Here is a 144,179-nt window from a genome sequence, read left to right on the forward strand (position 1 = left end):
ATCAGTGTTTATAGCCCTAAAATGAATATCTTGTTGGACAAATGTAACCACTCCACCCCCTTTTACAGGACTTCTATCTTTGCCCACAGCCGTATAGCCAAGAATTATAAAATCAATAGATGGTTTTAACCAAGTTTCCTGAACACAAATTACGTTTGGTTTAACAGATAATTCTTCGATAAAATATTTAAATTCTTGTCCATTAGAAATTAAACTCCTGGCGTTCCATTGCAAAATGGATATACCCATCAGCTTCCACCACCACTTGATGACTGACTTTCAACTACCTCTGTTCTGAGCATTTCATTAATAGAATCAGTTGTTAATCCTTCTTCACCTAGATACTTCTCTGCTGCTTTTAAGATTATCTTAATTCTCGCTGCTCCCCCCACACTTAGCACAACGGGCCTTAGCCCTACATGCTACAGCAATATGACCAAAACATTGGCATTTAAAACACCTTGTTGGTGGGGGAATGTAAGGTCTCACTACATAACTAACATACCCAATTCTTATCCGTTCAGGTAGTTTATCCTCATCTAAGGCCAACATAACAGACATACTTGGTCTTTTAACACCATCTCTAGTGTATTGCAGCCGCTTAACTTTGATTACACGAACTCCTTTTACATTTACTTTAATTTCCTCTTCGGTCACATCAGTCGACACTCCATATATAACTCCCATAACTCTCCCTTTTTCTTACCATATTTGCGGCTTCACAGCCTTCCCCAGCAATATATTACACTTCATTAAACCTTGCTGTTGATCTCTGTCTTTACAAACAATTAACAAATTCCCATCTCTTAGAGTTTTGACTGTATATACCTCTCCTACTATCTTGTATACAGCTTCGCTAATCTTTAAAGGATTCAATACACACGGGGTTTGAAATCGAATGATCACTTTTATGTCATTCTCTTTACTCCCGTCTCCTTTATTTCCAACTGCTTTCCTTTTTTTCCTCCCTTGTCTCACCTCCTGCCAAACTCCATCGTTTGAATTCATTCCATTAGAAATTATTGAAGCTTCATCACCTTCCATCTCCTCTACCTCATTCTCATATTCTCTTCCTGCATTCATCTCACTTCCTATCCATCCCAGATCACTCCTCAGCCCTCCTGGCTCTCGCATCGGATCTGGGGCGTGCCTCTCCATTCGTCCCGCCTTCCCCCCAACCCAAAGAATGAACTAGACACATGCAGGGCTTAAAAACAAAGGCCCTTTATCAGCTTTGCTGCATATATACTGGCACCTTCACTTACCGCTTGCTCCATTTCTGTAAATACGTGTTAACCCCTTAGTCAGCCCCAATTTTGGCAAGTGATGCATACATGACATACCCAAAATAAAAAGGTTGCTGCTCATAAGTCATTCTGAATAGACACATAACCAACATATATTTAGAAACCCAACCCTTGAGAGTTTACATTTCAAGACTCAAAATTAAAAAAATGGACCGAACATTTCCTGTCGAATATAATAGGTTGTATTTTTAAACAGAATAAATATTTTGGAGGTGAAATATGAAAGGTGAATATGGATTAGTTAATTTTTAATAATTAAACTGTGTGTGAAATGTTTTGAATTGACATTTTCACAGCTTATGCGTTTTATATACAGCCATGTTGAATTCAGCCCATAAAAATGCAAAGCCCTTAAAATACAATGCATTAAAATGCAAGACTGGTGCAATGCATATTTTTTTCAATAGTGCAATTTGTTTTGTTTCAAAAACATTTGGCATTCATTTTCTTCCATAGACTGAGTACGATTATAGCCCAAATGTACTTTTCTGTTCATATAAGTCAAGTATACTTAAATGTAATTTTAGTGCAAAACAATAGACTGAAAGTACTTTCTTGTTTTTAGAAGTAAAAAGTATGCTAATAGCACACTTGAATAAAGTTCTTTTTTTGTAATGGTTCTTATTGATTCTGACTAAAATGCACCAGACAGCAGGGTAGTCTGATTAACATGTAAAAAAAGTTTGTTTTTGTTGTTTTTGGTGCAATTTAATAACGTCCTCATATACTTTAAGCACAACTTTATTGAACTCAACTACTGCATTGTCATAAATCAATGTCTTTGCAGCACAGATGATGGTGCACAAAAACCACCTCCATCAGAACGGGAGGTAAGGCCCCTTACTGAACCCCTGTGTCACCGATACTCTCCAGCATAAGCGGCAGACCTCCACACTCCGTTCACTCATTCCGCATCTCCTGAATACCGATCACCTGCTCCTGTCATCATCACCTGCCGGGAAACTTCTCTCACTTCACCCTCATCTTTAAAACAGCACCAGTTCCCTCACTCAGTTGTCTGTCCTCGTCGATACGCCATCGACTTCCTGACTCTCTCATCTGAGACTTTCGCCCAGTGGCGTCATGCCCATTCAAAGTGAGGGAGTTAAACTGTAACTTGACATATAAATTACATGTCGGCGCACTTGCCTAGAGGCTAGTCGACGTCGACCATAAGTGTATACTACAAATTGCACCCTTTGTCTTCAATAACAAATGGACATTAAAGGGTTAGTTCGGCCATTTAAGACATGAAGTTGTATGCAATCCTTACCAGCACTATAGTGCATACACACTGACCCACTCTGTAGTCACCTACCTGGTCAGAGTTCTGGCTGCTGGAAGTTTTTCAATAAAGTACTCCCGGTCATTTTCCGGGTTTTTACGTGAAAAAAATGATTTGCGTTTCAAAGGTTGATTAATTTACCACACAAAAAACACGCCGGTCAAAATTCATACCTCAGTTTTAATCGGCACTATTTTCTATCCATTTCTATCAATCCGTGCTGCTGTCAACGTCAACGTTCGCAAGTGCGCATGTTCCGATCAGCTGTTGATAGCGCGACTCGCTGACAACATGTCTGACTGCGAAACTTCTGATGATGAAACCAATTTTAGCACAATGTCGGACGGATCACATGAAAGTAATTTTAGCACAACGACAAAGGGATACCTTTATGAACCGCAGTATACCGATGCCGAACTTCAGCAGAAGGAGATAGAACGGGAAGAGAGAGATCGAGAGGACAGAGATGAAGTTGTCCAAGTTGATGCTGGGCCCACAGCTGTAGAAAGAGCCAGGATGAACGACAAATGCACTTGTTCAAATTGTCAAGTTATGCCAACAGAGGTTGGAAGCTATTGCTGCCACGAATGGGAACTCATCATGCCACAGATGCAAAACCTATCGATTGACGAGGAGGCCAACTTTGGTCTGTCTGCATTACATCCAATGACGTTTTCCCTGCAATGCTAAATGCAGGTGTCTTGGAGGTATCCCTTTGTCGTTGTGCTAAAATTACTTTCATGTGATCCATCTGACATTGTGCTAAAATTGGTTTCATCATCAGAAGTTTCGCAGTCAGACATGCTGTCAGCGAGTCGCGCTATCAACAGCTGATCGGAACATGTGCACTTGCGAACGTTGATGTTGACAGCAGCGCGGATTGATAGAAATGGATAGAAAATAGTGCCGATTAAAACTGAGGTATGAATTTTGACCGGCGTGTTTTTTGTGTGGTAAATTAATCAAGCTTTGAAACAAAAATCATTTTTTCACGTAAAAACGCACAGTTTTGTGGCCCCGGAAAATAACCGGGAGTACTTTATTGAAAAACTTCCAGCGGCCAGAACTCTGACCAGGTAGGTGACTACAGAGTGGGTCAGTGTTTATGGACTATAGTGCTGGTAAGGATTGCATACAACTTCATGTCTTAAATGGGCGAACTAACCCTTTAATAGACAAATAATATGTAGCTCTACTTTGTACAAAATACTATTAACTCAATGCATTGTCATTTCCAGCAAGTGTGTTAAAATTTGTATTGTGAAAATAATTGAAAAAAAGCGTGATGCTAATATTCTTTTTATAAATTTAAGGATATTACAATGTTAGTATATTTCCAATGTAGTATTGAAAAAGGGAATATATTTCAAATAAAATTCGCTAGGGTATGCCAGTTTATGCAATTGCTTCCTGCAGCGTTAATGAAAGATCATATCAGGTAAAAGGGAAGCAAAAAAAATTCAGATGATATTTAATGTTGTGTCTGCTAGTTTTATTTCTTCGACAGCTTCAAGTTTAACGCACTTTCATGTTCTATACAGGTTTGCGTTTATTTTCACGCACACACCTATATTGAGACTTTTCTCTGCGATTCACAGTCTTTAAATCAATATAATGTGTGCTTATAGTTGTAGTGCCACAGTAGTGTAACAGTATATACAGAACACAATGTGACCCCAGCTTTGCATGATGCATATGTGTGTGGTGAAGCAACTGGTAAAATGAGTGCACTTGTGTGGCAGCGACCCAGGTTGGATTGTAATTTAATTGCAATTGTAATGTCACCACAATATATTTGAAGTTTATATTAATTCTGAATTCTGCATTTCAAAACTTAAATACAAGAGTATATTTAAAGTGTACTTAAGCATACTTGGAATAGTTCCACTTTAGCACAAACAAGTATATTTAATACAACTTTAGTTGAACTTCACCACTGCTTTTGGACAACTAAAATGCATTTAGTACAACATTTAGTGTTCCAATTTAGCAGACTTTAAGCATACCAATTTATAGTGTGCCACAAATACATATTTATATTAAGGTACATATGAATAAATTGTGCTCATGTATACTATTTTTTACTAGGTATGTTTTCTAGTCAAGTTTCATGCTTTGGATTACCTGATGGTTATTGTTTCACATTTTTTTGGATTATAACCATTATAATAAACTGCACTTGGGTCCTCTACATCTGCTTTCATCTGCTTCCATGTCAGCATCATTACAGCCCTCATGTCGTTCCAAACCTGTGGGACTTTTTTTTCCTGCATGTGGAACACCAAAATTATTGACAAATTATTAAAACACTTTTTGTAAGTTGCTTTTGGATAAGAGCATCTGCTAAACAGCATATGTGTATAATGGATATTGTTCTTCATCTTCATAGGACAACACTGATCCCAAACCTGTACAGAGAGATGCAATAATTAACTAAATTTCCAAGGCTGTTTTCCCTTGACACTAATCTTGCAAATGGTCAAGGTTTTTAACACAGTTGTTATGCAACACACCAAACAAACATGTTTTTGTTCCAAGATATAACTAGGTTCGAGCAACAGAGGGGTTGTACTTGCACATGAAATCCTTAGTGTCCAATTAGACTGAATGGAGACGTTTTACTCTGTGTGTGGTATAGGCCTACATCCACATCCAAAAGTGGTCATACATTAAGGTCTGGATGTAAAGTCTTGATGTGAAATATACTCAGTATGGCAAGCCATCGGTGTGCGTGTACTTACTGAGCTTGAACATTTGGGCCTAGTAACTTTGACCAGTAACTATTCATACTTTATTCTGCTAGAAACAAAACATTTTTTGCGAGCTCTTAACGCATTATAGTCCTTCACGTCTACTGCGATCACAAAATTCCGTCCAGTTGATAATACCTAGAATATCAAAATCGACTGCTGGCGGTAGATCCTTTTCCTATTTAGCACCTAAACTTGGGAACAGTCTTCCTAACATTTTCCGGGAAGCAGACACACTCTGTCAGTTTAAATCTAGATTAAAAACACATCTCTTCAACCTGGCATAAACATAGAACACTATACATTCCTATTATTCAAATCAGTTAAATGATTATTAGGCTACATAAATTAGGTCAGCCGGAACCGGGAACACTTCCTATAACACCAGATGTACTCGCTACATCATAAAAAGAATGGCATCTACGCTAATTTTAGTCTTTCTGTTTATTCCGAGGTTAACTGTAATCAGCCGGACCCGAGCCGAATCCAGATCAGATGGTGAACTTGTGCCTAGACACGACCACAACGCATCACTGAAGTGTCAGCAGAGCTTGTGTCAACTAAACTCTACCCTGTGAAGACCTCATCGACACGACAGCCATCGCCACTAATCCTCAACAAACTCGTCTCCATACGAGCATGATAACTCCGATCTTAAACCAGATGAACTGCATAATGTTCCGATCCAATCTGACTTCTGACCTGTAATGCTGCCTGAATCATAATCATACACTGTTCGTTCGTTGGCCAAAGGTTAACTGAAAATGTGCAGTTTCTACAATATGAAACTGTCTCTGACTAGCAATTGAATAAATAGGCTACTAGTATCAAATAAAGTTACTGGTGAACTTAGGGAAAAAAGACTAGTCACTTTTGGAATAGGGTACTTACTATTAGCACAAAGCCTAAGTGGTAACTAACAATATAGCAGCTTGTTTTAAGGTATATGCTAAATGATAAAACGGCTTGCCATATAAAAATCTTGAGTCTCTTGAGTAAATGCAGTATGGTATCAACGGGCTTTAAGATTACAATGTCACTATAGAAACCGCTGGAAAGAACACAAGAGTTACCATGACCATTGCAGACTGGCGTTTACTGCGCGTGATACCTGTGTGTCCGCTTTACGCGCGCTGCGACACCGCTATCTTTCGGTTTAATCTTTATATCATCAGGATATGAACATCCCGCTAGAAAGTTTTATTTGCGAGAATTCCACGAGACCATGAGGATGGTATGCACTGCACTGCAGCAGCAGCACTACACTGGAGATATAACCGAATTGCGCTATAACTGTAACTTTTACCTTTTGTGGCCATGAGTGCGGAGAAGCCAAACTTTCTGTCTCAACCTGAAGTAAAAAATATCTATTTCTTTCGGAATGGGGATCCGTATTACGAGCCTAGGCGTTTGGTGATTAACGCGAAGAGGGTTTCGACCTTCGACACGCTGCTGCGGGAGGTGACTGTTGGCGTCCGGGCTCAGTTTGGAGCTGTGAGAAACATTTATACGCCCAAAGCGGGACACCGGATAGACTCATTGGAGCACATGAGGAGCGGAGAACAGTATGTGGCTGCTGGACGAGAGAAGTTCAAAAAGATAGAGTAAGACACATTTAAAAAAACATCTATCTATCGATCGAACTTTATTAGCTAACGTTCTGGAAAGGTTCTCTCAATGTGATGAAAAAATTCTTCCAGTAACGTTGATATAATGTTCAAATGGCTAGCTGGTATTTAATAATGTTTAATAATGTTATAAATCGTTCATGGATGGTTTTTGTTTTGTTTTTGGTTAAATATTTTTAGCTGGACATTTATCTAACAGTTGTTTCAGAGAACATTAAAAATTAACATAGGCTACCCATAATGTAGGCCTATAGACTATGCTGAATGACAAAATAAAATGTTTCCTTAATGTTCGCGAGAAAACAACTAGCTTATTTAAAATATGTTTAAAAAAAAGAAAAACAATGTTTTGAACGTTCAGAGAACATTCAGAAATAACTTTTTAATAACTTAATATGAGCATTATCAAAACTTACAACATATTTTTGGTTTGGCTGGGGAGGAGGCCATAACCGCAGGGAAAGGTCTCTTGGCAAGCATTCTTAGCAAACATTCTACCAGTCTTAATGTTCTCAAAATGTTAGCAAAAAACAGTTTTATACATGGTTTCATAAAACTTTTCTTTTCTTTCTGTAATGTTTTTAAAATGTTTCAGAATATAAATTAAACAAATGTTTTCAGGTTTCAGAATGTTTCCGATTGAGCCACCCGGATTATGTGGGTGCATGTAAAAGTATCATATCATAACCTTGCCTGTCAAACATTTTCACACATTTAAATTGATTCTCTATTTTCTATATTTTACAATGAAAGTTACGAAAACACAAATGAAAGTCTGCGGATTAGCCTATAGTGATCAAAACAAATAATGGCACAAATAAAATCTCTGCAGAGTTAGCTCTGACATTATCAAACAACTTCATGAGGTGCATAATGGGATGCTTTTTTAAAAAGTTCCCATGTATGGTGGACACATGATTATGCTTTGCCTTCCATTTCTAACCCAACTCATTAATTTCAACTAAGTTAAAATTTTTGTTTCATAAAGTGGTAATACAAATTTAGATAACTAATTTCATATTTAAGCATGAACGTTTAGATCAAACACACATAATTAAACATTTGAGTAGCAGTGCATCTGTTTTATAGCAATGAGGAACACAGTCTGCAAATAATCTTTTACATTGTTAAAGTGGGAAAAGTAATTCAGCTTACTTTCTAGTTATTTACAGATAGGAACCAGGAAGAAAAGAATGCTTCAGCTCAATGTAGGGGTAAGGACAAATAATTACACCTTATTTACAGCTGAAATCTGTGTATGTGTATACAATGAATACAAGCTCAACTCATATAAAACACTGCTGATCCAATTATTTAAGAACACAGCACAAATATTCAACATACACAAACATGCAGTGCAATGCAGTCAGTCGCTACACAGTTTGTCAATGGAGTCAGCGGGGTATATATGTCCATCCATGTGTCCCAGAGGACTATGTGCCAGAACACTGAAGACCCCAGGAGATTTAGACATTGGCAAATAAAGCAATTTATTTAAAAATATGTTTTTCAAAACACAACCTTTTTTTCAAGATATAATTTTAAAGGAAAAGTGTCATGCAGATTCCGTCACAAATATGTCTGGACCATGTGCTGGTTCAGCATATCGCACCTGCTTTAGCATTCAAGAGAAACTACCTAAGCGAGGTGTAATGTTTAGACACACACTGTCTGCGTTGTCGTCTGGGAAGAATCACTTTATTGTCAGCTCATTTGGCAATGAATTATTAACCCGTGAATTATTATCCACCTTCTTGGATGCATATTTAAGTCAATGGCTCTGACCCAGAGCGCATACAAAGCTCTCCGGAGTCAATCTGAATGACACTTCATATACTCCCGCTGTACTCAAGACTAGTTTAAGAAGAGAAGAATGAAAAGAAAGAAAGAAAACGAGCACAGGGACTTTACAACAGTCTTAAAATTTTATGAACTCTCTAAGGCAAAGAGAGTAAGTATCATCACACCTGCTCAGAGACCCCTTATTATTGCGGTGAACTAAATGGCTGTTGCCAGGGTAATTGGTGATACAATGTCCTAATCATCTTTAGGCAAGATTGAACAGGCCAATTTATTTATGATGTGGGCCACACTTTGTTCTATACTAGATTCTGATTGTCTCAATTAGAGCGGCTGCTTTGGCCTGGCAGCTTCCCAAAGACTCACTGTCCCTCTGCTCTTTACACAAGCGCCTGCGGGGTTACCAGGGGATACGGCAGGGGCCTGAGAGACACTGAAACACTAGATGAGAGCAGTTGTCTGTCTGTGTTTGGGTTGAACTGAGCAAGGCCCTCGCTTAAACACACTGGCTAATCGAACTCATGTATGACCCTGATAGCAATTGAGCAGCTCTTACATTTCACATCTTGAGGCAGTGTTTTCTACTGTCTGAATTTCTCTGAAATTCAGTTTCCTATTTATTTCATTGGATTCATTTTTACGTTTAAGTTGATTAAGTGTAAAAAAAAAAAAAAAAAAAAAGATTAAGAAACATTCAACATGAGCTATCAGTTGCAAAAGCTGATGAACTAATAAAGTTGTGTTTTTGCTGTAATTTATTCATTCAGTTTTATTAATGTAACCAGAGATTTGGGTAGTAGAATCAAACCACAATTTGAAACGTGTTAGTAAGTGTGCCTGAAGAAATACAATTTAGCATACTTTTCAAATTATTGTTGCCTGTCTGTCAGTCACTTCAACGCAGATGGCCCCGGAGTCTGTGTAAGTACATTTTTCCCCCAGTGAGCCTCATCGCACAGACACTGTGCAAGATCAGGAAGAAGAACACGTATTAATGGTTGGGCCAGTATAGGCCTTGATTCTCTGAACTCACACTGAAGGCACAAAGGCGATTTTGAAGGCGTTGGCCCCTTCCTGGTGAATCCCCCTGAGGTAGGACCTTTTCAAGGGACTGGGCACAATTTAGCACCTGTGCCCAGACCTATGGCACCTCCATGTCTGGCCCCTGCATGGAGCGTGGAAGACTTCATTGGGCTTTAACCAGTGGCTTTAACCTTTATAACTCAGGCTAGAGCCCCCTCCACGAGGCAGGCCTATGCTTTGAAGGGGAGTCTGTTCGCTAACTGGTGTGCTTCCTGAGGGGAAGACCCACAGAGATTTGAAAACTCCACCTCTGCTGCCAGTTGCTACATTTGTAGTAGTTCCTTCCTTTTCAGATAGGACCTACCACAGGGACTTCTTTCCATGTGTGGTACCTCTCAGATGTTCCCAGAAGTCCATGTGATGTAATCTCCACACACTAACCTCCCATTCGGGTAGGATGTGGTCTCTATAGTGTTTCTTCTCCCATATGGAAAGTAGACCGCTTCCCCAACGCTCTGATCTGCATCAGCTGTAGATTTTTCCTTTAAAAAATAAATAAATAAAAAATAACAGAAAAGATCAAGGAAGTGCACTTGTTACGTCTACATTGCTGAAACTCATTACACAGCGGATTGTGGCATTTAGTATAGGGACCTCTAGTGTCAGTACATCAACACAACGGTGAAGTGACTGACAGATAGGGTAGATAGACCTCTCTGTTACTATTTTAATCTCCAATCTCTGATAGAGGGAATAAGAGGTTGTGTCCTTCCTGCCACAACTCTGAACTGCCTGCTGAAATGGCCAGCATGAGTGGAGCACACCAGCCTCTTTTTATATACCACATGTCGCCAATTCTTATTGGCCTTTTCTGAAGGATCAGAGGTTTGGGGCTCTTAAGTGTGACCCCTAATGTCATTACATTGACACTATGTTTTATGCCCTCCACCAGGGAAACGAGGCTACAATAGTAACCAAGACATTGTTTTTTCTCAAGCTGACCAATCAGAGCAGATTGCGCCGTTCAGAAGCAGGGAACTAAAGAGAGCAACTAAACAGAGCGTTACAGAAAGACTGGGAAGAGAGGTGCTTCAATAATTTCAAATATTTAAAGAATAATGTGTTTGAACATTCAAGCATAAAAACCTATTCTTGCAGACCCCTAAAAAAATCAAGACTTTTAAAAAGGGCATAGTTCCCCTTTAAAAAGAGTACATGGTAAAAAAAAATATAAGTGTGACCAAGGGTTGGGTATTGGTTGGGTTTGATCCGATACCAGTACCTACTCTGTATTTTTTAAATGGTTCCGGTGCTTAAACGGTTCTTGAACCGGTACTTAAGAAAACGAGACGCTGCGTTCACTGCTCAGCTCCTTGTGCTGCCGACAAGCTCCCTTTTTTCGGCAGAGAAATCGGAGGAGCAGATGGCACGCGCCAATATAAAATGATTACGAAAGAGCATCGAGGCGGCCCCCGCGCCATCAGCCAATGAATTGGCGTGATTCTGTATGGGCTTCAGACAATCGACACACCCAGAGGACATTCTGACGTGTAATTTTACACGTGAAATGCAGCCAAACCTTGGAGCATTTTGCCTTCGGCATCTTCATTAATTCCCTCGCTATCTGAACTGATACAAGTGTGCCGAGTAGCGGCACTGACGCCGGAACACCAGGGGGCGGTAAAAAAAAGTTAGGCACCGACATCTTCGTTCTTATTCGGTCTCCTTACTACCATTTACGTCGGAACCGGTTCCCTATTGGCCCCGGTTTCGGTACCCAACCCTTGTGTGACCCGAATGTAAGGATTTCAGAAGGCCCCGGTTTCGGTACCCAACCCTTGTGTGACCCGAATGTAAGGATTTCAGAAACACTTAAAGGTGCTCTAAGCGATGTCGGGTGACGTCACTTCTTGTTGACGTTTAAAGTATTGTCAAACAAAACGGCTAGCTAGACACTCCCTCGTCCTCATCCACGCACTAACCCCCCAAACCCCACCCTCAAATCCTTCTTGTCGGTTATTGGCTGGAACAGTTTGCTATGTTTCGTGGTGCAGGTTAGCCCAGTTTGTTTTCGTTGCCTTTTGTGGAGCCTGGGGTGTCTGCAGAGACTGCATTTTTTTTTACAGTGTTTTGGGGACAGGCAGCTAGCGGATAGTGAGGATATGTTTGCTGCATGTGACAAAAAATGTGTTTGCCTAAAAAAACATGTGACATCGCTTAGAGCACCTTTAATTGCATGTTATTTACAATTAAATGAAAATGTAGTCTAGTTTAAATTAATATGAAATGCAGTTAGTTGAACTTTAGAGTACTTTTTGACCCACTTATAGGACTTAATTACATCTTTATATATTATTTCATACTTATTCTATTGTCTTTGAAATATGTTTAAAGTGTACTGTATTACTAACAAACATTTATGGTAAACTAAAATATACTTTAAGGTCATTTTTATTGGAACTTGTAAGTCATGTATTTAAATATATTTGTAATTACACATTTGTAATGATGAAGTTGCATCATGATGAATCTTCAAATACAGTTTTTTAAATATACATTTAAGATGTGAAGTACTGTACAATACAATTGAACATTCAATACAATTAGTCACACTTCTTTTTCATAAAGCGTAACCAAAGATGAGATACATGAGCATGAGACGATTAAATCTGTTATTGTGTGTGCCACACCATTTAAGTCTTTTCCTTATGTGTAGATGAAACCCGTTCCTCAGAGTCGTGTGATAGTGTCTGCCAGATTCCTCAAACCCATCAAAGAACCCTGTGCAATATTGTAAGTACAGTTTATTTGTTTATTTCATAGTCCTTAACTTTAGGCACACCTCAATCAATCATTTTTAGTCAGCATCACTGCAAACCTTTGAAACCTAGTGTCTAAAAGCAGCATTTGTGTTGAAGTATTTTTTTCCCCCACATTTAATCAAAATATATTCTTGGGGTACTTAAAAGCCTTACCAGTTCACTCAAAAATGAAAACCCTTTTTTTGCAGTAAATGTTTTAGAGGAATTTTGCAGCTCTTTGCTCACAGTGAAAGCTCGTAGTAAGCACAGCGGTTAAGCTCAGAAAGGGAAAAAACACCAAAAGCATTAGTAGTAAAACTGTAAGGAGGTTGGATGTTTGGGAAGAACTTTAATTTTGATTGATTATTACTTTAAGCAACTAATGAATGAACCAGCATGTATTTATTTATGGATGAACGGATGTACTGAATTCATACATTCTGGTTCTTTGTATACATCTGCAGTATTACAAATATACTTTTGTAATATAAATGCAAATTGTTTCTGTGTCCTCAGTGTTGTGGCAAATGGAGATGTCCAGAATCCAGCAGCGAGGCTTCTGATTCCCAGCCGTGTGATTGGCCAGTTTGATCGTATTCTGGAGATGATCACAGAGAAAATGGGCCTGCGAATTGTGGGTGGTGTGCGGAGGTACTATACAATTGTTTATATTTAGTTTATATTAGTCCGAGGGAATGTTCTCAGAACATTGGCTAATATTCTGGCAAGGGTCTTTCAAAGTTATGAACAAGCGTTCTTCCAGTAACATTAATAGAATGTTCATTCAAAGTTATCTGATCATACAGAATTAACATCATACAATGTTCTCAAAAAGTTAGCACAAAAAACATTATTTATATTATTATTTATATATAATCATTACACATGGACTTAGACTGGACTTTTGTCTGACATTTTTTAAATGTTACTATTAGAGGTGGGAATAGATTAATTTTTTTAATCTAGATTAATCTCACTGTAATCTTGGAATTAATCTAGATTAAAATGGCTCATTTGAATTCTGCCGAAGGCATTCAGAATATGTGTGCTACCCAAATAATGACTAAAAGTAAGTCTTTGAGAATAGTGCGCCTCGCGTAGGGATGTGAATTTCTGCCAAAAATGCCATTCGACAATAGAGGAGCAAAATTTGAATATCGTAAAAAAAAAAAAAAAAAAAAAAACGCACACTCACAATGACAGAAAGGGAGGCCAATTTCATCTTTAGCGATTTGTCATCAAACAAACTGTTTATTAATTGAACAAGTAACATGTTTTCGTGTTTTTTTTTTTATCATAGTAGGCTAATTGGAAGAAGAAAAAAACTTGCAAAGCACGATGTAGCTACAGTCCGTTTTTGCATCGCCAAACCAGCTGCTCGTTAGACCAAAAAATAATGTCATAATGATTTTATGTGAATCTGCCTTTACCGGCAATAGCCTCCTCCTTTTTAAACAAATTAGTTTTCAATCAATGTAAACTATTCGTGTGACTATGCCCCTGCGCAATACATACACATTACCGCGGGATGGTGGGTGTTCATTTCATAAACTGTACACAATGGTTGCTTATTTAACCTGTTAACCTTTGCCAGTGCGCCGACGCTCTGAAGCGTTTTTTTGTAGCTTATAAATTAATGTATATGTCCAAAAAACAGATAATGTCATACTTTATAGTAGTGCTATCGTGGCGTAATAATCTGTTTGGTTGTAAAATGTATTACCTGAATGAAATGAAATCGAATGTATCGTCCTGTGGAATCAGTCATTTATAGACAGCTGACGAAGATGTTCAACTATTAAAGATCTTCATCGCTGGCAAAAATATGATGCATTTTCAGATTTGCTTTCACTAGACTAAACTGTAGATCCACGGCCACTTCATCCAACGCTCTTGATGTTCTTAAATCTTCCTGTTATGAATCCGAGTCGAGTGTGATTGAACGCGCTTCAGACGATTCAGTGCGTGAGGAAACTGAACAGATCATTCAGACTGATTCGCGAACCGATTTAGACAGATCTGCCAACTTGTTTGATGAAGTCTTTGAACAGAATCGACTCAAAAGAGTGATTCATTTGTAAATTGAGCATCGCACATGCCCATAAAAAGATACAGCGCGCTTGGAATAAACTCATTTAACAACATATAATTGCATTAAAATAAAGTAACGAGAGGAACGTCGCCCAACGTAACATGTAAAAGTATACACCTTGTGTCCCTGACAGGAATATACCCTGCTGCACTGTCTGTGACAGTATAGGCGCGGCGTCAATTATGTCAAATATACTAGGCTACACATGGAATTGCGTGAAAATATAACGATATTCGAAAAAGCTATTTTATGATCCCAACCCAACTTTGAGAATAGATTAACGGCGATATTTTTTTTTATCACCCGATAAGAGTCTCACGTTAACGCAGCACGTTAACGCCGATAACGGCCCACCACTAGTTACTATACTTCTGTCAGAATGTTTAGAGAATACTCAAGTGTAATGTTGCAGTAATGTTTACAAAATGCTAAAATGGAATGTGCCCTTTCCTCATTTAAGAAATTAAAGCATTTCTATATCATCTGAGCAATATTTACTTATTTTAGCCTTTAACATCTTCTTTTGTAGCCTGTACACCTTTGAAGGGACTCTCGTTATGGATGGAAAGAAATTAGAAAATGGACAGTTTTATGTTGCTGTTGGCAGAGACAAATTTAAAAAGCTTCCATACAGTGACCTCCTGTTCAATAAACCCATAGGCATAAAGCGAGTGAACAGGTAAGAGAAAGATGGTGCATTTTCCCAGCAGATGAAGTATGTTTTCAGTAACATTTTACAATAAGGTTTCATTTGTTGAAAGTAGTTAATGCATTAACCAACATGAACAATGAGCAATACATTTGTTACAATTTTTGGTCACACTTTATATTAAGTGTCCTTAACTTATGTGTACTTACATCAAAAAATAAGTAAAATGTACTAATTCTGTTCATATTGTATTGCAAAACACTTTTGTTGCTATTTAGGTGAGATATGGGTAAGGTTAGGGACAGGTTTGGTGGCATGGATAGCTTTAAGGGTGGGTTGAGGTGTAAGGGAAGGCTCAACAGTGTAATTATATGTGTAATTAATTAGAAATGAACTACAGCTCTAATTACATGCAGTTATTTAAAAAAATATATAAGTATACAATAAGTGCATTGTATCAAATGATTAAACGTTAGTACATAAAGACACCTAATATAAAGTGGGACCCAATATTTATTAGACTTTGTTAATGTTAGTTAATAAAATGTATACAGTTGTTCATTGTTTGTTCATATTAGTGCAAAGTGCATTAACTTTGATTAATAAATACTGCAGAAGTATTGTTAATTCTTAGTTCATGTTAACTAAAGTAGTTAACCAGTGTTATCTAATTAAACCTTATTGTAAAGTGTTACCATGTTTTCAAACAGAATATAATTGAATGTGATTTTAGGTCAAAAGCAGTGTCATTACCACCTATATACAAATACAGACGACAAAATGGAGATGTGAGTACAAACACTAAAAAATAAAAGATTTTGGGCATTCATTTGTTAAATCGTTGAATATTTCTGTTATCAGGTGGGGAACCATCATATCAGTAAGTCTGAGTGTGGACAAGAGAAGAGCAGTCTTTCAGACCAGACCTCCAAAGAACAGCTGTCATCTATTGTCAGAGAGATCTCTCAGGCCAGACTCATGAGCATACGCAAGAAGAGGAGCAAACTCACAGCATCTTATGAGGCTCAGGACCCTGGTAAGAGACACGTTTGAAACAGACAGTGAATGAGAGATCGACTGAGCGCGTGCGATTACCTGCGTCTTTGAGGTCAAGTCATATATATACTCGTTATATATACTCGGAAAAGGTTCCCGTGTCCAAGGAAAGCAAAATATTTGTCGTATCACCCTTTTAACGTTTAAGGGTATTTACCATATATGGCATTAGCGGCAGCGCTGGTCAGCATCCACAGTAAGAGGAAGCAGCGGGGAAAAAAGTCAGCGAGTCAGGCAATCAATCAAGGCCATTGGCCTTAAGTGAAGCATCAGGTTCATGCTGGTCAGCTGAGCCTTGAAAAGTGGAGCTCAAAGTTAAAAATAATTAAAACCGTGTTTCATTACATCTATGTTTTAATGAATCAGCATTTTTTTACGTGTTCGTTGAATGAACGCTTTAATGACTCTATGGCGGCAAATCAATGTCAATAAGAACCGAGCGCACAACTGATGCTGGCGCGCGCGGTAAATGACTTTCGCGAGAGGATAACAGATCTACACGCGAGGAAAAAGGAACTAGCGAGCTCATTCATACCCTGTGCGCGCTCATGACCTCTCCTCTGCACGCAATACAAGCCCTCGCGCGCGTTCATGATCATTCCACACTATCTCGTGCTTGATCTGCTCTTGCCTGCTGCTTTTGCTCGCTCGAATAATTTTATTTTTGACAGTCGAGGGGCGGGACTTACTGTTTTATTAACCTCAAATGTCATTGGTTACTTTCCCTTTTCCGTAAGTCAGTTGTGATTGGATACCTGTCCAATGACTCGTAATTCACTTGACTTGACGCATCACACAATTTTTGTGCATACAAATAAATCAAATTAAATAAATAAATTGCGATAATACCAGATACTGAGCCACTCAAAATTACTCACTATTGAGCCTCTCAAAATTACCGCAAGGGAAATTCCTTCACCGCGACAGCTATATTTCTCAGCTTCCATTAGTCCAGTCTTCAGTCACATGGTCATTCAGAATTCATTCTAACATGCATATTTTGTGCTTAAGAAACATTAATATTATTATCAATGTTGAAAACAGTTGTTCTGCTTCATATTTTTGTAGAAACTGTGATTTTTTCCCCCAAGATTCTTCGATGACTAGAAAGTTCAAAACAGCATTTATTAGAAACATAAATTTAACTACAATTAATAAATCAATAATTTAAACAAATTTAACTGCTATATGCATAATCTATCACTATCAAGTCAAGTCACCTTTATTTTATAGCGCTTTTTACAATACAGATTGTTTCAAAGCAGCTTTACAGAGATAACAGGAAAATAATGCAACAAAGTTTGTTTCAGCTGTACAGCAGATCTAGAAGAAAACAGCGTCATAGTTCAGCTTAAGTAAGTTCAGTGATGGCTCATTTCGGTTCATTTAATAATTTAGTTCATTTAACTATACAGCTGCTCTGGAGAAAATAGTGATGTCATCGTCTAGCTCAGTTCAGTTTTCATATAATGGTGTCAATGCAGGCAGATCAACAATATTGTTGAATATTAAATGTCCTCAACTAAGCAAACCAAAAGCCAAAGGCAAGAAAGGTGACAGTGGCAAGGACAGAATGGAGAAAAAAAAACATGGGAGAACCCAGGCTCAGTCGGGGGCCAGTTCTCCTCTGGCCAATGAACGAACAGTGTATGATTATGATTTAGGCAGCATTACAGGTCAGGAGTCAGATTGGATCGGAACTATCACTATCTAGTTTTTGTTGTCTATTGTGCACTCACCCAAGTGTCTCTGGAGCCACTATTGTCTGGATAACGATGATGTAATTCAGTGATGCTTATATAATGCGCTTCCCTGTGTGTTCAAGAGATGGCACTGGTGCTCTGTGAGTGTGTTGCTCATGCTCTTGCTGTGGCATGAGAGGGATTACATCATCATCATCATCATCGTGTGTCCTCAGATTGCAGCCAGCGTTTTGCCATCAGCGCCATGCTTGACTGCACGTGTCTCTTTTCAGAACATCTCACCGAATGATGACATTTCAGTGCAAAAAGAGCCCTTGCAGAGATAGCCTGCAAATGCTATTAGTCACGCTCCAGATTATGAACAGAATTGATTCATACTTAAATTGATGTGGTGAAAATAAAGCTCAGGAATAAGAGGTTTGGTAGTGAGGAGGTCGCATATTGAGCAGTGCCTGTAGTTAGTGTAGAAGCGTCTCTCCCTCATTAGCACTCGAGGTCTTGCTGGTACCCAGGTGTCTGAAACAAGCCTATTAAATCTCCATGGCGATGAAATCAACAAAAGCACATCTCTTCTCTTCTTTTCTTGGGCCGAGCAGAATGTATTTCTGTGTGAAAACTGTTCTTTTGTAATCTGTTGTGATTTTAAAAGGACATTTGTTCTGTTTATTTCATGAATGAAGATTTTAGCCACAACTTTAATTATTTCCAGGAACATATTCACCAAGGTAATTTTAGTTGATGATTTGAGTGTGTATGACAGAATCAAGCCATTAAACAAGTGGTAATATTGAGTCAGTTTGACCAAATCAAATTGTAAATTATTGAAGTTTCCATTGTCACAGGATAAATGTCTCCATTTGGTTTCTTCGTTCAGCATATATGATTATAGAACCAGGGAGTTTAGTTGCTTGATGTAATTATCTGCACTGGCTAGTCTCATATTTTAATATAGCTGGTTGTATTCAGTCGTGTAGGTCCGCATTCTGCTCATTTTGGCTGCTAATAATTGAGGTTCAGGAATTAGGATTTATTATAGCCTGTTATTTGTCATCAGGCAGTGAAAATACAGATATGTGCTTAAATGTAATTTTTAATCTACTATTAGGTAAAAGTGTGGTTGAAGTGACCAGCAAAAATCCATTGCTGTAAGAATTGTCTTGACATGGGTTATTTTAGAAAAGCAAAATAAGTTAAACCTAACGTCAGCATTGTTACAAATCTGTATAAGATCATTTGAATTAAAAGGCAAGAGATCAGAAACATCCCATACTGCCTTTGAACATGAAATCAAAATGGACCCTTTTAGTATTTAATTACTTAATACATGTTCCACACAAAATTTAGGTGTACTACTATTTCTCTGTCAATATGGCAGTCTTGTACTTAAACTGTAGCTCAAAAAATAATGGGAATAGCAATGCCAAGGCTTGTATAAACTGAATACTGTACCTTCAGTGCAATGCAAGTTGGTTTGGATAAAAACGTAATTTTTCATTTTGAAACATTAAAAAAATTCAGTTGATACAATGCACTGATTGTGTGCATTCATGTTCTATGTACTTACATTTAAAAAACACATACCAGCATGTAATTATTTTATCTAATTGCATCTACACTGTTGACCCCTCCCTTACCCTTTAACCCACCCTTAAACTCACCCATGCCACCAAACCTGTCCCTAACCTTACCCGTATCCCACCTATAGCAGCAAGTTTTGCAAACAGCATGTACACAATAAGTACATACCAATTTTGTATGTATTTATTCAAGTCCATAATAGTTAAAGACACCTATATAAAGTGAGACTTAAAAAAAACATACTTTAAAAGTACTGTAAATTTCTTTATGAATAAAACTTTTAAATGAGGAACGAATTACAGAGTGCGCCTTAATTAAATGGCAAATCCATTTTAAAATGTCAATGAATCATAAAGACTGTTTTGCTCAGAATAAAGCTTAGTCTTAAAGCACAGCTCTCAACGCAGGCAAAATATTGTATGGCTTGCACTGATTAATATCCCTCTTTGATAAATAAACCGTGCATTAAAAGGCAGGAAACTATATGCTGGAATATAACTCTACGTGCATACATTTGAATATCAATGATTTGTGAGGATCTGACACCAGTAACGAGGGAGTCTAACAGATGGCATAAGTGTTAAGTAAATGTATGGCAAATTCTCCAATCACATGGTGTAATGAAGTCAGAGAGGTTTCTGGAGGAGAGTGAGGATGTGTGGCTGTGTTTGAGAAAGGAAAGGAGGAATCAGGGGGAAATTGCTGCGGCTCCATCCCACTCCAGTAATGACAGGGAGGGATCAGGGGACTGTAGAGACGTACAAGAGCCGCTGATGGCTTTCACAGTTCAGTATCTCAGAGCTCCCGGTGAAAATCCATCCACAATACTGTACTAATGCTGAAATAGGCCATTAAGCTGCCTCTCGGTGCCTCACTTCACTGATCAGAACGTGTGTGTGTGTCTGAGGTCTTTCAGCACCTCCGAACAGACTGAGATGTTACAAGTGCTAAAGTCTTGCTCGCTTCTAATTAGATCATGGTCTGCAGTGATGGCAGTAATGCAATATCTGAACCAGAGGTGAGAGACAAGAGAATAAAAGAGGATTTGGAAGAGAGAGTCAGAAATATATTTTTCTTGTGACATTGTCTTTTCCTCCCTTGTCCTTGCCAGTGTGATCTCATTAGTATTAGATGTACCAGAACGTAAACTGAAGTAGTGCAGTACCTATTTTTTATGCAAATAATATACTATTAATCAATAATAATATCACATCACCTCTTCTAAAACATAACAGTATGAATGTGCAGCTACTGAGATGCACGAATGAGGGTGAAGTCGGTGGTGTTTTTTAATTGTAAAAAACTTGATCCTATCCTACCTTAATATTCAGCGAAGTCTATAAGCAAGAAAATGAAACACTGTTTGATTGAGCATTCCACCCAGCCTGATATGGAAAATTGTTTAACCATGTTGATGACAAGGAAAGTGTTCAGGAAAACCTGTTTTTATAAATTACATACATTACACATTTCAGCTGTAAAAATCTTTTTAATTCTGTCATGGAAATAAGTTAATGTTATTACTTGAAGCAAAAATGTTTAAACAATCAAAGCACGTGTTTCATTCTTGAATGAATCAGAATTTTTGAATGAATCAGTTGAGTGAATCATTCAAAGACCCTCTTATAAAGACAGACACTTGTTTTTATTCCTGAATCAGTGACTGCGTCCATCTCTGAGTAGGTACTTTTGATTAAGTAATTCAGACCATGTTTTACAGTATATGGTATGATTTTTTGTGATATGAATCTAATCCGGATGTACTGCATTCATCATCTTGTAATTGTCATGTGACCTATTGTACCAGGATCAGTTGTGTTGCATCACTGCAATCACAACTCCTCTCCCTAGACTTCATCGGATAATAAAGTGTTCATCGTATGCGCACTTCAGAATCTCTGCAGAAGTAGTAGATCATCATGTCCCCTAAAGGACCGTCGCCCTGCGTTTCACTCGTAGCCGAAATATGCTGTGACTCACTCCATAACCTGTCCATAAACAATAAGTGTACATTTCTTAAATAAAAAAAATGTACACATAAGTGTAAAACATATTTTAACATCCTAACATGTATATTCTGTATATTATAACTCAACCCCTGGGTTGTTACACAAAAACTACCCAAACACTGGAAAAAATAACTTTTGGGTTTTGGGTAGAAAAATTAACCCAAGATTTTTTAGAGTTGAAAATGTCCTTTCTTAGGGGATCCGTACGTTTCACCTATATTCAGGGCCCAAAACTAACTTTTTTATTTCTCAACTGTTTATGGTCACTTAAGACAATTGATTATATTTACTAGGATACTCGCCGAGACGGTAATTTTCCGTAATTTTCAAGAAGACGTGAAAGAGTTCAATTTACTATTCACACCCTTTCTGGGTGTGCACATAGCACAAAAGTCACAAATTGCACTTGAATATTTACATTCGCTTAAACATTGGCCTGTCAACTATCAACGGTCAACTCCAGAGAGTTGCTCATGTTTGCTCACGTTCATGTTCTCACAACATTGCATTGTTAGAATTCATAAAAAACTTTCTGGCCAACTGGAGATTGGCACCGTTTCATATACTCTCGCCAAAGCTCGTTTTTACTTGCATTTGGCGTTTGGTGAGTGTTCATTTTAAGGCCTATCTTTACTGTTTTACACTAACATTTTTTTTGTCAGATTGCCACTCAGAAATTGATAGTAAATTTCCAGAAATGTTTACAACGGACAGGCAAGTGAAACATAACATTTTTTAAGCAGAAAGACTGAAATTGTGTTTTCTTGTAAAACATACTATAATAATCTTTATTTATTCACAACTTGAAAAATATTTTTTAACAGCGTATATGACTACTGTGAATTTGGACATACTACACTTTTCACATACTGTTTTTCACCTACAATATAGTTAAGAATTATGCATATTTTGGATGCTGCTGCAGTCTTGAATGAATTGGTTAAATCAATGATTCAATGACCTGCTCATAAAGTCATTTCTTGCCACCCACTTGTATAACTATGTACCTGCAGAAATGGTTACTATAAACGCTCAATCCTCTCAGTCTGCTGACTAAATCGTAAAATATCTTTCTTTCAATGATGCATGAAATATTCATGTTTACAATTAAGCCAAGGCCGAGTTAGTGTGTGGTTTTGAATCAGGCCCCTGGATGTATGATGTTTTGAAGGAACTTTTCCACAACTGTCTGTTTGAAATTCTTCTGAAAGAGGCTGCTGTACATGATTGGCTGAGATGATGGCCCGTGTAACAGTTGCTGGGCGGAGCTTGGACAGTTGCCTCCATGGGTTTGCTGCTAACTGGTAACAGAACTCTTATAGGATTCTCTTCTCTGCCTCTGACAAATCAACAGGAATGCAAGAACACACGGCAGCGAATGAAAGTCAGCACTGATTATCCTTCCCCCGGTTTTATGCACTTAGACAAGGAGGAGGTGGTAATCAGTGCGATTTTATACAGTCCTCCCGCCAAAAGCATGGTTATTTATATTTGTCAGAAGAGGCACATTGCTTTCCACCAAAACTGTGCCTTAAAATATTCCCAATTAAGCCTCATTGCAGAGTGATTCATACTGATTATGCAGTGTCAAGGCCATTAAAGACTCAAAATCTATTGTGAGTTATATAAGCTTTACGTCACTATTATAGGTGAATAAATTGCTTCTTGAGAGCTCTGCTGTCATCCAGATGTATTTTAAGACTATGACTGTAACGTGCTGATGTATGAGGTTAGGGGTCTGTTCTAAAGATTGTGTATTTGTTCTCTATATATGTGAGACCCCTCTATAATAGAGATATTGGCGCTTTTACTCTGGTACTAAGCAACTATCACTCGCATTTTCTTCCGAACAATGCAATTAATCACAGTATAGTACAAATCTTGAAATGTTTGCACAATTAAGAGCCACAGATCATCAGTGTGTTTCTTTGCCCTTGTGCTTTATAGAGGCATAACAAAACACCTCATGTTGAATAGGTATCTTTCATAGTGCGCATTCCTTCAATAAGTCTGCCAGTAGACTGAAGGTTACACATGTCTTTTTAATTGCACCTTAGCAGCTTTAGTGTTGGTATATCGGTTGGCAGTCAAAATCAAGTATAAATGCATTTTGCCACACTGCCAGGTTTTTGCTTAAAATTCATTTTAAAGATTAGACATGATCAGTTTTTGGGAATGATAAAACTGTCATTTTGGTCATTGTTGCATTTCAAGGCTTCCGCCTACTAAGAAATCATGTCTCTGTTGGTTGAGAGCAATTTGGTGCCATCAACATCATGCAGTGAAATGAAAAGCTCCTTTAGCTGGTAAATTGAATCTACGCAAGGTCAGTCGCAACTGAAGTTGGCCGTTTGGTTGATCTCCCATCTTCATTTGTTATAGAGGACAGTGTTATAGCCATGTATTTATGACGCTGTGGTAGCATGTGATTAAAAGCGCACTCATTAATCTGGCAATCAGCGTGTTAAAAGCTGCAAACAACAAGCAAACAACAAGATTTAATATTTCCCCCCGGCTCTGATGGAAAAAGGTGACGCTGCCAAAGCGAATTAGCCAATCAGTAAGTCTTCTTAATGCTTCACAGCAGTCTTCACTTATGAAAACAAATACTGGAACTGCATGTCTGAGCAGACAGGTCTATCTGTAACCGAGTGTGTCTGAGCCCTGTGCTGTTTTCGTGTCACTTCTTCATGAATTGCCATAAAAAAATTACACCCTTATCCTGCTTGCCAACCATCCTGTTTTATGATCCTTTGAAAGAGGCTTATTGGATTAGGAGTACGAAATAATATTTTGTCGTTTTAGTCGGTAGACTTAATGTGGAGCATGTTGAGAAAAAAAATTCTGCACATTTATAGAGTTGCGCTTGACCGTAGAGATTAACAGCTTTAAGGGGTTGATGTATGCAATATCATTATTATTCTGTTTTTTCTTTCTACCGAATAAAACTAGAACAAACTAGTTCACTGAGAGTCACTGTGATCGTTTTGTTTTTAGATATGGCTTAGATCTCTTCTTGAATTAAGGAACACACACTTCACATTATCTGCAGTAGAATGAAACGACTATTAAAATCAATATCACAGAAAAGCATAATGTTACCAATGCTCTTGATGTTGCTAATAGGCTAATATTTTTGTTCTATAAGCACTATAACTAGCTTAGAAAACCAAAGAATGGAGAACGTCTACGGTTACGTATGTAACCCTCGTTCCCTGAGTAGGGAACGGAGACGTTACGTCGGATGACGACGAATGGGGTTTCGCTTAGAAAGCCTATCAACTTCGAGTATTACAAAACGAGCCAATGGCAAAGAAATGCCATGGGTCTGCGGAATTTGCATGGCGTAACTCCGCCCCACCTCGTGGGTATAAAAGGAGGAAGCCGGCAGCAAGCAGATATGTTTCTTCGCTGAGGAGCCAAGACTGAGCTCAGGCGATCCCCGCGGTACAGCGGAAAGTGGCAGGCAGACGTAACGTCTCCGTTCCCTACTCAGGGAACGAGGGTTACATACGTAACCGTAGACGTTCCCTTTCTTTGTCACTCCGAGTTACGTCGGATGACGACGAATGGGGTTACCAGTCTAATCACGCCACCTTCTCAGCTGTCTTCCAGTGCCCTGCGTAAATCGAGATCCCTGTCAGCCTGGACAAAGGACTCCATTTATCACAGGAATACCAAGGTACACTGGGAAGCATATCCCAAGCTTAGGGGAAGTATGCAATTAATGCCAGCCCGGAGGGGGGGGGACTTAGAGAATACACATATGACCCGAAGGAAGCATATGGAAAACACTGGGGTGTCCAGCCGCAGGTGGAATATTTCAACCCCAGGGGAGGCAAGGTGGCTTGCCAAGGGAAAGACACACGCTCAGAGAGGCTTACAGTGGAAATACACATGTGGGGGTCGCTCAGAGGAGGGACCATGCACACGGGAGGCACCTAGCCGACGCGCAGGCAATAGACACTGGCACCGACGTCAGGAGTGCTGGAGGAGCTCAGGGCTTTCGGAAAAGCTCACCTGAGGAAAATATCGCACGTATCCAGTCCGTGGAGTGGAATGGCGAGCAAGCGAAGACACCTGAGCGGGTCCGGTACTAGACTAGCTGGTTGAAGCGAGTACACGAGAGGACACAGGCTCCACTCGGAGATTATAGAATCTGGCGAATGTGTTAGGTGTCGCCCAGCCTGCAGCTCTGCATATGTCTGTTAGCGAGGCGCCATGCGCTAGAGCCCAAGAGGACGCCACACTCCGGGTGGAGTGGGCAGTCACACCAAGGGGGCACGGTCGACCTTGCTGCTGGTAAGCCAAAGCAATGGTGTCCAATATCCAGTGAGACAACCTTTGCTTGGAGAGAGCCTTTCCCTTCAGCTTCCCACCATAACAGACAAAGAGCTGGTCTGAGGTCCTGAAACACTGTGTTCTGTCTACATAGGCGCGGAGAGCGCGTACTGGACAGAGCAGTGCCAAGGCTGGGTCTGCCTCCTCCGAGGGCAGCGCTTGCAGGTTCACCACCTGGTCCCGAAAGGGAGTGGTAGGAACCTTGGGCACGTATCCAGGCCGGGGTCTCAGGATCACGTGAGAGGAAGGCGGCCCAAATTCCAGGCACGCCTCGTCAACGGAGAATGCGTGCAGGTCCCCAACCCTCTTGATGGAGGCCAGTGCAACCAGGAGCGCTGTCTTCATAGACAGGAACTTAAGCTCGACTGATTGCAGGGGCTCAAAGGGAGCACTCTTCAGGGCAGTTAGAACCACTGAGAGGTCCCAAGAGGGAACGAGAGGAGGACGAGGAGGATTTAGTCTCCTCGCTCCTCTCAGGAACCTGATGACCAGGTCGTGCTTCCCCACCGACTTACCTTCGATGAGGTCATGATGTGCGGCAATGGCGGCAACATAGACCTTCAGGGTGGAGGGAGACAGCCTTCGCTCCAACCCCTGTTGAAGGAAGGAAAGCATAACACTGATCGAGCATCTCCGGGGGTCTTCTCGGTGAGAAGAGCACCAGTTGACGAAGAGGTTCCACTTCAACGCATAGACGTGTCTCGTGGACGACGCTCTAGCGGAAGTGATGGTAGCCACCACCGCTGGTGGTAGGGTACTCAAACCTGCCTCGTCCCATCCAGGAGCCACACGTGGAGGTTCCAAAGATCGGGACGAGGGTGCCATAGGGTGCTCCGTCCCTGAGAAAGAAGGTTCTTCCTCAGAGGGATCGGCGAGGGAGGTGCTGTCGCGAGGAGTACTAGTTCGGGGAACCAGGTCCGGTTGGGCCAGTAAGGGCCAACCAGAATGACCTGCTCCTCGTCCTCCCTGACCTTGCGCAAAGTGTGCGCAAGAAGGCTCACTGGGGGAAACGCATACTTGCGGCCCTGCGGCCAGCTGTGCGCCAGAGCATCCGTGCCGAGCGTGCCCTCGGTCAGGGAATAGAACTGGGCGCAATGGGTCGAGTCGTGAGAGGCAAACAGATCTATCTGCGCGTCCCCGAACTGGTCCCAAATCAGCTGAACCGACTGGGGATGGAGTCGCCATTCTCCAGGGAGCGAGCGAGCGAGTTGTGACATACGGCGGGAGCGTAGACCACCTTGATGGTTGATGTACGCTACAGTGGCGGTATTGTCTGAACGGACTAGTACGTGTTGACCCCTGAGCAACGCCCGGAAGCGGTGCAGGGCAAGGCGTACTGCCAACAACTCGAGGCAATTGACATGCCACAGCCGCTGGGGTCCTGTCCAGGAGCCCGCAGCAGCATGTCCATTGCACATGGCGCCCCAGCCCGTGGTGGAGGCATCTGTTGAGACAACAACATGCCGGGAAGCTCGTGCCAGGGGGACCCCGGCCCTGAGAAAACCGAGGTTCGCCCACAGGGTGAAGAACTGACGGCAGGTCGGAGTAACTGGTACTCGGAACGTGCCGTGTTGCCATGCCCACCTCGGGACTCGGTCGCGAAGCCAAAGCTGAAGCGGTCTCATATCAAGCAATCTGAGCGGCGTGACCGCGGCTGCAGATGCCATATGCCCCAGGAGCCTCTGAAAAAGTTTCAGTGGAACCGCACTCTTGCCCTCGAATTGTCTTAGGCAAGTCAGCAGTGACTGCGCGAGCTCGCTCGTAAGCTGCGCGGACATGGCGACCGAGTCGATGTCCATACCGAGAAAAGAGATCCTCTGCACGGGGCAAAGTTTGCTCTTCTCCCAGTTGACCCGAAGGCCCAGACGGGCTAGGTGCCGAAGCACTAGGTCCCTGTGTTCGCAAACCTGATCTCGAGAGTGAGCTAGGATCAGCCAGTCGTCGATATAACTCAGGATGCGAACCCCTTGTTCTCGAAGGGGAACAAGGGCCGCCTCGACGACCTTCGTGAAGATGCGAGGAGACAGGGCTAGCCCGAAAGGGAGAACCGCGTACTGGTATGCCTGCCCCTCGAAAGCAAACCGGAGGAACGGTCTGTGTCGAGGAAGAATGGAGACATGAAAGTAGGTGTCTTTCAGGTCGATCGCTGCAAACTAATCCTGGGGCCGTATGCATTCGAAAACGCGTTTGGCGGTGAGCATCTTGAACGGCATCCTGTGAAGGGAGCGGTTCAGCACGCGCAAGTCCAGGATTGGCCGTAACCCACCGGTTTTCTTGGGGACAATGAAGTAGGGGCTGTAGAAGCCGGACCTCATCTCGGCTGGAGGGACAGTCTCGATTGCATCCTTCGCCTGTAGGGTGGTAATCTCTGCTCTCATGATAGGGGCATTGCCACCGACCAAAGTGGAGCGGACTCCCCTGAAGCGGGGAGGAGACCGTGCGAACTGAATCGCATAGCCGAGCCTGACGGTACGCGCGATCCAGTGGGACAGACGGGGAAGCTCTAGCCAGGCTCCCAGGAACTGAACCAACGGGATCATGCGAGCCACAGGCGTCCCCCCGGAGGGGCAGCGAAGCGGAGTAACTGGCCCAGATGTGGACGGCATAGCGGCCCGGAGAGGGGGCACAGTTAGCAACCGCGCCCTGGCAGAGGGGGCCAGGGGAGGACCAGGCTGGTCGTCCCGCGGGGGCCTGCTCTGCCAGGGGTCTGGCGACAGAGGGGGACAGGGGCGAAGCGGTCCGTAGACGGCACACCGTGTCAACCGCCTCTGGGACAGAGGGGAGCGAGGAGAGCACGGCTTGTGGGCGGCGCTCTGTGTCGCCCGAGAACTCTGTGAGCTCAGGGATGAGGGGATTGTTTCTGACTTTAACCACATTAGGGTGCTGCCCACCCGTGGGTCAGCAGCGGGGAGTGGAGAACAAAAGATTCTCCCCCGGCCCTCCACCGGGGGAAGGAGTGGTCCTGCTACCACCTCCTGAGAAACAACCATCATCCCTGAGCAGCCCGTCTCAGGAGCGCCGCTTGGCCCGGCGTTTAGCGGGGGGCGGGGCAGGAGAGGGCTGTGATGCCTTCTTACGGCTTCCTCCGCGACCGGCCCTGGGTGGAGGCTGCTGCGTGGTCCGGGCGGGAGGGGCGGGAGCCGCAGGAGGGCGCCCTCGGCGGGAAACAGGTCGAGGCGTCTGCCCGGCCGGCAAGGTGGAGGCAGCAGCGGGTCGGCGGGGCAGAATGTGTCTGATGGCCTCGGTCTGTTTCTGGGCAGTTGAAAACTGTTGGGCAAAGTCTTCAACTGCACCGCCGAAGAGGCCGGCCTGGGACAAGGGGGCGTTAAGCAGACGGGTCTGCTCAGCGTCCCGCATGTCAGCCAGGTTCAGCCACAGATGTCGCTCCTGGACCACAGCTGTGGACATCACCAAACCCAGGGAGCGCGCGGTAACCTTCGTCGCCCGGAGAGCAAGGTCGGTCGCGGCGCGCAGCTCATCAAAGAGCCCTGGGTTTGTCCTACCCTCGTGCATGTCTCTGAGCATCTGGGCCTGGTAGACCTGCAGAGTGGCCATAGCATGCAGTGAAGCAGCCGCCTGTCCCGCCGCTCTGTAAGACTTCGCCACCAGGGTCGACGAAAATCTACAGGCTTTGGATGGGTGCTTAGGCTCGCCCCGAGAAGAAGCACTCTGAGGACATAGTTGCATGGCAACAGAGCGTTCAACCGGGGGAAGCCCAGTGTACCCACGGGCAGCTGCCTCATCGAGGGGAGGAAAGGCGGATGAGACCAGCGAGCGGTCCCGAGAAGACAGGGGGGTCTTCCAGGACTTCGAGATCTCATCATGCACATCCGGGAAGAAATGTATTGGGGTTTGCCGAGGACGAGGGTCGGCGGCCTTACCCAAAAACCAATCGTCCAGCCGCGAGCGCTCAGGACAGGGTGGAGGCCTCCACTCAAGTCCGATGCTCGCGGCTGCCCGGGAAAGCATGGCCGTCATCTCCGGATCAGACTCGAGCACAGCCGTATGCACACCGGAAGGTGGCAGCTGTGACGAGCCCTCACTTCCAGAAGAGTCAAACCCGCCTAGTGATGCTGCAACAGACATGGCATCTTCCTCTGTAGCTTCAACTGAAACACGCGGGCCACCAGAGGGTAGACCCGCGGGAATCAGCAGTTCACTAGCGGGCACCGTCATTGAAGAGGGGGGCTGGGGTCGCGGACACATAGTCGGCGCCTTGTTCCAGACCGTAACCCTCAGGTCACCCTGGCCACCAGCCGCAGGATGGGGGGTGGATGAGGGGACTCTCACTCTAGCGAGTTCACGGAGTCTCGACCGTAATGACACGATGGTTATGTTCCCACAGAGAGAACATGAGTCATCCACGAGCGCTGCTCTAGCATGATCAATGCCCAAACATACTATGCAACGCTCGTGCCCATCAGAGTCCGATACCAATCTGCCGCAACCAGAAGTACACGGGCGAGACATCTTTAGAAAGACGTGCCACGTGTAAGCTCTTTTAGTGAGAGAAAACTCAAGTGTTGAAGCACCCGGGGAGAAACGCACCGACTGGCAGACCACTGCAACAGATCAGCAGGAAGCACGCTCTCGCCGTAGATCGCCGTCACACCAACACTCGAGGTACTCGTTTGTAAAGCTGACAATTCAGAGATGGCTTGTGGAGAGAAGAATACACTTGGCTCCGAAGCGAAAAACATATCTGCTTGCTGCCGGCTTCCTCCTTTTATACCCACGAGGTGGGGCGGAGTTACGCCATGCAAATTCCGCAGACCCATGGCATTTCTTTGCCATTGGCTCGTTTTGTAATACTCGAAGTTGATAGGCTTTCTAAGCCAAACCCCATTCGTCGTCATCCGACGTAACTCGGAGTGACAACGAAAGGGAACAGTCAAGTCACCTTCATTTATATAGCGCTTTTAACCATATAGATTGTTTCAAAGCAGCTTTACAGTGATAATAAGAAATTAAAGTAACAGAGATTGTTTTGGCATTACAGCAGCTCTAGAATAAAGTTATTGTGTAGCTAAAGTTAGTTTTGATTGATTCACTTCCGTCGCAACGATCATTAGTTATTAACTTAGGGGCCGCTAAAACGATACCGTTCTAACAAAAAAACAGTGACAAAACAGTGCCTGGTGGCACTTAGAACGCAACCATGAAACAGGTTCCAAGGTCTGCCTTGAAAAGTGTATAATACAGATTTTTTTAGCGCTGCCGCATAGCCACGTGAACCGGAATTATCCCGACAATGTTTTATCTGTACAGAGGTAAAGGGAAGGGAAGGAGGCCTTCACAGAGGAGAGACTAGTTGACAATTCAGGACTGCGTTGTCGTCGTGTCCAGGCGCATTTCCTTCATCAAATCCAGATACGGCCTGGATACGGCAGACTGCGGTAAACCTCGGGATAAACAGAGAGACTAATATTAGTGTAGACACTGTAAGACTGAAAAAACTGGAAGAACTGGAAGATAGCGCAACTCTCTGAGAGAACAAAGCAAATTAACATTTGAATTTCTCCCTTGTGCACCATTCGAGACGCAAGTCTCACCAAAGCAATCCTAATCTACATCTTTTCCCTTGACCCCCAATTCTGCCCCCACTCTTTCTCCCTGATGCTGAGATCATCTGAAATTCACCCAAGAATAACGGTTTATAGTTTATTGTGAATAATTATCATACAGTAGCACATGTTTGATATCATTTGAAATATCTCAGTGCGACTGGTACAAAGGTCTCATTCTCAAAGAAGTAAACCAGAAGGTAATAAGGTATTTAAGAGTTTAGAAATAATTCTCATACATAGAAGGTGTGTCTTCCAGGCAAATGGTCTATTGCTCTCAGAAGGTGTCAACTCAATGCAATTTCCCACTGTTAGCAAATGGTTCCATGTAAATCAACTTCTGCCCCCAGTAGGTCTGGGACAGTGATTAAGGTGAATTCTCACTGTGAAGTCTTGTTTACATTTGAAATGAGGTCTGTCTATATAAGGAAACACAACTAGAGCGCAGGGCCTTCTGTATCTCAGATCAGCCTGTGAATGTTGAGAGCCGCTGGGATTTGTATTTCCTAATGTCAGGTTTGCATCTTTTCTCTTTATTCCAGAGCATTTGATGTTATTGTATTGATTATATTTGAACTGATTATGAAATTGGCATGATACATTTACCTGACATAATAAATTGTTACATTTGATTATTCAAATAGACTTTGACATTATTTTCATTCAAGAAAATAAAAAGAATAGTCAAACATTCGCTCACACTTAATGATGCACAGATATCATTAAAACCTTTTCATTTATGGAGTCAGATGAAATAACAGGTTAATACATGAGAAAATGTATTTCATTTAATCAAATTACTTTGCCACGCGAAAAGGTGATAACGCTCAGAGACCTTCACCTGCTGATCAGAAAATCTCCATTGGGCCGATCGAGCGTGAGTTTACAACGCCATCCTTCTTATGATGTAACACGTACATCAGGATGTATGTGTTCCGGCTGACCTAATCTATGCAGCCTAACATTGAATTATTGAAGTCTGTAATGTGTTATGTGTATGCTAGGTAGGGTTGGGTATCGGTTGGGTTTTATCCGATACCAGTACCTACTCTGTATTTTTTAGACGGTTCTGGAACCGGTACTTAAAAGAGAACTCCGGGCAATTTTTAAGTTAATCTTGATCGATATATCTTTGTGAGTACTGTCTATAGAAAAAAAAAAAAAACGAACCGGATTGGTGCTTGCAACACGGAGCTATTCCCCCAAATGCCCAGAGCTCCCCCTCAGCTAAATTGGCAGTTATGGGGGCATATACATAAAGAGTGTCTTTGTGACTTTTAACAGACACAAAATGCAATTAAAATGTCTGACCAACATGAACAGGGCCCTTACATGTGAACAAGGTGCGTTTAGCAACTTAGCCATTGTTTAAATTCACCTAAATAGTGTTTTAGACGGCTAGCTGTAGTCTCGCGCTGAAGTCCCGTGGGAACTCAGTTGTAGCCAAAGGTAAATAGCAGTGCGTAGGTGAAGAAGAAATGGTTTGCGTTTGTGCCGTACAAGGATGACTACACAGACACAACACAGCGCCAAATTGAAGGATAAATAAAGTTTACATTACCTGCACAGTAGTTGCACCCGTCTTCGTACACGGAATCGCTTTCATCTTCGACCGGCCTCGCTGTGTTTTGTCTGTGTAGTCATCCTTGTCAAAATGTTCGCTGCAAATTCGGTAATCTTTAGCACGTAGTACTTGTATGGGAGTTTGCGCATCAAGTTGAAGTACAACTAGCCACAAATGCAGAATCTCGAGGTCATGGAAAGGAAGACGATGAAAATGAGTTCTTGTATTTTCGCATTCTGTTGCCATAATTCGGAACGGCACAAACGCGAACCATTTCTTCTTCACTTGTGAGCAACTCTCCGATCATCACTCTTCACACACTAGGCTCCTCCCACCTGCACACTGCTATTTCTTTCTCTCGCGTGCGCGCGATCAGCGCCGTTTTGGTACAGCGATACTCAAGAATTGTTGCAGTTTCGAATCACCAGTACACTGAACCAAAAACTGTTTCTTTCTGACCTGTCATCTGAGAACTGATGATCCCCGCGGGATGAAAGAATTTACGTCATTGCGTCACTCTAAATGATGTCATTGCGTGATGACGTAAAAGAACCGGTGAACGAGTTTTTTGAACCGGTTCATTGAAACAAACTGTCCGAAAGAACCGGACTTCCCATCAAAACTATTTACCTTTGGCTACAACTGAGTTCCCACGGGACTTCAGCGCGAGACTACAGCTAGCCGTCTAAAACACTAAAGGTGAATTTAAACAATGGCTTAGTAGCTAAACGCATCTTGTTCACATGTAAGGGCCCAGTCCATGTTGGACAGACATTTTAATCGCATTTTGTGTCTGTTAAAAGGCACAAAGACACTCAAGACAGTTATGCCCCCATAACTGCCGTTTTAGCTGAGTGGGAGCTCTGGGCATTTGCAGGAACAGCTCCGTGTTGCAAGCAGCAATCCGGTTCGGTTTTTTTTCTATAGACAGTACTCACAAAGATATACGATCAAGATTAACTTAAAAATTGCCCGGAGTTCTCCTTTAAGAAAACAAAACTGCATACACTTTGTCAAAAAATAATACCCAATTTATTTACAGGGCCAAACTGGACACAATATTAACTTAAATCTTTAACCAATATAAATACAAGTAACATATGGTAATAATAAATAAACCAATATAAAATAAAAATTCACATTTACATAATATCAAATAATACAATATTGTATCAAACAATATAATAATACTGGAGATTAATAGAGATTACTACCAGGGTAATCTAATCTCGACATGGCTCCAGGTTCCCATGTTTTGTCTGCTTGAACCAGTCATGCAAGTTATTTGGTCGTTGTACTAGTTACGGCTGCGCTTAGCTTGGTGAGTTTGGTATTTCGTTCCCACTGTATTTTAGCTACGCAGCATTGAGTGAACCTATGAAAGAGAATGTCTCTGGTTACTGGTGTAACCTATGTTCTCTGAAAAGGGAACAAGATGCTGCGTTCGATGCCAAGCTCCTTGCGCTGCCGACAAGCTTTCTTTTTCGGCAGAGAAATCTGAGGAGTGCGTTCCAATATAATATGACGACGTAAGAGCATCGAGGCGGCGCCCGCGCCATCAGCCAATGTATGGGCGTGATTCTATATGGGCTTCAGACAATCGGCACACCCAGAGGGCGTTCTGATGCGTAATTTTACATGTGAAATGAAGCCAAACCTTGGAGCGTTTTGCCTTCAGCATCTTCATTAATCCCCTCACTATCAGTTCAACAAGTAGCGGCACTGTCCGAGTAGCGGCACTGACATCACGCAAGATGACGCCGGACCACCAGGGGGCGGTAAAAAATGTCAGGCACTGAAATCAGGCACCGTAATTTTCGTTCTTATTCGGTCTCGTTACTACCATTTACATCGGAACCGGTTCCCTATTGGCACCGCGATTCGGTATCCAACCCTAATGCTAGGTCAAAGAGATGTGTTTTTAGTCTAGATTTGAACTGACAGAGTGTGTCTGCTTCCCGGACAATGTTAGGAAGACTGTTCCAAAGTTTTGTCGCAAAATTGGAAAAGGATCTACCGCCAGCAGTCGATTTAGATTTTCTAGGTATTATCAACTGGCCGGAATTTTGAGATCGCAATAGATGTGACGGACTATAATGCGTTAAGAGCTCGCTCAAGTACTGGGGAGCTAAACCATTTAGAGCTTTGTAAGTAATCAGCAATATTTTAAAATGTATACAATGTTTAATAGGAAGCCAATGCAGTGTTGACAGAACCAGGCTAATATGGTCATACTTCCTGGTTCTGGTAAGAACTCTAGCTGCTGCGTTTTGGACCAGCTGTAGTTTGTTTATTAATTGTGCAGGGCAACCACCCATAATAGCATTACAATAATCTTTCCTTGATGTCATGAACGCATGAACTAACTGTTCCGCATCAGTCATTGAGAGCATATGATGTAATTTAGACAAATTTTTTTGATGGAAAAATGCGGTTTTACAGATACTAGACACGTGACTTTCAAATGAAAGATTGGTATCAAAGAGCACACCCAGGTTCCTAACTGACGATGGCGACCTGACAGAGCAGCCATCAAGTGTTAGACAGTATTCTAGGTTAGTATGTGAGGACATTTTTTGTCCAATAATTAGAATCTCTATTTTTTCAGATTTAAGTAGTAGGAAGTTACTAGTCATCCAGTTTTGTATGTCAGCTATGCATTCCATTAATTTTGTGAATTGGTAGGTTTCGTCTGGGCGTGAAGAAATATAGAGCTGAGTATCATCAGCATAACAGTGAAAACTAATGCCATGCTTCCTAATGATATCTCCTAAGGGTAGCATGTACAGATTGAACAGCAACGGTTCTAGTATTGAGCCTTGTGGTACACCATACTGAACTTTTGATCGATAAGACATCGCTTCATTGACTGCTACAAACGGATAACGGTCAGATAAGTATGATTTAAACCATGCTAATGCAATTCCACTAATGCCAACATCATTTTCAAGTCTATTTAAAGAATGTTGTGGTCAATGGTATCAAATGCAGCACTGAGATCGAGTAACACTAATAGAGAGATACAACCACGATCGGATGATAAGAGCAAATCATTTGTGATTGATGATAGCTGTCTCAGTACTATGGTACAGTCTAAATCCTGACTGAAAATCCTCGCAGATATCATTTCTTTCTAAAAAGGAACATAGTTGTGAGGATACTGCCTTTTCTAGTATCTTTGACAGAAAAGGTAGATTCGAGATCGGCCTGCAAATGACTAATTCTGTAGGATCAATTTGCGTTTTTTTAACAAGCTGTTTAATCACAGCCAGCTTTAAAGTTTTTGGTATTTATCCTAATGACAAAGATGAATTAATGATATTAAGAAGAGGATCTATGACCTCTGGAAGCATCTTTCATTAGCTTAGTCGGTATAACATGTTGTCGATTTAGATAATAAAAGGTGTCATTACACTCTATTCAGCACAAACAGGGCTACCAATAATATGTGAGCAACATGTATGTACATGTTTGTATTTTTGAGATAATAATGTTTATGCATAGTTATTGAAAAAAACTAAAAATAAGGCAACAAAACACATACTAAATATGTGTAAACAAGACTTTTGACTAATGTATGTTTCGCCTGGAGTTTTTGCTTCAAGATGATGTAAAAATCATCCTGCCTACTCATTCACATAAAACAAAACATTGATTTAAATTTTGTAAGACACTTTTTGTTTAGAAAAGGCCATATGCGTGGGGGCGTGAATGATCATGAATAATAGGGCTGTAATGATACACAATATAAAATCGAAATCACGATACTCAGGTCCATGAAACGGTATCGCGATGTGAGAAGGCAGAATCGTGACACCCCAGCTTCCAACTCCCAGAGTTATCCTTCCCGTCCAGATCCAATGCTGCCACATCTTTAAATTACTATAAGTATTATTTGAGGTTAACATTATAAAATACGTGACCTACACCACAAAACTAGTTGAGGATAAATTATTTAAAATGTGGCAATTTCAGCGTTATGGACGTGAAATTTGCAGCCAAAACTTGAAATATAAATTCTCAGAAAATGCTTTAATACCAATATATTGACACTTCTGTTTATATCCATAGCCTACTCCCTTAATAAAGTCCAGTACATGTCCAGACATTAGAAAAATATAAGTCTAGACATGCATTTTATATTTAATATGAGGGAAATACACACACGTACACGGACGCGACACAAAACATCTTTAATTTTTATGTGGCAAAAAATATATATATTTTCTATAATTCTGCAAATTACACTGTACAAACCAAAAGTAATACTAGGCTACCCACCGGATGAAGAAGGGTTGGCTCTCCCCAGAACATAAAATATTCATTTTGTTTTATTTTTCGTGTTCACATTTAAGAGGAAAGAACAATGTCGTGACAGTTCTCTGGAAGCGGCACTAAAACTTTCAGAGACCTCAAACAGAAAGCACTAAGACCTTCTTTAAATTGAATTTCGTTTTGTATTAATTGCCTCTCAATTTTAATAAATGTTTCATCAACCAATTGAGCCTTCGCAGAGAGCTTGATTGACAGGTGATCTGACCAATCATACTTCGCCATCCGCCATTTTGTCCGACAAAGCAGTCAGGAGAGTTAGTAGATTAACATGGGAGGATTTGAACTTGAAAAACTGAATATACTGACGCCATTCCGCGCAGTACCGCTGCTAGACATTTTGGTGCCCTAAGCATAATTCCTTTATGGTGCCCCCCGCCCCCGGGAAAAAAAAAACGTTTATTTTTGCCGGTTTAACTTTAACTTTTTAACGCGCAATCCAACGGAACACTGAGGCGGCGGCGGCACCATCGTTACTTTCTAGAGCAATTAAATACTCTTGTTACGCCTGTCTTGTTATATACATCCCTAAAAAGTGCCTAATAATATTTCTATAATGAAATAATATCGGCACTATAATTATTATGACTATGATATGATGATTGATTTTTCATTAGGCTATTTTTGGTGCCCCCCTCAGCACTTGGTGCCCTACGCACAGCGCGTGATGCGCGTGGTGGGAGCGGCGGCGCTGATTCCGCGGTTAAAACAACATTCCTTCTTATGTTCATTCATGTTTATTTGATGCTATAAATGAACTAGAAGGAAGAGATGATCGGTTCACAAGCAGCTTTAACTGAGGCTCTACAGCGATCTGTCACGACACATTAAAGAGACACAAAACGGTATTTATTGTTTAAATTTCTTTTTAAAAATGACCAAATTTGAAAGGTGAGACTTTGTTTAATGTTTAATATCAAAAGTAACCGAAAAGTAACCTGGTCTTTCCTGTCTGTCAGCGTATTGTCAGTCTCCTCTCTGATCCGCGATGTATTTTTCACTGCGTGAGAACATGGTGTGTGCGTGAGAGCGGCGTAGCTTGTCGGACATAGCGACTGTAACTAAGGGGGTTGGGTCTTTACGAAGGGCCAATTGCCTGGATTTAATAAATAAGAAGTAAATATAGAAGACAGATAATCACGACATGGAGGTGCTGGCGCATGAACTGGAGCTCGTCTCATATGAATCGAAACCCAGTGTAGCCTATAGACCTGAGAAATATATATATATTGAAATGTCTACTTTTAAACAGAACAATTCAAAACGAAAGAAAACAGACTGCTCTCTGCTTATGTAATCTGTATGAAAAGTGCATTTCTCTCTGGCGCGTTTACTACTGCGAAGATCGCGAGTCAGCATCGCAACTTCATCTTTGCAGCTGACACTGACAGAAAACACTTTATTAATAAACAATTAAAATGTATCCTTGCTATATTTGACATATTCATAGTCATTACTTTTGCCGGTTCTTTGTGTCAGCTTTTAGGTGCTTTATTGGCAGCAGTGCCACCCTTATGTTACATGAATGCGACACCATCACATCAGCACCGAAAACATGGAGATTTTTTTAGTCAATAATTGCACAACCTATTTGATATTCTATAATTAAATACTCAGTGACTCATCCCAACCAACTATTTTAAAAAAAAATTACTTGTAAGCGTCTTTTTACATGTTACATATCATGCGAGTCGTGACTACTTTTCCATGTGACGCGAGCTAGTTGAAGAACGTGAAGAAACATGGAAAACAACCCAGAGATTGCGGACCCAACATATACATTTCAGTCAGCAGTATGTCAACATTTCGGCTACACGGTGGAGAACAAGGATGGCAATCGTGTAGTCTACAAGACGCACACAATTTGCCGTAAGTGTTTTATTAAGCTTCCTCAATTGAACGGCAACACGTCCAACATGCAGATGAATATCCTACGGCACCATCCCGAAATCAATTTAGTTGGAGCACAGAAAACAACACCAAAAGCAGCAGCCTACACTGCCTAGTTTAGTTTAATAATTTGCATAGTTATTATTGTTCTTTGGTGTTCAGATTATACAGGTTTTTCCAAATGTTATTTAATAAAAATACCGATATATTTTTTCTCTCAAAATCTCTTTTTTTCCCCCCAAGCCCCGCCCCCATGATAGAATCGCGATACGAATCGAATCGTGGGTCAAAAATCGTGATACGAACCGAATAGTGGGTTTGGTGTATCGTTACAGCCCTAATGAATAATGCTCTGATTTACACCTGAGAAGATAATGACCTGCATAATGAGCCGCATAATGAGCCTTTCAGTCAGGTATGTGACTGAGAGGAAACTACAAGAATGTGAGGACAAAAGATATATATATATATATATATATATATATATATATATAGTTTTCAAAGTTTTCAAATGTAAATCAACAACAATTACAATTTTAACAATATTTCAAGTGTAATCTTTCTTTGTAAAAAGCATAAAGTTTATCATACGTATTTCAAAGTTAAGGATTCATTAGTTTGAATATACATTGGAACAAACACTATAATGACATATTAGTTGATAATTCAATATACCTACTTTATTTTTGACAAAACATCCCATACTATATATTTAACATATGTGCAGAAATTGGAGAACAAAAGCTTATATGATGGGGCAGCCGTTTACAGTAAAAACTTTATAATCTATCCAAAACGAATCAACAAAATCTTGTCTAAAATTCATATTTCTTCTGTAACATATCGTTTTTATGATATATGAATATAGGGCATATAAATGTTAATTAGCAGTTTAATATGTCGCCCATACGAATACATTTTATTTCAAAAATTTTCAATCTATTTTTATTGATCTCAGTATTTCAACATAGTCTGGGAAAAGCTAAACTAGTATATGTGTTCATGTAAAAAAAAGCATATATCCTAATGTAAGTGCGTGCAACAACACCGCACATCTGTGCCGTTCTGTACCGTGCCGATCTGTACCGTGCAAATCATATTTAAACAGTCTTTTTGTGGTTTACAGACACTATTCCATATCGGGATTAGAAAAAAGCACTTAAGAATAAAGAAATTACTATCCACAATCCACAGCTGGATCCGTTGCTCCTCGAAATGAAACCAAAACTTTTCAGTAACGCTTCCATTTACAGTCCTGTTCCCCATGTACATACTATGTACTTATTATAGTAATTACAATAATTGGGTAAATAGCTAGGTACTAACCCTGAACCTACCGCTAAACCTAACCTTAACCCATGTACTTACCTTATATTAACCAGTACTGTCTTATGTAAGTACACTGTAAGTACACATAAGTTAACGCACTGTAAAATTAAGCATTATTAACCAGTACTTTCTTAGGTAAGAACACTGTAAGTACACGTAAGTTAACATAGGCTACTGTAAAAGGAAGCGTTACCAACTTTTCCAGGATTATTATTACTATAAGGCTATTATTATTCCTCACAGCGTCGCAGGATGGCGTAAAGTACATGAATTTAATAAAACTTGATGAGTTTTATTGAGTTTATGTGGGCATTGACAGGTTTGCATAGATCACCTCAGATCATTTTTGCGTTTGAATAGAGCGCGCTCTCCGTGAGCGTATTCACATTTGCAGATAATGAGCTGACATGAGAACAACAGACATCTCTCTCTTTTCATACAGATTACATTAACAGAGAATATTTCGTTTGAATCATTTTGAATTAGATCATTTAAAAGAAGAAACTTGCATGTTTATAAATATATATTGCTCATGCATGTGTGACGAGTATTCGCTGAGTTTTGTTTAAGTTTAGAGACATGCTCCAGAAAAAAAGTTCACGGAGCCGGAGAGGCTGAAAGCACACCCTGTTTATTTTCTTTATTTTACAAAATCACAATGTATTGTTTTGATTGTAAATAGACACATACAAAAGTAGACATTTTACAGATTCTTTTTCATATTTATTTTTTCTGTATGACCATAAATGATGGAGTAATTTATGTCTATTGTGCTACTATGTGAAGAAAATCCAGCAAAACGCGCCGGTGCGTTTGTCGACCCCTAAGGGTTAAGGCCTCTCTGTACGCAATCGTGCTCTCTTTCGATGAAATGCGAAAAAAACGTAAAGTTTTGTTTTCTTCCAGTTGTGCTCAATTTTTCTGGCTGCTCTCTTAAGGGCCTGAATGTGCTCATTGTACCACGGTATTGGACTATATTCTTTAATCTTCTCTAAGCGCAATGGAGCAACTGTGTCTTAAGTGCTGGAAAAGAGAGAGTCAAAAGTTTCTGTCGCAATATCGAGTTCTTCTAAGCTATCTGGGATGCTGAGGGGATGAAACTGATCAGGAATATTATTAATAAAGTGATCTTTAGTGGCAGAAGTGATAGGTCTAACATATTTGTAACACTGAGTCGACTTTGCAGCCTTGGATAAATGAAGTATACACAAGACTAGATAATGATTTGAGATGTCATCACTCCGCTGTGGAATTTCAACGGCATCAACATTGATTCCATGTGATAATATTAGATCTAGAGTATGATTACGACAATGAGTAGGTCTTGACACGTGTTGTCTAACTCCAATAGAGTTCAGAATGTCTTTAAATGCCAATCCCAATGCATCGTTTTCATTATCTACATGTACATTAAAATCACCAACAATTAGGACTTTATCTGCAGACAGTACTAACGAATTCTTTGATAAAGTCTGTATGGTACCCTGGTGACCTGTATACAGTAGCCGGCACAAATCTCAAACATGATTTATTATTTACACTAGATGTTACATTAAGTACCAACACTTCAAAAGAATTATATTTAAAACTAGACTTCTCAGTAATTCTGAAGATATTACTATAAATTACAGCAACACCTCCCGCTTTTGCCTTTCAGACGAGGCTCATGTTAATGACAGTAATCTTGCGGGGTGGACTCATGTAAAGTAATGAATCGTCTGGTTTTAGCAAGGTTTCTATCAAACACAGCACATCTAAGTTAGAATCTGTAATCATATCATTAACAATAAGTGCTTTTGAAGTAAGGGATCGAATATTCAGCAACCCGAGCTTTATCATTTGTTCATCCGTATTATATCTGCTTTTTATTTGTTGAACATCAATTACATTTTTACCCTTTAATGGGTTTAGGAGTTTTTTGTATGTTCTAGTTTGGGGAAAAGACACAGTCTCTATATGATGATATCTAGATGAAAGAGTCTCTATGTGATGGGATTTATCTGACCTTGGTGACGTGAGACAGCTCAGACGGTCGGTTTAGCCAGTCTGTCTGTTTCCTGACCTGAGCCCCAGATTGTCATGTTTGAACTCTAAGACTATGTGCCATATTACTAGAGAGAAGAGCAGCACCACCTCAGGAGGGATGAATACCATCTCTTTTCAACAAGTCAGGTCTGCCCCAAAAACTTTTCCAATTATCTATGAATTCTATATCTATATTCTATTATCTATGATATCTATGAATTATTTGCGGACACCACTTAGACAGCCAGCCATTGAGTGAGCACAGTCTACTAAGTATCTCATCAGTCCTGCAAACAGGAAGGGGGCCATAGCAAATTACAATGTCTGACAAGGTACTTGTGAGTTCACACACCTCTTTAACGTTAATTTTGGTGATCTCCGACTGGCGAAGTCGAACATCATTAGTGCCGACGTGAATAATAATCTTAGAGAATTTACGATTAGTATTAGCCAGCACTTTTAAATTTGCTTTGATGTCAGGCGCTCTTCTGACTCCCGGCAAACATGTGACTATGGTGGTTGGTGTCTCTATTTTCACAATCCGTGTAATAGAATCACCAATAACTAGGGCACTTTCAACAGGATTCTCAGTGGGTGTTTCACTGAGAGGGGAGACCCTGTTTAACCCTCTGGGGTCGAGAAACGCACCGGCGCGTTTTGCTCGATTTTTTTCACATAGCAGGAAAATAGATTTAAAAAAACTCTGTCATTTTTGGTCATACAGACTTAAGAAATATAAAAAAATAAACTGTTGAATGTGTACTTTTTTATGTGTCCACTAACAATCGAAATAAAACATTGTGCTTTTGTAAAATAAAGAAAATAAACAGGGTGTGCTTTCTGCCTCTCTGTCTCCGTTAACTTTTTTCTGGAGCACGTCTCTAAACTTAAACAAAGCTCGGCGAATACTATTCACCCAGGCATGAGCAATATATCTTTATAATCATTTAAGTTTGTACTTTTAAAATATCTAATTCAAAACTAAAATAAATATTATCTGTTTATGTAATCTATAAAAAAAGAGAGAGGTGTCAGCCGATCTCATTATCGTTCTCTCAGCTCATTATTCTGCTAATGTGACACGCCCACGGAGAGCGCGCGGTATTCAAACGCAAATGATCTGAAGCAACACATGCAAACGTGTCAACGCCCCTTATAAACGCGATAACACAACAAATGTAATCATCAGATCAATGTACTATTTCGTCTTGCGAGGCTGTGTGAGGAATAATCCTGGGACATTTACCTCAGAACATGTGCTGGTTTCTTTTTTCATTTCGAGGAGCGACACATCTAGCCGAGAATTGTGAGTACGTTTTTTATTCTTGTGCTTTGTTCTTATCGCGATATGGAATAGTTTCTGTAAAGGCAAAAAGACTGTTTAAATTTGAATCACGTTTCTGTGTTTGTGAATGAATTAAGGGCACAGATGGGCGCTGTTGTTTATGTTACAGATGAAATATGAAAGACAACATTTCATAGTTTTTGGATAGATTATAACGTTTTAATTCTAAAATAGACATCAAATAAGCTTTTGTTAGCCAGTTTCTGCTCATATGTAAATATATAGTATGTTCGGTCAAAAATTAAACTCATCAACTAAGATGTTATTATAGTATTTGTTCCAATGTAAGGGTACTTTAAAAAAGAATACTTTATAAGAAATTTATGGGAAAAGAAAATGTTCTTTTCAAAATGTTTCCAACTCTAACTTTGAACAAATTCTGTAGAGTGGCCCATATAGCCTATTTTAACAGGATATGTTTCCAGGCATGACTATGTACTAAAAATGTGCCTTTGACTTTCATTTATATTTGGATTATATGTATACACTGCCGTTCAAAAGTTTGGGGTCGGTACGAATTAAAATACAACAAAAAACAGTAATGTAGTGAAATATTATTACAATTTAAAATAACTGTTTTCGATTTTAATATATTTTAAAATATTATTTATTCCTGTGATCAAAGCTGAATTTTCAGCTTCATTACTCCAGTCTTCAGTCACATGATCCTTCAGAAATCATTCTAATATGAGGATTTGATGCTCAAGAAACATTTATGATTATGATCAATGTTGAAAACAGTTTTGTACCATTTTTGTAGGATTCTTTGATGAACAGAAAGGTAAAAACAACAGCATTTATTTGAAATATAATCTTTTGAAACATTATAAATGTTTTTTTTTTTACTGTCACTTTTGATTAATTTAATTCCACGTTGATGAATAAAAGTATTGATTTATTTTATTTATTTCCCCCAAAAAATAAAATAAAAATACTTACTGACCCCAAAGTTTTGAACGGTAGTGTTACAAAAGATTCTATTTCAAATAAATACTGTTCTTTTGAACTCTACCTCAGAAGTGCTGGTATTTCGAGGAGCAACAGATTCAGCTGAGCTGAGGAATACTGTAGTAAGTTTTTTTCATTCTCAAGTGAATCGCATTTCTGTGTGTGAATGAATGAACAGCAGATATGCGCTGTTTACCACAACTCGCAAAAAGACAGTATAAATTTGAATCGCGTTTCTGTGTGTGAATGAATGACCCGCTTTTAGCAAACTATATTGCTATACTGAGATGAGTAAAAATCGACTGAAATATGTTGAAATAAAATGTATTTGTATAAGCAACGTCTTAAACTGCAAATTAACATTATATTTATTTATATAAACGAAAGACCTATGTTACAGACTTATGAAAGACAACATTTCATTGACTAGTTTTGGATAGATTATATATTTTTACAGTAAAATGTTTGCCACCTCAAATAAACTTTTGTTTGCCAATGTTTGCTCATATGTTAAATAGCCTATAGTATGTTTTCTCAAAAATAAAGTAATCAAATAATATGTTATTATGTGTTTGTTCTAATGTAGCCTAGGCTATATCCAAAGTAATGAATTCTTAACTTTGAAATATGTTTGATAAAATGTATACTTTAGTTTTTACAAAGAAAGATTGCACTTGAATTGTTGTTGTAATTGTAACCTTTTTAATAAAAAAAATATATTTACAAGGTAGATGTAAACAAACGTCTCAGGTTACGTATGTAACCCTGGTTCCCTGAGAGGGAACGAGACGCTGCGTTGAGACGGGGTGGGAACGCTCTGCGTGATTGTGTCGTGAAGCACGTGTATAATAAGTCCATTGGAAGAGCGAGACGTCATAGGCGGTGACGTCATAGACCAGGAAGCTATAAAGCACACCAGAAAACAGACCGCGACAGCTTCTGAAAAAGCCTGAAGCAAGTCGATCAGGGCATGCAGGAAGTATGGCAGGAGAACGCAGCGTCTTGTTCCCTCTCAGGGAACCAGGGTTACATACGTAACCTGAGACGTTCCCTTTCAAGGGAACTCGAGCTGCGTTGAGACGCGGTGGGAACCCCATACCCACTACGCCATAAGACAAATGCCCGTTATGTAGTCCTTGCGCACACTAGAAGCAAGCAACCTAGCCCCGGGAGTGGAGAGGTGTAGGTCATAAAATCTGACAAATGTATGAGGTGAGGACCAGCCTGCCGCATTACAAATATCCTGAAGGGAAACACCCGAAATTAAAGTCTAGAGGCAGCCATACTCCTTGTAGAATGGGCCTGAACAGCCAGAGGTGAACGCTGTCCGCTTCATAAGCAAGTGAGATAGCCTCAACTACCCACTTGCTCATTATCTGTTTAGATGCAGGGCAACCTATCTTAGGTTACCCGAAGCAGACAAATAATTGTTCTGATAAACGCCACTGAGCAGCTCTGTGGAACTAAGCATCCAAAGCCCGGACAGGGCATAACAGATTTAAGATTTTCCTGATCTGGGGTATTAAAGGTGGAGGACAGAAGGCCTGGAGCACAAATGACCCGCACATTTAGTAGGGACCTAGAAATACAACCCGATCTGGGGTGAAGAAATACTATCACCAACCAGGTGCAAATCCAAGTACGTGCAGGCCTCAGCCTTATGTACCACGGAGAAGACGAAATTAAGGATCTCTCCTCAGAGATAGCCCAGCAAAGAAACATTCATTACAGAAATCAAGTACTGTACCAACAGGGCAGAAACGAGATTCAGAAGGCGTTTTCTGCACCAGGCAGAGAACAGCATATTAGTCTTCTCGTGGAGGGAGCTCTAGACTGGAGTATGGTCTCCACGACCTCGGTCGAGAAACCTGAATCTATGAGCTGGACCCCCTCAGAGGCCGAGCCCACTGTATCCACAACTCCAGAGCTCCCAGGAGCAAAGATATCGGGAAAAGCGTATAGGTGTAGCAGCAACCACACCTATTACATTACATCCAGTCCAAGCGGAGCTGGATGCGTGAGGGAGAACCACAAGGGCAATGCATTGTACAAGCGATGCGAAAGGTCGACTTGTAGTTTGACCCGAAGTTCTACCTAAGAAGCTCTACCACCTCGGGGTGAAGCCTCCATTCCCCGGGCCACAGCCCCTGCCTCAACAGGATATCTGCTCTGATATACGAGACCATCAGTGTGTTGTCCGGACCCTTCGCCGACCAACCACTCATGATTGCCCCCGACGTGTGAGGGAAACATCCGTCGATAGCATTATGCGTCGACAAGAAGCCCCCAACACTGGGCCTGGGTGAGGAACCAAGGTTCTTCCACATGACCGAGGCACGAAGGCATAACCGCGTGACCTTGATCATGCGAAAACGGATTTCCCCTCGGAGAAAACCCCTTGGTCCCGAGCCACCACTGCAGGGGTCTCATGTACAGAAGGCCAAAAGTAACTACGTTGGACGCAACTGCCATGAGCCCCAGCCAAAGACCTTTCACCGAGCGGCCACTCATGACCGCCCCCCATCCTGTGAAGGAAGCATCCGTCGATAGTGTGACGCGTCGACAAGAAGCACCCAGCACTGGGCCCTGGGCGAGGAACCAAGGTTTCTTCCACATGACCGAGGCACGAAGGCATAGCCGCGTGACCTTGATCATGCGAAAACGGATTTCCCCTCGGAGAAAACCCCTTGGTCCCGAGCCAACACTGCAGGGGTCTCATGTACAGAAGGCCAAAAGTAACTACGTTAGACGCAACTACCATGAGCCCCAACAGTCTCAGAGACTGTTTGCAGTGAGTGACTGACCTAGTTTTACATTCTTTATGGCTGTGAGAATCGCAGAAATACGTGCAGGAGACAGACGTGCTTGCATTGTTGTCGAATCCCATAATACACCTAGAAAGTGGTCTTCTGAGCTGGATGCTGAACACTCTTTTTGGTGTTGAGCCGCAACCCCAACCTCCTTATGTGGGACAGAACGACATCTCGATGTTGAACTGCCAAAAGCTCGGACTGAGCTAAAATCAACCAATCGTCGATATAATTTAATACGCGAATGCCCTGGAATCTCAGAGGAGCCAGAGCTGCATCCACGCATATTGTAAAAGGTGTGGGGTGATAACCTAGGCCGAATTGAAGAACCCAATACTGGTATGCATCGCCCCTGAAAGCAAACCTCAGGAACCTCCTGTGATGATGATGGATAGATAAGTAAGCGTCTTTTAAGTCTATTGTGACAAACCAGTCCTCGGACTGAATCTGTGACACAATCATATTTAGAGTAAGCATACTTTGAACTTAAGATTCTGAAACCTGCTGTTTAATTGACGCAGGTCTAGAGTAGGACGCAACCCCTCATCCTCTTTCGGAACAATGAAGTAATGGCAGTAAAACCCTGACTGTCTGCCGGGAGGAGGAACCCCTTCTACAGCTCCTTTTGCAGAAGTGTCAGTACTTCCTGCTCCATAACCAAAGCCTGCTCGGGGTCCACCACAGTGGGGAGGACCCCTAGAAATCTGGGCGGACAAGAACCGAATTCTGAACCCTTTTCTATAGTGTGCAGGACCCACCGAGAAATATGTGGCAGTAGTTTCCACGCTGCCAGAAATTCTACTAGGGGAACCAGTCTCTCAAGACTGGCCTCTGGATTTGGTTGAACAGTCACTACGGTTCCCTGAAGCGGCGAACCGGCAGGGAACAACCGAACTGACCGTTCTACGACCCTCCTCGGAGGATCGTATGGGGACGCTGACACCTCGGTGCCCTGAACGGCAGACCGGCAGGAAAACCGAACTGGCAGCGCTGCGACCCTCCTCAGAGAGTCGCACCCCAGAGGGCGCCGAGGAGAAACGATTTTCTCAAAACCATCCCTACCCCGGAGGGGACCACCCTTTAGAAGCCTGATAGCCTCGGCGTCAGGGCTTCCTATTGTCCAAGCTTTTTTAGAGATAAAATAGTCCTCAGATCTTGCATATCTCTAACTGGCTAGACTGCTACCGCCACCCAAGTCCCCTTCGATTGTGGAGGAGCCCAAATGGCGATGCTCGTTCTTGCACTCTGTGCTGCGAGGAGCTTAGTAGACTGAGACTGCTCCGCCCAGCAGTCTCAGGAACATTAGATTGGTGAGGAAGAAACCTCTGGAACGCCGCTGAACGGTTTATTCTTAGTTTTTTTTTTTTGAAAGCGGAGCGTCCAGAAGAACAGACATAATTTTATCTTATTTTTCTTTATTTTTAAATCAGAAAAACGTATATATATATATATATATATATATATATATATATATATATAATATATCACTCCGTGGCCACCAGCAGGAAAACAACCGAACTGGCCGTGCTGCGACCCTCCTCAGAGAGTCGCCACCCAGAGGACGCAGAGGAGAAACGATTTCTCGAAACCGTCCCTCCCCAGTATAGTTTATCTGTTTTTGCACGACGCAATTCTCGAATAGCGTCAGTGCTGACAACCTCACATTCATCCATGTCTTTATAATTTACCGTCGGTAAACGTCGGGGTTAAAAATGATGACGCCGACTCGGGAGAGAGAAAGCTAGCAAGCGTCTCTTTAACCCGAGGCACTGTCATACCAAGATACTTAATACCCATAGCATTACTATAGTTAGACGTTGGGCATTAAACACATAAAATAGAAACCGACTTATTCCACGATCTCGACACCTCAGTGTGGTGTGGAGATAGGGAAAAAACGGCAGTCCCCGACGAGGAGGCTGAGATACAGAGTTTTTCTGTTTTTAGATTTATTTCATCTAATAAACTCTTTTTATTTTCACTCTCATAATGTTCAGCGGGCCAGAAAATATTTAACTAGCAACAGCACTAGATAAACCTCCTTTTAAAGCTCCTCTTTATTCAACAGAGTTATGAGCTGACTTATTTATTCATTTATTGAAAACTCAAACATCTGCCTTTTCTTAATATCTTTATTTGTTTTGTTCTCTTTTTCTAAACAAAACACTAACGATACCAATTCCTCGGAACTGGAAATCGCCAGCACTGGATCTGGCAGGTGAAAGCTGAGATAGGGCGGGGCCCGTCCCAACCCCCGCTGTCAGATCCGTTTGCGAACCCCAAAATGCGAGTCGCTGCCGTGCATCGGCAACAGCGGGACCCGCGCGGGGACCACGAACCGAACCGTCCTCCTCGAAGAACGCCCGGCGGGAGCAGTGAGTGTAGTGCAACTTGACAGACAACAATAAATATGACAAGGACAGAATACACAGATCGCTTGCTGAAGGCAACAGAAGCTGTCGCGGTCTGTTTTCTGGTGTGCTTTATAGCTTCCTGGTCTATGACGTCACTGCCTATGACGTCTCGCTCTTCCATTGGACTGATTATACACGTGCTTCACGACGCAATCACGCAGAGCGTTCCCACCGCGTCTCAACGCAGCTCGAGTTCCCTTGAAAGGGAACTATTAAAAGGTAAATATGAGCCTTTTCTTTAAATAATTTTTATTGAGTTTTATTAGTGACAAATTTGGGGAGAGGATACATATTCCAAAACTGAAAATACAGAATGAGAATTAACTGCACAATTACTAGACATGGAAAATATTTAAAAAATGAGATGCTTCCAACTGTGAACCAATTTGGTAGAATATATATATATATATATATATATATATATATATATATATATATATATATATATATATATATATATATATACAGTATATATACACACACATATATATTGCTCTTGCGTTCTTACTTGTGGCTCAGTGGCACACCTGAATGAATGGCTCATTAAGTATGCGGGCCCCATTGTCTCCTCAGGTGTGAATCACTAAATATGCATGATGGTGTTGAAATCGTTGACGCCCCTTGCGCATATTGCCTTTCCAAACAAAAAGTGTCTTACAAAATTTAAATCAATTTATTGTTTTATGTGAATGATTAGACAGGATGATTTTCACATCATTTTGAAGAAAAAACTCTAGGCAACGACATCCATTAGTCAAAAGTCTTATTGACGCATATTTAGTATGTGTTTTGTGGCCTTATTTCAGAAACTTTAGTTATTAGTTTTTTCAATAACCATGCATAAACAATATTCCCTCAAAAATACAAACATGTACATACATGTTGCTCACATATTATGGTTTGTGTTAAATAGAGTGTAATTACACATTTGCCATTGATATGTTTATAAGCAACTGAAAAAAGCACAAATGTCAGGGCATGTCAGAAAATCTCAAGGACCCCAGAAGGTTAATGTTGTTATCAGAACGGAGAGCTGTGTTTTGTCCCGTGACTACAGTGTCTGATGGTCACTCAGTTGCCCTGCTGCACAGGCTGTACAGCTGGAACTAAACAATGTACAGAGTTCACTAAGCTAGTCACAACCAACGCAGTATCTAAAGCCCTTGCACTTTTACTATCCTCGATTAAAGGTGTGATGCGTGTCTCTAGTTTTGAAATCTTCTCTGTCAGCCTGACTGTCTCCCTTCATTTATCACATGTAAATCCTTCAATGCTGACAGAGAATGCTTTACTATACACTCACCTAAAGGATTATTAGGAACACCATACTAATACTGTGTTTGACCCCCTTTCGCCTTCAGAACTGCCTTAATTCTATGTGGCATTGATTCAACAAGGTGCTGAAAGCATTCTTTAGAAATGTTGGCCCATATTGATAGGATAGCATCTTGCAGTTGATGGAGATTTGTGGGATGCACATCCAGGGCTCAAAGCTCCCATTCCACCACATCCCAAAGATGCTCTATTGTGTTGAGATCTGGTGACTGTGGGGGCCATTTTAGTACAGTGAACTCATTGTCATGTTCAAGAACCCAATTTGAAATGATTCGAGCTTTTTGACATGGTGCATTATCCTGCTGGAAGTAGCCATCAGAGGATGGGTACATGGTGGCCATAAAGGGATGGACATGGTCAGAAACAATGCTCAGGTAGGCAGTGGCATTTAAACGATGCCCAATTGGCACTAAGGGGCCTAAAGTGTGCCAAGAAAACATCCCCCACACCATTACACCATCACCACCAGCCTGCACAGTGGTAACAAGGCATGATGGATCTATGTTCTCATTCTGTTTACGCCAAATTCTGACTCTACCATCTGAATGTCTCAACAGAAATCGAGACTCATCAGACCAGGCAACATTTTTCCAGTCTTCAACTGTCCAATTTTGGTGAGCTCTTGCAAATTGTAGCCTCTTTTTCCTATTTGTAATGGAGATGAGTGGCACCCGGTGGAGTCTTCTGCTGTTGTAGCCCATCCACCTCAAGGTTGTGCGTGTTGTGGCTTCACAAATGCTTTGCTGCATACCTCGGTTGTAACGAGTGGTTAGTTCAGTCAAAGTTGCAGACCAGCAGCAAGGCAGACAGGAGCAATCGATCAAACAGGAGCAATCAATCAAGCCAAGCCAGATCAACAGTGGGCAGCTTCATAAAGAGAAACTCTTGAACACTATCACAAAACGTTTCATCGGTATTAAGAATTATGTGTATGAAAACTTTTGAATGGGTTTTCTTTAATAAATTCCGCCCACTGTTTTGTCTGTAAACATTTGCCATGTGAAACAGTCTTTTCAATTCAATTAAATACACATTTATTTGTATAGTGCTATTCACGATACATATCGTTTCAAAGCAGCATTACAGAAAATGCATGCGTCTACAGTACAATTTAGAGTGATCTGTTATCAGAGGTGACTGTGTCTAAGTATTTCAGCAATGTGCATATACAAATCACACAGTTAGCCAACAATGTATTGATTTAAGGCAGAAACAATGAGCTCATTGAAGTAATTATTATGAGTAGTGAACATAATGATTACAATATATGGAAAATTTAGCATTGGAGCATGTTGATTCAGAGTTTGCGTTATCTGTTGTCCTCGCAGGAGTTTTCCAGGGAACCCTGAAAAACTCCTGTGAGGACAACAGATCACATGCAATTTTTACCATCCCATTTATTTTGCTAAAATTATTATAATTTTACAGATACTGCATGGTGGATATACATATATGACCTTTAAATTCTTAATACAATAAATAGTTGAAATCCATGTTCAATCTTTTATACACACCCAAAGAATCTCAAGTGCGTAGCAACCTCAAATTGTAAAAGTGAAATTTTTTAAAAGTGAAACAGAAAAAATCTTTATCAGATGAAATGTTTCTGTCATACATATTTCATACACTATCAGTTTTGATGAGGTTAAGACTGTGATTGGTTGTCTCTGGAGCAGCACATGTTTTTGTCCTCGTTTGGATAAGAGCAAAATCATTCAACGCTTTTGATGCCAGGTGCATGCATACCAATCGCATTTGCACATTTTATTACCATATTCTTATGTTTGGCTCAATTGCTTCTGCTGTAATTGATTTGCATCAGATTCAATATGCATCACGTGGTCTAAGAACGAAAGTAAAGCTTGTCACAAACAGTAATGTAAAGCAGAATTCCTTACAGCGGAGCAGCTCTGATGCTCCGTCTCGTGGGTCGTGTAGTTTGCTTGGTAACATGTATATGAAAGAAAGCTATAGTGAGCTTTAGAAGGTCTTTATTAAAATAATCCATAAATACCTCCTCTATAGCGTGTAAACAGCAGGACTTGTTCTTCTCTGGCCCGCGGGAGTTAAAAAGATTGGCCCAGTGCCTAGCAACCAATGACTGCCTTAACAGCTTCACATGTGTGAGTTCTTCCCATCACCGCTGGAGCAGGTCCTTTGTGTAAAATTGTCCGAGAAGTGTTGAACATCTGACACAGGTCTTTCAAACACACATCTCACTTGTAGTGCTGCTTTGTTTACTTGTCACCGTCTCTTGTGAAAGTCTTCATTTTTAACTATGAATGGAGTAGATGATGTTCTTCAATCATTCCCCCCCCCCCCCCCCCCAGAGTTTGTTCTAAACCTCTAACACTGTGTTAAAATTCTGTGGTTGATTCTGCCTGAACCACTGAGACTTTGTTTTGTTATGGTTGTTTCAGTTATGGTTATGTATGCTTTAGATTGCTGCTTTTTGTAAACCTTATTTCTTTTAGTAAATTTAAGGCAAGACACCTCAGGCAAAAACATGTTTTTTTTTTTTCTTGCACTGGTTAGTTTTGAGATTTTGGCCTATATTTGGCTTTTCATAACGTGTTGTTTCAGACTAGTGGAAAGAAAACATTAAAATACACTTTTAAGTGCATGTTTTATTGCACTTATATATATTTGCATCTGTAGATTTCAATAACAATACATATATTTAAAGTCAGAAATATCCACTTTAGCAGCACTTACATACACCAAATCAATTCATTTGGCATTTGCCTGATTTGCTTTTTTTTTTTTTTTGTCAATGAAAAGACACATATTAAATCCCCTGTGCAAAAACCTTTAACCCTGTCATGTCAACAAAATAAAACAAGACTTTTAAACCTATAGCTTTCTCCAGTGTTGAGATTTCTCTTTTGGGAATTGATTAAATAATGCCTCATTTGCATATTTAAACATAACATTCTAGAAAACTTGTAATACAAAAAATGTTTGCAGTTCTTAAATGGACACAAAAGAAGATATTTTGAATAATGTTGGTAACCAGACAGCTGGCAGTAGTCATTTACTTACATATTATTATTATTTTCTACTATGGAAGTTAATGGCTACCGTCAATTGTTTGATTACCAACATTCTTTAAAATATATTATTTTGTGTTCAGCAGAAGATAACTTGAGAGGGAGTAAGTGATGAAATGCATTTTTAATTTTTGGGTGAACTAACCCTTTAAAGTAACCAATCAACAACGAATGTAAGTTGATACCCTTCTGGAGTATGTTGCCATAATATTTAAGTTTGACTGTATCCTCATGTCAGTGTTATATTTCCATAATTATGATTAGTCTTTGCATTTCTTGGACAGTGTATAGCTGTCTTTACACTTCACGGTGACATACAGTGATTCTCATGCACAGACGGCAGAAAGAAAGACTGAAGACTAATTTAATATGCAGAGAAATAAAACCTACTAACTAACACTAGTTGTGTTGGAAATAAAGGCTTAAAAACAGGCTGCAAAACTTGCATCATTCGAGTCAGGCTTTATACCCCCTCCCCCATCCAACAGCCTTTAATGAAGGCAGGTTTTAAAATGTTATTTAATTTGATTTAGCATTTTTATGAGACGAGCCCTTCTCTCAATCACATTTAACTGTTTATTGTTACATTAGCGGTCCTGCTTACAGTCTGGGTTTTGGACTACAGTTAATAAATGTGAGCGATTTCCATAAAATATTCAAAGAAGCCCATTATTGCTACAGCGGCTCATCTCTGCTGCTAAACTTCAATCAGTTTTGCATTTGAAACGCATTAAATGCCTGGGTGAAATGCTATCATCTGCACAGCAATATTTTTATAGCCGCTATTGGGGAAAGCGTGAACTTATATGAGGTGCATTAATTCTGCTGTTTAATTATTTAGAGTATATTGATTTCACACAATGTTTGGATTTATTGCTCATTAAGTATTTAAAACACTCTTGTAATTTTCTTGTTTACTAGAGAATACAATGGTATGACTGTAAATCTTGCAAATATAATTACACCGAGCCATTGAAAGCTAATGGTCATTTTAAAATCGACTCTATAATTAATTAATGAGATATTTTAATAAGAGTGGGACATAGGCCTATTTCTGTTCATGCTTGTTGGAGTTCTGAGGCTAAATCTACCATATCTGAGTACCATTTTAACCATCTGTAATGTTGATCATATTGGTCACTGTTGATTTCACCAATAAAATATAAAAATAAAATAAAAAAATTTCTTAAATTAATATTGCAGTATTTTATATAACTAGGCCTATATATGAATTTCTTTATTTCATTTGTGGCCATTTGCTAATTGTATTGATACAGTTAAAAATATTAAAACTTTTAAAAAAGATGAAAAATGGCTTTCATGCCTTAAATTTTTCACAGAAGCATCAATTTAGGAGGTAACTTTTAAAATAAGGTGTCATTTGTTAACATTAGTTAATGTGTTAACTAAAATTAACTAACGATGAGCAATACATTTGTTACAGTATTTATTCATCATTGTTAACATTAGTTAATCAAATTATAACTGTTAATTGTTTGTTCATGTTGGTTCACAGTGCATTAACAAATGTTAACAAATACAACTTTTGATTTTATCAGTAAATGTTGATATTTACATTAACTAAGATTAATAAATGCTGTTGAAGAATTGTTCTTTCTTAGTTAGTTCAACTTAACTAATGCAGTTAACTAATGTTAATAAATGAAACCTTATTGTAAAGTGTTACCAGTTAGGATTTAGATACATGATCAGATGTCCAAAGTAGTTGTAACTATTGACCTGCAGCAATTCCTTTGTAGTTTTAATCCTGACCAATGGATGGCGCTGCTGTTTTATCTGTTATGTTTGTGTTTGTGCAGATGATGGAGAGGACAGAAGTGCAGAGAATGACAAGTCTTCACTAGTCAAGCAGGTGAGATGCTCTAACCTCATCATGATCTCTAATACTTACTAGACTGCCATAAACCCAATCTGCACATATATGGTTGATTTCATAACAGAGTTACTCAGAAAGCTTTTCAGCCTTTGCAAGAATATATATATATATATATATATATATATATATATATATATATATATATATATATATATATATATATATATATATATATATATATATATATATATCACATACATACATACATACATACATACATACATACATACACACACGTTGTGTATCCATGTTTTATGGGGGCATTCCATAGACACAATGATTTTTATACTGTACAAAATGTATACTGTATTCTGTACCCTTACACTAACCCAACTCCTAAACCTACTCATCACACAAAACGTTCTGCATTTTACATTTTCAAAAAACATCACTTCATATGATTTATAAGCTGTTTTCCTCATAAGGACCAAAAAATTTCCTCACAAGGAAAAAGATTTTGGATATTGCCATCTTTGTGAGGACATTTTGTCCCCATAATGTAGGGGATTACCAGGCCATACACACTAATGTATAATGTTGTTTAATTAAGGAGGCAGCAGAGGCCAGTCCAGAAATAGACGACTCATCCAAAACAGAGAGTGAACCAGCCCAAAACACAGAAATAGAGGACTCTTACCAAACACAGAGTGAACCAGCCCAAAACACAGAAATAGACGACTCTTACCAAACACAGAGTGAACCAGCCCAAAACACAGAAGAATCACTATGTGACAGAGAAGAAGCGACGAAAGAAGAGGATGAAAAAAAAGAAAAAGAAGAGAAAGAAGAGGATGAAAAAAAAGAAAAAGAAGAGAAAGAAGATGATGAAAAAAAAGACAATGAAAAGAAAGAAGAGGATGAAAATAAAGATAAGGAAGGGGAAGAAGAGAAAGAAGAGGATGAAAAAAAAGAAAATGAAGAGGAAGAAGAGGATGGAGAGATAAAGGATAACGGACTGAAATCAGAACCAGAGGCAAATAAAACCAGTGAAGAGAAGAAGGACGGAGAGGCTGATAGAGAGGATGAAGAAGAGAAACAAGTGAAAGGAGCAGAAGAGGAAAACCAGGAGAAAACAGAGAATCCAGATCCCAGTGAAGAAGGGTTGGCAAACACTGAACGATAGGGCGAGAAAACTTAAAGTAGTAGTTCACAGAGAACTGATCAATCTGTTATCATCTACTCACCCTCATACCGTTCCAAACCTGACTTTTATCCAGAATATAAAAGGAGATTTTTTTGTAAAAAAATAATAATAATACACAAATTATATTTGTATAATATATATATATACATATATACATATATATATATATATATATATATATATATATATATATATATATATATATATATATATGTGTGTGTGTGTGTGTGTGTGTACACAATAAGAGATATAATAAAATAATAATTGCTTAAATATCTCCTCATTCACATTGTTGGAAAAGTGAGATCAGCATATTCTTCAAAATATCTTCATTTTTATGTTCTAAAAAAACAGGAAGTCATACAGGTTTGAATTGGCTGGTGAGTGAGTAAATGATGATAGAATGATAATTGTGAAGTATTCATTTTAGAGTAATGATTAATGCTTTGATTACTACTAATTTATTCATATTATATTATTAATATTGTATTGAGATTACAATAATGTGAATTGATTTAATAACAGCTAACTTAAAAAATATATATTCTCCATATAACATCATTCCTCTGCTAATACAGTATCTGCTATGCTAGGTGTAATGTTTGCTAAATATATTTATTTTAGACATTTGTTTTGTAAAACAAAGCTAAATATATAGATTTATGTTTCATGCCTCATATTTCAGCATCTCCTCCATTGTTTATGACATATGATGTCAAGTTATTTGTCGTCATTATGATTATTATACTATCATTCTAACCGGTTTAACTAAGTTGATTAACATCAGTCCTGAATTATAAGCTATATGCATACTAAAATACATATCTAAATACAGTTGACTACTTTTACAAATCTGTCTGGATATCCCATTCATTAAGTGTGTCTTCTGTCATCAAAGAGTTTGTACTGGTTTGGTGTGTGGGTGTGTTTATGGTCAGTTAATTAAACTGATGGTTAATGGCTGAAACAAGTTACTAGATTTTGTCCATGGGGAATTGATTGGATGGTTGTGGTTTGCTATTGGTCGATCTCATGTGATTGACAGGTTGCCCCGCCCTAACGCCAGTAATCACATCATCAGAGAAGAGAAGAGATGTCACTGCAAGAGGGAGGGAAAGTTTTTGAAGTATTTTCATTTAAAATGAGAAAACTTCCAAACCCACATTATTATTATTATGGGGCTAACATTGGGGCTACATACAAGAACGGAAAGTGAATATCTCGTGTACCATAAAAGTCGTTCATACATCATACACATATTCCAAGTCTTCTGAACTGAAGTCATTTAATGCTTTAAAATGAACTGACTGAAATTTATTTTAATTTGAGTCTGTTCCTCACACAAAGCTCACTCGTATGATTTCAGCAGTCATATCGACTAACAGCAAGAACAATCTCCAAAATTTGTTTCACTATAGAAAAAAAAAAAAAAAAAATTTTAATTAGGTGAACTTTTCCTCTAATTTTACCTAAATAGACCCCTTGTGAATATTCATATTATGTTATATATGCTATATATTTTTTAATTATATTATTATTTTTAACTGGGTTATAAACCAGTGTAATTAGAAAGGTGTCTGCAGTCTAAAAAAGATGAAGGGCACCCTATAATAGACATTTCCATCAGTGTTAAACTAACTGCTTTGGTGGATTATATTGACTTGATTGTTATTATTTAGCCTTGGTCAACAAACATCACAACATGCCATACCTTCCACAAACACACACATACAGCTGACAAGAATTCTTGTAGACGGTGCTGCATTTATGCTGCTTAGGTGAACAGTGTGAGTGAGTCATCTCTTCATCTGAGAGACAGCAGCAGATCTTTAGCATGACTCACAGAAATAAACATCTATTTCTAGCCCACTGACTCACTCACACACCAGAAAACAGCGAGACATCACTCACTATAACATTTTTCATACTATGGAAGCTTGTTTCCACCACGCAATAAAACTAATAATAATAATTGTGACTTTTTATCTCACAATTGCGGGGTATGAACTCAAAATTGCGACTTTATATCTCACAATCCATGACTGTAATGTAAAGAATGTAAAAATACGTTATGTCGCATTTTGTTTAGTTTACTTAAAGGGTTAGTTCACCCAAAAATGAAAATTATGTCATTAATGACTCACCCTCATGTCGTTCCAAGCCCGTAAGACCTCCGTTCATCTTCGGAACACAGTTTAAGATATTTTAGATTCAATCCGAGAGTTTTCTGTCCCAAAAAATTGAAAATCTATGTACGGTATACTGTCCTTGTCCAGAAAGGAAATAAAGACATCATAATCCACGTGACCTCAGGGGGTTAGTTAGAATTTTTTGAAGCATCGAAAATACATTTTGTTCCAAAAATAACAAAAACGACGACTTTATTCAGCATTGTATTCTCTTCCGGTTCTGTTGTCAATCCTTAGACATGTTTGCAAAGATTGTTTTGTTTACAGCGTGCGTCTCCCTCAGACTGTAAACGAAGCTCGGGCGCACCAGATAACACATCAGCTCATTTTACATCAGCGGACTCATGAACGTGGATTGACAACAGAACCGGAAGAGAATACAATGCTGAATAAAGTCGTCGTTTTTGTTATTTTTGGAACAAAATGTATTTTCGATGCTTCAAAAAATTCTAACTAACCCCCTGAGGTCACGTGGACTACTTTGATGATGTCTTTATTGCCTTTCTGGACAAGGACAGTATACCGTACATAGATTTTCAATGGAGGGACAGAAAACTCTCGGACTAAATCTAAAATATCTTAAACTGTGTTCCGAAGATGAACGGAGGTCTTACGGGCTTGGAACAACATGAGGGTGAGTCATTGAACTAACCCTTTAAATCTTTGAAATCTCGAGGGAGTGCTGCTCAAGCCTGCACTTTTGGCCTCTAGAGTCTGACTAGATAAGTGCCCTTTTGCAATATTTTAGTTGTTTAAAATTGGCCCGTGGCATAATTTCTCAATCAATTCTCGGCGTGTGTCCAACAACTTGTTCATAATAATTCTGCAAGACTGCACCTCCAACTCTTCAACTTCCCTTGTCACAGCCACCACAGCGCTCTGAAGAGCAGGCCATCAGCATTCAAGCCTCCCGGAACTGCCTTCACTGACAGCCAGTGATCGTGTTTGCCCTAAACTTCACCACTGTTTCTCACCACTGTGAAATTAAACCACTATACAATATATAAACAATACGTTGATTATATGAATGGACCATTTTTAGCCACAACAATGTCAATTTTTTTCTCTATTTGGCAAACAAAAATAGTTTCAAAGCAAAAAAGTTGCAACTCTCAGCAACACAAAGCGATGTTTCCTTATTCAATGACTCGCCGTTTTTGAACGAATAGGGTGAGTCAAAAAACTTAGGCAGCTGACTTGTTGCCTCGCTGCCCTATGACTTTGCAGGCAGCGTTTTCGCGTGAAGGTACCTCACGAAACTGAAAAACTTTTGAGGCAGTGTAATGGTTTAATGATCTACAGCAAAATAGAGCAAGCTTTGGTGAAAACTAAGTGAATATTTAAGTCTACAATAGTAATTTCTCGCTAGAAATGACATAAGTGGTTTATCAAAAAAGTACATTTACAAACAAACTGACCACCAGCTGCAACTTTCAGATGACATCTTTATTTTTCCAGCTCAACTTCCACAGAAAGCACAGTATTGTGCTTCAGAAGGTATTTCAGAAGGTATTTCAGGAGACAGGAAGTGAAACGTCTCAGGTTACGACTGTAACCTATGTTCCCTGAGAACAGGGAACGAGACAATACGTCAACGACGCTATGGGGAACGCCTCAGGCGTGACAGGTGTCTGAAATCACTATCAAATCACGTCAATCATATTGACCGGCGACAGCCCGTGAATCATTAGCGTGAATGACTAACGTGCGACCTGGAAGTATAAAGGGGCGCCTTGCAAACATGACAAATCACCTTATCGTCTGAAGGGACTGTACGGTAGGCAAGCCCCGCGGCATGGCAGGGAGACGTATTGTCTCGTTCCCTGTTCTCAGGGAACATAGGTTACAGTCGTAACCTGAGACGTTCCCTTTCGAAGGGAACTCAACAATACGTCAACGACGCTATGGGGAACGATATACCAACGCCGCCATGCTAAGGGGAGTGCATGCCAAGTGGCAGTGACAACTGTCAGAACCAGCAACTTCAAATGAAACGCTAGAACCACTCACCCTCAGGTCACACTGGGCTGTCAGTGACAGCATTCCCTACGGTCATAGCCCAAGCTACAGCCTCACAGAAAAACCTTCATAAACATGGTTAAATGAAAGGTCTACCTGGGCCGGCTCCGGGCCTGGAACCTCAGCTTCCAATTAGAAGGGGTCCCTTCTAGGGAATGTGGCTAGGGAACCCAAGGGAACCCCAGCCAGTCACTATTCAGGGGAACGTACTCACCCCGAAATGCCACCAGGACGGCCTGACCTGGCGCCAGTACATAGACACTTAGTCTGGCCAAATCCTGTCTGTCTGAAGACAGAGCCTCTGGACAAATGCCTTAAGTAAGGCATCCAACCCGAGGGACTGCGAAGCTGGCAGTGAACCACTCGGCCCGGATCTCAGAGACGGGATATCCCGGAGAGTATGACTCAGCATAGTGCTTTCCGACCCTTGCTAGCGAGGGGAGTTTCTCTACTCGATCCACGGATCAACCCAGTGTCTGTGTTTCAAAACACTGAGGAGGCCTGTGAAGGCCTAAGGGCTGATCTAACTGGGAGGCCTCACGAGAGGCCTACGACCGTCTGACCAGACTCAGGAAGCCGCATGCTCAAAGAGACCCTCGTGAGGGGAGCACAAGGTCTGCCTGGTAGGCAAACCAGGCTGTAGGCAGAAAAGGTTCCGGGAGGGAACCTTTAGCAGAGAATGAACACTTTAGCGAGCCAGGGCGCAAGCTCGCCTTCAGCAGCTGCCTATTAAGGCTAGCTGAAACTGATAGCAAGAGACCACTAGCTTCATAAACCCAGCACCACTAGGGAGCGTTACAGGGAGGCCCGGAGAGGCCTACTACCTGATCCTTTAGGGAGGCACGTGAGGCCTACTACCTGATAACCACAGTACGTGGGAACTCACCTTCAGGGAGGCCCGGATCCTCCTTCAGGGAGGCCCGGTGAGGCCTGCTACCTTACAACCACAGTATGTGGGGAGCTCACCTTCAGGGAGGCCTGGTGAGGCCTACTACCTGGTCACCACTATCTGTGGGAACTCACCTTCAGGGAGGCCTGGTGAGGCCTACTACCTGACCGTTCTCATTCAAGGAGGTCCGGAGGAGCCTACTACCTGATAATCACAGCATGTGGGAACTCACCTTCAGGGAGGCCTGGTGAGGCCTACTACCTGACAGCCAAAATATTTGGGAGCCCACATCCAGGGAGGCCCAGAGCGGCCTACTACCTGACAGCCACAATATCTGGGAGCTCACGTTCAGGGAGGCCCAGAGAGGCCTACTACCTGATAGCCAACGTAAGTGGGAATTCACCTTCGGGGCGGCCGGGTGAGGCCTACTACCTGATAACCATCTTAAGTGGGAATTCACCTTCAGGGAGGCCTGAGTGGCCTGATAACCACTGGTAGCTTTGAGCCCTGAGTCCGGGTGAAAGTATAAGGTGGCCTGCTAAGGCCAGCCAGCTGGGGACTCGCCTATCAGGGAGGCCTGGTCGGGCCTACTAGCTAATAGCAAGTCATATTCTGCCATAAAGTACACTGTTGGAAACCATACTACACAGCATAATTCACTAATGGGCTTCCAGTAGCGCTATAAGGTATGTCCCACAATGTTGGGACTCACCTCCGAGGAGGCCTGTTTAAGGCCTACTACCCATCAGTGATTTAACTGCCCGAACCACCAAGGCCAACCACGTAAAGTGAGCTGGCCTACAGTGCCCTCTGGGGGGCTGTCCAATCAAGGAGGCCTGCTGAGGCCTACTACCTAATGGCGCAGCCTTCGTTGGCAGAAAAACTGTTTACACAGCGCCTACAGCATCCTGGTGCCTAATCACATTGCCCATGGCAGTGTACTCCGCAAGAAAGCTAGCACCCTTAAAACAAGGGGAGTACAACATACGCCACTCTGCCTCAACGGAGGCCCCAGTTAGTCAGGGGCCTACCATCTATGCATGGGCGTCAGCTCAGGGCAATGCTCTGGCTTCAGGGGAGCGTACTTCGACCAAAGAAGAAGTGAAGCTTACTTCATACTCGACCCGAGCCATAGTGGTGCGAGGTGGGATAAAACAGAACTGGGAGTGAATTGCTCAGACCTACCCTGTATCACAGGGGAATACTCACACCTCACCCTGAGGTTACCAGGGTGCGGGCCTGCCAGCGGCTCTAGGGGTGACAGAAATGTATCTGTGCCCAACCTAGGGGAGTGGGGCTTGAATGAAAGCCAACCACCTACAACCTAGCGCTCGAGCAGTAGCTCAGCGAGGTGAGTGAAGCCTAAACTGGCGGCCTAAATCCGTAGGCCAGTTCTGCATGGCAGAGTCGGGCAGGAAACCCAGTCTTCTTCGTGAAGCGAAAGACGGCCTAACCCTGCTCAATAAAGACATATATACCACGGAGGCCTGTTTGAGGCCTACCATGTCCTTACAAACCATCCTCAGCACCACGCTGCATTACTCTAGGCACCCCAGAATGCAGAGAAGGGGGCGGGCCTTGGCCTAACGACTCCCACGGGAGGAGGCTGTTTATACAGGGATGCTAGAAACCAACATTCACACAGTGAAGGGTCAGAGGAAGAAATGCTAAAATTTTTAGCAGAGCGCCTCTATTATCCCTGGCACAGCCTAGGCCAGCTACAGAGGCGGCCCTGGTGAGGGCCAGCCTGCAAGCATAGATCAATCTGAGGGCTCGGAGGAGCCACAGCCTTACTAAAGAATATAGTCTGTATTATTCCATACAAAGGGCTGCAGAATCGCTCAGCCTAATGAAACCCAAACAGAGCTCAAGGGGCGAAATACTCAGGAAGAAGTCAACGGACCCGTGGGCCGGACATAAGATCTATCTGAAGCTCTAGCGTCAGTCAACACTCTAAGTAAAAAATTCTAAGAGAGAGACCAACTACTCTACCCTGAGGTGGCTAACAGCCCGAAGGCTAACATAGTTATCGTTCTGGCCACCTAACGGGGAACTTCAGGGCCCTAATGATCCAGGAAACTTCTCTTACCTTATTACCTTGACATGACCCCATAGCTCTATACAGGGAACGAGGTCTGTAGAGAGATACATCTCGGAATTTTAATTCACAAAAAATTACTCTTAAAAGACCAGTCAGCTCACCTGCGGCGTGCGGAGTGAAGACTCGCCAGATAGTTCTTTATGACCCTGGGGTCCACCACTTTACATGCCTGAAAGAGGGGTTTCTACTAGCCAAGCCTAGGCGGGCCATTGGAACATCGTTCTTATCATAGGCCCAGCCCCAGGCCTGATGTAATGAACGTCTGGGGAGTCAGAAGAGAGGAGAGGGCTGGATTTCTTTTTAATGAAGCCCTCCGGGGAGATTATCCATCAGCGACACTGTGTGCGCTTGTGCTGGATAACCTCCCTCAGATCCCTCTTCTTGCGGGAGTCACGCCTCTTCTGCGCCCTGTTCCTCCACGGAGGGGGCGCACGAGAGGCGACACTGGCTCTCTGGCCCTGTCTACGGTCCTCGGACCGTGAAGGGCCAGGCCCTCCCGCCTGCCTGGGTGTGGAACCGGATCTCAGCGGTATGCAGGATCCTGCAGCAGGTCGGCCTGATATGCCTGCAGCACCGCCATAGTGTGCAGGGAAGCACCAGCCTGAACCGCTGTCGTGTATGCTCTGCCATTCAAACGTGCTGTTGACTTTAGCGGTTTGGATGGCAGGGTTGGAGCTCTCAGTGTCGACGCCTGCCCAGACACGAGATAGTTCGCAAACGACTCGTCAAATGGGCGGCATCGACACATACCCATGCTCTGCGATCCCCTCAACATCAGCGAAATTAACCCGCTGATGTCGGTGAATACGGGCAGAGTATGGGCTCTTCCATGCCCTCTCGATCTCCGTGTGAAGATCAGGAAGGAATGGAAGGCTCACCTGAGCTGGTGTGTATGGCAGGGGAGAAACCGATCGCCAAGCCTACCGTGAGAGGTCTCTCCTCTAGCGCGTCGCCATGGCAGCTACAGCCTGTTGGCGGCGCGCTCCACAACATCCACCAGGTCTGCACACACGGGGCAGGGTGGCTGAGAGGGTTCAGGATCTACCTGATTATAAACCTCCTCCGCCATCTCCTGCTCGTCCTGAAGAGCAGCAACTGCAGGAAACCATTGGTGCCTGCAGTTCGCCCTCGTCAGCCGTCGAATCATTTGAGAGGTTTACAGGACTCTCAAGATGATCGATGAGCTCTATCTGGAAGCCCATGATGCAAGTCGCCGCTCTGCCTCGGCACGAGCGGGACCACGCGGACCAGACGTTGAACCCCCTTCACTCGAGAAGAGGGCCAGACGAGAGCGGAGCGTTTTAAGAGAAAAACGCTCACAGTTCACACAGAGGATTCCCTCGAGAACCTCTCGTGCGCGCTCTTCTCCCAGGCAGGAAAAAACACACTCTTGTGCTGTACATTTCATTTTCTTACCGTTTCATTGAGTAGCGTTTTCAAACAGACAGTCCCTGAAGACGATGAGATGATTTGTCATGTTTGCAAGGCGCCCCTTTATACTTCCAGGTCGCACGTTAATCATTCACGCTAATGATTCACGGGCTGTCGCCGGTCAATATGATTGACGTGATTTGATAGTGATTTCAGACACCTGTCACCCCTGAGATGTTCCCCATAGCGTCGTTGACGTATTGTTGAGTTCCCTTCGAAAGGGAACTAACATTGCATCCAGACGTTCCTTGATGCATTCCCAGCTTGGAATCCGTCCTCCGAAGGCAGTATTTATCAGTTTTCAGATGCAGCCAGTGAATCATTAGGCTTGTTTGAGATGAGCAAAATCTGCACAGAACCAATCACATGTGATCACCGAAAGACGTATACTGGTTAGAAAAGTGGGCTGTGTTCGAAAACTGAAAATGCCTCCCTCGCAGGCAGGATACGGAGGTAGGAAGGTAACAAGACAAGTCCGAATCCAATGATCGTGCCACATCCTGTCTCCTGAGATACTTTCATCTGATTGATTTTTGAAGGCAGCATAAATGAATCCTTAATGACATTTCTAGTGTGTAGTTAGTATTGTAGTAATTAATTATTTTATTTGTTGTCACCAAAGCTCTCTGCTTTTTGTAATCGATCATTAAATTGTTACGCTGCCTCAGAAGTCTGTCTAAAATCAGTTTTCTGAGGTATCTTCATGCACAAATACTGCCTGCTTAGTCATTGCCTGTCAGGGTAGCAAGAAAACAAGTCAGCTGCTTAGGTTTTCGGATGCAGCCGTGGTCTGACTTGCTCTAAAGTCATGCTGACGTAGGCTATATCAAATAACTTGCGCCGGCGAGGCGGCCGTGCCGGATTGCGCAGTTGCTCTCCCTGACTGAACTGATCAAAAGCACAACAGGAAACAAACTTTCTGAGATCAAAGCTTAAAGGCACAATATGTAATACTTTGTTAAAATATCCAAAAACCACTAGCACAGTGTTATAGTGATATAGTTTTTGACTTGCCTACTTACATTATCCCAAATGTTTCTAACAATGTTTAAATCTAGAAAAATAAGCTATGTTAACCACTGTAACATCCCTCCCCATGTCACCTGTCAGTGACATCATATCCGTGTTTCCCTCGATTTCTGGTTTTACTTTTGTAGAAACCATGAAAAGACCACAGACATTTAATATGTTGTTTTATTAAAAAGGTGAGCAACTGTTTGGATACCTCATCGACAGAAAAATAATCATTGTTATATGTATAGCTCAACACGTTTAGTCTGTTTGAATCTCTCGTTTTCTTGATTTACTGTGAGTAACATTTTTGTACCATGCATCGGAGACATCACTATTCTGTCAAGTGGCTAACATAGCATAACCAAAAAGAGCTTTATAGTTACAGTAATACAACATTTTCTCCATCAAACAATATACTTTTAAAATGAATTGCACCGTTTAGCAACACAATTATTAAAGGGATAGTTCACCCAAAAATTAAAATTCTGTCATAGTTTACTCACCCTTAAGCTGTTCCAAATATGCATGAATTTCTTTATTCTGGTGAACACAAAAGAAGATATTTTGAAGAATGTCGGTAACCAAACAGTTGATGGACCCCACTGACTTCCATTGACTGCTTGGTTACCGGCATTCTTCAAAATATTTTTTGTGCTCAGCAGAAGAAATTCATACAGGTTAGGAACATCTTGAGGGTGAGTAAATTATACAGGTTTTTCTCATAACCAATGAGATTTGTTTTCGTGTTTCAAGCAGGTTTGGTTGAGCTTCTGTTTATGTTCGCTGATCAATGTTTATATGTGGATAAAAGCCTAAATTTAATTTAACTGAATTTAACTGTTCATAAAGCAATCGAGTCTCTTCAGAAAATGTTGACTAAACCGCTCAATTGATATGGATTAGTTTTACGATCTCTTTATGAACTTTTTGAAGCGTCAGGCTGGTAGTTGCGTAGCGAAGAGTACAGAACTGGCTCAGATTTTATTAAAAATATCTTCCTTTGCTTTCCGAAGATGAACAGAAGTCTTACGGGTTTCAAACGACATAAGGGTGAGTAAATGATGACAGAATTTCCATATTTGAGTGAACTAACCCTTTAAGGTGTTCTTAAAAAAGAAAAGGTATGCATTCCAAGGAGGGTAACCTCCCAGATTTTTACAGGATAATAAAAGGAATGGAAAATGTAAATAATGAAAGCAAAGCAGCATAGTAAGGAGAAGATTGAGAGGGAGCTGGTGGAAAGCAATATATCATTTGGAAAGGTTTGGAAACTATTGCTGGCATAAAGAACGATAGGAACACTAAGGTGACACTTGAAGGTTATAGATGTGACAACCAGCTTGCACAGGAGTTTAATAAGTTGTATCTGAGGTTTGAAACCCACAATTTTAAAAATTTAATTTCATACAGAAAAAAATATGTTAAAATCTAGTCATTTTAATAGGAAAACATGGAATCTGGAATTGATGGATCTTTTTGCCCACAGAATTACGTTGAAATTTACCTAACATGAACACATTTTTTATTATGATAATAAGCTATAGTCAGTATTATGCAATTAATGAATGCATTACATGAATAATGGGAACTTTTTATGTAGTTATTAATTGGTATCTATTCAATTATCATTTCAATGTGCAAATTCAGAGTAAACAAGAAAAACAGACATTGACGGTAACAAACAGTTATTTTATTCTGTTTGCTGCAAAATACATGTTCCAAGAGAAAGAACAGCTCCGATACCTTCTCCTTCCAAATAGAAGACGGCACAAACCAAACAAGAAGCTTTGATAGTTTAAGATAATAACCAGAATTGTATTCTACACACCTCTGCAAAGTCACAATTTCACATAGTCATTTTAAACAATTAGTATCAATTCTTGAAGCAGCTTATATTATAAATGTTATATTTCAACTTGATTTAGGCCTGTCAATCTAATTAGAGAGATTAGATTGTTAAATATCCTGTGATTGATGTGTTCATTAGCACGCCTTGTCATTTTCAAATATCTGAATGCATATGCAATATGTTCAACGATAATTCATAATAATCAGTAAATGACAAAAGATTACACTCACAGAAGCGGGTATTGTTTTCCATGCTTATCAACCTTCTTGAAAGTAGTTTACAATGTTTAATCAAAGTGATTAATATGACAACAAAAAAATAAGAAATACCTGCACAAAAAAATCTTGTTTTTAGGAATGAGTGTCACAAACAATGAAATGAAACTTTGCAACAGCATTGACGCTACCATGAATTCAAACAACAACACAAAAGAAAAAGTGGCGTTTTCTCCAGAACATTAGCAGAAGAGCATGGAAAGTCCTAATGGGCTCCGCTCCAATGAGTGTAATTACCAACAGACAGAGACGGCGCTTAATGTCCTCTTGAGAAAACAGAGGCTGAAGCAAGAATGATGTGCTACACAATGAGAGGATATTACATAATCCCACAGGCGTATCTTGACGTAAATCTATTTTCAACCCTTGATATCGCAAGCAATGATGTATTTGAGTAGAACGGATGCGTGGTATTGAGATGCTGCCGCATGTGAAATTGTGGCTTCAGCTGTCTGGAAAGCATTGCGTTCTGTCAACTAACTATTGATTGACTGTAGCAATAGAGCATGAAGCATTCGCTTGGAGATTTAGAGAAAAATTGTACCTTAGGTGTTGGCAATGAACCAACGTGAAGGTTTTTGAATGAGCAATAACAAATCATTGTAGTTTCCGTTGACAGTGTAAGGCAGCGATGATAAATTAGCCAGTAACACACGCAGCCTTCTTTCTGCTTGTTTATGAGGGACTCTGACTAGCTCCATCTCATATATCACAATGGAAATTGTGATTAAAGCGAGAGGCTGTGAAGTAGCGAAGACTGCGAGGATCACTGCAAGATTTGAGTGTAATAGAGAAACCATTCCTACTTATTCGGTATTAATATGCACATGCTTAGACGCCTCTGAAGAATATGTTGCTCTTTGGAACAGCTGCCTAAAGGTGTTCTGATTCCTAGCTGTTGTTATCAGCATAGCACGCAAGTATATTTGTGCTGTTTGTCTATTCAGGAGCACCACGTTTGTGGCATGATGATTTACAGCGGTACACTTACGTTAAACACCAAATACTCTGTACTCTTGGTCGATATAGACGAATGATTTGCGCCGGAGAAAGTGCAGCGTTATCTATCTCTACTGTTCCTGGAACTGTTGTTTTGCACGAAACCATTGGAATCTCGTTTTGCTGACGTTTAACTGTGGTGAGGGCTGAGGTCAGGTTTCTGCCCCGGGTTGGACGCTCTGAACCTTGGAGAGCGTCACAGGCACCTTTCCCTCCCCCGGGGTGGGTGCGCGGGTGATTGGCTGAACGGAGGCCTGGATCTCGGCAAGCCGCTCTTTGAAGCGCTGCTGCAGATGGAGCTCTTCCTTCGAATTGCCCTGAGAGCAGGCAGCCAGAAGGAGCCCCACCGCCATCCCGCTACCACCCACGCAGAACAGCACGGCTCCGGCCAGCTTACAGGCATCCAGTGCCCGGTTAAAGCGCACGGCGCGTCCATCCACGAAGAGCAGCTCATCTTCTCCAAATGCCTCGAGTCGAGGCGGCGTGGCGTAGCCCACCAGCAGCACAGATAACCCTGCTACCAGAATCAGAGCTCCTAGCGCAAGACAGACCTGACAAAGAGTAACAGAACAAACAAATTACTCGATTCAACAGCAGTGGCTTTAGCAGGATGACAGTACTGGCATCTGCTGCATAGGTTCATTTATGATTCAAACTCAAACTGACCATCTGATGACTGCACACATAAAAAGACTAGCAGAAAACTGGGGTCACACTTAGAAGTTTAGCCAATTGCTGATTCAAGATATAAACGTATTCAAGATATGACATAAAATTTAACCAATCAACGTCCTCAAATCTAATCCGACAAGTGCGGTTATTCCATCGCCCATAACTGCTAAAATCAAGACTGATCTGTTGGCGCAATTTTAACTACATGACAAAGGCGGACGTAGTCATCAAACCTAATTTTGTAAAATCTATACTCCAATTTCCGTTTGAGAAGAGAACTTTGGCAGAAAAACGAAAGGTAAAAGAGCTGGGCCCAGACCAACATGCAGGTTTTTTCACCACATTGATTTTTGTGGTAACACTTTACAGAATATGGACTCATTTGTTAACATTTGATAATGTATTAACTAACATGAACTAACGATGAGCAATACATTTGTTACAGTATTTATTGATATTTCTTAATGCTAGTTTAATAGTTTGTTCATGTTACTTCACAGTACATTAATGTTGAAATTAACATTAACTAACATTAATATATGCTGTAGGAGTATTGTTCATTCTTAGTTCATGTTAACCTTGATTATTTATTATGTGTGTATTGGAGATCATAAGTCTGAATGGACACCCATGACATGCGGAGTCCCTCAAGGCTCAATTCTTGCGCCACTCCTATTCAACCTGTACATGCTCCCAATGAGCCAAATAATGAGAGAGAACCAAATCGCTTACCACAACTATGCAGACGACACACAGCTGTACTTATCCCTATCGTCTAACGATTACAGCCCCATTGACTCCCTTTGCCAATGCGTTGATGAAGTAAACAATTGGATGTGCCAAAACTTTCTTCAGTTAAAAAAAGACAAAACTGAAGTCATTGCGTTTGGAAACAAAGATGAAGTTCTCAAGGTGAACGCATACCTTCAGTCTAGGGGTCAAACAACTAAAAATCAAGTCAGGAATCTTGGTGTGACTGTAGAGTCAGACCTTAGTTTCAGTAGTCATGTCAAACCAATAACTAAATCAGCATACTATCACCTGAAAAATATGGCAAGAATTAGATGCTTTGTTTCCAGTCAAGAAAATTATTATTCACCAGCCACCACTGCAATGCACCAACATGTACGTAAAAAGTAATTGCATTAATTAACATTTGTAGTTACACTGTTAACTTTACACCTAACAATGACCCAACCATTACCTCAAAAGCTAACTCTAACCCCATTAATCCTTACTAAAACCCATTTACTGCTAAACTTACCCATAATTAAAATTCATTAGCAATAAATAATGTAATTGTAGTTTCACAGTAAATGCATATTATTGTGGGTATTTAATGTTAGTGCATAGTAGTTAAGGCCACCTAATATAAATTGTGACCAATAAATGCAGTTCTAATCTGATCATGAGGCCGCTTTGGGCCGGCTGAAAAGGTGATGGAGGGGGATTTGTTTTCTAAAAAAAATTCTTTGGTTTTCACTTTATTTTAATGTACCCTTTAACACATTCTGTTGACAAGTAACACAAGTAACTTTGCACTTACATGTCTACTAACTCTCATTAGTGTTAGTAGAGTATTAGTAGACTGGTAGGGTTAGGGTTAGAATAAGTTGACATGTACTTTAAAAGTTACTTATGGTCTGTAGTATAGGGGTGTTGAAATTAATTGTTTCTCTATGTAAGTTTATCTAGGTATCATCTTTTTACTCTTTTAATTAATTTTATAACTGCAACATATATCTCTTTTAATTTATTTCATAACTGTTTTAAAGCTACAAGATGTATTTTTTTTTCGCCGCTAGGGGTCGCTAACCTCTTACAATAACAAAGGCGTAGGTTGTTGACGCATAAGCGGAATTATGGAACTTGTCAAGCTAAATGGATCTAATAATGTTAATGGATTAGTGATTGGATACATTGATGTTTTTATATGCGTATGTTTAATAATAAGAGACAGCGCCACACGCGAGTCCCGCGGATATAAAAGAATAAGGACATTTCATTCTACCGAACTACCCGCAAGTGCTGAATTAATACTCACACAGGTCAGTTTATTAGATGAATGAAACTTGTGAGGTAACGCAGCACTTTGTCTACACTATCATTTGAGTGTGTTGAAAGTTATAATGTTATTCTATATGTTAGTTTGTCTGTATGAGACTAGCAGTAAGCTAGATCAATATTAGAATGACATACTGATCATATTCTAACATTTCATCATGTTGAGCTATATAACATTGATTAGTTGTATGTACATTTGCTCACCTGTCTAATAAAGTACATGCAAGAGCTCTGTCAAGTCGAAGTTTGCCACGGATGTGGAACTCTCGGCATCTCGAAAACGCCACGCTGATATCGATCCTTGTTTTAGTTCTCCTTTTGACCCAAAGTCTACTTGCCATGGTCCATAATGTTTGAACGAAACCACTAGACATAACGCAGTTGTCCATGTGTGTCGCCATGGTTACTATGGCAGTACGAGCGGAAACCAGGATAACGTGGATATTACGTCATTGACAGGCGACAAGTGAACATGGATGAGCCATTATTTAATTTGAACTTCTCTGAAATTAAAAATATTTGCAAACTTTTGGGATATTGTAAGTACACAACTGCAGGAAATATATGACGCTGTGCAAGTGATTTTGGATATTTTGTTACAAAAACCTTACATATTGTAGCTTTAATTTTCCTTGCTTTTATTTTGTGATTATTTTAATTCCTTTCAGTAAAGCACTTTGAATTGCCATAGTGTATGAAATGTGCTATATAAATAAACTTGCCTTGCCTTCTACGATACATCGCGATGTGTACTAGGACGATTCTGCATTGATGCAGTAATAGACCGTAATCGATTATAGCCTACAGACATATTATTCCCTGACGTCATTCGTCACATACGTGCTTCTTGCGTTACTAGAGTAAAATGGCATAGGGAGGCAAAACACAAAAGCAAGTAATAAAAAAATGCACCCACTATTTTAACATTTACAGCATGAGCGTGTGCATTAGTTTTGCCGCGATTAGTCGACGTAATCGACCATGAAAATTAGTCGACGTGCAGTTTTACTATTGACCGCCTATTTATTTTTGGTCTCCTGTCTCAAACGGCTCACTGTAATTCACCTCCACACACCAGTCTGTGCGCACCCTGCTGGTTAATCTGCTATCCTCTTTCTTCCCCCTCTCCCCACCTCCACTGCTTTGTTATGAAAAATGGCGGAGGCTGGTGAGTCCTCCGAATCAAGTCTGAGAATAAGCTCTAGACCAAAAGCTTCCAAAGTATGGGAGTATTTCAGGCCAACTGGTAACAAAAGAGTGGTCTGTACACTCTGTCAAACTTCACTTGCTTATCAGTGGAGCACAACCACGATGCTTAAGCATCGTGAAAAAGGAAACACACAGGAGTTGTTGAAGATGCGCCCACAGAAAAGGAAAAGACAACGTAAGTATGTAATTATTAATGAAACGGTGAGCTAGTCTGTAAGGTTTATTAACTCTTGAGAAGTACAATGACTGTCTTTGGATGTTAAACAGGCTACTTAGACTTTGGCAGTAATGTTTATGTTTTAAACCCCGCCATGCACGCAAGTGTAAACGCGAGCAGCATAGCTGCATGTCAGCCTGCTTTCAGCGGGATTCATTATCAAGCAGAGCTAAGCAGGGGGAGCTAAGCTAAGCGTAGTAGGCTAGTCCAGACTCTTTCGATTCAAATTCAATTCAAATGTATTTGTATAGCGCTTTTCACAATACATATGGAAAACATCCCACTTCATATTTTTTTATTTGGTAACATTTAAGTTATTTATATTGTACATGGCACAGGTGACATTTTATGTTTTGGCCCTTCAAAATAAAATGGACACAACGAAATAAACACTTGATTTTTTTATTTTTTTATTATTCGTTTAGATTAGTCAACTTATTGATAAATTAGTCGAAAGATTAGTCGTTATAAAATGTCGTTAGTGGCAGCACTGTGTGCATGCGGGTGTGTGTGAGCGTAACTAACTTAAGTACACTACAGGACAGTTTTATGCTTTTTTAGTATTTACTAGTGTTTATTAGTTCTAAATTCTCCTGTTGTCTGCTATGTTCAGACTTAAGTTTTGTTTGATGATTGCTACATTCAAGAAGTGTACTTTCTTAGAGCAGATAAAATAAAAAGGGAGTTCATATATCTGACTGCTTGTATTAATTTACGAAAATGTAGCCATGTGCAGTAAAATTGAGGATGCAACTTGTCAACGATTCGATTTGATATCAAGATATGATAATCGTAATAATCTAATTGAATTGTGAGACCAGTGAAGATTCACACCCCTAGTCTGTAGAATGTCTGTTGGAGGAGCATCACAATAAAGAGTTAGCAGATATTAAGCAGACAGTCTACTGTACTAATACTCTAATGTAAGTTAGTTGACATGTAGTTGCAAAGTTACTTATAGTCAACAATGTTCAAAAGGGACCATCAAAATAAAAATGTTACCAAACATGGTAATCAGCAGTTGAAATTGTTTCTGGAAATTCTTATATTAGAATAAACTACATGTACAATAGTTTGTTGTAACATGACATCCTTAACTGCAAAATGACTGTAAGAACTCCAATTTAAACAACTTTACAAGTTTAAATAATACAAGTTCTGAAAAAAATATAATCCTCACATTTTAGCCTAATAAATTAGCATGTCATATATAATTGGTTTGAATAAAAACAGCCACAAAGCAGTGCTGCGCTTATAAGCACTACTTTATTTAGAAATGTTAAGATACCTTTTTCTTTTCTTCTTACCTCCATATAATGACTAATAAAGTCTAAAAACACATTGATATTCCCCCCAAATAAAAGCTCAGATTTGCACAAATAAAGTGAATGGCCCATTTTAATGTCAGAATAGTAAATTTCTCCAAAAGGCAACGAGTTTGCAGGTATGATAATCATGATTATTTTGGTCAATGTTGATATCACAATTATTAAACACAATCAACATCATCATGGATTCATTTAACTTGAATAATTAATTTAAAAATTATAAAAATAAATAAAAGTAAATAATCTTGGTTTGAGCTAAACTGAACATGCCCCAGCTTGGCAGAGAGTGTGTTAAGGCTTTTATTAAGGGGTGAAAGCGCATTGCTGTAAATGAAGTGGGTGTGCTCACTGCTCACTGTGCTGGATTTAGAACACAACACAAAATGAGAGCATCATTGCAAAACTGAATGCGGCACAATAATAGTTTAATCTCAATGATCTTGTTTTCATAAATGTTGAAAGCAAAAACAGTTATTAAAAATAAAATTTGATTTCGCCAAGCCTTATCTGATCGTCTTCCTTCACATGACATTGTCTGTCGGGGGGGACTGGGTTGATACAGCGAGAGCTTTGGAGGAAGAACCAGGTTTGTGATTGGCAACACATTCTGCTAATGTCTTCTGTGTTTTTTTTAACTGACATTTTCTGTCTAAATGTTTGAATGTTTTTTTCGCTACAACAAACTGTTGGGTTGCTTTACATTTCAGTCAGATAGACTCGAAGTGTCAGTTCATGGTCAGAATAAGTTGCAAAGTAAACCATATTTTATACTGACAGTCAGAAGTGTGGCTACATTCATCAAACCAAAAACGGGTAAACAATAGCCAGCCTACACAAAAGCTCACCTTCCAGAGCACAGAGCTCCAGCGATTAGGCGATCTCTGTGTCTGAAAATCTTCATCGCGCTCCCAGATGGAAGCGGTGCACTCCTCGTAAAACTGGTGCAAGTAGGAACGCACCCCGTAACCCTGGTGACCGCTGCTGAGTGCACCGTGGCTCTGCTCAGCGTAATCCGACCCACAGATCTCTGAGCAAGAAGTCATCCTTCACATCTGCACACACACACACAAACGAAACACTGTCATTTAGTTATGCAACATGGACATTTATAAAATGCATGTTGTGCTCAAATTAACAGTCAGGAAATAACCAATCTCAACAAACGGCGTTCAAATTACAAGTAGAGACGCACCAATTGCAATTTTCTTGGCCGATTCAGATTTCAGTTTTTTTTGTTAAATGTGACCTACCAATACCAGTTTTTGCCGATTCCGATTTTCTTTCAAAGAACTATAATTGACAGCATATACAAACAAAAATCTACTTTTCTTCATGCTAAATTTTATTTTCATAAAAAACAAGTAAAAAAAACTAATTAACACATTTTAAATGCAATACAATAAAGAGATATGAAATAAACACGACCTTGAAGTTGTTCATGTGGGTATAGGCCTACAGTACATTTAGGTAAGAAATACTACAGAATTTAAAGTAATCAAATGTAAAATAACACTATTTAATTTTACAATGAAGACTATCCAGAGTAATGCTTACAAATAGTTACAAAAGTTCTTCAGTCAAGAGAAGAGAGTGTTCCCTTTCGTTGTCACTCCGAGTTACGTCGGATGACAACGAATGGGGTTTCGCTTAGAAAGCCTATCAACTTCGAGTATTACAAAACGAGCCAATGGCAAAGAAATGCCATGGGTCTGCAAAATGACCCTCTTTAATGACGGTGCCCGCTAGCGAACTGATGATTCCACGAGTCTACCCTCGGGTGGCCCGTGTGTTTTCATTTGAAGCTACAGAGGATGATGCTGTGTCTGTAGCAGCATCACTAGGTGGGCTTGATTCTTCTGGAAATGACGGCTCGTCACAGCTGTCACCCTCAGGTGTGCATACGGCTGTGCCTGAGGCTGATCCGGAGATGACGGCCATGCTTTCCCGGGATGATTGGTTTTTGGGTGAGGCCGCCGACCCGCGTCCACGGTAAACCCCAATATCTTTCCTCCCGGACGTGCATGATGAGATCACGGGTCCGCTCGTTGGTCTCATCCCCCTTTCCTCCCCTCAGGGGCCGCTGCCCATGGGTACACTGGGGTCCCCCCGGTTGAACGCTCTGACCTCCCTACCTGACCCAGATGCTCACGGACATGCAGGAGGGCGGGACTGACCCGAGGCTCTTCAGTGAGCTGCGCGCCGCCACTGACCTTACTCTCCGAGCGAAGAAAGTGGCCGTACGCTCTCGGAGTCAGGGGATGTTCGCCATTCTGGGGCTGACCGGTCTGATGTGCACGGTGTCGGACGTACCCGTCTGCTCGACAGCCCCATCTCCCAGGTCGGCCTCTTCGGCGGTGCGGTTGAGTGCTTCTGCCCAACAGCTCTCAACCGCCCGTGAGCAGAGTGAGATTATTCTGCCCGACGGCCCCGCCGTCCGCTCAGATCCCTCAGTCTGCCCACCGCCGAAGGCGCCCTCCCACGGTTTCAACCCAGCCCGTTCACCCGGGCCTGGCTCTGGAAGACCGTAGGGGGGATGCCACAGCCCTCTCCAGCCCCGCCCCCCACTAAACGGCGGGTTAAGCGGCACTTTTGAGATGGACTGCTCATAGATGAGACTCAGTTCTTTCCAGGAGTTGGTAGCAGGGCCACTCCTTTCCCCGGGGGAGGGCTGGGGAAGAATCCTTATTCAGAAAAGAGCTGACTCTCTCGTCTCTGAGAATACAGAGTTCTCGGACGACACAGATCACGGCCGCCCACAAGCCGTGCTCTCCTCGTCCCCCTCTGTCCCAGAGGCGGTTGACACGGCGTGCCGTCCACAGACCGCTTTGCCCCTGTCCCCCTCTGTCGCCAGACCCCTGACAGAGCAGGCCCCCGTGGAATGATGGTCCTTCCCTGGCCTCCTCTGTCAGGGTGCGGTTATGACCTTGCCCCCACACCGGGCCGCTATGCCGTCCACGTCTGGGCCGGTCATTCCGCTTCGCTGCACCACCGGGGGGACGTCTGTGGTTCTTGATGCCGCTGGCACAGTTGGGACCCTGCCTAGAGCTTCCCTATCTGTTCCCCTGGGTCGCGCAAACCATCGGCTCAGCTATGCGATTCAGTTCGCACGGTCTCCTCCCCGCTACAGAGGAGTCCGCTCAACTTTGGTCGATGGCTATGCCCCTATCATGAGAGCGGAGGTTGCTACCCTACTGGCGAAGGGTGCGATTGAGGCTGTCCCTCCAGCCGAAATTAGGTCCGGGTTTACAGCCCCTACCTCATTGTCCCGGAGAAGTCTGGTGGGTTACGGCCAATCCTGGACCTACGCATCTGAACCGCTCCCTTCACAGGATGCCGTTCAAGATGCCTGCCAATCCTGGCCAAACACATTTCTGGATGTGTGCGGCCACAGGATTGGTTTGCAGCGATCGACCTGAAGGACGCCTACTTTTATGTCTCCGTTCTCCTTCGACTCAGACCATACCTACGGTTTGCTGTCAGGGTGCGCGCATATCAGCACGCTGTTCTCCCATTCGGGCTAGCCCTGTCTCCTCGCGCCTTCACAAGGTTGTTGAGGCAGCCCTTGTTCCTCCATGGGAACACGGGGTTCGCATCCTGAACTATCTCGGTAACTGGCTGTCTGTAGCTCACTCCTGAGACCAGGTTTGCGAATACAGGGACCCAGTGCTCCAACACCTAGCTCGTCTGGGCCTTCGGGTCAACTGGGAAAGGAGTAAACTTTGCCCCGTGCAGAGGAGCTCTTTTCTCGGTATGGACTTGGTCGCCTTCTCCACTCAGCCATTGCTGACTTGCCTGAGACTATCAAGCGCAAGAGTGCGGTTCCACTTAAGTTTTTCCAGTGGCTCCTGGGGCATATGGTATCTGTAGCCGCGGTACGCCGCTCAGATTGCTTCATATGAGACCGCTTCAGCTTTGGCTTCGCGACCGAGTCCCGAGGTGCAATAGCAAACCACAAACATCCAATCAATTCCTCATGGAAAAAATCAAGTCCTGTCCTTCTTTTTGTTGTTGTTTTTGTCATTGTTCCAGTATCTGTATCACTTGGATATATGTTACAATAGGGAAGAAAAGACTATCACAACTTCTGTGTCATGTCGACAGCCACACTGGTGTGCAAAAAAACATTCTGATCTTCTGTCATATGCTAGATGTGTTCAAACACCATATGGTTTTCAGTGCGAGTTATTTCTGTTGAGTTTCAGATATTAGCATTTTTAAAGGATGGTTTGCGTGATGGGAGCACAAGGGTGAATAAGGCTGTTAGCTTCCAGCAGAGCGCTGTAATTAAATCATGACACAGTGTGTACCTGCTGAAACCCATGAGGAAATGACTCAGCTGCCCTTCAGCATAGCTCTCTTCTGACAATATCAGTTTGTTTCATTTGAATATTTAGGCTAATTTTGTAATTAAAGTCATGTCATGCAGAGATACAGAAAATGAAGCCAAATTTACCCATCGTCAGTAAAATTTCAATACCATCACTTAATAACAACATAAGCTAAAACGTTAGGTTATAAAGAGCATCAGTGCCTGTCCACTTGTTCACTGGTGTTGGTTTTGAATTTTTTTTATATTCATTTTTGTTCCATAGGGATTTAAAAAAAAAATTGGTTTAAGCATTATAAACCATGAACCAAACCAACTAGCTATGAGATAAATCACAACATTACAAACTTTGATTTGTAGCGAAGACAAAAATATTTGAAAATCAGACAAAAAGACAAATACAAGAAAGACCTCACCTACAATACCATGAAGCATTTTGAATGACGATTGAGATTAAACAGATGAAGAATAGAACTATTGATTTAAATATGTTGATTATGTATATAGAAACAATATATTTTAAATTTATTGTAAAAATTAACATACACATATATTTGAGAACTTCGAGAGCGTAGGGAGACTCAATTACGTCATTCGCAGGGCTTCAATTGAAGTGGGTGGAGCTGAAGTGTTATTTTGATTTCCTTGTCCTTATCTGATTGGTGGAGATTGCTTTGCAGAATCATGAGGAAAGTAGTTTCACAAGGAATGCTACTGTTGAGCATGAATATATACATAAAAACATGAAAATAATGTGGGCGGATGCCTTCAACAAAAGCAAATACCACAGAACAACTCTCATCTTCAGTAGGTCTGCCTTTTGTTACTGTTGTTGTAGAAGTTATTGTTTAAAATCTATTCCCCTATGGAGAAAATGAATGGGATATGCATTTCCAGAAACATACATTTGCCATCTATTTGGGCTCCATAAATGTCTCTCCACTTGGAGTAAATTCACATCATCAAGTCTTCTTGATACAACCACAGTCTCTGGATGATATACCTCAAATGAAAACGCATACAATCTGGATTCTTTCTTCTTATCAGACATCTGATTCATTATAAATTATATTATTATCAGTGACAAATTCGGGTCAATTATTATTATTTGTTAATGTCTTTGAATTTGGTTTGAGAGCATCTGTGTCAAGCAAGCTGTTTGATGAAAGAGCAGTAAAGCGTCAAGGATGACGTCATCCCAAGCTCTTCGTGTCATCTGATGTTCCTGAACAACTGAGACACTCTGTACCCGATAGTCCCCTCATTAGAGATCTGAAAATATATTAATACCTGCTGGCATGTCCGATGCACCAACGAATGTTTCAAAAAACGTGTCGTTCTTGTCTAACAATATAGCACAAAACAGCATTTTACACATTTGATAATCACTATATTAGTGGAGATTCATCCAGCAGTCACAGTCTTACCCATCAAATGTGTCTTCGTGACAGACATAACGATGATATCAGCTATAAGAGCTGTATAAGTGACATCGAGAGGCTTTGAAAGATCTGTGTTTTGCGCATAAAATATGAAAGTGAATATACCTGTCATTACCGGGCTGGAGCGCGATCGCTGCTCTTCAGTCTTCACAGCCGACGACTCAGTGATGCACTGCGCATGCGTTATATCCACAGAGTTGGGAGTCTATTCTGATCAAATGCTTCTCTGAGTCACCTGAAAAAGTGTGTGATGCATTTTTAATGAGGTTTAAATCCCTTATCAAATGAAAGAAGCTGCTATATCCTTACTCATGTGTTACTCTTCGGAATACTAAATATAATCATATAATCACTGTTTAATAGGCTACTAAAGGGGAGGTGATTCCCTTCAATCCTAACAATATTCAATCCAATTTGTAATTGCACCATAATTGCATAATAAATATCAGATTTTTTCTTATGTAGGCCTATATCAGAGTGTAGCCTAGGCTAGAAAATGCCACATTTTATTTTACACAATCAAAAAATAAATAGTTTACATTGGCATGTTATGCTTTTTATTTTCCAGAATTATATTTAAAAAGCTCTACCTATTATGAATAATGAGATAATACATTTGCTATATTAGCAAAGTCACAAATCATAAAACTACATAGCTGAAATATTGCAGAAAGTCAAAATTGTTCAAAATGTCTAACCTGCAGTTCCTTCTCTTAATCGGTGAAAGTTTTAGTGTATCATCCAAAAAAACATGTTATAGTACATGCTTGCAATATATCCCACATAACTAATAATATTAATAAATCATAGAACACACCTGTGACACTTTGCCTGAGCATGGTGTAGCCTAGGCAGAACGTGAAGACGAATATAAGTGTAACCCAGTGAGGGTTATTAGTAAGCACATTAAAAGTATATTAAATGCTATTTACTGATTAAATGGGTATCTATAAGGTTGTATGATTCAGTTAGTATCATGACAGTGATATATTCATTTGATATACCGTCCCTTTTAAGAGTTACGCCTATAAAGTTTGTTTGGGATGTACTGGTAAAATTTGTCCGTGAGTTGTGAGAGGTAAAGACTAAAAATATCGAATATAGCCGCTGAATTAGTGTGTTAAACTTACATCTAATGTTTTGAAGACTTGTGTTTGTTTAGCTTGTCTTTCATACTTTGTACAAGAGTTTAAAGTAAGGCTATTTTTCCTCTGAGCCTGCTTCGGCATCTCTGTGATTTGGCCGGATCGTATATCATTTTTTTCAAGGTTTTTGTTTCATGTGCGCCTTTTTAGGCTATCCATCTTTCGCGAAGAATGGAGGCTGCATGGGAGTGTTTTGATAGTATTTTGGGTGCTGGGTGCATATCGCTATATATAACTACACAATTTGCAGAAAGTGAAAGCTGAAAATCATCAGAAGAGCAAAAACAAAAAGAATGATTAGATGGAGATGAATGACATGCATAGCAGAATGCGGTAAGGAACTTTATTCTGTTTATGTCATAATATAGCCTATCATACAGCTAGACCTATAACGAAAAGACATTTGCAAGCAATTGCCTATTGACGTCATATCCGGGAGATAAGTCAGTAAATATCAGTAAAATCGCAGGCTTCAGTTATCCCGTGCGGGATGTGGGGGGGGGGGGTAGTTTCTAAATCACACGGTCCCCAGATAGTACTAATCCCGTGCGAATATGGCTATAGAGTTCATTTCATTTCGAAGACCAGACTGATTTCTGTGACCGAGTTAAAGCTCCGGTGTCTGGACCAGGTCGCACTCTTATCCCCGCTGACATAGTTGGAGAGAACCGCGCTGCCCTTCTGATAACTGTCAGGGAGACTACAGGACGATCAGCCACTTCCAAGGAGGAAAATCGCGGAGTTCATCTGCCTGAAAAACAGGGTTCATTTTGGCTCATTCCAGAGGGCATTTGCTTTTTTCAAGGCCACAACTCTCCCCAGCAACGGTACAGGCCTACAACGGGTTGTTTTGACTGGTGTGTGTGTGTGTACCCATGCTTTTATATTGACGTTTATACTTATTATTTTTCATTCTACTTACAAGAAGTATGTGAAGTGTTGGTATTGTATACTATTGTTTGTGTTATTGAAACAAACTAAGTGTATTATGGGGTACTGATTTCTCCAGTGGGTGCTACATAAGTGAACAGGTTTATTGACAGAAAGAAAACTACACACTGAACTGAAGCATTTAGGAGAACTGACACATACGAACTAAAACACCAGACATACTATATACACACTAAGTGAAAACAAAGATGATTGGATTAACAGGTGATACAAACAAGGGAACTCATGAGTAACCATAGAAAACGAAGAATGCAATGAGTAACCTGGGAAGTGGTGGAGCCAGGCCACCCCTTTGGCCACCCTTCTCTCTCTTTTTTTCTTTTTTTTATTTTCTTTACAAGAATTGCGTTTTTAAAACACAGAAACGTCTCTTTAAGACCACAAAAAAACGTTAGACTTTTCAGACGCGCACTCTAACTTCACCTCAGCACCAGGCGCAAGTCAAACGAGTACAGAAATGTACAGGTGCCGGATGAGCTTCAGCAGTGATCGGAGCATAGTAAATATAGATTTGATGTTCCTCAACTAGTGGGTTGCAAGACCGTTTTGAGGTCGCATATGTCCAGTCAAAGAAACAACAACGTAATTCTCTTTTTTTTCTGATTCTTTTATTTTGAAAAATCTTTATGAAAGCTTGTGACACTTCTGTCAGATGCGGAGAAAAGCGCGTTGTCCTGAATCAGTAGGCTATCTACGTAAGATGAGATGTTGTAAGGTCAACAAATGTCAGTAAAACTAACTTTCCTGTCCTGACAGCAGTTGTACTGTATTGAATATCACGTGCAATGTGGCACGCTGTAGCCGTAGTTCTGTCGTCAGTAACTCATGAAATAATCAAAAAGGCGATAAAATCTGTGTCAAACTGCATGCATGCATGTATTTGTTATATATGCGTCACATATGTCTCGACTAAAATATTCTGCCTTGTGAGATCACAATTTAAGGCATAAACTAATAGACTATGTGATTTTTTTTTAATGTTCAAATAGAGCACTGTGCATTTGTACTAGAAGAGAGGCTGTAATTTTACTCTAATTTGTAAAGGACAAACAAAAATTTATCATTTTTAAATCCATAAAATAACTAATTTTACATTCTGGCATTTATGTGCTGTTGACTTCCGCCTTGTTCACATTCTTGCACATAGGGATTCAAAAGCGATGTTTTCCCCCCTTTTTAATTTAGGTATGATAAAACGGTTTCGATTATTTATTTTGACAACTAATATAGAAAGTTGAAGAGTTAATTGATTATATAAAATTCAATGAAGGTTAAATAATCTTTGAACTACAGCAGTTATCTGCACGTCTCATCTATGAAGGTGCAACAATGTTGGGGGTTTTGAGAACCAGAACCAAGCTAACTGAGCAAGTTGAACTTTAGCTATAGTGTGTGTCCCCTTTATTAATATGCCTGGAGGTGGTAAGTAGCTAATAATAATAAAAAAGATCAAATTCACCCAGTATTCCATGATTCCTAATTCACTAATATCTCAATTACAATTAGGCTAAGTACAAATGAACTGTATTCAGTTGTGTAGGAAGGCACTAAAACAGTCGAATACATTATTTAAACATTACATTAATTTTTATGTTAAAATAATTAATATTTATGTGCCATCCCAGACTGTTTGCTGGCCCTTGCCTGGCCACCCCTATGAATAAATCCGGGCTCCGCCACTGAACCTGGGACACAAACAAGTGGCGGGAAACTGAGAAGAAACTGTGAATGAAGGTAAACAAACTAAGACTCCTTGGGTCCGTTCTTCGTAGGTCGATAACTCAGTTGGCGGGATTTGATTGTTGACGATTTGGCATAATCTTGGATTGTTTGGTTCTTCGACGCTCATCCTGGACTTGCTGTCATAGCAACAGGTCCATAAGCTTAAACCTGCTTAAAGCTTATTTCATGTAAACAAGATTAGATCGCGGCTTTTATAAATAGAGGTGATACGGGAAGTCATTTAGCGCAGCGCGATAGTGTATTTTTTGAGGGATATCGTTTTTTTTGTGAGGGTGTCATTTACATCATTAATTTGTTGGAACCACACATTAAATGTTCGACTCGAGTCGGGCTAACAACAGCACAAACTGTGTGCATTTCCCTGAGATTCTTTGCAAGTCCCTTCCGGAACAAAAATATATGGGAATATACTGCAAAATACGATGCGATATATTAGCTACATATTTCTGTAGATGTGGACTCCTGCAACTCATATTGCAGTCCGAAATAATATTTACACAAGTGTAAATCAAGTTATTATGCACTTACAGATACTTTCTCCAAAGGACAGTCATCTCAGAGGGTTTATTCACTATCCTGTGCATTACATAAAAAGGGAAGAAAGTGCAACACGTTGTAATACCCATTTGTTTCCAAAGTTAGAAAAAGTCCACTTACTACACATGATTCACCCACTATTGCTTAGGGAACAGGTAAAATTGTTGGTGTATTGTATAAAACTGCACAGAGGAGGACAACACAATTGCAACCCAATGGCCAGCTCTTGTGCCGTGGTGTAACGTGGAAGTGTCGGTCCACCAACTGTTTTTTATTTTATTTTTGTAAATAAAATAATTTTTTATCGTTGCTGATCAAGGTTTCTACTTTCCATACAGATCCCCTTTTAAAACAACGCATGAATGCGCAATTATCTCAGATAAATCAATCCAGCGATAATAACTAAACAACAGTTGTGTTCGAAGAACCGTATTAACCAGATCACGATTAGCCCGATGATATCATCTTGGATGTGTCATTTCATCTCGGATGTTTTAAGCAACGTACGAAGAACGGACCCCATGAGGGTGAAACTAAGAATAATAGTGACATACGCCCCCTCGCACCGTAACCGATGAGATGAGTGAGGAAGGGTGGGGGCTTTAGAGGTGGACAAGGAGCAGGCGAAAAGCTTGGAGAAAACAAGAAGATAGAGAAGATAGTCTGGCAGCAGAGACCAGGGAAGAGTAGATTGAGGTAGCAGCCGGTGATTGGAGGAGTGACCCAGAGCGTAGAGCGCATGAAAAGCCACGGCGGATTCAGCGGAGGAAGGATCCATGGAGTTTTGGCTAACGACATCTGAGGGACGACCAACAGAGAAGCCACCTATGGAGGTGGAGCCCAGGGTGCAGACGGAGGGCCGAAGGGACCGAGCGACACTGCTGGCACTGGAGACCCAGGACGAGCATCTGAGATTGAACTAGAGTGACTGAGACTGAGGAATTAGGCGGAGCTGGTGTGACCGGGGTGGAGCCATAGGGAGGGCGGAGCCTGCTGGAGCCGAAGGGGTGTATAAATGGAGTGCAGCGGATGGGTCAGCTCACCGGGGTGGAGCCGAAGAGACGAGAGAACCCTGTGGAGCCGCAAAGCCGAGGGTCCCTGGTGGAGCCGAGAATGGGAGGAGCCAAGGCGAAGCCGACATGAGGTGGAGCAAAGGGATCAGGGGCCAGAGGCGGAGCCACAGGATCCTCTCGCTCAGGTGAGGCTGGTGGATGCATGACCTGAGGCTTCACATTGCAGCAAGGCATCAACAGTGAACAGGTAAAATTGTTGTCAACAGTGAAGCAGAGGCAACCAGCAGAGGCGGGGCTGGGGGACTAGTTGAGCTTTGCGGTGGTGACAGAGATAAGCTCGACGAGTTCAATTCCCAACAGGTTAACAAAACAGTCTCAATGCTATCTTAGAACAGCAATGATGAAGAACAGACAAATGATTCAGAGTGGGATAGGGTGGGAAACAGTAACTTTGTGTCCAGATCAATCAACCATTGATTGTTTCAGGTACCAAATCCACCAAAACTCCCATAATCATGGCTGTTGCCGGCTCACACCCCTGGTCAGACACAGTCAGGGTGTTTATTGGCGCAGTTGTCAAAAGGCTTTTGTCGCAGCGGGCGAAAGCTCTCTGTCCGGGGGCTCCGTGATGTGGTGTGACGGTTTGCTGGACTCTGGGCTTGGCTGCTTGATAGGTGAAGCTCTCTGGGGGTAGACACTCTCCAGACATCTAAGGTCGGCCTCCTTCCATGTGTCCCCTTTGATGTCTGGGAGGTCTACTTGGGGATGGTAATTTGCCCCAATCCATTAGAGAGATTTTAAAGTCTCATCATTAAAAATGGTCCGCTGGGCAAGCTGAAAGAACTGAAACAAGGTAGGTTTTGCTGGGCAAGACGAATAAACGCTGCTGAAATATCCATAATTCTTTCTGGTATGGTCGGTTCTTCTGTCAGATTTTGGCAGAGCGCGAAGACGAAGATAAAAGTGAACGGGTTTATTGACAAAGATAACCACCACACTGAACTGAAGCCTTAATGAGAACCAACAAATGAGAACTAAAACACAGGCATGTACTATAGGGACGTCCCGCGTGACGTCACAGCATTTGGAGCAGCCATCTTGACGGAATAGAAAATGCTATACCGCCGGTGAATACAGCTCGTCGCGAAATATTTCTATCATGCCCGAGCGATGCTGTGCAGTTGGATTCGATCAGATGCGTGGTCATACAAAAGGAATATCTTTATACCGTATTCCAAAAGAAACAAGGACAATGGAGAAACAAGTGGTTGGCAGGAATAAACAGGCAAAACGCTGATGGCGGTGTTTGGCTTCCAACTCAACATACGCGGCTTTGCAGTCTTCATTTTGGATCAGGTAAGTTGTCCCCTCGAAGGCTAATGATTTCTCTGGGTTCGGGATCAAATGTTAAATCCACTGTTGCCATAGAAATCCGCAATGTTTGTGTGCACTACCAGGCATTCAGCATAACATAAGCTTGTCTTAGCCGGACACATTAGGCTCCCAATTTTACGATATATAACGTTTTATATATGTGTGTGTATATATATATATATATATATATATATATATATATATGTGTGTGTGTGTATATATATATATATGTTTTTTTTTGCTTTAAACAGAAAATCATTTAATCAAACGTTTAGCTGTCGCCCTTTAAGATAGAACTATTGTGCATTTTTTTGACGGTTCTAACGGTGTATGGGTTGACTACATTTTTCTACGTTTTTTTTTTGTAGCAGGGAGAAAAAACCTACCAACATTAGCTAGAAACAGTATTAAAGTAGTAGTAAAGAGTGGAGAAGAGAGCCGTGGAACTGCTCAGTTAGCTTCAGAGTCACTGGTAGGTAAATGCATTTACCTAACACACTGTAGCCCATGTCAAAACGTTTTTATGTAATTATATTATTAGTATAATAATATACTAATAATATATATTACCCACGGCAATGGATCTATTATTAGGGGTGGCCCTAACAACTTCTATACTCTTTGCCCCTAATAATAGATCCATTGCCACTGAGTAGCTGACGGATGTATTCCGTCAAAATGGCTGACACGTGGCTAGGGGTCACGTGACTGGGAGATACCTATACTAAGTGAAAACAAAGATGATTGGATTAACAGGTGATGCAAACGAGGGAACTGATTAATAACCATGAAACAAACTAGACTGCAATTAGTAACCTAGGAGACAAACAAATGGCGAGAAACTGAGAACAAAGGAGACTTTTGACTGAAGGTAAACAAACTGAGAGGCCATGAGGGTGAAACTAAGAATAATCATGACAACACCAATTTGTTTAATGAAAGGATTTTATTTAATTATTAACAAATTAAAAGCTGTGATGAAAGTAGCACAGAACTCCTTTGCTATAAATAATTTGTTTTCTTATCTTGCGTGTATTTTAATTTTCGGGGAGAAAAAGCAGGAATAAGTTGATACGGAAATAAATCATGACTGAGGACTCCATTTAGTCTGCTGAGCTATGAAAGAGAAACAGCTTTGCTCTGCACATGTCGAGAAAGAGATCGGTGTAAATCATCAGTGCAAAATATTTAAAAAAACAAAAACAACAAAAAAACTGTGTGTCATTGCATTTCACATAGACAATTAGACTAGATGAATGATATTTTATTTCAGAACTTTGCAATCTACACTGATAATGGCACAGGCTGTTAATCAATATTCTGTTATTAACAATGTAAACGAGAACTGGCTGATTCATTTTCTTTTAGGCTACTTAACTGCAGTATTCTGACAGACTGGTTTCTTTTCTGTAACACTAGTGAATTATTTACATTCTTAACACTTTATTGTGAGCTTTAGGCCAAACACCATCTAATGACTAATCAATAGTGACCTTTCAATCACATTGTACAATTCCCTGTTTCACACTGTTCTCAGTCTCAGATTGATCCTGGCTGTAATTAATGTGTCAAGCTGCTTGTCTGTGCACTTACCTCTTTTCAGTCTTCTTTTCTGGGCAGTTCTTTTTACTTCAATAGTGTCCAGAATGGGTAATACTTTAGAATACTGTTCCATCATTAATACATAACTGCACAGGAACAAATAAGTAATGCAATATTAACATTATGTAATTGCTATTATGTAACAAGAAACTCTGATTAAGAAATTAGTAAGTAATTGTGCTCAGTTGAATGAGGTGGTTCACCATTTAATCAGTAACTATTGTTTTTTCATACCTCCCAGAGTACTATATACAGGTTTATAATTAATGATAGCAATGCACAATGCATATATAATTCTAAAGTGAAAATTGCGGTAACTACAATAATAATTTAAGTGTTTTCTACATCCTTCTTAAATAATTACTAATTGTTTGGAGGAGTATTCTAAAGTGAAAAGAATGATAACTCTATCATACACATTGATTACCCTAGGGAGTTAACATGCCGTAGCGTTGTCTGTCCGATGATGAAGACGCGAAAGGCAGATAAGATCAAATGTAAATACTTTTATTTAAATTTAAAGTAGAATTATCCAAAGTGCAGAAACAGCAACAAGACCATAGCATGCAATACTCCAACAATACCAGACAACTAGTTTCTCGTCTACCGCTTTATATGCCTGGATGGATGATGGATTCTTATTGGCCGTCAATATTTTTTTGGGAATTCTGGAATTCTTTTTTTTTTTTAAGTGATTCCAACAATATAGTTTCTCAGTGCCGTTGTTGTTATAGTTGTGGTGTGGACTCTGCTATTCTTTCATTTAAAAAATGATTTTTTAAATCTTTATCGTTAGCATTATAGTTATCGTTCTTGGTGTGAACGGCCCTTTACCATTCTAGTGAAGTGTCAATGCTTAGGCTGAAATGTCCAAGTTCTAGCTTAGCTTTAATAAAAAAGCAACATTTAAGTGAGTTTTATGTTATGAATGTAACTATCTAACTATATTTGGACTGCCAAAACATAACATCATGTGGGTAAACAAAACTATTTAGCTTGATCTTGAAACATGTCCACATAATTTGATTTCATTGTTTTAACTTGATGCAGTTAATGTAAAGTTTAGTTGAGTTTATTGCATCATATGAAACCATGTCCATGATTGAATCAAGTTATTTTTTTTATTTTTTTTTGCAGTGTTTAGCAGATGATTTTATTTGAAGTGACTTACAGACGAGCAATTTATCATCACAAATATATACATAATAATATTTGTATTATTATTATTTTTTATTACCAGTTGATTGTGAGGTCTGAAATGTTTATGCATCAAATATTTCCAATTTCATGGCATCTGTACGGTCATAGCATGTTTCCTGTCCCCCGCGGGGTCCTCGCATCGACGTGCGTGCACAAGCCATTTACTCACTACAGAGACCTGGAAACTGCCTGTAATGTTTTTATCATTGGAGCTTCTATAGCAACCACTTAACGAACTGTTGCTCCAGCTGCTCCATCGTAAACTACACAATGGATTCCTGGAATAAGAATCCTGCATCACCTTTTCACAGCATTTTACAGCCGTTCTGACTTTTATTTACACCTTGTATTTTTAGTTGGGTACAAAAGGCTCATGAGCTACATTTGAGCAGATTTTTTTATTTTTATTATTGTTATCATTATTTTATGAACATGCAAATTTTTCTGCTTGTAATAAAAGGTTTTGCTGTGAACTAGTACCTGATTTGTATTTCATGGCACATTTTCTTTTCTTTCTATTCTGACATGCTTGTTAACATGTTCTGCTTTCAATCTCAATATATTATAGTGTTTAACAGTGAATGAGCACCTGGCAAAGGGTCTGATTACAGTGATCGCACACCCTTCCAAGCATGCACAATTAGTCAAAGTATATCCTGCATCTGTAAATAATGAAATGTTTAAACGTTCATGTGTATACTACAGGTCTGAATATTTTCACCGGTGTATTTTTTTTTTTTTTTTTGTCTGCACAGAAGCCATCTCTCCTCCTGCCCTATCTGTGTGTGGACAAGCTGTGCCTCTCTCTACCGTTTCTATGGTTACAATCACACAAAGGTCACCTTCTGGAAGTTGCTCGCGAGCCGCATGCGCCGCATGATGACAGTTTCATAATCACACTTGCAATAACAGCTGATAAAACCAGACTTCATTAGTGTAAGTGTGTGTGAATCACTCAGATGTGTTACAAGAGCCAGTGCACTTCATTAAAAAAGCACTTTTACTCTCACGGCACTTACATATCAGCACTACATAATGATTTAAAAATACATAGTAATTGGTTGATCATGTTATGAACGCAATACATCTCAGGAAGAAAAGAATAGAGAACATCTCTGAGGATCATACCTGATGTAATTGTGTCCTTCATATCGACCTGCTGGATAAATAGAGATTTTTGCAAAAAATCTAGTCTGTCATTGCATTACAGACAGTGGATGATTTAGTTCATGAATGCAAAATGCACATGCATCTCACAGTCCCTGTACACTGACTGCTTAAACAACATTAATAATGCAAAACAAAAAAGAAGATCTGAATATACTGGAGCAACACTGGAGACACCATCTGCCTCCTAGTGGTTTAATTTGACATTTCAGATTTCATCACACTTCATGAGCGAAGGAGCAACAACAAAAGTGGAACTCACACACATCTATAAATCAGCATATTTTTATTTATACGCATTAATAAATCCATATAAAGTGACACTTAAAGATTCCTGACCATTCCATCAGTCAAGGACTCAAACAAAATTATCTCTTATGTAAATGTATCCTAAAAACAAACAGATCTCTTTGTAGCCAAAGGCTTTTTTCTCCCACACTTCATACAACAAATGATATGCTCCTTTACCTGAGTTGCTGTAATGGTTGGGTAATCATTTAATAACTAACCCCTGGATGCTCAGTAATCAGGTTACCACCCCAGACAACCTCATCTTAATTTCAAAATCTCTAATGATAGTTTTGATTGGTCATCTGTCAGCTCTCCACATTGATGTATGGAGTTTGCCTTCATTAGCCTATTGCCTCACAGAGAGAGTGTTACTGATGTGCCAACTGTTCAATTCATCAACACGTCTCTTACCAAGCTGAGCTTCAGAGAGCAAATGAAGATAGTTTTTGAGTGGGAAGAGGTCAGTGTTTGTCATGTGCAAGTATAGACAATATGTGTTGATAGGCAAAGGAGAAATCGAGTTACTATATACCAAGGTCTTACAAATGTCAATGACAAAATTTGTATGCATTTGAAAAGAGTTTAAATCATTATAAACAAATAGTACTTGATGAATCTAAACTAATCCCTTGTGAAACAGAAATACATTTTAGTAGTACTTGAAAATAATATACTTTATACTGCAAACTGAATGTAATGGTTTTGAACTCTTAAGTGCATGTTAATTGCAATAAAAAAATATATTATAGTTTCAATTTGTATAGCATGCAATTGCTTGGACTTTACAGTACTGTTTTGGATATTACTGAATCTTACCCCGGCCTTTGGTACAATTTATCATAGTATCCTTCCTCATCATTTAGAACACTGGGTTGGCATAAAGGGTAGGGCCTTACAGTGTTTTAGTTCTTATCTTAAAGATAAGAACTTCCTCTGTAACACTGGGCAAGTTTTCTTCTTCCTCAGCTTTTATTATCAGTAGGGTACCTCAGGGTACCGTATTGGGCCTTTTTCTTTTTTTAATTTATGTGCTTCCCTTAGGTAGTATTATTAAGAAGCATAATGTTTATTTTCATATTTTTGCAGACGACGCTCAGCTCTACCTACCTTTAAAAACTGGTGCTGGACAGTCTTGATGACACATCCTTGATTTGGAGGTGGTCTTATCAATGAGCTCGGTAAGCATTTTCCTTCACGTTCGCCCCAGGTAAGAAATCTGGGTGTCAGTCTTTACTCTGAATTTTGCTTAACTAAACAAATACAATCTGTTGTTAAGAATAACTAATAAAATCATTTTTGTCTATTTATGATTTGGAGAAAGTGACACCTTAATTTCTTCACGATTAAACTATTTCTCAGTTCCTCCTCAGACTTCTCTTTCACACCTCTGGTCCAGAATGCAGCTTCAAGGCTGTTGACTTCGGCAAAAAAATACAATCATGTTAATTTAAGCCTCTCTTTATTGGCTTCCAGTCTGTTTCATGTATCATTTAAACAAACACAAAATTTAAGGTTTTTAATGCCCCATCTTATGTTAAATACCTTATTATGCCTTAAACATCTCGACCATTAAGATCTGATAGGGCACTCTTGCACATCTCTCGATCTCATCTGTAATTAAAGGGTGACAGAGCTTTCTCAGTTGCTGCCCCCTGCTTTATGAAATCAGCTGCCACTGGACATCTGCACTTTTACTCAATGTTATTAAATCTAGACTGAAAATGTATCTATATTCTCTTGCGTTTTGAGTATTAATTCATGTTGTTTATATTATGGGATGCATTTTATTGTGTTGTAATCTTACTTGTTTTTATATGTAATTTCATAATTTGTAAAGGTTTCTGAAAGCAAGGACCCAGACACAGAATGAGGAGCGGTGGGGTGGTGTTTATTAATAAAGCACAGCACAAGAATGGGTGAGGTAGTACTAGTCCAAACAGAAGGGCTGACGGGAAACAGTGACAGGACAGTTGAGGGTGACTGCTGGAACCAACTCCAAAGGACAACAGGTTAAGTCAGTGACCGGGCCAGGCAGATGGTTGTGGTGAAGACAGGGCAAAACACAATGAAGCAGAGATACTTGCTGCACACAGACTCTGAACCAGTCTAGCTGCCAGGCAGAAGGAACCAGCAGGCAGAAACCAACATGAGACAACACACAAGACAACAAATAATAAAATAACAGAGAGATAACAAAAAATAAACAAGAGAGTAAAATCAAAACTGGCCAAATAAACACCAGAAAGCAAAATAAAGAAACTAAATTATGGAGCTGGCAAAGGGGGAAAAAAACCCTGTAAACAAGCAAGAAAAGCTCACACAAAATAAACGCAATAAACCAACAAACACATGAGGGAAAGGAGCACAATATAAAGGGAGCAGAGCTCATGAGGAACAGGTGAACAAAATTAGGCCAATGAGGACCAGACAAGGGCTGAATCCGAAAATCACCCCCTATACCCTCTAATAGGGCATTATTTGATGGGACAGCCAGTGGTGTCCAAAACCATAGTGGATGTAATTTGAGTGTACTCATTCTATCCCAAATTGCACTGCAATAACGAGTGTACAGCCGATGTACACTCAATGGTTGTCCGAATTAGCACACTTGTTTTCATTCACTCCTTCAAGTGAACACTTTTATTGGACTAACGTAGGGAATAGGGTTATGATTGAGGGTTTAGGGGGCAAATTCAGATTCAGCCAAGGACTATACAAACAAACAAGGTAACTGGAAACAAGGAGGCGGGATGAGAGGAGCACATGGCCAACACAAACAGACAGAGCCATGTGCTCAAGCACAAGACAAACAAAGAAACATTAAACAAACATTAAACTGAAAAAGAAGATATTTTGAAGGATGCTGGGAAGATTTGGTGATAATGGGCCTAATTGGTGTTAATTGTAGTCCCAAAAAATGTTCATAAAAAAAGGTGTCATTTCTATATGAACTACATTTGTAATGTGTTTTTTAATAACCTAATAGTTCAACACTAAATAAATAAATAATAGTGTCATATCTTTGACCCCACAATGGAATCTTGCATGTTGTTTATGGTAATTTAGAGTCACAGTAGCCATGGATACATCACTCGCTCTGCTCTTAGCAGGCTACAGTATACTTCAGTGCAGTTTTCTGTTTCCAGATGAAAGATATAGAAAAAAAAATCAATGCAGACTGACTCTGAGAACGATAATCGGTTACTAACGTAACCTTGGTTCTCTCTAGAGAGGGAACGAGTATTGCGTAAGTTTAGCTTACGCTACGGGAAAGATTCATCTTCTCGAGATACTGAAGCCAAAAAATTATCCTTAATTTTGTATTCCTTGTCAACGCAGTGCAGCAGCTAGCAGACCTAGAGCATGCCATCTCGCGTGCTCATTGGCTGCCCTGCGGCAACTGCTGCAGCCTACCAGTGAGCCCGGCGTGACGTTACGCCCAATGAAGGGCGCCCGCGCCTTCATGGCGTCACAGCCCGCCAAAATGGGCGTGGCCTAGCGTATAAAAGTGGGGGCTGTAGGCTGAATTCTCTGTTTTTTCGTTGACTGAAGCGAAGTCGCTCGTGGGGCGAGCACGGCCGGTAACGCAATACTCGTTCCCTCTCTAGAGAGAACCGAGGTTACGTTAGTAACCGAGTATCGTTCTCTTACGAGAGGTTCTCTCGTATTGCTTAAGTTTAGCTTACGCTACGGGAACACTTTGTCAACGCCGTGCGCGCCAAGCATCCACCATAAGACCCAGAACTTTCAGGGGAACCCCATAAGTGAAAAAATAAGGTGGCCAGCCACGCAGGCCATCACTTGTACATAAGCACACGTAGGAAATAGAGAGCAGCGCGCCGGTCTGTATAGGCACATGGCACATACCCTACTTAGTGCAGCTCAACCAGGAGAGCTGAGTCATGTGAGAGTGATCTGAGCAGGAGATCTGGGCAGAATACACCTCTCCTTCAAACTGACAACAGTTTAGCCTGTAAGGCAGGGACTTCTAGGCTATAAAACCTGACAAAGGTAGACGGGGAGCTCCAGCCCGCCGCTACACATATGTCATGGATAGAAATTCCACTGGACCATGCCCACGAAGAGGCCACGCCTCTCGTGGAATGAGCCCTGATGCACAGAGGGCATGGCAGACCTTTCGACGCATAAGTAGCTGCTATAGCGTCCACTATCCATCTGGATAGGCTCTGTTTCGAGGAGGCGAGACCCTTGGTGCGCCCACCAAACGAATCAAAAAGCTGTTCCGAACGCCTGAAGGAGGCGGAGCGCGTAATGTAAACCCTCAGCGCTCTGACAGGGCAGAGGAGATTCACATCACTTTCGCTGTCAGATGCTGGGAGAGCTGACGATGAAATAGCTTGCGCTCTGAATGGAGTGCCCATCACTTTAGGGACATAGCCATGTCTAGGTCTGAGGATGACTTTAGAGTCATTCGGCCCAAACTCAAGACACGACGCGCTGATAGACAGCGCATGCAGGTCCCCCACACGTTTTACTGATGACAGTGCAGTCAGAAAGACGGTTTTTAGTGATAGATGTTTCAACCCCACAGAGTCTGGTGGTTCAAATGGAAAAGCTTTCAGGGCCTCGCGGACCAACAAAAGATCCCACATGGGAACCGACGGGGGGCGCGGCGGATTCATCCTTCTAGCTCCTCTAAGGAAGCGGATGACCATCTCATGTCTTCCCAGTGACTGGCTGTGCGTCGATTCTGCGAACGCTGCCACAGCTGCCACGTATACTTTGAGTGTGGATGGGGATCTTCCCTTATCCAGCAGCTCTTGTAGGAAGGTGAGCAGATGCGCCACCCCGCATGTCCGCGGGTCCAGACCTCTGTCGGTGCACCATCCAGAGAACACCGACCATTTAGACGCATAGAGCCTTCTCGTGGAGGGGGCTCTAGACTGCGTGATCGTGTTCATCACTCCTTCTGGCAGGGCAACGAGTACCCGTTGATCAACCATGCATGCAGAGACCAGCGCTCTGGATGGGGATGCCAGATCGTGCCGCGAGCCTGAGAGAGGAGATCTGCCCTCACCGGAATCGGCCACGGAGCTGTATGTGACAGCCGTGCTAGTTCCGGGAACCAAATCTGATTCTCCCAACGCGGGGCTATGAGGAGCACCGAGTGGCGCGTTTCCCTGATTCTCTTGATCACCTGTGGCAACAGAGAGACCGGAGGGAAAGCATATAGCGGGAGGCTGGGCCAAACCTGGGCCAGTGCGTCCTCGTCCTTCGAGAAGAACGTCGGGCATTGAGCGTTGTCTTTTGACGCAAATAGGTTGACTTCCGCTCTGCCGAATAGGCGCCACAGTTTCTGGACCGTTTTGGGGTGCAGAGACCTGGCCAAAGACCGGTCTGCCCTCGAACAGCGCGCCCCAACCTCAGTTGGACGTGTCTGTCGAGATGAGAGATGGTTCCCATCATTACTCCCTGCTGCTACCAGTCGGCCACTAACCAGGGCTGCAGAGCCGCTATGCAGGTCTGAGTCACTCTGATTTTCTGGCCGCCAGACACCCAGGCTCGGCGGGACACGCGAGCATTCAACCAGCGTTGGAGCGGGCGCATGCGCAGTAGGCCCAGCTGAAGCACCGCTGCAGTTGATGCCATACAGCCCAACATCCTCTGAAAAGTTTTCAAAGGGAGAAAGCTGCCCTTCTGGAAAGACGCGGCTAGGTGGCGAACACGGCCCGTGCGCTGTGTCGATAAACGAGCCGTCATGGTCACCGAGTCCAGTTTTATTTCTAAAAAGGAAATTGACTGGCTGGGCAGTAATGAGCTCTTGGTCCAGTTGACCGTGAGACCCAAGCTTTCCAGATGACTGAGAAGCACTGTTCTGTGAGATAGCAGTTCTGTCTCTGACTGTGCCAGTATCAGCCAATCGTCCAGATAGTTCATTTTTCGCAGCCCCTGACTTCTCCCATGCACTTCGTAAATGTACGGGGTGCTATGGACAGGCCGAACGGCAGGACGGTGTATTGATATACCTGACCGTCGAAGGTGAATCTCAAAAATCGCCTGTGACGGGGTACTATCTGAACCTGAAAATAGGCATCCTTCAGATCTAGAGAAATAAACCAGTCCCCGGGCGAACGTACGCAAGGATTTTTCTGGTCGTAAACATTTTGAACGGTCTTTTCGCAAGTACTTTGTTCAAATGTCTCAGATCTAGGATAGGTCTGAAGGCTCCGTCCTTCTTGGGTACGAGAAAATATCGGCTGTAAAAGCCTGACTCGCTCAGAGAAGGTGGTACCTTTTCTATAGCCCCTTTGCACAGCAGCTTTGCTATTTCTGCGTGAAGTAGGTGTGCTAATTCCGCATTCACTATGCGGGCGGGGCCCAGGGGCAGGTTTGTGTTGGCAAGCGTGAGCGCTCTCTGGCGGGCACGAGACTTACATTCATAACCTGCTTTTTTGATCGTGTAACAGAGCGGGCAGATAGTGGGCACAGACCTGTGGACACATTTCTTATATTCAACACTCGAGCGGCTTTTCTGCGCTTTATGAGAGTGTGCTCTGTGAGTGACATGGGATTCGGAGTGCTTATGTGTAGGGGTGAACACTGGGGCGTGGGCACTTTCACTACACTTAAAACACTGACTGCGTGAGCCGGACCAGACATTATACTCTTTTTGAGATTTCTCTGGGTCGCCGTGAAAACGGCGTTTGTGTGCAGGCGAGAGGGTGAATAAACCGGCTCGTTGGCTGCTAATTGAACCACTGCAGTAGCCTGTTTGAAGGGGACTGACAGGGAAATGAACTTTGACGGCGGTCCGGCCGCAGCGGGACATGCGCGTCTTTTCTCTCTCGCTGTTAGGAGGGCTTCGCGTGCTCAGACTTCAGCGTAATTCTTTGCCGAGGCCCTCTGGGGGGCGGCGGTCTGTGAAGGCTGTCTGAGTGCGATCTAGGGCGGCCGCCCTGGCGTCGCTGCGAAGGCTGAGGCTGTGCTGGACGCTGGGTGCTGGTTCGCTCGGGCGGCTGTCTTTGTCTCTCGCGAGAGCGGCCTGTGGCGGAACTCGAGCGTCGCGGCAGGAAGAGGTTCATGGCCTGCATGGTCTTCTGCACCTCAGAGAAGCGGTCAACGATCCCGTTCACCGCTGGGCCGAAGAGACCAGTGGGGGAGAGCGGCGCGTTCAGGAAGGTGGCTCGCTCAGATTCCCTCATATCCGCGAGCGTTAACCAGAGGTGCCTCTCTGTCACAGTTAACGCGGCCATGGCTCGTCCTCACAGAGCTCGCAGCCCATGAACGTGAGGGCGAGTTCTGCGTGTTCCAGGCCCAGGCAGAGAGCACAGATCAGATTGCGGTCTCCGGCGCTGAGCGGGGCTCTACACGAGCGGCAGGAAGTGCGAGGCATCTTGAAAAAGACGCTCGCTTTTTGCAAGGCAAAAAGGATACGTCGCCGGATAGCGTAGCTCGCACGGGTGGCTGAAGGTGGCGAAGACGGCCGGCTTCCTCAGCGCTGTCCTAAGCTGGCTGTTCGCTGTTCGACGGCGGCGGTGGCTTCTCTCAAATCCAGCGATGCGAAGAGCTCGCTGAAGAGACGAAAAATCAGAGAATTCAGCCTACAGCCCCTACTTTTATACGCTAGGCCACGCCCATTCTGGCGGGGCTGTGACGCTATGAAGGCGCGGGCGCCCTTCATTGGGCTTGACGTCACGCCGGGCTCACTGGTAGGCTGCAGCAGTTGCCGCAGGGCAGCCAATGAGGACGCGAGATGGCCTGCTCTAGGTCTGCTAGCTGCTGCACTGCGTTGACAAGGAATACAAAATTAAGCATAATTTTTTGGCTTCAGTATCTCGAGAAGATGAATCTTTCCCATAGCGTAAGCTAAACTTACGCAATACGAAAGAACCTCTCGTAAGAGAACTTATGTTATCTAGTTTGAATACAACTCTTCACTCCACTTATACAGGGAATTTGATTTGACCCATATCATAATTCTGTCTATACAGAGTTCAGTCAGTGCAATATTTCCATTAACACATAATATTGCCTTTTCAGGGAAAAATCTTCTCAGTCAGTCAATGTCTGTATTAATTTCTTCCTATTCTAACCTTATTCCAGAGCTGCAATAACCTCCTCAGAGTTTCAGACGGTACATCATTTACCCGGTGACTCTTAGTACGATCATGCTATGTTCATTTCCCCTGGCATTGTTAATATCAAAAATAAATGTATTGATGTGGGAACCAGCGGTGTTTGGTGGGAAATACGTTGTGAGTGATGCAGATCCAGAGGCCATGCACCTGCTTCTGATTGGGATTCTGCATGCACAGCACACATAATTTATCTTGCAAAACAGTTCATGCTGCTCCATCAAAAGCTGGCTAATAATGCGTTGGGCCCGTTGCATGGCTGGGCAGGTGGGTTTTTTCTTGTTAAGTCTCTTTATTTGTGTTCTGGATAAATCTTATTTTTGTGTTTGCTCTCTTTCTTTATTTATTTGTTCCCCTTTCATTGTACCTCCTGTATCTTCCCTTATCCCTCTCTCTCCATCTTTTTTTCCCTCTGCTACCTTTATTCCTTTTATAATTGCTCATTTGTTTGAAAAGGCCTCAGTTTAGGGATTACGGAGGCCAGACAGCATCTTGATAAGAGAGAGGGACAGGCAGTGGCCCACGGCTTCTCCACCTAACAAAAGGACCCTGGCACGAGTCACCGCAGCGTTACCTAGACAGCGGGTGCTCGGCGACAGACACTCATGGCTTTGGCTGTGCTTTGATTATGCCTGCAGCTGATGCTGCGGCCTGATGAATAGAAGCAGCTATTTGCTGATGCGTGCCACTGTTTTCACAAAGCCAAAGTCTGTGTCCATGGACGAGTGCTTGTGCACCTGCCTCTCTCAGCGGTCTGAGGGCCTTTTCTTACACTTGTGATCTCTGCGGGTCTGAAGCAGACCGGGAGATTCTCTGGGGAAGTGACAGGGGAAAAGTTTTGTGTTCATGGAAAAAAACGGTCAAAATGTCATAAGCGAAAATCTTGCATATGTCTCAGGATATGATTTTTTTTAGCCATCTGTAATTTGTTGTAGTTTATTAATACCTCAGATGTTTCATAAGAATGATTAAAATGGGTACAATTGATATTACTATTTTTTGCTGCGCTACTATAGGCACTACAGCTGTAAGAGGTGAATACAGTCTATTCGCAACGCTCTCACACATGATAGGAGGGCAATAGGGCGGAATCTTACCAGTGGGAGGCTAGTGGCTCGAAAAATTATCATCCATGAAAAACACCCCAATCACACGTGTCAAATTTCACACACAAACAAGGGAAATGACCACACTTGGTGAACACACAGCCACAGCACACGCCAAGGGACCAAGGGACCCGCCACCGCAAGGGGCACTGCTCCCACTGGCAGTTCTCAGCACCTGGACAAAGGGCAGACACGTGGCAGTTAAAACAAAATTACACACACAAAACAACAAAAAAAGACTATAAACAAGGTCTAATAAGCCACCCGTTCTAAAGCCCAAGGTAGTACTGGAGTTAGCAATATGAACAGAGACTCAATACATCAAAATAAACAATCAAACATGGATAAAACATCCACAACAATGGGACAAGATTGCCCTATGGATCAACCACTTCAAGATCTTCAGTCAATGTGGACAAATCACATAAAAAGTTAAAACAAAAGAAAAACAATCACAATTTGGCCAATCCTCTTGGATATCAGCAGCAAGAAAAGGCCTCCATACAAGAATTCAAAAGAAAGAAATAAACACAAAACAAACAATTTAAGTGGTGTCAGTTCATTGAACAGTCTACACTCAAACACTGATTCACAACAATGACAGAAAGGAGAATCAAACAGTGTTAAACAAGCAACGATGTAACACGCCAGCCAGCCGCCTGTTAACCACAGGTTTAATAATCCTTGGTCCCGTGTGAAAAGGCAGCCGGGTACGACGAAAATACGTAAAAAAAACACGTAACGCAAAAAGCATAAGCAAAGCAGCAGATGTTCTGCGTCGATGTAGGCAACTGGCAGCCACACCCCCGATTAAACAGCACTCCCTAAAATGCACAGGATTTTACAAACACTGCGTCAAAAGGGGTGTACACGGGAGAATTCAGACAATGAATACTAAGGGTGGGGGAAAAAATCGATTCTTAGATGCATCGCGATGCGGACGTGGACGATTCTGAATCGATTCACAAATGTCAAAAATCGATTTTCAAAAAAAAACATTTTTTTTTTTTTTAGATATGTAGCCTATTTATAATGACGTAATATTGACGGAACGCAAAAGACGAAACTCTGAAGCGCGGAAGTGCAGTGCCCGGACCGTCTGTCTGTGGCGTGCGCACATAACAGAGACACGATGGCTGAGCGCGAAATCCAAACACCCTCCTCGTTAAAAGCTGACGTGTGGAAATATTTTGGCTTCTATGAAGTTGAAGGGGGAAAGGAGCTGGACAAGAGCCACACTAGTTGTAAGCTTTGTAGAATAAAACTAAAATATTTCGGCAACACGACAAATATGAGAAGCCATATGACACGTTTCCACCCAGAGGAGGAAAAACACTCGGCTGTAGGCTACCAGAGCCGTGTCTCTCTATGGCTCTGGGCTGTATCGGTGTTCAGACGATTTCTGCTGCCTTGTCGAAAAATGCTACCCAAACGCGAATCGATCACAGATAATGTTGATTCATTCTCTATTGTTTCCATAATGGTGTAAATCTCACAATATTATAACATCGTTATTTCATTTTAATCAGGGTAAGTGTATGGGGGGCATATTTGGATATTTTAAATGAACTAGCCATTATCACATTTGATATAACAAGTAAAAATGATATTATTATTATATGAAATAAAATTATAATAAAATTCGAAGTTAAGAGTACAGTATAATATACTGTTTTTATTTTTAAAACGGTGTGAAAAGTAAAAATTATCATCAAATATTCATCTTTGACCTGTCAAAGTTTCCTACAAGTATCCACAGCAAGGATGCTGTGAGATAAATAAAGATTTATGGGCGTGGTAAGCAGAAGAAAAATGAGTCTGCACATGCACCAGTAAGTAGCACATCTCGATGGGTAGCATGAATCGTCAGAACACCTGTTGTTGTTATATTATTAATTTACTACAAGTATGCTGCTAGTTCAGGCACACATTTATTTTCCTGTTGGTTCTTTGCAATGTTAATAAAATATATTGTACGTTAATTCTTTATGGGTCATTACTTTGTACTTTTAAAGCAAAGTATTTATATTCACACACACACACACACACACACACAAAAGATTCAGATAATCGATAATCGCTTTTGAATCGAATCGCAGGCCTCTGAATCGTAATCGAATCGAATCGTGAGGGGCCTAGAGATTCCCACCCCTAATGAATACGCCCGCTAAATGTGCTGTTTGGCAGGGATCTTTGGAACTTTGTTACGCGTACCTGTAAATGCCCGCAAAGGCCCGAAAACAGGAACTTTTCTGACCACATGCTGTTAGTTGATGGCTTGCTTTGTAAATGCTAATTTGTTTTGGGACTGGCAGCTCAAGATTGCCCCTATTCCCCTGCCCCCCTCATTAGTATTCAGGAAAGGTGGGCTGATAAGTGCTTTACATTGTGTCAATCTACAACAAAGACTGTAGACCCTGAAAAGCAGTTTGTATCTAGGTGTCCTCTGCTCTTCAAGATGGCTTGCAAAAGATCGCTGGAGTTTTACGGAGAGCAGAGTAGAGATGTACTCCTTTACGTCAGGACAATGTGGCTATTCAAACTCCGAGTCCGAACGAAAACAGACTGGTGTATATGGTAAATGCAAGTTTGAAGAGGATATTTGAAAAGCTGGAGATGATGGACAAGAGGTTGGATAAGAGTGAGGCTGACATCAATGAGCTCAAAGAGGCAAAAGAGGAGCCTGCTTCAAAGAAATTAAAGAGAGCTGGGAATAATTCTGTTGCGGTAAGTTATTTTCTGACCGTCACAAACATTTGACGGTGTCCGCTTAACGTCGTGTGCTTTATTTATTAATGTATTTGAATTGAGCCCTCATACTATGTTGGATGTTTACAGAAAGCTGTACGGAGATTGCACAATGGGGAAAACAACATACACAAATATGACCCACAGACAAGGTATATCTTTAAAACTATTGTTTCATAACAGTCCTTTCTTCTAAATTATATTTTTAATCAACCTTCTTTAATTACTGCTCCACAGTCTATCCTCCCCCCACAACCTCGAGGTCACAACCTATCTTTATAATGGCGTCTCCATGGCTGTATCGGACGTAGATCCTGCTGTTTTTAAAGGTAAGTCACAAGAGAATGTCCCAAGGCTACAACTATTTATCTGTATAGATTAGTTAGTTATAAATAAACACATTCTCCCCCCTCACTATCTTCCTCTCTCTAGCGTCCTGCAAGACGTATTTTGAAACTGTTAGAAGGGGTTTCAGGATGGCCCAAAATGAGAACAAAGACAAGATGGAGGACAGCAGGATCATTGTGCGCATGAGACAAAGAAAAAGAAGAGTAAGTGTAAATAAATATAAATCTCAGTAAAAGACTCAGCCTGGGAGAGGCTCCCATCCCAACCAATTTGATATTTTCAGTGGTTTAATTACCTTTTTCCCTCCTATTTTGCAGCTGCTGAGCAGCAGGACTGGCGTTCTCCAGACAAGAGGAAGAGGCAGCTATCTGGAAGACTACAACAGTTGACCACATGTCTGAAGAGGAGGATGCTATCTTGGATGGAAAGTCGTGTGGGTTGTTCGGGCTCCAACCCGCAGTACAGTTTTGTCTGCGCTGTGTGGGGTGCTACAAAAAAGACTGGAAGCAGACCAGAAGTACTTGGGAACTCATCATGCACGAGTTGGTGCAGATCGAGTCACGGTGGAGACCACAGAAGCTGGCCTGTGAATTATTTTAGTATTACGCATAAAAATATTATTCTATAGTATAATTTGAATATTCTGTTGTTTTTTATATATAGTATTATTTATATTATAAACTATTATTTATAGATTGTATTATATATAATTCTATATAGTTTTCTATATATATACTGCATTTATATATTCTATACAATTCCATATTGTTATCTATTTATAAATTGTATTATTTATATATTGTACTATTTATATATTCTAAAGTATTTATATTATATTGTTTTCTATATATTATAAACAGGCCTTATATATTATATGGGGTTATATATTGTATGACTAATAGTAAAGTGTATTCTGTGCTAATGTTTTTTTATTTATAGAATTTGCCTTGTGTCCCAAAGGTGTGAAATGCTAATGTTCCCTTGCATTGACCCCGACCGGGGGATTATTCACCATGGTAACTGATGGCCCTTAGTGGCTCCCTGCTGTGCCCCAAACTTGGTACATATCCAGGAGTATTTGGGATTGTGTGACGGGACAGCATACTCCCGTACACACACGTTTATTTGTGGAGTACACAGGAGTACTCAGGAGTTTTACATGCCCGATTACAGCTCTTCTCACGCAGTGATACTAAAAATAAATGTTTATATTCACGTCATCACGTGGACTAAACAGCAGATAATAAACTATTGCTTCAATTGATCTCTAACTTCAGTTAACACAGAAATGAACGATTAACTGCACTTACCTCTGCTCAGCCACGAACTGGTCGAAAGCTGATGACGTAACATGCAGGTAGGCCCACCCTCACGTGATACTGATTGGTTGATTGATAAGCTTAAATCTGATTGGCTAAAGAGTACGACTGCTCTGTGTTACGAGTAAAGCGCTGCCAGGAAAGTCTCAAAAACACACACACACACATGCAAGGCGATTCGTACGTGAATGACGATTTGCACATTCAAATTCAAGGACACACTCGTACATTTTAAACATTCAAAGGTTTTTGTACACAGTTGTATATCTACGAATTGTGTTTTGCATTTGTGAAATGTATTTTATGAATATATATTTTTATTTTACGCATGTGAATTGCTTTTTGTGAATACGTGAATTAGGTTTCACGAATGTGAAATTGTCTATGCATGTGTGAATCATGTTTTTTGCGTGAATTATTAATGAGTCTGATCTGGCTCCATAGAGGGAACAGACACATCGCCCTCCTCATCGTGCCTTGTTCTGCCTTTACTGTATGTGATGTCACTTCCTGTTTTCTGCATGTTATTGCAACATGATTTTGTTTTGATTTGTTGGACAACATTTTTAAAATATAAATAACCAGTGAAGCAGTTATTAAAATGTGCATATTTCTAAGAAACAACAATAAAAGGTTATTTCAAACTAGCAAAGCTTGCATCAATCTGTCATTATTTTTAACTTCATAATTTAGTGAATAAATTCATGGTCATCATAGGTGTATTCAAGTAATTGTACAGGGTTGGACAATGAAACCACACTCATTTATTAGTATGGTGTAGGGTCTCCTTTTGCGGTCAATAAAGCATCAGTTTGTCTCGGAAGGAACGATACAAGTCTTTCACATTGGCCAGAGAGATTTTGAGCGATTCCTCTTCCAGACCAGTGGCCAGGTCACTATGTGATGGTGGTGGAGGAAAACATTTTCTGACTTGCTACTTCAAAATTCCCCAAAGTAGCTCAAAATTATTTAGATCTGGTGACTGTGCAGGCCATGGGAGATGTTTAACTTCACTTTCACGCTCATCAAACCACAAGTCACAAGTTTTGCTGATTGTACTGGTGCTTTATCATGCTGATACATGGAACCCCTTTTCAGAATACAATGTTTAAACCATTAGGTGTACATGGTCCTCCAGGATGGTTCGTTAGTCCAATGATGCGCCCATTAAGCACAGTAGGGAATGCCATAATATTGCACCCAAAACCATCACTGATGGTTCACTCTGGGAACGCAACAGTCCAGGTGTTGAGCCTCTTTGGGGCTTCTCAATACTGTTACTCCCAGGGATGTGGGAAAGACAGTGAAGGTTGACCCTACAGTTCATGTTTCACTGATATGTCTCCCATTATGTTGCGTGGATTGCAGTTTTTTTTTATGTACAGCTGCGCTATTGCTCTGCTAATTCAATCTTCACACTCTGCTTGGCCGCACATTTAGGGGTGAAACCTCCAACACTATTTTGGCCAGAGTTTCAGTTTCATTGCCAGACCCCTGTATGTAAAAATAAAACGGTATTGTATTGCATTTTTATTAAATTAATAGTTAAAAAAAGAACGAGCATCCCGTCATTGTGGGTTGCAAGTCCAAATGCAGTCCAACAGAGTCCCAACAGAGCAAAGTAAACTTGCTCTTACTTTCTGAGTGGCTTCCCATCTAACTTGTATCAGTTGGTTGATGAATTGTTTACTTAATTATCTTTTTGGTGCCATTCTCATTTGATCTCGCTCTTTATTTCCTTTTCTCTCTCCTTTAACTGCCTCTCGACCAGCGAATGGAATGAGGAATAGGTGTAACTGAATGGAAGAGCATTGCTCTAATCTTTCGAAGATGTGTTTGAGCTGCAGGCCTTCTGTCAGATTGTAAGTGGAGGAAACTGTAGAGTGTGTGTATCCCAGTGCAGAGCGCTATCGAGCCACACAGCTTTAGGCAGAGTGTGTTGGAGACTGCTAATAGATCTTTATTAATCCAGAGCAGCAAAGCTTGAAATAGCATTTTAAAGGCCAATTTTGAAGCCTTCTAAGTGTAAAGAAAACTTTAGCGCTGCTGCTGAACTTCAAAGGGTGCCACTCGAGCACGTGAACTGAGATCACTGATAACAAATGATCCCGTGTGTCAGAGTGATTGGGTTGATAGTACAAGGCTTGGAAACAGCAGGTTACTGCTAGTTTAACCACACAATTATTCATCTTATGAGATACGCTGTAATATGTTACATGGAAAGATAACTGATGTAGATCATCAAGGCGATCGGAGCTGGGCGAGATGAGCATGAAATTACATCCAGGCTAGATGCTGGTTTAGTACAGTATCAGTCTCAGACATCACGCCCACAGACCGATGGCTGAATGTCTGATGCATTAGGCACACAAATCTTGAAACACTTGGCAAGTTTCAAAGTTGTCATATGATTGGTTGAATTCTACAGGACTTCTGGGAGACGTGTGTCACGTTCTTTAACCGCCCGACTGGAAACAGCCGTCATGATGCCAAACCCCTGATGTAGAGAAAACCCCCCATGGAAGAAAAAAGCTGTTGTGTTTACAGCTGTAACGATGAACGCTTATCAGGATCAACAAAACGCTGGATTTTTTTTTTTTTTTAAGTATGTGCAGGATATGTGAAGCTCTTTAACTCTTTCCCCACCATCATTTTTGGTCCTTTTCACATAAAGTTTATGGTCCCCAGAATATTTTGTTGTATTAATATCTTAACATGCAATATATCAAAAGAAAGAATAGAGCCTCTGTTTTTTTTAAGTTTGATTCTAGCTTAATGCATTCTCCTTTTTCTCAACACTTGAATGTGGGTAAGTTTTATATAATTTTGAACAAAAAAGCTGAGAAAATGTGTTTTTGTTAAAGAATACGATTCAGAATGATGATCAAAACATAGATGGAGTAGACTAGATCGAGTCCATCAACACCCCCAAAGCTTCACTGTTGCGATCCAGATGGATCACTACATTTAAGGAGAGACGAATATCTTTACATTGCAAAATATTTGAGCTTTATTTTACATTCTTCTTCAAAATGAGCCGAGAATCGACTATCTAAAGCAGTGGTCTTCACTATTTTTTTCATGAGAGCCGCACTGATAGGACAAAGTCAGTAGGAGAGCCATTTTTACAGGAAAGTATAAAAAGTTACATCCAGTCATAAATACCATGTCTGTTTATTAATATGTCACCCATGAACATTCAATATGTAATGCAATAAATACATTTTTTTTTAATGATTTACCAGTCAAATTTGTAACTGAGACAAGATGATTTCCCCTAATGAAAAAAAGCAGGATTTCCAGAATAGATTCATCCCAGAATGACATTAAGTTATTTTTTTCTACATTAGCCCCTCATGTAGGCCTATCTAATCATCCAAGAGCACATGCGGCGTTAAGAGCTGGAAATACCGCCATAACAGGTAACTCCGCAGGGACTGGATATGTTTACATGCACAACTTTTGTTTCAATCGGTCTGAATTCATTGTGATTGATTAATTTGAATGTATTGTAGTTTACATGAATGCTTTTCATCGTGATATGATGCATGATCGGGGTGATGTGCACGTTTATAAGTCAAAAGATTCAAATTGGGAATAGATTTTTTGACATTCGCACACTGCACAAATATACAAAGTTTCCCGCTGTTGTCGCGTAATAACCATTTTCCTACATTGGTTCTTTATTTGTTTTAAACAGCAGACTTAATATCAAATTCTGGTCATAATTTGGAGACGAGCCGTTATGCAGTGCTGTTTGTATTGATCACGCAGTAAAAATGCCCAAAATCAGTCGTCTGTGGATGAGAATCTGAAACAAGGACGGGTGAGCCGTTGTCCTGCTTCACTTCACATATACTGAGTGAAAGGAGAATTATAGAACGACGTGACACTCGTTTATACGACACTTTATTCATCAGAAGAACAGCGCGTTCCGCGCAACGGACGGCGTCCTTTCAGTTTCGGTTTTCAATCGATCAAGTGAACATGTTCTCTCGATAAACCACCCCTTTCAATCCGATCAAAATTATTTGAAAATAGAGCTGACACTTTGAGTTTTTAATGGGTTATGTTTAAGTCCTACTTCTTTTTAAATGTTTTTATGAAATATCTGTAGTGACTGCTTGATCATATCACTGTATTATTTACCGCCATGCGAGCCACAAATGAAAGCTTGGCGAGCCGCATGCGGCTCGCGAGCCGCGCAATGAGTAACACTGATCCAAAGCCACAGGTATCGATGCGAAGGACTGCAAGATTTACCCTATAATTACACTATATCCAAGCATATCGATGTCACTCCGCCACTGTATCAGAGCACATCTCCCTAAGTACCGCAACATCCCTACTACCTGACCTGGGTCCTAGGAAGAGAAAACAATGACAGACACAATAAAGACATAGAGTAGCATATTAACTCTCAAGACAAAGGTGCACGGGACAATGTGTGCGCCAAAACATTTTAATTTCCCTTTATATGGTGCATCTCCAAATTACAAGGTTGCAGAAATAGTGACCAGCGCATCAACCTTTGATTAGGATTTTGAAGGGTTGTCAAAGATGTAAGGGGGTTATGATCACAATAAATAAAAATTGACGTACCACCCCCTCCCACATAAACGTCAAAATGCTGAAGCGCCCAAACCAGCGCCAATGCCTCCTTTTCAATAACTGAATAGTTCAGCTTATATGACAAGAAGTTTCTCGAAAAGAAACATACTGGACGTTCAACTCCCTCATCATCATCCTATAACAGGACAGATCCCGCCCCTACCTTGCTAGCATCTACATGCATTTTAAACGATCTATTCCACTGAAGAGCGGCAAGGACTGGAGCAATAGTAAGCAGCACTTTAACATTCTCGAAAACATTTTGACACGTTGAACTCCAAACAAACGTACGTTTCAACAGATAGCAGTCCTGGGACATCTTCAGCACGGAAATGCAGCACAGCATCTCGTACCGCTTTTTCCGGGAACAGGGTTACAGTCAAGTAACCAGGTTCGTTCCCTTTCAAAAGCTACAATCGATGCTGCGCTGCTTAGTGCATTAGGAATGAGAATACCCACGCCACCATGCTTGGAGGTGTCTGGACCCCTTACGGTTGTGTAGGTGTGCTCACAAGAACGCAAGAAGGCCTCAGACATTAGCTTGTGACGTCGACTCAAAGATGTAAGAGCCCAGACTGGCATGAGCATCCAAAATATAAAATATTATGAATGTGTGCAGAGAGGACCAGCCTGACGGATCACAAACAAATTGTAAGGGGGGACCCCTTGCCAGAGCATTAGAGGCGACCCCCCTGGTGGAGTGAGCCCTTGGACCCTTTGGCGAAGCTTGACCATGCGCCTCATAGGCAAGAACAATAGCATCCCTGACCCAATGTGACATGGTCTGCTTGGTGGCGGCCACCCCCTTGTTATGGCCTCCATAACAGACGGACAGTTGCTCTGACTTACGCCACTGGCCAGTGCGGTGGACATAGGTCTGAAAGGCACGGACTGGACACAGTCTTTGAGATCTCTCCTCCTCCGGCTTTGTGGACAGCGGAGGGCAGAAGACCTCAAGGGTGACCGGATGTATGGTTGAGAAAGGAACCTTAGGCAGGTAGTCAGGATGAGGATGCAAAATCACTTTAACTATTCCTTGGGCAAAGTCTAAGCAGGATGACAAAATCGACAGAGGCTGCATATCCCCAATTCTTTTTAAAGAAGTTATAGCCATAAGAAAAAACATATTTAGGGTCAGAACTTTTTCAGATGCTGACTCTAGAGGTTCAAAGGGGGTCTCAACCAGACCCTCAAGGACTGTAGCTAAGTCCCTTGAAGGGATTTTGGTTATAACAGGTGACCTCAGTCGTCTGGTCCCAAGAATGAAGCGAGCGAGCAGAGGATGTCTCCAGAGTCTCCAGGCCACATAAACCCTGAGAGTGGAGGGGCATGTGCCTGTCGACAACTTTTCCTGCAGGAAGTCCAGAACTGAAGTAATCTGGCAGTTGACTGGATCTGCATTATGTGCTGTGCACCACCTTTCAAAGACACCCCATTCACTGGCATAATTCTTTCTAGTGGAGGAAGCCCTAGCACTTAGAATCTTAGAAACTTAGAATCAAACCTCAAGGTTCCACAGATCGGGCCTGGGATGGAATATTGTGCCCTCTGCCTGAGACAGAAGGTCCCTCCTCTCCGGAATCGCCCATGGCGAGCCATCGAGGAGAGATATTTTCTCAGCGATAACCATACTCTGTTCGGGAAACGCGGTGCTATTAGTAAGAGGCAAGATCCTTGTTGGCAAACTCTGGCTAGAACTCTGGGAGCAGAGAAACTGGAGGAAATTTAAACTATTTTGTTCAGATTGCGTGAGCGGAGACCTCCCTGGTGATTTATGTAAGAGACTGCCGCTGTGTTATCAAGCCGCACTAGGACATGTCAGCCTCTCAACTTAGGGAGAAAGTATTCCAGGGCCAGAAATACAGCCATCAGCTCGAGACAGTTGACGTGCCAATCCAGGTAATGACCCTCCCATTCCCCTTGAGCTGGATGAACACTTAAGGTATGCCTTCTGTAGGGATGGTATGCCTTCTGTAGGGATGCCTCCCCATCAGGGAGGCATCTGTCATTAACAGTCTGCGATGACAAGGTGCCCCTAGAGTGAAAGCCAAGGTGAGGAACCGGGGTCTGAGCCACAGAGATAGTGTACAAAGCCCGCGGCGCATCTCTTTTATTTGCCTTTGAGGATTGGCCGTTGGATGAAATCCCCTGGCTTTTAGCCACAACTGAAACGGTCTCATGTGCAACAGCCCCAGATGAATCACTGTGGATGCTGAAGCCATGAAACCTAATAGTTTTTGGTACTGACGAACAGTGCGATCTTGGCCTAGTCTGACTTTGCTCATGGTATGCCGAATGGTATCGATTCGAGCCGGAGACAGTTGTGCCCGCATCGTGATCGAATCCCAAACGATCCCGAGATAAGTTGTTCTCTGGGCAGGAGAAAGAACGCTTTTCTTGGCGTTGAGTCTCAACCCTAGAGAAACTAGATGAGCTAACACTATGTCTCTGTGTTGAAGCGCCATCTCTTGCGATTGTGCTAGTATTAACCAATCGTCGATGTAATTTAAAATGCGAATGCCCTGGAGTCGTAATGGAGCCAGGGCTGCATCCATGCATTTTGTGTATGACAAGGCTAGACCAAATGGAAGAACCCGAAATTGGTACACTTTACCCCCGAAAGCGAACCTCAGGAACTTCCTGTGTTGTGGCAATATTTCTATTTCTATGATTTCTACAAAACAGGCATCCTTCAGATCGATCGTGATGAACCAATCGTGATGTTGTATTTGCTACACGATCGTCTTGACATTTAACATCTTAAACTTGAATGCTTTGACTGCACGGTTTAAGCCTCGAAGATCTAAGATTGGACGCAACTCCCCATCCTTCTTGGGAACCAGGAAGTATCTGCTGTAATAGTATAATAAACTCTCTCTCTGGAAGAGGAACATGTTCCATTAACTCTTTGTTCAGCAGAGATTGTAGCTCTTGTGACAGTACATGTGCCAGCTCCGATCTCACGGAAGTGGAGACCACGCCATTGAAACACGGAGGACGACGAATAAATTGGATTCTGTATCCTTTTTGTACTGTGCTTAATACCCACACCAAAATGCCTGGCAAAAGTTTCCACGCTGCCAGACTCTCTGAGAGTGGTATCAATGTCAACACTTTCTTTTGACGGGATGATAGATGTTCTGTGTCCTGGATGACAGCAGGAAGCAACGGAACATCTAACATTTTGCTGGAAACCGCTGCCCCCCGAATCACCAGAGGTGGCAGGATGTTACAGTGGTTTTATAAGGGTGTCAGGTAGGAGCTGATTAATGTATTTTACATGCCCTGGCCCGAAGGGCACACCCCCACAGACCTGGGACAAAACAAAAACTCAATTTTTGTCTCAGGTCTATTATGAGAATGCTGAGCGCGACGGGGGGAGCGCAACTTGCCACACTCTGCTTTTGAGCCCCTCTTTTGTTCTTAAGCAGATCAGTCTGCTATGCCTGCAACACTGCCATAGTCTATAGATCAGTACCCGTCTGACACCAACCAGCATGGATGTTATTATACACGGCTTGGTGGGGAGTGCTGCCTGCTTAAATGACTTATGAGCCCCAGAGCTCATCATTTAATTTATCATTTATCATCAGCTTTATCATTTAATTCCTCAGCAATAAATACAGCCAAATATCAATCAGACAAGCAAACACGGTCTGGATGACACGCTGTGTATAAATCTTTCATAAGATGACAGCCTGGTATGCCTGTAACACAGCCATGGTGTACAGCGCAGTACCAGCCTGACCCGCTGCTGAAAATGCGTCTGATAATGCAATCCCAGGGGAGAAATAGCCCGCGAGCGTCTCTCCGATCTGAGGCAGCATCATATAATCACGTGCCTTCGCACCCACGATAGTCGAATGGGACGACGTGGAGGGAACAAAGACATACAATGTATATATATATATATATATATATATATTTATTTATATTATATACACATTTTCAATCTTTATTTATAAACATTGAGTGTTTTATGGGACTCTTTTTGATGTGATCAGTGTAATCTGGCCACTCCACGAGCGATCGCCCCGAGCAGTTCTCCTTTTATAACCACGGGAGGAACGCTCGGAGGCGGTCAAACTCACGAGATTCAGTATCCTCTGCACGAGCCGAAGTAGCACCGAGGCACGCGTCGGTATTCAGGCAAAAGGACATCGCGATCTGCAGAGCTTTATAGGGACCTGTCTCTTGCTCCTCAGCCATATCGACACGTGAGCCCAACAATCGCATTGTGAGTGCTACCCCTTTGAAATAAGAAAAGCGAACCCGAAACACTTTAACTGTGAATATTCCACTGTGCTCGCAATCACCATGCTCAAACGCAGGTCACCGTGATTTTGCCAAGTAAGACATGTTCCTGGATCAACATATTTGGTGATTGTGGCGAGGGGGGCGGGGTTTTGCGAACTCCACCCGAGGGAGAGGAATCAGCGAGCTGTGCGGTGAGTAAGTAGGTCAAGTGCAGATGATGAACACCTGTGTCTGATTGCAGTGATTGCCGTGGAGAGACCGCATATAAGCCAGTGGGAATGAGAGAGAGGGTGAGAGAGAAGGACTTGGGACTCGCACGCGAGACGCAAACAGAGAGCTGGAAACATACAGCAAACTGAGAGCTGGTACAGCGGAAAGAGTGTTCGTCTGAGTGAAATGAGAGCTGGTACAGTGGAAAGAGTGTTTTATGAATGTTGCTGAGGCTACGTTGCATCATCGACAAGGTGGCACATGGCGCAACTTTTATTTTCTGTTTATTTATTTTGAGTTAATAAAGTGTGAGTCCCAGTCATGCCGACCATGTCTTCTTCCTTCCACACACACTGAACCTCATCACAGGATGTGTTCTCGCCCCTGTCTAGTCGAACGAACCTCATTCAGCACCACGTTGAGACGGAACCGGGCGTGGTTGTGCGCTGCCGCCCATATCGTTTACCTGAACACAAAAAAAAAAAAGGAGTTCAGAACGAATTAGAAGCTATGCTGCGGACAGAGTGTTTGTCTGAGTGAACTGAGAGCTGGTACAGCGGAAAGAGTGTTTTATGAACGTTGCTGTAGCTCAGGCTACGGCGAAGTCGCACGTGGCACAACTTTTATTTTCTGTTTATTTATTTTGAGTTAATAAAGTGCGAGTCCCAGTCACACCGACCCTGTCTTCTTCCTTCCACACACACTGAACCTCATCACAGTGATCCTGGAATAAGATTCCTGTCCCAAAATTTAGTCCTTAACCTATACCTACCCCTAAACCTAACCCTACCCATAACTGTTCCCTAAAATCAGAGGGAAATGATAGGTGAATAACACTGATGTTGAAGCACCTTACCCTGGTTCTAAGCCTAAACTTGACATAAACTGTAAACGTGTCCCTCAAATCTGATTGGTTGATTTGAAAGTTGTTCCAGGATCAACAAAGATGTTAGGTCCAGGAACATGTGGTACTTGGTGAAATCACGTTCACCCTCAAACGCAAGGGCAGCATGCTCTTTCCCCAAACAAACAAAACAGCATTGGTGTGTGTGCCATTCAGCCATAGGACCTGAACACTGAGGCACACACCGTTTCTTTTGTAAATCACAAATTGTCTTGGATTTTACTATTTCCACTTGTTCAACTCAGAGAGAAAAGTCTGCACTGTGCCATTTGAAAACTAACTCCTAACACGATCTGAAGCAGATAGAGATGTAATAATTCTCTGATGCACACATACACAGAATTAGCCTGGTCCAACCAGACTCTCGTACATTTCATTTGTACATAGAGTCTGGCACCGCTCCTTTGACAAGCGTTAACTTCCTTGTAGGCGGGTACTCTATTGAAGTCTAAAACTATTGGATCTGCCCAGAGTCACTCTGGATCTGCCATAACCAATCGCTAACTTTTGGTCATGACGTGTGCCTAGATTTCACCTTAGCCAACTCATTCACCACTAACGGAGCGAGCTGGAAAATCAAACTTTTCCCGAACCCCGTGGGGAGGGCCACAACATCATGGCCACCAACAAAACTAAGCAAAGATTGTTCTTGCTCCGGCTTTAACTTCTTGATATTTGGGAGTGTTGCCACAACGGACCGAATGGCTTCGCTCGCATCTTTCTCCGCTGCCATTACTGAACTACAACTCAAAATAACGCACGACATCAACGTCATCGTTCTCAGCCACTCCCTCTGTTCGCTGGTTGGCCCGGTAAAAAATTGATCGGAGCAAACCAAAGAATACAGCACAATCCCAGACCTAGTACTGAAGGAAAATGAAAATTGAGCGGAAGTACGTAGGAGGGCGGAGCCAGGCTAACACAGAATGGCCTCTGAAGACAAAAGACCTGACGATGCAGCTGTGGCTCATCTATTTATAGCCTTGTGTCGCGGTTGCGCGCTGGTGACGTCACCGACCGAGGCTATAATACCTCCAGGTCAATTATATTGACGTTTTACTCAGTTTGCACAGGGTGGAGGATACTTAGGCCCCGTTTACACGAAGGGTAAACGCAGATATTTCCCTGCGGTTTGGCCTCTCATTTACACGAAAACCCTGTTTTTATCACAGAAAACGATTATTTCTAAAAACTCTGGCCAAAGTGGAGATTTCTGAAAACGCCGGTTATGTGTTGCCGTGTCAACTGGGAGAAACGGGGTTTTAGGTTCTCTCTTGTCGATTCTGAGTATTCTGATGGGCTTGCATGGCTTTATCCTTCTCCCTACTACACTGTCGCCCATAGGTTTGGCATAGTTATGATGGCGCTCGTGGTGTATTTATGCGGGTTGTGTGCACGATGTTATTATTAAATAATAATAAATTATTTTTATTATTATTTAATAATAAATAATAATATTATTAAATAATAATATTTAATAATATTACATATTATTAAATATTATTTATAATATTTAATATTAATTAAATATTAAATATTATTATTTAATAATATTTATATTATTAAATAATAATTTAATAATTATTAAATTATTCCCACGTATTCACACACCCAATGACACACTGGGGGGAAAGTGTGGGTTCAGTGTCTTGCCCAAGGACACTTCGACACACTGAGCCACAGCCGCCCACAAATACAAGCCAAGGCTATTACTTTAGTATTAGTTTTGAAGTAATAAGAATTAGGCTATTCCAATCAAAACTATGATAAATTGTACATACCAAAGTGAACAGGGCTCCCATTCCACTAACTTCATTTGGATCCCCTGTAAAAAGATCAAAGTTGGGGGGTTAAGGGGTTTCCAGTTGGGGTGCTGCAATTCCACCGAGTACAGAGTACATCTAAGACTTTTAATTATTGTAAAGCTAACCTTCTGCATTTTGCAGCGGATCACCCTCTTCACTGGGTAGTAAGGTTCCCTTTCTAGGATTCCATGGTTACAATCTGAAAGAGCAAAAAAAGTACATGAGTTTGACCCCATACATCATCAATATATTTAAAAATTATTTTGACAGGCTACACATGATATATTTATGACCAAAGTATATCTGGCTAAGGCAAAATAATCACAGTATTTGAAGTCTGATTTGAAATGGTGAAATGTAAATCTAGGAAAGCTTAATAACCTTTGGGTGATTGTATCCCCCTCAGTTTCTTCCTTTTAGACATGTCTGAGGCTGCAGAATTCTTCTGCTTCTTTTTGTTGTTTGCAGACATATCTGTTGAGATTAAGGAAATGTATCTGTGAAGAGCTGTTATTACAAGGAATACTGGCCAATAACAAATATATAATGTCACATTACAATTGGAAAGATATTTGCAGGGCACTCATTGAAATACATGGACACTGTTCAACCATATGCTGTATGGTCACTTATTCACTCTACAGTATCAAGGGTTATAGACTACAAGATGTACAGACAGGTGATCAATTGAAGGAAAAGCCTTGAAGATGAGGGGAAAAACAATTAATGTAGTTCCTCCTACACATATCACCTTATATGTACGGTGACAGGGTCTCACAGGGGTCACACAGAATCTCACAGAATGATTTACTAAGTACGAAGATTCTGTCAATCTGATTCAATGGGTTTTACAAACCCCAAATCCAATTAAGCTGGGTCAACTGTAAAACGAAAATAAAAACATAATACAACGATTTGCAAACCATTTTCAACCTATATTAAATTTAATACTCTACAAAGACAAGACATTTAATCTTCAAACTGAAAAACTTTATTGTTTTTTAGTTAATATTAACTCATTTTGAATTTGAGGCCTGCAACATACTCCTAAAAACCTGGGACAGGATCAAGACTGGGAATGTTTGGAACATTCCACAGGTGAACAGGTTCATTAAAAACACGTGAGTGTCATGATTGGGCATTAAAGGGGCGTCCCGGGATTCATTCACAAGCAAGCCATCCTTGGTTGTGAATGACTGAGCCTTCTGGGGATGCTATGTGACGGTGGGAATCTATAACTATAAAGGATATTAACATGGGCTCAGGAACACCTTGGAAAACAATTGTCAGTTAACACAGTTTTTTCGCTACTACAAGTGCTATGAGTGCAGTAAACATTTAAAATAGTTTATGGAAATCATGGACGTCGTGTTCCTCGGGATAAAGAGGAAAATGACCTCCCAGATTGTTATCAGCGCTAAGTTCAAAAGCCATGGGGGTGTGTTAGTGTCCATGGCATACCCATGCTCCATGACATTCAAAATGAGTGTATCTTTGCAAACAAACAATAAAGCTTTTCAGTTTGAACATTAAACATCTTGTCTTCGTTTTATATTCATTGAATATAGGAACTTCACTGGAATAGGGGTTTGTATGATCCTCAGGGGCCTAATTTAGACTGAAGTAGTGAATTCTATACAGCTAAGAATGAGGCACCAAACACCTGCAGCTTTGCACTTTGGATGTGCAACAGTGCTCTCCATCATCATTAGTTCCTACATAGATTGAAGCTGTTCTGGTTGCACATTGTGGCCGATACCACCTCAGTAATTCACTTGCCAAAAGTTTTTGCTTCATCATCTGTCAATCATCCTGTCAGAATTTTGAAACGTTATATTTCCCTTTAGTAATATTTGAAAGGCAAGTTATCCAGGCCTACATATTACAGTAGTTACTGGTATAACACCTCAGAAGTCACCTCACACTAATCAGTCACTTATATATATATTTTTTTTTTCAAATTTAAATACATTTCTTCATTTAGAGTATTATTTCAGTTTAAGAAGGAGAGACATATTAAATGTTTAACATGGTTATCATGTATATCCTGATTAAACAACATTTGAAAAAGAAACACGACTAGCAATTGAATCATGATTTATATGCTATTTGAAAATATCAGCAGAACTTACTGCGTTTCTGCTGAGGTGGTTCTGTGATGGGTAGGATGGGAGGACTGGTGGTGGGCTGGATGGTGGACTGGATGGGGGGAGAACTGGTGGTAGGCTGGATGGTGGACTGGATGGGGGGAGGACTGGTGGTGGGCTGGATGGTGGACTGGATGGGGGGAGGACTGGTGGTGGGCTGGATGGTGGACTGGATGGGGGGAGGACTGGTGGTGGGCTGGATGGTGGACTGGATGGGGGGAGGACTGGTGGTGGGCTGGATGAGGGACTGGATGGGGGGAGGAATGGTGGTGGGCTGGATGGTGGACTGGATGGGGGGAGGACTGGTGGTGGGCTGGATAAGGGACTGGATGGGAGGAGGACTGGTGGTGGGCTGGATGGTGGACTGGATGGGGGAGGACTGGTGGTGGGCTGGATGGTGGACTGGATGGGGGGAGGACTGGTGGTGGACTGGATGAGGGACTGGGTGGGAGGAGGACTGGTGGTGGACTGGATGGGAGGACTGGTGGTGGACTGAATGGGAGGAGGACTGGTGGTGGACTGAATGGTGGACTGGATGGGAGGACTGGTGGTGGACTGAATGGGAGGAGGACTGGTGGTGGACTGAATGGGAGGAGGACTGGTGGTGGACTGAATGGTGGACTGGATGGGAGGACTGGTGGTGGACTGAATGGGAGGAGGACTGGTGGTGGACTGGATGGTGGGCTGGATGGGAGGAGGACTGGTGGTGGGCTGGCTGAGGGACTGGATGGGAGGACTGGTGGTGGACTGGATGGGAGGAGGACTGTTGCTGGACTGCTGGTTAGTACAACCTGTACAAATGGTACAAAAAGAGGAAATTATTTACCTCCTGTAATAAGAACAAATGTCCCCTTTTGTCTAGCAGTGACTGTGCTCCATAAGTAAACATCCAGTACATTTGTCTTTTGTATTCTTCTGTCTATAAATGCTGCCCTATGGACTCTATGCTTTCTATCGAACTGAGGCGAGGCTGATTTTGTACTCTGGTGCAAATTGTATGATCTCATTACCCCATGTGAAGTGGAGGTGTGTGTTTATAGTTTTTTTAAATTGAATTGAGCAATGCATCTTGCTGTTGACTCTTTTGCTATGTATGGCAGACAATCAGTGAGCTATGTGGCTCACTGACTACTAAAAAGAAACTAAGTCTGCAAACAACGGTTATTTTCATGATCTAAAAGATGATGTATGAATATATATATACTTCAAATGTAAGACTCTGAAAGCAGAGCATTTTTTATTAAACAATTATCAAAATTGTTGGTGATTAAAGTGAAAGTGAAAGTGACACGTGATGGCCAAGTATAGTAACCCATACTTGGAATTTGACCTCTGCATTTAACCCATCCAAGTAAGTGCACACACATTAGGAGCAGAGTAGTGAGTAGTGAACACACACACACACTGCAAACGTGGATACACACACCCGGAGCAGCGGGCAGCCTTGAGTGGCGCCCGGGGAGCGATTGGGGGTTAGGTGCCTTGCTCAAGGACACCTCAGTCATATTCCTGCCGGTACTGGAATCGAACCAGCAACCTTTGAGTCACCAGTCCAACTCTGTTACCATTAGGCCATGACTCATTAAGTAATTATGAGTCATAATAATTGTATAATTGATTAATAATATCATATATATCAATTCATTGTCGCAGCTATAAATGAAAAATCTTTATAACACTTTATAATAATGGTCCGTCATTAATAAGTAACTATGCAGGAAGTAATGCAGGACTAATGAGTATTACTACATTAACACTTCAGCTACTACTATTAACTAATATAGAAACAAGCTTAACTTATCAAATTTAGGAGATAGTTCATTATTAGGTAATCAATAATTACTTAATGAGATAATTAAGAACTAATAGGTAATTATGACAAATTATAAAGAATAACTAATTAAATTAATTACTAATCACAACATTAATGCGTCTGAAACGTTAGCAATTGTCTTTTATTACTCTCAACGTGGTCATTAAATGCATCACTAAAACTCAAGGGTTACCTAGTCACTCTTCAAGCACTACTAGTGATCTGGACCATTATTTTAAAGTAAAAAAATATGTTTTTCACTTTAAAATAATGGTCCAGATCACTGGTAGTTCCTGCATAGTGACTAGGTAACCCTTGAGTATTTATTGATGCATTTTATGACTACATTCAGAGTAAAAAATATGACTGATTATGTCTCAGACACACCATAATGTTCTTTATAATTAGTCAGTTAGTTAACAGTTAATTATGAGGCTTATCTCATTAAGTAATAATTGATTACCTAATAAGGAACTATCTTCTAAATTTGATATTACTTACTGATTAGTTAAGCTTGTTTCTATATTAGTTAATAGTAGTAGCTGAAGTGTTAATGTAGTAATACTCATTAGTCCTGCATTACTTCCTGCATAGTTACTTATTAATGACGGACCATTATTCTAAAGTGTTACCAAAAACCTATTGGATAAAGCAAAGACCAAATTTGATGAACAGGTGAATAGCTATTTTTGGTCCACTGTGGTTTGCCCTGTGGCAGCGCTACCAAGACAATTCCCAACTGTAATTGCTGTTTCTGTGCCACATTTATTTTTATGTTGCCAGGAGTAAGATTTTAAATAATCCTACACACTTACTATTAATTAAAACTTCATAGAGAGCCTTCATCCTGTCAAGGCATTTTTCAGAATGGTCTGACAGCTGCCATTTTGGCTGGAGGACTTGTGCGGACCAGGTTTTCTGCTTCTTTGTTTTCTTTCCAATGAAGACTATGGCCTTGTACCCCAATGTGTTTAACTTTTCGACCTGAAAATAAATATATATATTATATAATATATACAGAAATATAAGCAATTATAAATGTCTTAAATGTCTGAAACATTGTGGGCTGTAATTATGTAAATAATAACTACAGACGCTAAACACATACCAAGACAGATGCCTCATCAATAACATGAGAGGTGGTTTGGTTTTTGTTTTGGTTTTTCAACCACGTCTCCTTTCTGGCCTCAAATTTCTGGAGTTTTTTTGCCAGTCTTTGCTTTCTTGGCTGTACTGACTGGCAATATTTGTAGGTCTTGGTGGCCAGACCAATAGCTGCTTTGCAGCTCACACAGGTTGTTATTGTTGACCCTCTTGGCATCTTAAAACTAGAATATAAAACAATCAACATTTAATGACAACATTTAATGACAACCAAAGTGACAAAGGCACTGCATTATTTAAGTGTTACATTACAAATGTGTGCAATTTGGCCTACTTCAGCATTATCAGTAGTGTCAGACAACACTTCATGTGTGTTTCATATTTTCAAACGTGATACAGCACGAGATATCGTTTATATCGATATAGTTTATTTTGCGTTTAAATGACTATACATTTCTGCCCTTGAGCCGCCGTTAGTATGACCTGTGTGTCAGCTGTTGCAGTGCATTGTGGGATTTGTAGTATGAGTGAGTAGTGGGAGTGCGATTTACCGCGGGCCATTAATGATAGACGTATGAAATTACAAGACCACGGAAAAAATATCGATATATGACTTTTAGTCCATATCGCACAGCCCTACTACATATTCTATGCAACAATAACCCATACTCCATAGCTGATTTCTATTTTTATCTAGGTATTGGAGTAAATAAAGTTTTCAATTTATATAATTCTGACCTCGGTTAGCACATTGCCGCCAACTGCAGCTAACCTAAAATGCGTTGGCTAATATGCTGGATAAACCCCTATGTCATTAGACACATTCCTATAAATTAATGGTGATACATAATTAACGAATGATGGCTTAGACAGCGCTAACTAACTTTATTATTCAGGTTCCGTAAGCATGTTGATATTAGTACGGGTATTCATTACCTACCTTTGACGGTGTACAGTATGATGGTGGCGGATAGAGCGGACACACCCCCCTCACTCAGTTGTCAATCTGCTGACCACTGTGCCTCTGTGATAGGGCAACCCACTTGTCAATCAGCGACCTCTCGCACCTACGTTGCCCACACGTAAAAACGTGATGCCACTTTTGTGACACTTAAAAAAAAAAAAAAAATGTGTACTTTAAAAATAGAACACAGAACAGAAGAACAGAACACGTTTCAACCCCCCCTTCTTGTATATGGTTTATGAGGACACAAATGTGTATAATGACATGGGTATTATAACGTAAACATGGTTTATGAGGACATCTGTGTCCTCATAAACCAAATGGCTTACAAACATTTTTTTTTTTGTGACAAATTTTCTGTGACTGGTAGGTTTATGCCAGGATGACCTAACACAGTCATTCAAATCATTTATATCCGCCACAGCAAATAGGCTACACAATGCATCAAATGTTATAGTTAGATTTTAGTAGACAAAAAAAGTGTGTGCAGTGCTTTATTGGATATTTTTGTTATTCAGCCAGTGTTCGTGGGTCTGGTGGACCTGCTGCATTTTGGGGTTTTTAATTCAACATAATACAAAAATGTATGTTCAAATACTCAACAGATGTTTATTTTATCCCAATTACAAGGATTATAAACAGTATTTATGCTTAATATTTTCTCTTTACCTTTGTTAGATCACATTTAAGAATTGCAAACTTGTGTGAACGGCAGTAGAAACACAAAACTCACTTTGGCACTCACACTCTCTCTCTCTCACACACACACACACACACTCTCTCTCTCATACACACACACATACTCTCTCTCTCTCTCACACACACACACACACACACACACACTCTCTCTCTCTCTCTCTCTCTCTCACACACACACACACACACACACACACACACACACACACACACACACACACACACACACACACACACACACACACACACACACACACTTACTTGAAGCCCTCAAAGTGCTTTCTGAACCTGAGCCTGTTAGGGCACATGTCCAAAATGTGAAAAAAATTAAACTTTGTCATATAGCTACACCAAATACATCACTGGAAAGGTATTGACCTGGAGAGTAATATATATATTAATTTGAAGGTTCTATATTATTACTGCTGTGAGATATTGACCTTTGAACCTTAACCTCAGGACATATTTGAAGGCTTATAAGTATGGGACAAAAAGGGTTACGGACATGAGATCAACTGTAATAGAAAGGTGTTGACATGGGTTATAAGCTGAGTAGTCATAGTCATAGTCACCAAGGGGTGGGGGGGGGGGGGGGGGGGGGGGGGACTATGGTGTGAAAATAAAATATCCCCCTTTGAACAGGACAATATTTAAATTCTGATGCCAAAAATGTGTTTGACATCCCCTCTAACCACCAATCTAACCACTAATGCCACCAATTAAGTATTTACAACTTCCAATTTTAGGGAAAACCTTGGGTTTAAAAAAAAAACTACAACTCCCTAGACCCCTCTTCAGTACTTGTGTTGACATCAGCACCACAGTTGTAGTTCCTCCGTTTTAGGGCCGTGCTAGGGTTGTGAAAACATGCATCTACCCAATATATCAAATATCACACACTGTCTAATAAATAATTATACTGCATGTTTATGATCTATGCTAAGAAAAGACAAAAATGTTCGTTTAATGACGATATTTTAACTGAAACAGGAGACCAGCGCGCCAACTGCTCTGCTCACGTGACGCAAAGCAGACTGTCCTCATCTCCATAGTAACGGCCCATGTTGCTACTTCCGCTATGAAAAATGTAAACACACCTTTCTTTTACTGTCAATGAAACACACCCACACACACTTTTTTTTAAAAAATTGAAAACATTATATAAACAGTCGCAATATAAAACGAATAAAAAAAAATATAAATAAAAAGACAGGGGTATAACTAATTAGAAAAATTCTTATCAATGTTATCAATAACAAAACGGGAAAGTCTTTCCATAACAATTTAGAATAATGGCAAAGCCAAAACAAATGCACTATAGTCTCTGGGTGCTGTCCACAAAAAGAACAATTTGCATTAACATCTACCTTGAATTTCTTTAAGAACGTATTAACGGGATATACACGATGGATAATTCGAAAGGAAACTACTCTTATCTTATTAGTAATTAAAGCTCCCGTCGGCAACAATTTTTTGATCATATTCAGTGAAATCGACACTATAATCCGACAGAACAACATAAATAAAGTGGTTTTAGAAAAAAGACCGAGCTTCTAACTCCACCTGGAGCGTGTTATTTGTTTTGGAAAAATCCACCCGTCCCGGATCATCGGGTCCAATCAGCGCAGGGGGGTGTGAGATCTGACTGTCAATCACAGGTCGTGCACATGCCACCCCTCGCGCACGTTACAATCACATGCACACGCCTGAAGTTCGCGCAGTAATGAAGAGTGATGGCGGAAAAGATTCCAATTCCTCGGTTAACCTCAAGAGCTAGGAGGTCAAAAACAACACAGGAAAAGAGAACACCTGCTGAAAATAAAGAAGTAAAGAAAGAAAGTGCGTAAATAAACCAGGATCAACATCGGATCGGCATTTGAAAGGTGGAGAGATTTACGGGATTTAATTGGGTTCAAGCTGGATGCAGAGCTTGCAACATTTCTTCTCCACAGGTAATTGTGCTTTATCAATCAGTTACTTTATTTCTTAGTGTTATGTTAGTAATCTAAGTATGTTTGGCCTAATGTGTTGGTATGGATAGCTAACGTTAGCACTTGTTGGGCAGGTTCGTTTGTTTGCACTGAAATCCGTGTGAATGTAACGTTAGGTGGATAAACATGTCCAGATGAAGGGATAAAGTTCGGCTTTTAGGAAGAATCAATGCTACTCTCTTTCTTACGAGAGAAAGAACAGTAGTAAAGCTACTGTTGTTGTATGTGCTATCTTACTAGCTCTGATATAAAAGCAGTAGAAAAATGTACAATGACCATGTCTGCCACATACAGCAATAATAGCGTTTCAGACAGACGATGGTGTTTATTTACGTTTAATTGGTGGGTAATCCATTTCGTAACAATCTACTCCAAAATGACAAAACAACAATAACAAAATACTTCATGGTGTTGATGGATGCTGATGAGACGGGCGCGTTCACAGAAAATCTGGTGCACTGGCACTGACGAGCACGAAGCCACGAACTCGGTGGGAGGGTATTCGTTGATAGTGGGGGAGGGGCATGAGAGTTGTAAACATTCAAAATTTTGCCTAAGTCCACTCAATCTGCTGACTTGCCGACTGGAGCTTTAAGTATCTTTTCTTCCCAATATTGTCTGGAAAAAAGTCTGGCTAACATTTGTTTTTCATAACTGAAGGCGTTATTTTAAAACCGTCATATTTGACGTCAATCTACTGTAGTGCTGCGTTATAAAACACAAATATCTTTAAGACAAGAGATATTTAATTTTCCTCTTAATGTCCGCCGTTTTTGTTTTCCCGTCGGGGAAAACAAAAACAAAACAAAACACAGGCAAAAATGTAACAATCACACAGTTTGCGAAAGAAGTGGCATTTCCCCTCCGACACTATCTTTTTAACATCGGGCTTGACAGCTGTTATGCCTGCCTTAGCATTTGACATTCTCATGAATATGAAGCCTAAAATATCGTTTTCGACCTAGTGGCTTGCTATCATACAGGTAATATGAGTAAGTTAACACTGACAAAGGCTAAAAAATAACATACATTTTAAAGGCAAATTAATATATGAAATAATAATATATTACTTATAGGATACAATATTAATTTTAATTTTACAAGAGCATCTGGCCCTGATAGTGTCTGCTGAGAAAAGTCCTGGCCCTCAGATAAGTATAGTTAATGACCCCTGCCTACAATGCCTACAATTTATCCCACAATGGGATAAAACAGGAAATTGACTTAAATGAAAGCTATTCATGAATCAAACAAAAGAGACATGCCTATAGTTGAAACAGCAGTTCACTTTACTGGGTGAAATTAATAAAATAGGCTTTATAAAGCTAAGAGACTATGCCCTGTTCAAAATAAAAACTACATATCTTCAGATAGAAAAGAGAGAGAGAGAGAGAGAGAGAGAGAGAGAGAGAGAGAGAGAGAGAGAGAGAGAGAGAGAGAGAGAGAGAGAGAGAGAGAGAGAGATCGGACAAACAGCTGAGAGCAGCGGAGACAAGAGAACGTCAAGAGCGGAGAGCGCGAGAAACGATTTGAGTGTCAGTTCATACTAGCGGATTGAGTTCGATTACATAGAGAGAGAATTAATATTCTAACATGTGGAAACAAGCTGGAATAGCACACTGTTGGAGAGAGTAACAATACAATACGCTATGTACAGTTAACTACAGTACATATACAAACTATATACAACTACAATGAAGCTATGTAGGGAATGAATGCGCAATACATTTCGACCAAAAATGTAATGCTAAAAAAAACAAAAAAAAACAAGGTAATTTGTCATGTTTGACATCTTGTGCTTTGACATCTTCATAGAGTCATACACATTTTCTCCCTAATAACTTCTCTCCCAGTTCCTCATCAGTTGAGGAAGTATTCTCTAAGTCTTCCTCTTCAGAGAAGTCATCTAAGGACAATGTTTGCAGTCCAATAATACTTTTGTATGTTGTGCGTGCTGTAGCCAGTTGTGCTTCAACTTCACACAATCTTCTCTTCAGCACACAGAGTAGTCCCTCGCGTCCTTTCTCCATTAAGCCCTCTGTACTGCCTGAAAATGTGACATTAAAATATAAAGAAATGAGCCAATGGTTTCCAGAGAAGCAAATTGAAGAAAAAGTCTAACTATTTATTGTCCTTACATTTCCCATTGATGTCTTCAGTGAGCTGAAAGGTAAACTCTACAATCAGTCCAGCAACACTCCTCATGTATTCCATGTGCTGCTTGACTTCGCGAACCACAATAACTTCTTCTTCTTTCAGTCTAGCCAGCATTATTACCTTGTCAAAAACATTTTTTTTCCGCTCCATATCACCATGACCTGCAATACATTACATCAAAGTGTTATCTTACAACCTATAAAAATATTGGGACAGAAGAGATTTTGCATGCTGTACTACTACAATAGAGAAATAAACCCTGAAAGGATGAGATAGAACCCCAGCGCTTCGCGAAGGGGTTCGATCACATCCATTTACAAATTACTGCATTCTTTTTTTTTTTTGCATATTGCCCAATGTCTTAAATTTTTTTCACATCAGATAAATGTTTTTACATCAGATTCCATATTTACATCAAGATGTGTGCATCAAACAATTTGTATTCAGTGCATTTCAGAGGAAGTACTTACATTCCCATGGCCAGGAGTAGTTGGCCACAGCCAGGAGTTCATTGGGAGGAGGCAGTTTTTCAACTTCCCCCACAGTAGCATTGTGGTCATTGATGGCAACTTCCAAGGCTTTCTTCTCAACAGCAATCTTTCTTCTCAGTTGATGCCTTCGCTTATTCCCACCTACAATGAGAAACACAAAATGAGTGTGCATTCACACGATGACTACACAATAGCACCATACAAAATACGACTTCACAATATGCATGTATGTGTTATGATTATTGTGACAGATTTTGTGTGATAATTTTTGCATTTTTTTCAGAATCTATTTTAAACAATCATATTTTTTTTAAATAGAGGACAAAATTGGTAGGTCAGGACAACTCTGCACTTTGCAGAAATATTGGAAATATTTGGATATTGCATTAAGATTTTGACAGTTTTTCAGTATGATGCCCTGACTTGTAGTAAACATACTTTTTTTATATAAATGGCTTAGCTATTTTTACTATGTATAAATCAGTAGTGAATTCATTTTTTCACAAATCTGCATTACTAGTGGCCTTTTCTGCTCTCACCAGACTGACGATAGAGCTGAAATTTTCGCTGTATGATGCCCAAATATAGCCCCTCGATGGTCCTCTGCAGGTCATTTTGGATTGTTGCTCCTTTGTACGACAACAAACAAATTAATGACCATTTCAGTTTATAATCAGATCCTTTTCAGATCCCATGTACAAGAGCAGAGCCAATGATTCTTTAAAATATGCCATTAAATAATTTTTTCAAAGTACCTGAGGTCCACTGCTGTTCAGCAGTGGACCTCAGGTACTTTGAAAAAATTATTTAATGGCATATTTTAAAGAATCATTGGCTCTGCTCTTGTACATGGGATCTGAAAAGGATCTGATTATAAACTGAAATGGTCATTAATTTGTTTGTTGTCGTACAAAGGAGCAACAATCAGACACCCTCAGACACCCACTGCTGGACTGTGTCTTGCTGTAGAGATAACTCAGCGGTGAGTTTCTCTAGGTCCTTTGTTGCCTCTGCAATCCTTTGTACAGTCTGTCCAAAAGAAATGTCCATGTTAACAAATGCTGAGACAATTTAAAAACAAAAATGTTATTATGCATATTTGCCTAGTTAGTACCTTGATGAATGTTTTGGCCAGTGTCCGGTCAAGGTTTTCTGCCTTTCGCTTGTTCCAGCCACTTGCCTGGATTGTTAGCATGTCTGTGCGAACTTGACACACAATGAATGTGCAGTAATTTAGGTTCACAGTGAGGACCAAAGGTCAGATACTACATTGATCATTCTCTAATATTGTCACATAAACCTGGAAATAATTGTCACCGGGTGACTAAGACAGGAACCAAAATTTTTAGCCAATAGTCCCCTGGGGGAGCAATTCCGGCTGTAACACCAGTCGGGTTCCGGTTTTCCCCTTGTGTTATCGCTGATCGGGGAAATTGATGAGTGGAATTGCTGACAGGTGTGAGAGGAGGAGAGTTCGGGCTGGCCATTGGGACACAGTTTCCAAAATGGATGATAAAAAGGAGACGTGGCAGCCATAGAGGAGGAAGGGGGTGCACCGAGCAGAGGGTGCCCGCAGTGGGCGAGAGGCCTAGGCCGAGGCCGAGGCCGAAACAGCGGAGGGAGGCTGCGGGAGCGAGAGAGGATGAGAGAGAACGAGAGAGAGTGAGAGAGAACGAGAGAGAGGAGATTTCGTCTGGATTGCGGGTGTAAGCCCTGATTGCACAGTGAGTCTGTTGAATTGCAGTTCTACGGTGAGCACGAGTGAAATCTTGCAGTGTATTGGTGAATATGCGAGTGTGGGAATGGTGTGGCTGCTGTTCACTCGCAGTCGCAGCATGTTTACATCTCTCTCTGTCTGAAACTGGAGGTACGTTCATGTGTGAGTGCATCTCTCTCTGTCTGAGCCCCGAAGAGAACGCTGAAAAAGAGAACGTGGAAGCTGTGAATTATGTTCATTCCTCTCTCTGTCTGAAACTGGAGGTACGTTTCTTGTGTGTGTACATCTCTCTCTGTCAGAGCCCTGAAGAGAACGCTGAAGAAGAGAACGCGGAAGCTGTGAATTATGTTCATTCCTCTCTCTGTCTGAAACTGGAGGTACGTTCATGTGTGTGGGCATCTCTCTCTGTCTGAGCCCTGAAGAGAACGCTGAAGAAGAGAACGCGGAAGCTGTGAATTATGTTCATTCCTCTCTCTGTCTGAAACTGGAGGTACATTCATGTGTGTGGGCATCTCTCTCTGTCTGAGCCCTGAAGAGAACGCTGAAGAAGAGAACGCGGAAGCTGTGAATTATGTTCATTCCTCTCTCTGTCTGAAACTGGAAGTACGTTCATGTGTGTGGGCATCTCTCTCTGTCTGAGCCCTGAAGAAAACGCTGAAGAAGAGAACGCGGAAGCTGTGAATTATCTCCATTCCTCTCGCTGTCTGAAACTGCGGAGTGTCCCCAAAGGGAGAATTTCAAGAGACTTTTAAAGTTGTTTTTATTATCTAATAAAGAAGACATATCTATTTTAATCCCTTTGTCTGCCTCATGTGTCCCACGGTCATGCTCCTCGGGGCGGTGTTCCGATTTGAGGGGGAGGGCGGCCCGCTGGCGCTCACACCCCGACCTGTGACAAGTGGCGTAGTCGGCACGGTAAGCCCTGATTGCACAGTGAATCTGTTGAATTGCAGTTCTACGGTGAGCACGAGTGAAATCTTGCAGTGTATTGGTGAATATGCGAGTGTGGGAATGGTGTTGCTGCTGTTCACTCGCAGTCGCAGCATGTTTACATCTCTCTCTGTCTGAAACTGGAGGTACGTTCATTTGTGAGTGCATCTCTCTCTGTCTGAGCCCCGAAGAGAACGCTGAAAAAGAGAACGTGGAAGCTGTGAATTATGTTCATTCCTCTCTCTGTCTGAAACTGGAGGTACGTTTCTTGTGTGTGTACATCTCTCTCTGTCTGAGCCCTGAAGAGAACGCTGAAGAAGAGAACGCGGAAGCTGTGAATTATGTTCATTCCTCTCTCTGTCTGAAACTGGAAGTACGTTCATGTGTGTGGGCATCTCTCTCTGTCTGAGCCCTGAAGAAAACGCTGAAGAAGAGAACGCGGAAGCTGTGAATTATCTCCATTCCTCTCGCTGTCTGAAACTGCGGAGTGTCCCCAAAGGGAGAATTTCAAGAGACTTTTAAAGTTGTTTTTATTATCTAATAAAGAAGACATATCTATTTTAATCCCTTTGTCTGCCTCATGTGTCCCACGGTCATGCTCCTCGGGGCGGTGTTCCGATTTGAGGGGGAGGGCGGCCCGCTGGCGCTCACACCCCGACCTGTGACAAGTGGCGTAGTCGGCACGGTAAGCCCTGATTGCACAGTGAATCTGTTGAATTGCAGTTCTACGGTGAGCACGAGTGAAATCTTGCAGTGTATTGGTGAATATGCGAGTGTGGGAATGGTGTTGCTGCTGTTCACTCGCAGTCGCAGCATGTTTACATCTCTCTCTGTCTGAAACTGGAGGTACGTTCATGTGTGAGTGCATCTCTCTCTGTCTGAGCCCCGAAGAGAACGCTGAAAAAGAGAACGTGGAAGCTGTGAATTATGTTCATTCCTCTCTCTGTCTGAAACTGGAGGTACGTTTCTTGTGTGTGTACATCTCTCTCTGTCTGAGCCCTGAAGAGAACGCTGAAGAAGAGAACGCGGAAGCTGTGAATTATGTTCATTCCTCTCTCTGTCTGAAACTGGAGGTACGTTCATGTGTGTGGGCATCTCTCTCTGTCTGAGCCCTGAAGAGAACGTTGAAGAAGAGAACGCGGAAGCTGTGAATTATGTTCATTCCTCTCTCTGTCTGAAACTGGAGGTACATTCATGTGTGTGGGCATCTCTCTCTGTCTGAGCCCTGAAGAGAACGCTGAAGAAGAGAACGCGGAAGCTGTGAATTATGTTCATTCCTCTCTCTGTCTGAAACTTGAAGTACGTTCATGTGTGCTGTAAGCTGTAAATCATGGTATTATGGCATTTGATGGAGTAATGCCGCTCTATTACTTAAATAAACCAAATAATGTTTCAATTTTGGGGGGAAAAACTGGCAAGCATTCATAAAAATTTGAAATTGTGGTGTTACACATGAAGAAATATAAATTTAGCTTACATGTCCAGTTGTTCCATGGATGTAATCAACAAAGGAGGACACTGGCCATAAAGACTCCATCAAAAAACCCATCAGGTCTTGAAAGATATATGTAGATGTGGGTAAAATTTATTGTATAAAAGTAATTTGTGGCTCACTAGCATTTCATTGTACATGAATGTTACACACCCTGGTTGGCTTTTGAAACGATATAATTTGCGGTTCCCATCCACTGCAACTGCCAACATGGAGGGTGTGCATGCAGGGCACAGAAAATGCTGGACCTGAGACAGCTTGTCAACCTCAAATTTGGCATAGGCCCATTCGAGGAAGGCCCTCTGCATTGTGTCCCCACATATCTTACCACTCTGAGAGAAAAAGTGAAAAAAACAAAACAGTAAGTAACTGTTTCGAAGGTTGGCTTTAGACCGTGGTCATGACAAAGAAAGGTCTCTGTCAAGAAATATGTACTGAAACTTTGGGGATTGTAAGAACAAGTCCTAACAATGAATCAGTTATTTAAAAGGTAATCCACATAAGATAACTTAAATGATGAGTCACTCGCCCGAAGAGTTTTGTACGACACTCGAGCATGCTGACAAAAGCTTGTCTCGACATCCCTGGGGCAGTGATTTTAAGATCCTCATACGTGGTGAACAAGTCCACCATGTACAAGGTCTCAAAATTGACAGTGGCGGGCCAGTAACCACTTTCAACCAGATCACTTATGGTCACTGGCAAGGTTTTTCCACAGGAGCAGTTTACTGATGGAAGGAATAGGTTGTATCTTCCTGAAATTTCAGAAAAAAACAATTATCTATTGTTCACAAGAAATAAAAAACACAATATGAAGAAATAAAAAAAAAGTTACCATTCATTCCAACTAAAATAACTGGATTTCCCTTGGAAAAGCTTGTTTGCCCAGTGGAGCAGTCGCAGCAGGGAGGAACAATTGGTAACATGCAATCTAAAAAGCAGAATTAGTTTACATATTAGTGTAAATGAAACAGTGAGGGTGTTGTTTCTATCAAACAAAACTTCATCCAGCATGTTTGTTGGAGTAAACCAGGGTTCTTGTAAAATGTAAAACAGCCTATATAACCTGAGACTTAAAAAATACCTTTTTCATAATAGAAGTATTTCCCTCCCTCATCCTGCTGAACAAAAGTGGATGGCGGCAGGTGTCTGAAGAACCCCTCCACCATGGATGCTCTGTTATGAAGCACCAGGGCCTCATGTGTGGAAAGGTCACAGGCTGTGCAGTAGAGTGATCGCGGTAAACAGTCTCTACACATCACTACTGCAGCCTTGTGTCCACAATGATGGCAAACCCCCTCCTTCGGCTTCTCAGATGACAACATATTGTTCACCATGAAGGGCCTTATTACTGTCCAATTCTCCAGAGAGGAAGTTTGCCTGTTCCTCCAGTGTGAGGGGAGAGGTTGTTCAGCACCACTTCCCAAGAGGTCTCGGACATCTTGAATGAGGGAGTCTGAAAATGAAAAGGGAAGAAGGCAATGGTAAATCTGGGCAATTACCACATAACAAATGAGGAAACAAGTATTAAGAGAAAAAAACCTAAATTTTCGATGGTCACAGTGTCTTCAGTTGTGCTGGTAGATGGAGCACAGGAGGGTGTAACGCTTGCTGAAGAAACTGCAAAAATATGAATATCCATTTAGAACTTGCTCAATGAATAATGAATGCAACTACTGATGAAAAAACAACAACAACAACAACCAGTAACGTTAGCTGAATTTCGCTTTCGTCTCTCCCCAGCTCTACATCTTTTTTGGCAGAGGTTGACCATCTTTGTCCTCATCAAGTCAGACACACAGCTTTGTGGATTGTTTTGACCCTACTTTAGTGTGTCCATGCTGATCCACCTAAATAAACAGTTGAGCCAGAGAATAAACCTCCACCCACTAAGGTTATCGCCACCTACAAACATCTCATTATAAAACCAATGTTATCGTAAATATTACATTGTAAAAATTCAGTCTAATGGTTGTGGGTCCTGTACTGTACTGAAAGATCTAGAAAACTCTTTCTACATAAAAAAAGAAGAAAAGAAAGTGAAACGTTTTGATTTAATTAAACGCTCACTGGCTTTAACGTCCAAACTCTGCTCAGCACTATAAAGACATTGAACCAGGTACTGTATAGTTGCACTTTGCTTGGAGTGTTTTTAATTTTGCACCTTGATACTTCTTCCCTGCTATACCTCAGTCTATTATGGTCTTAGACCTTGCAACTAGCATTAATTAGTATGCTTTTTCCACCACTGAGATAATGTTATTTACCTTGCACTCATCCAGGAACGCATCAACCAGGAATATGGCATCTTCTGGGTCAAGGTGATTCATTTGTTCAGCGAGCTTGGTCAAGTTATTTTTCCACGTTTCCTTTTCCTCCTTGTTTACCTTTTTCCACGCTTCCTTTTCCTCCTTGTTTACCTTTTCCTGCTTGCTTGCTTCTTTCTTTCTTTCTTTCTTTCTTCTACTTCTTCTTCTTCTTCGCGATTCACATCGATTTCGCGCATTACCGCCACCTACTGTGAACATGATCCAGATACTCTAACAGCTACCCACTCCCCAACCTTCTTGAAGTCACGTGACTCAACCAAAACGTTTCAGTTTTACATTATTCTGGTGAGATCTGAAAAAATAGTGAATATTATGAAAATAAAATAAATATTTCTCGCTAGAAATGTAAGCAAAACTTATTTTCATGCAGAAACTAAATCAAAATATGGCGATAGCAGCGTCCATATATATAGCAGCCAAAACGTTTCAGTTTCACATTATTCTGGCGAGATCTGAAAAATATTTGCAACGAGCAAGCGAGTGATTATGTACATTGACTGAGTGAATATTTTGAAAATAAAATATATATTTCTCGCTAGAAATGTAATCAAAACTTATTTTCATGCAGCAACTAACTCAAAATATGGCGATAGCAGCGTCCATATATATAGCAACCAAAACGTTTCAGTTTCACATTATTCTGGCGAGATCTGAAAAATATTCGCAACAACGAGCAAGCAAGTGATTATGTACATTCACTGAGTGAATATTATGAAAATAAAATACATATTTCTCGCTAGAAATGTAATCAAAACTTATTTTTATGCAGAAACTAACTCAAAATATTGATTTTTTCACTAAAAATGAAAGAAATGTCCGCCATGTTTTTTGTTCTCACAGCCGGAATCTTGAAAGTCACGTGACTCGGACGGAAACAATAAGAAAAGAATAAGCAAAAAAAATGTAACAGTCATACAATTCAAGGGCCATTATTGTAACCCCTCTACGTTTTGCACTTTGGACCAACGTAGTCAGGGTACATTTTTATATGAGACTGGGTTGCATAATCTGTCAAAGGCAACTCGTCCCGTGATGAGCCCTGATCCACGGACAAAGCAAATTCTGTTTTACAAGGTGATACCCGTTCCTCCTGCACATAATTAGATTTAAGCAAATTCACATGACATAACTGGGTTTTAGTCCTTCTCTCTGGCGTACTGATGACATAAGTTTCATCAGATTCCCGTCATATAATGAGATATGGACCGGCAAATCTAGCTTTAAATGGATAAAAAACAAAGGGCAACAAGGCCAGCACCTGATCGCCAACACAGAAAGAATGATGTTACATCCTACGATCATACAAAAGTTTCATTTTTGATTGTACTTGTTCCAGGTTCATATTTGCCACTTTAACCGCTTCAAAAGTTGTCTTTTAAAACCATCAACATACTCAATCAACTTTTGGTCAAAACTAGTTTTGAATGATAAAAACTATGACGAAAATCCATTGACATTTTCGTAGACGAATAAAAACTAGACAAAAATGTTAGATAGTGACGATTTGGGAAGTGATCCAGTCAAAACTGATGTCCTGTGTTTGTGGTAGATGCACACATTTGTACTGTAACATGCTGATCTTCCCAGCGGGACACGAGTTGGCATGCGCTGCACGTCTCATAAAATGTTAAAAAATGTAAACGTCTGGGAGAACGAGTAGAGCGGACATATAGATCTGAATAAGAGTAATGACGCAAAAAAGATCTATTCGGTGCGGTTTTCTGTGCGCACACACCCGACCCAAAGTGTGCAGCCATGCACATAGACAACTATACAGCGTACGAGAACTGAATTGAGCTCTCTTTCGTGTCTGAATGGACAAATACACACAACATTATGTCGAAATGTCAGTTTTGGAGAGTAAACTATGTTGGTTATGTCTTAAACAGTTGTGAGTGTATCAGATGTGCATCAGTGCAATTGGATCCGCATTGGACATGATCTGATGTCTTAAAGGGTTAGTTCGCCCATTTAAGACATGAAGTTGTATGCAATCCTGACCAGCACTATAGTGCATACACACTGACCCACTCTGTAGTCACCTCCCTGGTCAGAGTTCTGGCCGCTGGAAGTTTTTCAAGAAAGTACTCCCGGTTACTTTCCGGGGCCTCAAAACTGTGCGTTTTTACGTGAAAAAATTATTTGCGTTTCAAAGGTTGATTAATTAACCACACAAAAAACATGCCAGACAAAAATCATACCTCAGTTTTAATCGGCTCTATTTTCTTTCCATTTCTATCAATCCGCGCTGCTGTCAACGTCAACAGTACCTCAATTGTGTGTGTGTGTTCAATCCAATAGTTTTCTCAGCAAATTGTACCTATATCCCTAAAAAAAATGTTTATATTAGACATCTTTTCACGTGTTTTCCACTGGAGTCTAAACATCAGCTTGTTTACCGTACAGTTTAGACATGGGATCATAAAGTTAGTAAATAGAGCTTACCCGTGGTACTGGTACAGCAAAACTCTTTAAAATCTGTTTTTTTCTTTTTCCTCCTTGGTTGGGGATGTAATCGTCTTCGCTGAAGTGAGCACTGCACACACGATAATCCTTGATTCTGGATATTTTAGCTCCCACAGAGTAGCCGATGAAAACCAGCCAAAGCTGTCTCGTAGCTATATCCGAAATAAGAAAACGATGGAATCTGAACGGTGATCCCGGCACATTCTCGTGGTCACAGCCTGGGAATTTACAAGTTTGCACCATTGTTCATTTTCTACTTTTTACATCGTTGTCAATCGATTGTGTAAACACTATGGAACAGCTGATCGGAACGTGCACACTGTTGACGTTGACAGCAGCGCGGATTGAACGAAATGGAAAGAAAATAGTGCAGATTAAAACTGAGGTATAAATTTTGTCTGGCGTGTTTTTTGTGTGTTAAATTAATCAAGCTTAAAACGCACAGTTTTGAGGCCCCGGAAATTAACCGGGAGTACTTTCTTGAAAAACTTCCAGCGGCCAGAACTCTGACCAGGGAGGTGACTACAGAGTGGGTCAGTGTGTATGCACTATAGTGCTGGTAAGGATTGCATACAACTTCATGTCTTAAATGGGCGAACTAAATCTTTAATATTAAGTTGACTTAAAACATCCTCAAACACACCAGAAGTGAGATTAGTACCCCATCTGACTATAATTTTAGGTATTCCTAAAATGGACATAAATTGAGACAATGCTTTGATCACGGATTTTGCCGTGATTAACCGTAATGCAAAAGCAGCAGGATATTGCGTAACCTGACACATAATGGTCAGCAAATATTCACTACCTGATTTGGAACAGGGTGAGGGTCCAACACAGTCCATGATTAGGTGGTTATACGGTCCACCCAAAGCAGGATTCGGCTTTGGATTTTGATTAGGCTTACCTGAAACATTACATGTATGACACGTTCGTATTTAGACACATCTTGTTTAACGCATAACGCGATTATAAATCTTCTTCACTCCAAGATGTCCAGATAAGTCATTATGAGCGAATTTTAATACCATCGAATGAAATACCATTGGAATTACTACTTGAACAACGGATTCTTTCAGAAAAGCTTTAGCCTGAGGTTTCCATTTTCTTATCAGAATTCCTTCACGGACAAAATACTGCTGTGCGGCACTGTTGTCGGTCATTACCTGTGAAAATAGAACATTCAGAGTGAAATCTGCATTGTGTTCCTTAATCACCACACACACACACACAGACACACACAGACACACACACACACACACACACACACACACACACACACACACACACACACACACACACACACACACAAAATAAGGAATGGCCGACAGGGACGTCACATTCACAGTAGTTAACCCTTCCTGGGTCAACATTTTATTCAGTAACATTAGGCAGTTTTAATATATACTGTTATTTTACATATGCATATACTGACACATGCTATCGCTTGTTTCTGCTTCTTTTTTCACCTTTGTTTTTATAATGAGATTCAGTACTCTTGCAGAAGATGCGTAATATGGCGTCAATGGCGGGGAAGATTATTAAATGGCGGTCTGGTATTGAAGGGGGATAGACATTTTTTTGCTTTACATTTCAGTCAGGTAGCCTAAAGGCGGTCCTTGGCCAAGCTGCTATGAGCTGCATCTCATTTCGAAAACTGCGCCCTCCGGAGGTCGTATTTGTAGGCTGCCTACGTCATTGAGGCTGCTGGATTTCAGTAAACTGACCACTACATTCAAGTCAAGTCACCTTTATTTATATAGCGCTTTTACAATACAAATTGTTTCAAAGCAGCTTTACAGAGATAACAGGAAAGTAAAGTTGTAATATTATTGTTTAATTCAAAATTAAATGTTAAAGGCCATGGTGCAGGTTTGTTTTTTTGTTTTTTTGGTAATTTTCTAGTTGGTAATAAACATTTAAACAGTTATCGATTGTATTTGATGTTGTAGGGTACTAAAAAATTAAAGTATAATACGGAAAAGTAGGTGATATGTTTGCATTTAGCTACAGCTTAGCGATGATTCTTATTTCTCCCACAATGCATTCCATGACGTCACATGAGGTACTCGCTGACTGTTGGACGACAGACGAAAGCCCGCGGCCCGCCTTACCATTGAGGGAGAGTGATACGAGGAGTAGCTAGCTAGTGAAAGAGTGACAGTGACAGATTTATAAGTAAAGATAGATAGATAACGATAGATAGATAGATAGATAACGATAGATAGATAGATAGATAGATAGATAGATAGATAGATAGATAGATAGATAAGCATAGCATATATAGTGAGAGATAGCATAGCATAACAGATAGCTTAGAGATTGATAAAGAGTAGATCATAAATAACGTTAGTCAAAATGGTTTATTACTGTGTTTGTGGCGGGTGCAAGAACTACAGCAAAACTGGACATAGGGTCCATTCCTTTCCCAAGGACAAAGCGATCTTCCGAAGCTGGGTGCAGTTTGTGAAGATTAGGCGGGCAGATTTTTCAGCTAGCTCTGTCACCGCCTACTCGAGAATATGCAGCGCGCATTTCAAAGAGGAGGATTACAACTCAGGGGACGCCAAGATGGTCTCACTTGGTTTAAAGAGTGAGAGAAGTGCTAAATTACTTCCTCCCGCCGTGCCGTCTGTGAACGCAAACCTCTCTGCTTGCCCTGTCCCGAGGTCGAGAGACTCCGCCTGCCGCAAGCTAGAAATTGCCACGGTAAGCATCATGCTAACGTTAATGTTTACAAGCTGCGTGTTAGCTAGCTCTGTGTGTATTTTGTATACCGTGCTCCCTTTGACACAGCCTCCACTAATTTACAAGCACGATCACTCTGACATTAGAAGAGCATATTTCGTGATTCACGAATAAAAATTAGAATAATAACAAAATTGCCCCGAGGTAAAAGTCCATATCATCATGAGTGTTTGGATCAGATCAAGCGGCTTTCGCAATAGTGTGTACGCGTTTTGTTTTTTGACTGCTACGGTTCTCTTTCACATATATTTGACCGTGACCATGTCGCCAGGGCTGTAGTGAAGGCTAAACACAAGTAAAACATTTAGTATTGCATATCTGGGTCCACAGTACTGCAATCTAAGTCAGTGGTTCCCAACCTTTTTTCTCTTGTGTAGCACCTACCCTCTTAGCATTTTTCTCACTCCACTCGCACTGTTTTGATTTTGGTACGGCTGTGCCATAGGTTATTGTTTCCACTGGGAAACTAACGTTAGTTGTAGCACACACGTCCCATTTTATTGATGGACTTATGAAATACTGGGAATATTTACTTATCGTCTTGGAATTTCAAAGATAAGTAAATAATTCTCAGTACTTCCAAGTTGAAAATAAATGATTAATTTAATGTGCTCCTGCAATGTGCTTGTGCACCCAATGTGCTTGCGAATCACTTCTAAGTATTCATAGTTACCCACCTCTTATTTCACCACTACACCCTTGCATTTTGCTGACCCTTTTTCATATTTGTTTTTGCAAGATGTTGATAGACGCCTCACAGCAGGAGAATGTGGACAGTGTAGACACTGTGGAGAGTGTCTATACTAGGGATCAGCCCTTGCCCTCCTCCACTTCTGACGCTGGGACACAGTGTTCTTTGAAGCCCCCCCGACGGTCTCACGGTAAAACTTGGGTATTTTAAGGGGTAGAGATTATCATATAGTCTAAAACATTGCCAGTATGTATGCAATCAGAACATTTCCATACACATTGATTAAATAATACATAGCCTGTAAATGTGTTATTTTGTAGGCTTCTCTTAGCGGCGCTGCATTATAATCACAATGGCAACCGGGAGACAGCAAGGAGGAGTGATTGGACGGAGAAATACTGCGTGCGGTATCCGCGCTTCAGAAAAGGTGCCCATGTGGTGCGTCCCATCAAAGAGGCAGCCTCATACGGTAAGCAGTGTCATGCAGTTCTATCATATTTTGAGATGATCTTTATTAAATATTATTATTATTATTATGTCTGCAGGTTATGCAACATCATTGATGAAGGCCCTTCAGGAAAGCTACACCCATTCACCTGCAGCTCTTCGAGAGGTTTATTATTATTTATTATACCTTTATTTAACCAGGAGGTCCCATTGAGATTCAGAATCTCTTTTACAAGAGAGACCTGGCCAAGGTAGCAGCCAAATCACAACAAATACATACACAACAAACACCAAATTACATTTTCATGATAAAAGAAGTACAAAAAGAACACAATGAGACTCCTAAGAAAAACAAGAACATGTCTCCATCACAGTACTCTTTACAGTAGTTTTAAATTCATTAATGGACATAAGGGTGTCTAGCCTTAGCTCTTTTTGTAGATTATTCCACCCCCAAGGTGCTAAATAAGAGAAAGCAGTTCTTCCCAATTCGGTTGTAACTCGTGGCACGTTAAAAAGCAACCACTTTGAAGAGCGTAGCTGATAAGTACCAGAGCAGACAGAGAGGAGGTTACAGAGGTACAGTGGAAGTTTGCCAAGTATAGCTTTATAAATAAAGATATACCAGTGCTGTTGTCTACGAATTTTAAGTGATGTCCAACCAACTAAATCATAAAGAATGCAGTGATGGGTAAGGGACTTTGTATTTGTTATAAATCGTAGTGATGCATGGTAAACTGAATCAACATGACGCAAGATGGAAGATGCAGCATGCATGTACAATATATCTCCATAATCAATTACAGACAGAAAAGTAGCTTCCACAAGTTTCTTCTTAGCACTAAAAGTAAAACAAGATTTGTTTCTAAAATAAAAGCCGAGCTTGACTTTAAGTTTCTTGACTAAAACAATAATGTGTTCATTGAAGGTGAGCTTATCATCTATCCATATCCCCAAGTACATGTATGAAGACACTCTCTCAATTGATTTCCCATCCAAGGACAAGAGGCCACAGTTGTCAAGTATCTGTGCTCGAGCTTTTGTTGGAAAGAAGACTCAAATTAAAAATATGCGCTATGGGCTCAGCAATAATATCAGCTGCCACTTTTAACAGAAAGGGATCCAGATTATCTGTACCGGCTGACTTTTTGTGATCAATGTCTCTGAGGGCTTTATGAACTTCTGACACTGAAATCGGTTTAAAATGAAAGAATTCCCCATTTACATTTACATTTTCAGATGCTGACATGGCAGGACATGGGACAGATTTATTTACGGTTTGATTAAATATGAGTCCAGCCTGAATAAAGTGTTTATTAAACTGATTGACTATGACTGCTTTGTCTTTTATTTCATCTGAACCAATGAGAATCTGTTCAGGAAGGTGTGAGGTCACACGTGCACCCGACAAAGATTTAACTGATTTCCAAAACTTTGAAGGGTTGTTTAAGGTATCTGTGATTGACTTCAAATAAAACTCAGATTTGGACTTTCTAATCATCAAAGTACACTTGTTTCTTACAGTTCTACATGCAGTCCAATCAGCAGAAGAGTTGGAGAATCTAGCTTGTGCCCACAATTTATTTCTCAAACAGATTAGCTCTGATAGACTGTCTGAGAACCAATGGTTGTCCTTACCACTGATCCTAAACTTTTTGATTGGTACGTGTTTATTTACAATGGAGCTGAAATTTGAATGAAAAAAATCCCATGCCATTTCAGCATCCGAAAACAAAGACACCCTGCTAAGTTCACTATGATACAGATCATGCAGAAAAGCCTGTTGTTCAAAACTTTTAAAATGTCTTTTTAGGATGATGCGCGGTTTTACCTTGGGGATTTTTGTATTTCTTACACAAGCGACTGCACAATGG

At 41.2% G+C, this 144,179-nt stretch overlaps 4 protein-coding genes and 1 long non-coding RNA gene across 6 annotated transcripts; 2 read left to right on the forward strand and 3 right to left on the reverse strand.

Moving 5' to 3' along the window:
* The first annotated feature begins 6,380 nt into the window (after positions 1 to 6,380).
* On the forward strand, positions 6,381 to 57,769 carry LOC143713321 (doublecortin domain-containing protein 2-like). The gene is made up of 9 exons (XM_077204842.1): positions 6,381 to 6,946; positions 8,133 to 8,184; positions 12,510 to 12,586; positions 13,111 to 13,245; positions 15,216 to 15,365; positions 16,069 to 16,123; positions 16,197 to 16,371; positions 56,449 to 56,501; positions 57,076 to 57,769. Exons 1-9 carry the CDS (start codon positions 6,660 to 6,662, stop codon positions 57,646 to 57,648), a joined length of 1,557 nt encoding a protein of 518 aa, XP_077060957.1. The 5' UTR covers positions 6,381 to 6,659; the 3' UTR covers positions 57,649 to 57,769.
* Positions 57,770 to 68,980: 11,211 nt separating this feature from the next.
* Positions 68,981 to 82,027, reverse strand: nrsn1 (neurensin 1). 2 transcript variants are annotated; one of them, XM_077207441.1, is made up of 3 exons: positions 81,800 to 82,027; positions 76,771 to 76,977; positions 68,981 to 70,986 (listed from the first exon to the last, which is right to left on the reverse strand). In XM_077207441.1, exons 2-3 carry the CDS (start codon positions 76,966 to 76,968, stop codon positions 70,588 to 70,590), a joined length of 597 nt encoding a protein of 198 aa, XP_077063556.1. In that variant the 5' UTR covers positions 76,969 to 76,977; positions 81,800 to 82,027; the 3' UTR covers positions 68,981 to 70,587. The 2 variants fall into 2 exon arrangements, with proteins under 2 accessions (XP_077063556.1, XP_077063560.1); XM_077207445.1 differs by having other exon boundaries at positions 81,810 to 81,870.
* Positions 82,028 to 93,097: 11,070 nt separating this feature from the next.
* Positions 93,098 to 101,853, forward strand: LOC143713337 (uncharacterized). The gene is made up of 3 exons (XR_013195098.1): positions 93,098 to 93,183; positions 93,804 to 93,895; positions 101,270 to 101,853. It is a non-coding gene; the product is annotated as an uncharacterized LOC143713337 (long non-coding RNA).
* Positions 101,854 to 128,411: 26,558 nt separating this feature from the next.
* LOC143713348 (uncharacterized) lies at positions 128,412 to 130,257 on the reverse strand. Its single transcript, XM_077204843.1, has 5 exons — positions 130,240 to 130,257; positions 130,024 to 130,113; positions 129,464 to 129,625; positions 128,975 to 129,154; positions 128,412 to 128,883 (listed from the first exon to the last, which is right to left on the reverse strand). Exons 4-5 carry the CDS (start codon positions 129,141 to 129,143, stop codon positions 128,654 to 128,656), a joined length of 399 nt encoding a protein of 132 aa, XP_077060958.1. The 5' UTR covers positions 129,144 to 129,154; positions 129,464 to 129,625; positions 130,024 to 130,113; positions 130,240 to 130,257; the 3' UTR covers positions 128,412 to 128,653.
* Positions 130,258 to 133,608: 3,351 nt separating this feature from the next.
* Positions 133,609 to 136,090, reverse strand: LOC143715661 (uncharacterized). Its single transcript, XM_077207437.1, has 8 exons — positions 136,044 to 136,090; positions 135,891 to 136,010; positions 135,328 to 135,473; positions 134,708 to 135,243; positions 134,459 to 134,554; positions 134,149 to 134,378; positions 133,777 to 133,955; positions 133,609 to 133,685 (listed from the first exon to the last, which is right to left on the reverse strand). The coding sequence occupies exons 4-8, from the start codon at positions 134,958 to 134,960 to the stop codon at positions 133,634 to 133,636; spliced, it is 810 nt and encodes a 269-aa protein (XP_077063552.1). The 5' UTR covers positions 134,961 to 135,243; positions 135,328 to 135,473; positions 135,891 to 136,010; positions 136,044 to 136,090; the 3' UTR covers positions 133,609 to 133,633.
* Positions 136,091 to 144,179: the final 8,089 nt, after the last annotated feature.

The sequence above is a fragment of the Siphateles boraxobius genome, unplaced genomic scaffold (genome assembly GCF_051911475.1).
Source record: "Siphateles boraxobius isolate OS27281-9 unplaced genomic scaffold, OSU_SipBor_1 12, whole genome shotgun sequence".
NCBI classification, from domain to species: domain Eukaryota; kingdom Metazoa; phylum Chordata; class Actinopteri; order Cypriniformes; family Leuciscidae; genus Siphateles; species Siphateles boraxobius.

Coding starts and splice junctions, on each gene's coding strand:
- LOC143713321 (XM_077204842.1), top strand. CDS start 6,660: ATGAGTGCGGAGAAGCCAAACTTTCTGTCTCAACCTGAAGTAAAAAAT. Junction 15,366..16,068: donor GGCATAAAGCGAGTGAACAG/GTAAGAGAAAGA, acceptor ATGTGATTTTAG/GTCAAAAGCAGTGTCATTAC. Junction 16,124..16,196: donor ACAGACGACAAAATGGAGAT/GTGAGTACAAAC, acceptor TTCTGTTATCAG/GTGGGGAACCATCATATCAG.
- nrsn1 (XM_077207441.1), bottom strand. CDS start 76,968: ATGACTTCTTGCTCAGAGATCTGTGGGTCGGATTACGCTGAGCAGAGC. Junction 70,987..76,770: donor GGAGCTCTGTGCTCTGGAAG/GTGAGCTTTTGT, acceptor ACTCTTTGTCAG/GTCTGTCTTGCGCTAGGAGC.
- LOC143713348 (XM_077204843.1), bottom strand. CDS start 129,143: ATGGAGCGGAAAAAAAATGTTTTTGACAAGGTAATAATGCTGGCTAGA. Junction 128,884..128,974: donor TGAAGACATCAATGGGAAAT/GTAAGGACAATA, acceptor TCACATTTTCAG/GCAGTACAGAGGGCTTAATG.
- LOC143715661 (XM_077207437.1), bottom strand. CDS start 134,960: ATGGTGAACAATATGTTGTCATCTGAGAAGCCGAAGGAGGGGGTTTGC. Junction 134,379..134,458: donor TATTTTAGTTGGAATGAATG/GTAACTTTTTTT, acceptor CTGAAATTTCAG/GAAGATACAACCTATTCCTT. Junction 133,686..133,776: donor CGTTTCAAAAGCCAACCAGG/GTGTGTAACATT, acceptor ATATCTTTCAAG/ACCTGATGGGTTTTTTGATG.